Below are 140,549 nucleotides of genomic sequence, written 5' to 3' on the forward strand. Positions count from 1 at the left end.
TCTCAAGGGCTATACAGTTTAAAGTTGTAAAGAAAATCGTTAGAGCCGTTTTTGAGAAAATTAAAAAAAAGCTAAAAAGAAAGTTTAAAAAAAATGTCTTTTGTTCATATCTTTTTAACTATTACATTTACACAAATTGCATATAGGAGGCGTTTATAGCATTTAAAAATACTTTTCAAACGGGATGCAGCACAAGTCTGTAGCTTTAGTAGTATAGAAGTTACGGAATTCCGAATTTTAGCTATTTATAGCTGTTTTCCCGCTAAACTAGCGAGTTTTTCCAAAAGTGGTAGAACAAAATTTTGTTATATCGATGTGATGAACGTCATATTAAATTTTCAAAACTTAAGAAACATGTTTTGGACAAACTGACAAACTGACAAACTGACAAACTGACAAACTGACAAACTGACAAACTGACAAACTGACAAACTGACAAACAGAATTAAATTTTCATTTTGGGAAGACGAAGAAAATCTTATTTTGGCTATAACTTTTGAACGGAGCGTCCGATTTTGACAAATGACCCCTCATTCGACGGGTATTTTCAAAAGGAATACAAATGAAATCTTGCGAGGGGGCAATTATCCCCACCGGCCCCAACAGCTCCAAATTTCGAAATTTTTACTTTTTCACTTTCACCGCTCTCTCTCCCAAGCCAATTGATTTTCTCAGAGTCTTGGTATGCAATCCTGTTAGTTTTCGCAATACCTTTCGATAGGTGTATCATTCATTATGATCGGACCATCACAGTAGATTTTCATTTCTTCGTGTATATATAGTAGTCGCCTTCGCACACTCTCCTGGTGCGCTTCGTCACTACATATATATTTCTAAAATGTATATTTCCAAGAAATTTTAATAGTAATTAAATAAACCAAACTATTTTCCTATTAAATTGTATTAATTTCTCTCAGTGTACATTTTCTTGTCCACTCCATTCTTGTTCATCTTTTTTTTGGCAACGGTAAATTGAAATACGCAGTTGATTAGCAGGGGGCGGGCCCAGGGGGCGTGGCTAGTTAGTTTCTTCTGGCCGTGACCGCCGCCGTTGTCACTCAGAATGGCCCAAAACGCACACTGGAATTGGCCGGGCCAGCTAATTTCAAAGGTAAGCGCGTCAAGAACAGTTATGAGCTCCGAGCCGAAATGGAATGGCCATTCTGGGGAATGGGAAATGGCTATTGGGATTGGGAATGGGTTGGCCATGGCCGGGAATGGGCCAAGATGGGTTGCGGTGGGCTGGGACCAACAGACCGCCTTGGGATGCCGCCAGCCACTCGCAAAAACGAGATGAGCACAAGAAAGAGACTTTAAAATGTGCTTAAAAATGCGCGATGGCCAAAGGCGACGCGTTGTGAAGGAATGAACCCCTTTTAAAACTGGTATATAAACTTATGGCCGGGAAAACATCATAGCAGCGGTGTGATTTTCGCACTCTCATTAATTCTTTAAATAAAATACAATTTATAAAATATTTAATTCTTTGTGCAGTTCGAAAAAATAACTCCGAAATATTTCATTTTTATTATAATAAATTTTTACAAAATTGTTGAATTCAAAAAAACCTAAAAGAAGTGATAGAAAAAGATGTTTTAAGAATATGTTTTACAATTTTTAAATCATTTTTTTTAAACTTAAACTTAAAGCTAAAACAGCCCGTCTTGTTTACAATACTATTTTTACAGTTAGACAATTTCAAAACTGCTTTCTTAGTCTTACATCATCACATTTCCTTCCTATTGCCCAGCATGCTTTATTTTATCTAGATCTAAAGGGTATTAAAAGATGACTTCAAAAAAATAAGCAATGTTACGCGTGCGACGCATTGCGACACCGAGAACACTATTTGGAATTGAATTGGGAATGGGTTGGTTACGGTTACAATAGTAGTTGCAGATGTTGCTGTTGCAGGTTGCTGTTGCAGATGTTGCTGCTGTACTTGTACTTGCAACCGTTGCGCTTCAACTGCGTCCATGCATCAAGTTGGCTGCGAATTCTGCACGCCGCGGCGTCAGATACAAATACTAAACTTGATAGAGACATAACTTGCATGCAGCGATGCAGGAAATCAGCAGAAGGCCAACAACAGCAATGGCCGCAGCAGGTGTATATATCAAAAAGCACGGAAAGATTTTTATAATATTTAATGGACATTACATTTTGGGATTTTAAAGAACATTTTATTTTTTTTTTTAAATGGGATTTATTGTCTAAGTGAAATTTTCAGTAAAAAAGGTTTTGTACATTTAAGATAACTAACTTATAAACTTATAAATTACATTTTAAAACTAACATACAGTTTTTTAAATTTATTTTTACACTTAAGGATTAGGTAAAGAAACTGAAAATAACTTATAAATCTATCGATAATAATTTTCTCGCAGTGCATAGTAGTTTGCAGTTTGTGGTTATAGGCCTTTGGATCTGGGCCTGGCACTTCCACTTGTTATTCTACTTCGGTTCTCCTGCGCGGTGCGTGAGGGGAATCTCGGCGAGAAATGGAAAAGAAAATTAACCAAACATCAGGTTTTTATTCACGCTAAATTATGTTCGTAGCATCTGTAGTTACACTTTATATAGTCACTGCATAATGGTTATAGTCATGCCAATTTACTGCGACTTTGTAGTCAGTCGTCTGTCTTTCTCGAATTAAAAGGGCATTTTGCCGGTGATGTCATCAAGGTATCACAAACTTAAAGACCAGTTTCGGAAGAGTAGTTTCCTTCACAAGTCCATAACCATTCCGAGTTTATTCGCTTGAACTCTTTTGAACTTGTGGGAGAGGCAAAATATCCCAGCGTTGCACACTGGGCCAGAAAGTTAATTTTTTGGCCAAAAATCTGTAATTTCTTTCCTAGGACAGTTAGAAGGATGCAGTTTTTTGCGTTTTTTTCTTAAAAGATTGAACTTTCCAACGAACTAAAAGTAAAATTTCTTGGAATTTTATATGATATAGATAATCCAGACCAAAGTCGGAAAATTTTACGTACTTTTCGGTTTTTTATTTTTAAAAAAATAACTAGAAGACGCACTTCTTCCATTTTCGAAAAACAATAAAGTATGAGATAAAACAAACTAAAAAAAATTAACATCACTAAAAAATATTATGTCATTTAAGATTTATGAACCGTTAAAAAGTGCAACTTTCGGAGGCTCCCACATCAACGTTTATTGAACAATCGATTTAAAAAAAATTTCTATTTTTTTGTTCTTGTTATCTTTTAAGTTTTATATAATCAAATTATGTAAAAAAAATTGTTTAAAAATATTGTTTTTTGATTTGTTTAATGTTAATTTGACATATTCTGAAGTCATCACAAAAGTATGCTACATTTTTATTTGCATAGTCCTGATTAAATAAATAGATATACGTTTGGAAAATACCATAATCGATTAGTGTACGTAAAAAGTAGATTTTAGATGTTAGTCACACTAAAATCAAATTTTTGAGCGCAAAATGTTCACCAAAACCTGAAGAAGTAAAGTATGGCATACTCTTGGGCTCTCTTAGCTAAGCTCTTCAAAATAGCTCGACTTCGAGTTAAGCCTTCAATTAAAACTTAAATTACCGAAAACTAAGGCAAAACCGCATCGAGTCGGTGGGCTACGCTTTTAGTAAATTGATCAACGAATTTTTTTTTGAAGGAATGAACTAATTTGGGGATGGCACTCGAAGGCACTCGAAAAGCAAAGTACTCATTTGCTGAAAAAAAGCGTAAAAATTAACAATTACATTTATTTTAGCAAACAAGTAAGACATACGAGCTATATTATATTTTTTACTTGTTGAAAATAATCCCTTCTGCAAGTTTCGGAAAGAAGTCGAACAGCAACATCAGCATCTTTGACTTCTAAATTTTTTTTCATTTCCATCAATATTTTATGAATTTTTCACTTTAAAAATATGGTAAAAGAAAACTACTTGCCCGAATTCTTTGAAACTTTGGCATAAATTAGTTTAATGTATTATAAAAAGGATCCCAAACTCAATTTGGTCATTTTCTTAAAAAAGAAAAACGTATTTTTGGCCAAAAATCTGATCGGCTGGCCCAGTGTGCGTTGTAAAAATACAGTTTTTCTTGTTCTGAGTACTTAAGATTTTAGATATTAACTAAATTCCAAGAAAATAAAATTAATTTAATACTAAATAACTTCGTATTATAATTATAATTAAAAACTAAAAAACATTCACCCTTTTAAATTAAAATTTATAAAAATGCTAAATTAAGTATAACTCTTCAATAGTTAAATAATATTATTAGTGCTTCTTGACCTTTGTTACCCTACTAATTTTTGAGATTAGCGTTTTAAAAATGTATTGAACTAACGCTTTGATAAGAATTAAAATACCAACTAATAAGGCAGCAAACAAGACGTGTATATCCAGGTTATTGGCGGCCACAAAGTCCATGTGAACCAAGGGACTCTGGAGATGGGCAGCTCCATGGTGACGGATGACGTACTCCGTCCAGAAAACCACCGATTCGCGGGCACTCGTGGGTCTATCTCGATAGAGGGAGGAGAACTGGGCTACCTTTTGGCTGTACTTTGGATTCGGTAGGATCTCCTCGATGGCCTCTTCGAAGGGCTTCTCCTCCAGACTGAGTAGGCTAAGGGTGAGGCCAAAACCGTTCTTAGCCATGGCAAATGCATTGCTGGGTTGATCACCGAAAACGGGCAATGAAAGCATGGGTTTGCCATGATACTGCGATTCGGTAATACCTCCTTTGCCGGCATGATTGATAAAAAGCTTTATATTCGGATGGGCCAAGATGTCGTCCTGCGGCAGCCAACGGGAGTATAGAATATTATCGGAATGACCAGGAGTCTTTTCTAGATCCTCCCACTTCCAGATGACTCGCTGCTTTAGTTTGGAGAGGACTTTAAACATCTTCTCAACTGTATCGGACTTTATGTGGCTTCCCTGGACATTGGAACCCAGGCTCAGGAGAATTGCTCCATCAGTGGCATTTCCCAGGAAGTCCTCGATGTTTTTAGGTAGAACATCTGGTTTGTCCTTGATCTGTATGCCTCCAATCTCGATGGCGGCTGGAACATTCGCTCTTATGGATCCCTCACTGGCTGCATGGGAACAGAAGAACACCAGTGAAGTATTCTTAAGCATTTCCGAGTACTCCGGCATGTTGGGGTCATCAGCAAAGAGTTCCCTGGTAAAAAATTAATAAGATTACAATTTTATTATTAAATAGTTATAATAATTACTTGTAAAACTGTCGATTACGCTGGTCAATTTGGCGCACGAAGACCTGATAGAAAAGACTGGTTATGTAGCCATCCAATCGCTGACCGAAGGACATGTCCTTATCCTTTTCCACCACATCATGGGGATTTCCTATTAGATAGTTCAACATCTGGCTTGGTGGACCTGGGGCCAAAACGATGACGGGAGCGTTTACCTTTCGAGCGAATCCCAACTGGTAGTCATTCATGAAATAGCCCGAGATAACCAAATCGAAGTGGTTGCCTTTGTTCAAATACAGATTCTTAACTCTTTCGTCTTTAAAAACATCTGCCATCTTCTTCAACATGGAGTCCATTTGACTTGACATGTTAAGAATAGATGTCAGTCGATTGCTACTGTTATTCTTTTGTTTCGCGCCAATAGTTTCGCTCCTTTGCTTGATTTCCTCCTTGGTCATGGGAACTTGAACCAGGTGGATATTCTTGTGGGTAATTGTGGGTTCCAAAACGCTGACCACCGTCACATTGTGTCCACGTTCGGTCAAAACTTTGGCAGCCGACATCGAAATGATCAGGTGCGAGGGACTCAGACTGGGAAAAAGTCCCAGAATATTTGCACTGTGAGTTCCATGGATCGTAAGAAAAGTAACAGCCAGAATTGGAATTAAAAATCGACTCAAATCTCGCACCATTTTGATTAAACTACCCGTGAAAACTAAGCAGCAAGACTTTATAAAGGTTTAGATAAGGTTTACGTGAATGACACATCAATTGGCGAGGAGTACGTACTTTGTTGTGCTAGGTTGCGATAACCCGGAGTGCCCATAAAAATATCATCTACAGTATTTCCCGAAACCTTTCGGTATACACGTATTGATAGCACTTGCATTATCGCTTATAATATTCTGTTAATCTTTGGTTGTTAGAAAAAATTTAATTCCCATAATAGAAATCTAACCAACTTATCGGACGGATTTCAAGTTCATTAAGAACACGTCATTTATCATAAAAATTAATCAATGAATGAAAATGGAATTACTCAATTATATGATTAAAATAGTTTACTTTATAGTTGCTTAAATAAAATCCAATCTTTGGTTGTTTGAGTTTTGAAAATCTAACCAAAAATAAAATTCCTTATTACCACACTCATCAATCAAAAGCTTTCGTCAAACTTCAGCCAAAACAGTCTTTAACCTCTTAACCGCATAAATTCACCCATTTCGAGCTGCAAACAATTCCCCAATTTGACACCGATTTCTAGCCCCTCTTTTCGGCCCCGGAAAACCACACATAATTCATAATAATAATCATTAAAAAGTGCGACTGTCATTAGCCCAGAATCTGGGGTTCGGAAACAAAACAGAAACAGCGACAGCAACAGCAACAAACTACTGATGATGGTGGCTAAAAACAATGAGTCGCTTGTCGGCTGTTCCATTTTTGTGGTTTTGCCAGATCACGATTGCCCAAAAGATAACCCAGTTGTTGGCTGGCTAGCTGTTTTGGGCCAAAAACGGGGAGGGAAGACATTTGGGTGCAATTTGCCGGCAGAATGCAGATCTGGGGATCTGACACGAATCTCGGGTTCAGATCGCAAATAATTAGATGTAAGCTGAAGGAGGAGAAGGCCCAGTAATTACCCGTAGAAAACGCTCCCCAGCTGCGTTTTCAAACGTTAATAATCCCCCGGTTAGAAAATAAAGAAAAATGATCTCGATATTTGGCAAGAAATGGAAACTTTCTCGAGGCAGTTTTACTTTCGTCTTCGTCAGCTGCTCGCATTCTAATCCAAGACAGCGGCGGCTCATTAACTGGTTCGGCTGGCTTCTTGGCCAAGATCGTTGGCCTCATTATGCACGGGTCCACGACTTGGCTCCCCGGTTCCTCGGTTCTCTAACTAGTGAATGCACCTCAACGTTATGCTCGGCCGCCATCTGTAGATCTTAAGATCTCGAGAGTGCGTTCGAAAAAGGAAAACGGAAGCCGAAGCCGAAGTGGAAGCCCAATCCCAATCCCACAGATTTATGTGTGCCACATGCTAATCAACGTCAAAACGCCAGGCCCACGGTGGGTGAAATTTGAAATTTGAGCAGCCGCCGGTGGTTGCGGTGGTGCAGCTCCAGAGGCCCATTGAAATGGGTGAAGGTGAAGGCAAAGACTTGGCTTTGGCTTTGGACTTGGACTTGGTCGCCGATTCTTTCAGCTTTAAAAAGCAGTGAGAGAAATTTTTTAAAAATGTGTTTATGAAAGGGAAATATAAGTATTTGTTAAAAAGAAAAATAAGTAAAATACTAAGTAAAATAATGGAAAATATTTTTAACATTAACTAAATTCAATTGACGTAAATTTATTTTGTAATTCTTTGTATTGGAAGAAGAGGAACCCTTTAAAGATAAGTTAATAATAATTTTTGAAATATATTTTCCAGTGCAGTCTAGCTTGCAGATGAGAAAGTTTATTTATTTCGAACTTTTGTTGTTTTCCATTTTGTTTCTTGTGTTTTGCGCGCGCGATCTTAACGCTCACTTGGTTTTTGTGTTCTAATAATGCAAACAAAAGGCCAGACAAACCTTTTGTATCTGATGGCGATGATGATGAAAATCCCAAACTAATGGCTTTTCTATGCAAAATCCGGCGAGGTCCAAGTCCAGGCACTTCAATCAGAAAGTTAGCAGAACGCCTTTCGCCGGGGTCTCATCGTGGGCACGTCCCCAGCGACCTGGGGTTTTGGTTTTTGGATTCGGACCTCGAGACTTGGTAACTCCTCTCCTTGTTGGGCAACCGGCAGCAACAATAACAAGACGACTGCAGTTTTATGTCTTTTGTCGGTTCCCCTGTTTTATGTTAGTTCTGCCGGCTTCCGTTTGAGACGGCGAGCCCCTTGAAAACCAAGTAAGAGAACCTCGATAACTTTAAGAACCCGGAGAACCTCGAACGTGCGGTGTTGACAACACTTTGTGTGCCACTTTCATGCAAATCGTCGTCTGACGAGTCAACGTCTTAACATAATTTCGTAATTCTGTTTTACGACCAGAAGCGCAGACACATTAAACATTCGTATTCGTACTCTTGATGGAATCGTTAGGAACCTATTTCCGAAATTATCGCCTGATGATAATGACAGTTGGAACCTACATTTTGCCAAGCTTCTGCGACGGAAGTGAGAATTTCGTGGAGGAGGTCTTCTATATTGGGCACTGACCTTTTGGCAGACTTTCGTTTCCCTGGAAATCGATGCTTGGGAAAGATTCTCAAACGGAAATCAGTCTAGACCATCCATTTCGTATTTAACCCGTTTAGCAGCTGTAATATTTTCATTATCTTTTTATACCCAACTAGAGAGTATTATAGCTCTGCTTATATGCTCTTTCACTCCGAAATTGCTTTATTTACTATTTTTCACACACGGTGAAAGTAAAAAAATATTATTTTGGCCAATACAAATATTAAGTATGCGCCCCATATGCGTTCCCAATAATGAGTGAGCAAACAACTTATTTAGTAGCTATAAATATATATATATTTTCTGGGCATAAATAATTTATACAAAAATCGTAAGTCTAAGAGTCTACAGACTAATCTCGCTCTATGAGAAGTGCCTTTGCCCACTCGTCCTCCCTCGTGATCGCAGTTAAAGCTTGAGATTCAGAGGCGAGTTCACAATTGTGTAAATGTAAATCGGAGGATGCTGATCCCGCTGGTACCGTTGGGGCCTTGAGTTCTCGGGGAGGGGGCGTGGCTATGCGCAGTCATCTTCAGCTAAATGAAGTTTTCTTTCTGTTTTTTTTTCTCATCGTTTGACATTCAGCAAGACAAGTGGGCATAGCGAGCTGGAAAAGGCGGGAGGACGAGGCGGGGCAGTCGGTGGTTATTGGAGGGGGGCGGGGCACCTACAAGGTGCACTGGTACTGCTGTTGCTGCAAAGCACGCGGCAGCGTCTTGTGCGGCAGGTGGGCGGCCAAAGAGGAGGGGGCGGGCCTGCGGGGCGGTGAGCGGATCCGCTGGCGATGCAGCAGAACGATGCAAATGCTGATGATTATCACAGATAGCGAAACGGTTACCAGCACGCTGCTCAGATGGGAGCCAATATAACGCAGAACGGCTGCACAGGAAGAAAAAGGGATCGAAAGAAAAATATTTAAAGTATATTAAAAATGATTAACTTTTTTTAAAAATTTCTTCTGACATAATTTAATGAAAATTTAAATTTAAAAAATATGGGAAATAGATTATAATATTATCACAAAATATACGTATTGATTTCTTTTCCCCTGTGGCCATATATGGTCATTTAGGAATCACGATTGTCGCCGACAGGCCACTTACCTTCATCCTCGACGCTGCCACCTGGTGGTGATCCCACCTCCAGCGGCATCCAGGAGCTGTGGGCCTGGTCCACAACCAGTTTGGCGTACTTGGTGCCCACCACCGGCTCCAAATGATGTCCCTCCGCCGGCTCCTCCGCCAAGCCATTGACCTCGTTGAGGTTCAGAGCTCTGCCCTGACCTCTCTTCTGGGCAGTCTGTGCCTCTGTGGTGGATGGCTGTGTCTGCTCCACCACCGCTGCCTGTTCCACAGACTCGGATTCGGTTTGGGAGTCGGACGGGGAGTCCGGTTCCCGCAGCACCAGTTCCGTCTTGTTGACGTACCGCATCTGGCGGAGTTCCCTGCCCAAACGTTGATCTTCATCCGGCTGGAAGGGATCGTTGGGCTCATAGGCGGCAGCCACTCCGTTCTTGCCGGGTACAGTGAAGCTTGCCCGCACCGTCTGCATGCCCGACTGATAGCTGCAGACCACCACAAAGCTGGGATGCAATAGAGGGTTTTTAAAAATGATATATAGTAATTAATTATTAATTATATTAGGTTTTATATTGTAAATAATCACATCAATTAATCATACCGTCTAGTACTGTGTGTGAAGATTCCCAGATTTTCCTGCACCGTGATAAAGGTCTCCACCGTGCTGGTCTCCGGTTTCACCAAGCTCCCGCACTCCTTGTGGTCGATCCTCATCGTGTACTTGTCCGCAGAATCACTGGCATCGCCCTTGATGCCACAGTTGCCACCATCCACGACTATGCGTCCTCCGAAATAGGGACCCGTCTCCACCTCGATCTCTGAGGCGTGGGGCAAACACTGGGTGGCATGGGCAGTGACTGAGAAAAGTGGATATTAAAAAGAAATTTGATTTTCATACGGGAAAACAGTTACAATGTATTATAAATGGGATTATAGTACATTTTTTGTTCCACTTAATTTTTAATAATTATTTCTTATTCCCTAAAAATTGTAAAGAAACGTCCTTTTAATTCCTTTACAATTAATTCACAAAATAAATTAAAGCATACTTACATCCCTTGGTGGGTATGACGATGCTCTGGCCTGGCAGGTGTCCAGATCCACTTTCAACCTCATTCTCGTCATGGAATTCCGAGCGAGCATTGGAGCTGCGGGTTCCGCCCGCTAGGAGGCGCTTCTGAGCCGCTGGGCGAATGTGGAAACTGTATTTGGTGGCCATGCGCAAGTTATCCACAGCGGCGGCGAAGTGCTGCACCTGGGAACTGCACTCGGCACACAGATTGCGATAAATAATAATATTATTAAGTGTTAGTCATTTCCCTAAAGCAAAATGCATTCGGTTGTAATTCACGAGCTCAGCGCTATGTTTATTGTTCCTTTTCTGCGAGAGTTTTTTATGAAGTGTTTGTATATTTTTTCATAATAGTCTATAATGGTTATTTAACGTATATTCGATATTATTATTTTGATTTAAAGTTTAAAAGTTTAAAGTTTATTATAAAAAGAATATAATAAAAACGTATCCATTTCACCATACACAAAGATATATAGTAATTTGATATTAATGTAATTTACTCATTTAATGGGATATTCAGGTTTTTTATTTCATTTTTTTGTGAAAGTTGTTTTTTACTTTCATAGGATGTTGGTTTATTTTGTTTAAAAATATCCCTCAATTATTTTAAAGCTTTAATACGACTTGGGTATTTATTTTCAAAGTGCTAAGTTAATTATTTCATAAAAATATATCGTAAAAAATTAACTAAAAACGAAACCATTGCAATCATAAATAAAAAGTCGAATTTAAACCACGTTTTTTTTGGTTCAATCCCGTGTAGTATCCCATACCCTAAAGGGCAAAACGACTTACCCCAAGGGATCGTGCTCGTCCTCGTTATCCTCCTGGGAGACCTCGGCGGTGGTGCCATTCACCAATTTGACGCGACACCGCTGAGGGCCGTAGTTCTGCATCTCGCAGTAGAATATCTGGAATGCCAGAGCCCGGGGCGGTTCCACATCGCCGCTCATATTTGTCGCGTTCACCTGGCCCGCTCTGGAGTTGGAATCGGAGTTGGAGTTGGGGCTCGAATCTGTGTCATGGGCCGACGGCACGAATTCAACTTCCCAGGTCAGATTCACCGATTTGTAATTTGGTTCACCGGCAACGCCGCGTATCTCTATTGAAGGTTACAAAAGCATGAGCATGGGCAGCAACGGGAAAACGGGGTTATAGCCAAGATTCGTGGCAGTGGCAATGGCAATGGTAGTTGGAGTCGCAGTTGCAGTCGAGAGAGGTGCCTCTTGCATGCAAATCAGCTACCATGGTTACTCTACTACAAGACCATAAGTTCGGGGGCAAGGAACTCGTTTCCCGCCTCAGATTTAGACACGCTTTTGGATTAGTTCTGTTTCGTTCGCTTGGTTTTTTTTTATTTTGTGGCCACCACTAAGTGGTTGTTCCCACTGGCAGATCGGCAAAAGAAGATCTGGCTGGCTGAAGTGTGCTGCCAGTTGGAAGTTTGAAGTTTCAAGCCGGAGTCCCCAGTTCTATGCCCCTGCACCTCTCCTGTTTTCTGCACTCAAGCTGCGAGTGATGGAGGATCTGGCTCAAAGTGTGACGTGAATTAGCCAAGGGGAGCTGGCAGTTAAGAGGGAATAAAAACTAGACCTGAACCTGACGATGATGCTGGGCGCTTAATGGGATGTGGGCAATCCAAGCACTTGGACTTCAAGTCTGCTGCTTGAGGAATGCTTTCGAGAGCTTCAGCGGAACCAGCTAAAATGTAGCATTAAATTTCGACTTGCAGTGCTCATTGCAATGATGCTGCACCTTCCAAATCGACCACAAATTATACCTTGCATTAAAAGTCAGCATTGCTGAAGTAAAACTGAGAATATAAAATGTTTTTACCATTTCTTTCTACAAAAAAAAACACTAAAAACTTAAGTTTCAAATTTCAACTATTTAATTGAATTTTCTCTATAAAAAAGATTTTTTACAGGGTTTTAAAATGTGTACTTTCGTCTGACTTTTCTTGGAATAAATGGTACAGATTTTTATTATTTAACAAGAGTTAAATATTTTCATTATTTTAATCAGTTTAAATGTCTTACTGTTTTCATAGAATTCAAAGGTTTCCCATAAACAAAGGATTTTAAAATCAAATTAAAAAAGTTTACAGCCAAGTTCCAAAGCGAAGTTCGTAACAATAAATCCTTGATCAATTACCCATTAATCTCGGCGACGAGTCCCAATAAATTTCAAATTTTCCGTACCCACTTAGCCCCGATTTCCTTGCGATTTCCCAAGCCAACCCAGCTTTGGTGACTTCTTCTGAGTCAGAACCTTGCATAATCTGCAATTAGAAATGCCATTTGCCGCAGCTCGCTTGTTTGTGTTTGGCCATGTTTCTGATGCTGCCAATGTTGCAGCTTCGTGTGGCAGTCTTTTCCATGCTTTTCCCATGTTGAAATCATTGACACCGATTTTGTGTGTGGCTGCGGATGGCGGCGGCAGCATTTTTAGGCGAATTTCGCACAGAGAACATGGAAAAGTGAAAATTCTGCGATGGCACAAATTCTGACATCGGGGCTACGTAGAGATGCCATTGCTAAGCCAAAAACGAGCAAAAGAAAAATGATTAGAAAATGCCACGGAAAATGACAGACACTTCAATTGCAGCATCGCTGATGATTAATGGGCACTTCGATCTTGGGAAGATGACGCGGCAATAAATTTCGGATAGGCCACATATATTTTTTGTGAGCCGTCACGGCTGCGGTATTATGCAAGCCAGGAAGGAAGTGGTGAGGAGATCACACGATCTCACAGATTCATTAATTCTCCATTGGCTCGGCAGCCGCCGGGAAGTTCTGTAATAAAAGATCGGCCGACAAATTGCCTCCCATCCAACCCAGATCAATCTTGATCTGTCACCGTTCGGTGAGGTAATTGCTGCGCTTTGGCTAATTCGATTAGAGAGAGCGAACGGCCGAAACGTGTGCTTGGTGGCCAACAATTACTGGCATTTTGCCCCGGCCTAATGACACTTTTGCTCTCTCAATCGAAAATCTCTGGGCAATTTCCGCTCTGCGGTTCTGGGCGTGCCGACCGCCCCCTTTTAGCGGCCAGAAGGAAATGTCGACACATTTCCCCCTCCGATTGGCACACCAGTGCAGAAAAAGAGCTGCCCGCCTGGGCGAGTTCGTTGTCTCAGTCTTTCGTTCGCCACCAAGGGCAGACGTAGGGAAAATACCTCAAGGAACATAACTAGGTTCAGGGAAAAAAACGCTCCGATCGTGACCAAATGCAATTAGCCAGCCTTTAACTGGCAGAGGTACATAAACAGGAAAATCAACACGTAAAAAAATATTAATAAAAAAGTTAGGACTGAACAAAATATTTAAAAAACAGATATTATATAAACACATTTGTCGTATTAAACAAGCAAGTTTAAATGTTGAATTTACATGTAAGAAATTTATTTACTACATGATTTTCGAGGTGCTATTGTTTTAAATATTTTTATTTTTTTGGAATTTTGAGTCAAGCAGTTTTTGATCTTTCTGAATTTTAAGGGTAAAATCATTTTAACTTTGAAGTTAATGGTACTAGTTTAAAGAACTATTATTATTATTTGTTATTTGTATATAAACCTTTATCATTTTGTATAAAATCTCATGCGGATAAGTGTTCCCATTAAAACAAAACCTTTTTTCTTTTTGTGTAGCTGACATGCCTGCGACCGCAGACTTCAAGTAGCTGCATCTCCAACTGGCCCTGCGACTGCCTGAATATATTCCTCGGATCGGAGGACTCACCATATTTGCTACCAGCCTTGGCATTGGCAATGGAATTGTTGCTGCCAGCAGATGTTGCTCTTGACGATGCTGCTGCTGTTGCATTGTTGCCGCTGCTCTTGGGCAGGCGGACTGGGGCGACGGACGGCAGCGACAGCAGCAGACACAGCAGCAACATGTTGCAGCTGCTGCCGTGGCCCGCCATTGATTTCGTTGACATTATTTTCGGTTGATTTATTTAAGTTTGCTATTTGTTCTCATCAAATGTGTGTCAGTCGGGAGTTATTGGGCGATTGGTCGTGAGGGAAAATGCAAGTGTTGCCAGGGGCTCACTATCGTTGATTTTTATTGAGTTTTTGAGCAGTTTTTAGGTTTTAGGGAGCATACAGTTTATTTTTTCGCACTCTTTGCTCTCACAGAACAATTCCAGCTGATTGCCAAATTCCACTATTGTCCACAAATAAATCGCATTTGTCACAGCACAAAAAATCATAAACCGTCATAAAAGTCTTTAGTTTTGAGTTCCGATTTTTCCGGCTCTCGAACCGCTCGCATAAACCTGTGCCGCACAACTGAATCGGCGGCTTAAAGCCAGGCCAACATCTGGCCAACTCGGATCAGCTGTTGGCCACAAGCGAACCCGAAGTGGAAGCCAAAAGACGAACCAATGCCAAGGCCGAAAAGAAAAGCTTTCGCCGGAGCTTTTCGCTCTCTCTCTCTGGCTCATTTTTCGGGTAGGGGGAAAATGTGAAAATGCCTTTTTCCTTATCAGCGGTCGCTTATCAGTTGACAAACAGCTCGATGTTTTCCCGCTGTGTTTTGTTTCCAAAAGGCTAAATTAAAAATCCATATATCGGGCCAAGCTTTTTCCATAATTAAGGCGGCCATTCCATTCCGATGGCCTCGAGATCATCACTTTCCCTTTTCTCCGGCTTCTTGTGGCCCATTGTCTTGTGGCTTTATTTTGCTTCCATTGTTGTTGCTCTCCCCAGCTGGCGGCTTTGATTAATGCTTAATCAGCAATATTATTGTTATTAGGTTTCTATAGCGGACCAGGGCAGCATTTTCATAAATAATTTGCCAGCCGCTTTGTGCCGAGCGCAGTCAATTATAAAGTCGAACAAAAAGTTTCTCTGCCACAAAAGATGCGACAAAAATAAATAAGAAGTGGAGTGCGCAACGAGTGGCATAATGAGTGTATATAATTAATTGTTAGCACTCATTGCATAATCGAAGACTTTGATCAGGGTTTCAGCAAATTTTGATTGAGAGATGACTTAAAGGCTAATTTTTTTTATAAATAAAAAATACAACTTTATGATTCGTAATTTATTTTATTATTTAATTTTATTTCATTTTTATGAACTAAGATTTTATTAATATAGTGATGAATAAATCTTTCTGTTTCGTAATTTATTTTATAATTTAATTTCGTTTCACTTGTATGAATTAAAATATTATTCTACCAATTTTTTCCTTACGAAATCCCAGACAATTAGCATGTTTATTAGAGGTAATTTGCTGCTTATCGCTTGAGCTTTTGCCCCTTGATAAGGTTAACCATTTTATATGGCATAATTTCCATCGCTTCCGCTCCGAAAAAAGGTTCTAACCCAACGACACGCATGGTAATTTCCTGTAATATATGTATATAAGGTTCCCATTCCCTGGCCCACCATTTATATGATAATTAGACAGGTTAATATATGCGATGTGACATAAAGGCACTACGTCTATTTTTAGGATATCAAGGACCAGGGGTTTCGTGAACTTTTTGGTGCTCTATACGAGGTCCTGTCCACCTGTAACGTCATGCTTGCCCAAAGGGAACACGAAAACCCGTTCCCGGAGTATACTTACCGGACATTAATAATGAAACGGAACGCCCCGAAAACCACTAGAATGCCTCGAATCCATCAAGAGCCGGAATCCCTCGACATTCGTGCGCACTTGGCAACACATTCCACTAATTCAGTTAATTAAAAATTTAATGAGCCTCTCCAAACTAAAAATACCGTCGACACGAAGCCCGAACAATTGGAACACCTGTTGGCCACGTAAAATCCTTTGACGTGTTTCCCATGGGCGAAGGATATCGCCTAGCAACCCGAAAAGGGATTTCGGGGCACAAATTGAAATGTGTTTCCCATCAAATCAGTTAGTCGGCGACCCCCTGGGGAAAATGGCTGGCTGACTGGCTGGCTACAAGATATCCGAAAATCGAAAGCGTTTTTCTCCACACTTTTCTTTTATTTTTTATGCCTGAAAGTAGGCAGCGAAAGTCGTTCCTGTGCGGCGCATAATTGAGTGGCGGCCACATCATTGTCGTCGCCGCAGTAAACTGATTTGCATACCGTCGCCAAGTCCAAGTCTCGGTCTCATTCTGGGCTTTAACTTGGCACCGGGCTCATGTCATTAGCAGGGTTACAGCTGCCAGGACGAGGGAACCACTGAGTGGGGGTGGTGGGGCTTGAAATTTACATGCCAACGCGTGACACACGCGGCGTATGCGCAACGCTTCTCATGGCTGGAGCGACAAGTGCTGCCCTTTTGGCCTTATTCCGGTGAAATTTGCACTTCCTGGAAGGGAAATGCTATGCGGAAATCGTTTTTCTTGCTGCTTATCAACTTATTCATTACACTGGCAAAAAAATTGAATTTATGGATAAATTAAAGTTACAAAAAAATAAATTTAATAAATATTATGTTTATATACAATTTTATGGAAATAAAATAAAAACCTTTAAATGAGGATTCTAGTAGGATAATTTAAGAGCAAGTCTGGATAACTTTTTGGATTAGAAGATATAATGGCTTATAGAGAATTTAATTTATTTTATTAGATTAGGGAAATTAAAAATTAAAATTATTTAGGTAAAATAAGACCTTTGATTTGATTTTATTGCACAGGACCTTTAATTTATATTTTTCGGCAGCACTGTTGTCGCCTGAGTCCTGTCTTTGCGGCGCCTTCTTCTCGGCCAACTGGCTGTCGGGGCTGCGTTTGTTTGACTTCCCCGCCCGTGTCCTGCTGGCCCGCTGCCTGGATTACATGTCTAGGGCACATCAAACAAGCTTACTTACCAATGACCTCGTTAATGACAAACACACACAGTCGCTCACAAACACACCCAAACGGTCGCACTCACAATCACACACATTAAATCCAAAAGGCGACTTTGTGTGCGTTTGCCATGCTGTTGAGTTTACTTTGTAATTTTCGCTTATCAGATTTATTTTTATTTTCATTTTTGATTTTTTGTCAGCTGCCACACAATACAAGCAGAGTTGCGGAACGTTAAAAAATGCTCTTCACCTATCGAATGCCCTGTAAATTGGAATATACGGTCATTTTCTATAGAGATATATATGGTTTTATAATATTTTTAAAACACTTTACTATACTTTCTTTTTGCTTTTAAATTAAATTATACATTTTTTTTTTAAACCTTTTACTCCCTTTATAATCGGGTATATATGGCAATATAATACTATTCCTTTAGTTTTATAATATTTCAGTTAACTAACATGGTTCCTGTATTATTTCTCTGAAATGCTAGAGGCATACCAACTTTCTTTGGCGGAACCCAAGCACCCTTTTCCATCAGAGTATTGCCGACATTACACCATCGTGTCCCATTGCTGAAGTAGTCGCCGTAGCTCTGGACCCCGGCACAGTTAAAGTAATTGCCTGGCCACTGTCGCAGTCGCCATAAAAAAGCGCCTGATTGCCGCCGGCTTCTGCTTCCTTCGCCGCCCCGTTCCCAATTCCAATCCCAATCCCAATCCACATCGGTATTTTAATGAACGGCCCGCTAATAACTCTGACAATATGTTTGCTCATGACGATTACCATTGACATCACTGCAATATACCATTGACTTGCCCTTTTTCGGGGGCAGGCAGTAAAACAAGTGCCCATGTGTATGTGGCATTTCGATACTGTATTTATCTCATCATCATCATATAACCATTAACACATGCTCTAGGTAATTACAGTACACTAAGTTTAGTTAACTATTAATTAATTGGTCGAGCGCTGCTGCTTTGTTTGTATGGTTTCAGGGAATCCATTTTCCGCTTTTCTCAGTTTCAGTTGAGGGTGTTCACTGTTCCAAGTAATTTCGAAAGCAGCCCAAAAGTATGCTATTCAGCGTATACGTTATATTTAAATAATACTTGTGTGTGTGTGTGGGTGGGTGGAGGAGTGGGTGTGGGAGTGGGTGGTGTATGGTGGGTGTGTAACATACGTAATGGTAACTACATATACATAACGAGGAGTATTTGTAAAAAAAATAGTTACAAAAATTGTGGAATCAACGCAAATCAAATTTACATATCAAAGGAATTTTTTGTTACACAACTTAACAGTGAACTACGTGCTAAAGGTGATCACTAGACTGGTGCTTTAAAGCCGTGAATATGTACCGATGTGTTTTCATTAATTAAGTTTACCTTGAGTATTATAGATATGGCTGTGAAAGTCCCAAGTGGACTTTAAAACAAATTAAAGAATTTTCATTATAATGGATAATCCATTGGAACCTGCTAGAGGTAAAGGTACATTTTAAATTTCCTTCTACTATCCAGACCTTTAATGAACCAAATTTATTTATAACAAAAAATATATGTTTTCCAATCATTTCACGTGATTTTTTCCAGCACCAGTCTAACGAGTTTGACATGCTCTATATTTTTTATTCAGTGTGGGAGGAATTTCTTTTTGTTCGTCGAGAACCGCAGGTTGGCCTCATTTTTTTGTTGTTGTTTAAGGTGTAAACTGGAATTTGCTTGCTATCAACTAAAACATTGACTAAGTTTAATTGCACCTACTGCAGCCGAGTGGCTCTTCCCCCCTCTCGATTTTCTCCTAGCTGTGCGACTTGCACAACCGGAGGAGCAGGGGATAATGGAGGTCCTCGTCGTAGAGCTCCGAATCGGCCTTTAGCTGGAGGTGCCGCTGCCAGATGGTCTCGTTATACCGCGTGGCCAGCTCCACGCGGAAGCCCCTGGCCAGGCATTCGTCCTGGAAGACGCTCAGGGTGCGACCGCGACGCGGGGCCATTATGAGGGCCGATCCCTCGGGGGCCAGATAATACCAGATGGTGTCCACCAGGGCGGAGCGCGCCTCATCGAAGAACAGGCAGTCGGCGCACAGGATAAAGTCGAACTTGGCCTGCTCCGCCGGCGATCTGCTGCACTTCTCCTGCCACTTCAACACCGAGCACTTGGTGTAACAGCTCAGCTCGTTGAGGCAAACGGTCTTCCTCACATTCTCCACCGATATCTCATTGCCGTCGGTCAGGTGGACGGCATAGGGAGTGGCGTACTTGGCCAACATGAGGCCGGCCAACGAGGTGAAGCCTCCGCCCAGCTCCAGGATCCACTTGCCCCTATACGAAGCCACCTCGGAGAGCACGAGGGCGGTCAGTGCTTCCTCCGAGGGCCAAACGCATATGTTTCCGGTATTATTAAACCCCATCAGATCGCTGGCGGTCAGCTGGCGCTCCATGTGATGTATATTCACCGAGTACTCCGCCTCGTTCTCCAGCTGCATGCGGTACTTGTACCAGTTCTCCGTCTTGCCCAAGCACTTGAGACTCACGTGATCCTCGAAGCTGTCCTGGCGCAGGAGATCGAAGCTCTTGAAGCGACGCACCGAGGCGGTTTGCTCCTCGGCAAACTCATCGCTGGAGGAGGACACTGTCTCCTCGGAGTCCTTGCGCAGCACCTTGGCCAGGATCTTCCAGCGCTTCTGGGCGGTGTTCTGCAGGTTGGGCGTGGCTGGCGGAGTGGGCGGCATGAAGGCCGCTTCGATACCCTTGTCCAGCTCGCTCTGTTCCGGCATATTGCGGTTGATGTCCTTGTCGTCCTGGCTGTTGTTGTTGATCACGGCGGCGGTGGGCAGTTCACAGCCACCCAGTCGAGCGTCCAGCGTCATCTTCTTCTGCTCCTTGAGCGCATTCAGTGTGTTGTCGATGTCGTATTGCAGTAGCAACGATATGGTGGCCAGCTGTGCCTGGTCGAGTTGAGTTTCCGTCGCCTTTTGCACTAGCGCTGCTGACATCTTACTTCAGGCCCAGTTTGTTTCACTTTCGTTTTCACTTCCCTCTCCTCAGTTTTCCATTTCCATTTTCCACCCTGTTGAAGGAAAGAAAAGACAGAACTAAGTTATAAAATTAGTCAAAGTTTTCGAAAAAGTTTTCCCCCTTCCATCGCTCGATTTTTCACTCTGCTTCGCGGCGCCCTCTTTCAGGCCCATTATTTTCCAATTATGAATTTTTAATGGCATTAAAAATGCAAATTATCCGACCATAAAAATAAAACAAATTATACCTAGCAGCGAAATCCAAAGGAAAATCTTTGGCTTCACTTCTGTCGACGAGAAGTCTATGAATATATGTACGCACATTTGTTGCTATCTACACATTTTATGGCCGACACATTTTGGAATAAAAACCAAGGTGTCGACGTTTTTTTACTGTGTTATTTTGCATGTATATATTTATAGCTTGGAAAAATTCTGTTATTGGGAATCTTAAAAAAAAACTAATTTAATAGAAAAGAAAACTGTTTAAAACTCAAAAATATTTCTTTTAAAATTTTAAAAATATATATCATTTTTAAAAAATGTATATTGGCATGTTTTTAACATTTAAACATAAAAATATTTAAACTTTTATTTTTTTCAAAATTAGTTTTAAATATATATGCTTTAATTTTATAGTGTCGGTCTACATAATTAAATTTCTGTTCATAAATCAAGCACTAGTGTTAAAATTAGCCAACCTCAACGAAAATAGAAGCAGGCATAGAAATTCAAAGAATACCCAGTAAATATACAAATCGGCTGCCTTGGCCTTTATTGTTTTGATTGTTGCACATTTTCACTCTGTATATTTTGAAAATCTGACTGGACGTACATGTACGTATAAATTCATCAAATTTAAGAAATTTTACAGCCCGTAAAAAAACGTTAATTATGCTGACGTGAAAGCGCAGACAAAGGCAGATGGCAGGTTTTCCAGCAAAAAGGCCAGCGCATTTCCCGTTTTCCACTTCCCACTGGCATATGGAGTCTATCGGTGATAAGAGAGGGCGTTCAGTTCCGATTAAAGGTATGTTTTTCCATTTGGCTGTGGGTGGTGGTGGGTGGCTTTCGCCTGACCAATGACACCTGCTCCGGAATTTCTGGACCTCACAATGTTTTACTGGATGAGCAAGGGAAATTCTTATGAATTTATGTGTTTGTCTTTTGGATTTGTTTTGGAATGGCAAAGATTCTCGGGTAAGGAACCCATGAACCTAATTGATAAACAGCTTAACCGCACATGAATATGACAGATTGCTGCACTGTTTGTTTGTTTGCTTATGCATCCGATTATAATGGCTAATAATTATTAGCTATTCCAAGCCACATTAATAATACGCACTGTTTACTGTCGCAGGCTTTGAGGTGTTTTTGGTATTTCATTAATTTCGTTGCCACCGCAAATGCGCTAATAATTACGTAGCCAAATATTGACAGTTTGACAAGTTGATACGCAGGTTGCAGGTGGACAAATATCGGGCATAAATATTTTAATTTTAATCAAAACTCGCTGTGCCGTGTGGCTTTAACGTATGTCTGTGTTTAAATTCCATTCAGATAGTGGTTAAACTTTTTTTTGCAATTAAAATAGCAAATTAAAGATTATATATTTTATTTTAATTTATTGTAGAAATTACAGATTATTAAGATAACAATTTTTTTCCAATTAAAATAGCATAATAATTATTATATATTTTAATTTTATGTCAAACAGGCAACTTTATTTTTATAAATTATTAATAAAAAAATGATTAATAAAATCATTTAAAAAATCAAGGCTAATAAACAATTGATCCAAAATAACACAATCAAAGAGAAAACCAACTGAATCTGAAATTACAGCTGACATTGCCAATTCTTGCCATTTCACTTAGTGTTCGCCATCAGTTCCTTATCAAACATTAACAACTTTGACGAAGTTCCCCCGAACTACTGAGAAGCCATCGCCAGAAACCTGATTGCTGGCCCAATAAAACTTTGCCGGGCTTAAGGAATGTTGATTTGCATTCGCCGAACGAGTAGAACATGAATATTGAGCAGCTTCCCTTCGAGGACGTGTCCGTAAGCCCGCATCCTTTTGCCTATGGCCAAAGTTTTCCGCTAAAACTTCAAGGGAACTTTAAAGTCCGACAATAAAAACCGACAATGTTTACATAATGCCCTGGAAAATCCCGCTTCAACCTGCCGGCAAAAACTTGAGACGTGGCTTGCCCAGCGCGATTAGCTTACCTTTTCCGGGGAGAATGGGGGAAAAGCACTTTGCCGTAGTTCATTTGCAAGTACAATATCGACATCGGCGGTTGCTTCAATCATTGTAAATTTAAAGTTTTTTACTCTGGCAAATTTATCCAATTCAATTCAATTCAATCACTTGAGAAACTGGCAAAAAAGTTCCCAGAACAATGAGAGAAGAAAAGGTTTTTCACTTGCCACTCGGCGGGTTTCGAAGGGAAGAGGGGGAGGGGGCAGTCGGAAAACTCGGAAAAACTCAGAAGTAAGCGGAATGACTGACGTGCGTGTTGGCAACGCAATGTGGCAGAAAGTTGCGATGGGGGTTTCCCCGTTTTCCACGCCTGTTCCTCGCTTTTCCTTCAGCTTTTCCCCCGAAATTGGCGGATCACGCGAGACTTTATAGGACATACCATATAGTATATACTATATAGCCACATCCATGTGATGAATGCCCGACGCTCGCCGCGCTCATTGCTCGCATTAACTCCTGTAATTTATTATTTATTGCAATCTACTGTCACCGAAATTTGCTCAGCTTTTCTTTTTATGTTCTCGTGCGGGTTTTTTTCGCTTTTATGATTATTATTTCGTCTCTGACCTTGGGGGCCAGAAGTGTCAACAGACACATGACTGCTGGGCATACAGACAAACAAACGCTCGACAAAGAGCCAACTGTGAAAAAGAGTTAAGAGATAACACAGTCAAATTTAATTATGAATGACAGCCCGGCATCAGAGAATTTTTAATATTCTACTAAGATAAGAGCGAAATTTTTGGGACAGAGTTTTGATTTCATTTTATGTCTTAAAGATTATTTTAAAATAGAAAAAACAAGAATACAGATTTAATATCTAAAAAAAACTCTAGTTTGTTTTCAAAATAAGTATTTAATTTTTCTTTAAATACGGAATCTTTAAAGTTGCTACCTAATTATCATGGCCAACTATTAGCTAAAATCATAAATGATAGCTGCTTTCCACTCAGTTTAGTTCAACCATTAATCATCATCATTATTTCGCTCTGTACGCAGTAATTACCTTTGGCGCACAGGGCGTATGCGTAATCGTCAAAGACTTTCAAACGCTTCCTCGTTCTCTCGAACGAGTATATTTTTTTCGAGCGTCTTAAACTTTTATTAGCGCACATAATCCCCACCGATTTACGAGCAACTAACTGTCTGAGCTATCTCTGCAGATATATGTATCAGTGTATACGAATTTATCCCAGCGATTTGTTTACTGTTTACAGGCGTAAGTTGATTTCGTCTGAGCTTTTTTTTCGATGTTTTCTCAATTTTGACTGCAGGCCAATGCCAACGCATCGATCTATATATATGTATGAAGAGGTTGGGATTTAATTTACGCTCGCATCTGGTTTTATTGTGCATTTCTTCCTTAACTCAATGCCCATTCCCATTCAGAATCCTCGGGCGGGTTCAAGTAAGTGCAAAAATGTAAATAAAAATCCAATTTTCTTCCGCCTCGCCGGTCGACGGGTGTCCGTATAAAATATTAATTAAATTATTTGCATAGCACACGGCTTCGCCACTCGGCCTTCGGTCCACCCGACCACCACCCCCTCTCGTTGGTGTCCAGAAACATTTCCGGCCTGGCCGGAAGTGGCCGGGCCGAGTGTCGCCTCCCATTTTTATTGCCTGTCACTCACTCGCATTTCCCGCTTTCTGGGGCTCGGCTAAAATAATATTTGACGCCGGGGGATGAAGAGGTTGTTCGGGGTTCAGTGTTTAGTGGGTGGTAATGGCACTACAAGGATTGGGAAAAGTGGGAACGTAGAAAAGTGGGAGGACCGCCTGTCGAGGTGAGCGAACCGCACAGCCAGCTCGTGACATTCAGGAAAAGTTCAAGGGGAATTCCCCGATCTGCAGCACTGCACAAATAATGTGATTATGCCGGACAATAATGACGGGCCAACCACATTGAGTGAGTTGCCAGAATGTTGCCAACGCCGCAGAGACTTGTATTGATTCAATTTATGGGCAGTTTTGTAAATGGTCAGGGAAAATGGGAGAGCCTAAGTGGTTTTGTAGGTATACAAAAAAGAACTTAAACAAATTAAAATGCTTTAAAACAATAATATTTAAGAAAAAGAATAAAAAAAAATATTTATTTATGAAATCCTCAAACCCCAAGTACATCTCTCCCATATATCCTTTTATAATATTCTTAACATCTCGGATTGCCTTCCAAGCATTTTTGATGTTTTTTTCCCTTGCTTTTTGGCATTTTGCAAGTTATTTGGAAATTGTGATAGCAATTTAAGCCACGTACAGCTGGAAAATTTACATATTATGCCAGGACCGTATGCTAACTCCCCCAAACCCCTTACCCTTTCTCCCATATGACAACACAATTTTCTTGTGTGCACATGCAAAAAGCGCAAATATGTAAAACATTTTGTAGAAATAACTGAAAGTCGCCAAGTTGCCAAATGGGCAGAGGGAACCTTGGGGAATTCGACTTTCCCGGGGATCTGGCAGAAATTATATTATCTACTCAAGAAATTGACCCCACTGGGGGGTCTGCCAGAGGTCCTGTCCCTTTGTCTTTGGATTCTGGGCCATAGATGGAATATCCTACAGCGTCATTGGCAGCCTCTTAATCATCACAGTCAACGACCAACATTTTTGGCAGGCGCCTCGATTTAAAAATAGCAGATAACAGGCCCCCGGAAAAAGGACAACCTTTAAGGGGCCCAAGGACACACAGCACATCGTTAGCAGCTGACATTAACATAACAAATCCAGAAAAAAGAACAAAATACAAGGGAAAGAAAACCGAGTTTCTAGTTAATCCACTTTGGCTGTTCCAACCCCCGAAAAAGGACCCACAAACGGAAGAAACACATTCAAACAATTAGGAAACCCTATTTAATAACAAAAGGCAGCAAATCATATTTAGCAAAAGCCCCCAAAACTGGAAAATTAAATTTCGCCAGCGACTTGTTTCATTCACAGGCGAAAATAAATAGACGCATCAATAAATAAACAGGCAAATAGTTTGCGCCATAAACATGCACACAAACATGGCACACATAAGTTGGCCAACACACCAAGTACAAATAGACCGTGTACGACATACATATATATATCTGCATGTACAGTGTACACTGTACACTGTACTCCGTACACCATACACATATGGATGCATGGCATTCGTATGTATATTGTCATGGAGACAACTCTCGCTTCAACTGGCAACTCAGTCAAATGTCTGGAGCTCCCCTCATCCCTTAGAGGAACCAGGACCTGTGTTGACGGATTTTCTGGGGGAAATCGCTATAAATTAAAATTGAATGATTTATAATTTATAACTTAATTTGATATTTATTAAAACCGTCTTTCTAAGATTAAGAAACTGCCCGAATAAATGTACGCGCTATTTATCTAGTATGTAAAACGTATTTGACTATTAAAAAAAAACAAAAACGACTTAAGGAAAGGATTTAAATTTTACATTTTAAATTTAAATAAAAAACTAAGAAAATTTTTAAAAATTCAACAAAATTTTATGAATAGACAATTTTGTATCATCCAACTTTAACTTATAAAATATCTGTAAAAATGTTGAATAATAAATGGGTTTTATAGCAGTTTAACCACTTTTATTGGACCTTACCATACTATATTTAGGGGAGTGTAGGGTAAGGTGACGAACGATTCGTTTTTTGAATGTAACTTTTCTAAAAATCAATATTTTTCAAAAGTGTAAACGCAGAAAGTTGCTTACATCTACTGAGCATATCCCTGTAAAATTCGAAATTCGAAATTCCAATGCAGCTAAATCCCACAGCGTTTAGCGTGAACCCTTCTTTTTTTGCACTTTCAAAAGTTGTAGGGTAATGTGACGAACGATTTGTTCTTTAATGTAACTTCTCCAAAAATCAATATTTTTTAAAAGTGTAAAAGCAGAAAGTTACTTACATTTACTGAGCATATTTCTAAAAAAATTTGGATTCGAAATTTCAACGTAGCCAAATCCCACAGCGTTTGGTGTAAACCATCCTTTTTACAAACAAAAAATACATTTTTTTTTATATTATTTACGGAAAGGTTATTTTCGATACGGAAAAGAAAGAAGTAATAAGATAATACCCAAACTTCCAAAAAAAAAAAATGGTCAAAGTGCAAATTTTTTTAAAATTAAATTAAACTGACGTCACTATTAAAAACAACAATAAAACTGCAGCAGTAAATGTTATCTGGTATTATTACATTTTTTTTACAAATAATCAACGATAACAGTTAAAATTCTTGAATAAAAAAAGTTCGTCACAATACCCTACAAAAAGTTCGTCACGATACCCTACAAGGTAGACTTGGAGCAAAAACGGTGTCACTCTCAAACGGCGCAAAAGAAAAAAACGCGAGGTACCAAAAACTGTTGATAAAGATCTCATGTATACGTGCATATATTTGCCTGATTTTATTTTCCACTCATCTTTGCTCTGGCACTGCTGAAACACAAGTAAATTGAATGGGTTTGCTAGTTTGCGCACCACATTTTTAGCGAAAATTACCTCACGAACAAATAACGGGACTTCTTATTAATATTACTGTAAATACATTGTCGACACGATAAGGGGAGACGACTACATTTATTTGGAATTTTTGTCGTGTCGTCATGTATGAGATTCGACGAGTTCGTCACATTACCCTACTCGTCAAATTACCCAACACTCCCCTACTAAATAAATATTAAATAGTAAGGAATTCAAGACTGTTAACAAGTAAACAATGTTAATCAAATAAATATTTAAGAGAAATCAGCCTGCGGAAACTTGGCTATAAACCAGCTAATGAAACAATCCCGACGAGGACGAAGGGACATGGACGTGGCACATGCTAACATGGTACAGGACACTCTGCCCGCTCTATAAATAGTCGGCAGAAGGGGGCGTGGCAGGGGGATGGGCAGGCTCGCCAGGTATCTCGCCTCAGGTGCATCATATGCCGGTAGCCAGGCAAAAATGTGACGTGTGTCTATGCTCAACTGGCGCTGGGATTCTGGTTAAAGTTCTGCATATATGTGGACGATTCCGGGGGAAAGGGGATGGAGGGTTGTTGTGTTAGGGTTTTGCTGAAAATGTTGCTTTACCCCTTAATGGGTCAACGGTAAATATACTAATTTGTTTAGTGCCGAAGAGGAGTCTTTGCGGGCTTAAACTAATGACACATTTTGCGTTTTCCTTAAATCAACCATTTCTTGTTAGTTGGGCATACAAATATAAAAGGTTCAACCAGAACAGTTTTGATTTCAATTTCGGTTGGAAAATTATGTGTTTTTTAGGGAAAAAGGAAATATTTACTCAATTGAATTGCGAATTTTAATTGGTTACCAATTCTTGGAAATTGAGACTCATAGTTTCTCCATAGTATTCTAGGAAAACTACATATATGTGGGAGTTATTATGTGAAGAAAGGAAAACGTTTAGTTTCCCATTAACTTGGTTAATTTTAAGGAAAAAATTTAATAAGAACAAGTTTTCAGATTTTTGTATCCACTACTAGGTATCAGATATTCTATACGCAAAGTTATGTCCCTGTTTAAGTACTCTACTGTCGCAGTTGAGGATGCCAAAGGATGCCAATGTCGAAGCGGGGACTTCCTCTGTGTGCCACATAAGTGGTCCTTGGTCCTTGGTCCTTTGCCGAATAAGCTGTGTCTGCCGGGGAAGAATGTAAGTGGGGGATGGAGCATGAGCCTGTCTAAATGCTTTCATCACTCAGCTGGAAAGGCACGCACGCTCCGCTGGCCGCACGCACAGCCTCCACAAAACCCAGTTCCTCAGCCAGGGAGCAGATTCCGGGGAATTGGCCAATGTAAACATCACTCAAATGGGGGGAAGGGCGGCGATGAAGGGTCACATTCGGAACCCCAATTGACCACTGGAGTGGCATAAACTGTTACTTTAACTGAAAATATGTTTGCTAAGCAGACCTGCTGGTGCTCCGTTTTATTGACAAATGATTGACTGTCGACTGGCTTATCTTCATTTTGGGTGACAGTTAACTCGGTTAACTCGTATCTGCCAGAGTTTCTGACTTCCATATTGTCAGTGTTGGTCATAATATATTAGGAAATGGGTTTATTTGAAGAAAATCACTTCAGCTGTCAGCGATAATTTGAAGGTAATCGACTGGTTGGATCTTGATAAGTGCAATTGAATTATTACCCCCATCGTATTTTTATTCGTATATAATAAATTTAATTAAATCTGCTGCAATCTCTTAAAAAAAAACAACAAAAAAATGTATTATCTTAGAAAAGCGTAAAATAATATTTTAAAAGCTTGGGAAGCATGTTGGGTTAATTTAAGTAATATTTTATTTTATTTAGTTCTTGGTTTTAAATTAAAAAAGGAAAGGTAAAATTAAATATTGTTAGAAATCAATCTTGGTTAAGGCAATCAACTTTGGCATCTGTAATAGTTCAAATAGCCATCCATCTATGCAGCTATTACGTATTCCAGTAGACAAACAACCAACATTGGCCTCGTTGCCATAAATCTCTGAATTGGAAATATTTATATACCTACTAACGTACATACATGTGTGCTGCTGAAAAACAAAAGTAAGTGCCTTTTTCATAAATCAAATCACAATACAGAAATCTTTGCCCATTGAGGTTTGTTGCTGAGCCCTTTCACTGCACAATTTCAATTCAATTTATATTCCGTCCGCCTGTTTTTGTTGTGGAGAATAAAATGAAATATATGAAAATGCATATATGCGCACAGGATGTTTTCTAATGAACTTTGACACATGAGAAGTCGGGTGTCCCCCTGAATCGCGTGTCCATGTCAGAAGTCAAGAGGAAAAGGCAGCGGGAAACACAATGCCCTGAGCTGCAATGAATGAAAAATCAGCTTGACGCATGCAACTTTTTTTTCGGTTCGCTTTTTTTTATATTTTTTTGCAAAGTGCCCTGAGGGGCAGCTAAAATGAACTTAGCTGACTGATGGGTTGACTAACTGAGGGACAAACTGACGGACCGACGGACTGATGGACTGACAAACTGAGTGACTGGGACTTACTACAAAAGCTAATGTTTGGACTGGATCGAAGGCTTTATGCTACTCAATTCACTTTCATCTCAGCCTCTTGGGGCGCACGAGGAATTTATTTATTTTGCGATTATCGTCAGATACGTTGACGGCACTCTCTTGAGCATGCAAACACAAGTGGCTCCTCCATACACAATCGAGAAGTGAAAAATATGCATAAATTCGAGTGACATGGCATCGGATATTCCATTTTCTTTCAAAACGAAAAAAAGAGTAATCAATAAAGCAGTATTTCTTCAACTTGTTCAAAATGTGAACATGAGCTGTGTGTTTTAAACAACAACCTGGCTTTAAATTTAGACAACTTCCAAGAAAATAATTTAAAAGGTTCTTAAATTGAAAAAAATAATATTTCTGTAAATAACCCTAATAGTTATTTAAATAAATAAGGATAGGTTTTTAAAATTAAAATAATAATATTTATGTAAGCCTAATAATTATTTAAATAAATATGAATACGTTCTTAAAATTAAAAAAAAATTGGTTTATGTAAATAAACCCAATATTTATTATTTTTTGCTTATATGTATATAACTTTAAATTAAGGCTTAATATTAAGATAGTAATTTCACTAATTATAAAATATTGCCTTGTGTCTGAGTTATTGGCCCGATATCCCCGTTTCTCTAGAAAGGGTAGCGAGCTTATCGCAAAATCACGGCCAACTGCAGCGAAAATAGTTGGTTAGTTCGTTAGTTGATTATTACATGTCCTGCCACCGTTTCGCTCCCATTTGGCCAACCTTTTTCCCTCTGGTTTTTTTGTGGTCGCCACTGCAGTTGCTGTTGTGGCTGTTGCTTATCACAGCTTAATGGGTCACTGCATTCGAGTGAAAATTTTCGTGCTGACGCGGCGTGTGCGTAATTCCCCAGGATTACGTATACCAGATCCTCCGGTCGTCAGAACCCTCACGCAGCCCGGCTCACATTATGCAAACTTGGCAATAAAAATTCAATTAAGCTACAAGGACGCGCTGTCAAGTGGGCGAGGGAGGGTGAGAGGACTTTTCCGACTTTGCCGATAAATCACAAAATTTTCTAAAAGCCCGGCGGCTGCAACAATAACAAATTGTGACATGCTGTGCTGCCGCTTACGACTTTGATGCACGTTTTAATTATAATTTTGACGCCAACTGTTTAAACACAGTAACTCACACACGCAACGATAACAGAACAACAACAACAGCAACCCGCACTAATTGTTTGCCTCCAGTGGGAAAATTTGGGGGGGTTTGAGGAGGCCATGAGGAAAATGCAAAGCCCCACATGTGTGATGTGCCACTGAGAAGGGGCCCGCAACACAAAGGACTCGGGAGGCAGGACCGCCAGGACAATGGCCAGCGCACATGCACAGACGCCCTCACTCCGCTCTCCACTCAGAAGCGAAACATGGTCAGCACAAGTCACGAAACCATATGCCTCAGACATCAAGCCAAGAAAATACACCGAGGAAAGTCCGAGGAAAGATTTTATCTCAGCGTTCACTTCAGTTAAATCAAAACACAAAGTGCAATAATTAAAATGAGGTAATATAATACTCATATATGTGCTGTATATCTCGTTTCCAAACCATATACCACGTATTTTTAAGAAAGGTCATAAAAATATCACTTAAATGGGATACAATTTTTTCGAAAGATTGGTATACGTATAACTGACTAACTAATAAACTTATTTCGATGACGCATAATTTAGTAACCATTTTTATGTAAAGAAATGCATAAATTATGTGATTAATTGTTTTACCTTAAAAAGTAAAACTAAAAACTAAATTGCATCAATATAAATTAAAATATAAATATGATACAATTTTATCATTTATGATTTAGCTTCTATTTCTTTAATAACGAAATTTTATATTTTTTGAGAATATTTCCTTCTTTTGTAATTATAAAAAATGGAAGTAAAACTTTTTATGTTTTCAGATTTCAGTTACAAAGCCACAGACAAAGATCGCATAGGTCGAAGTTATTGAATGTTATCAAACGCAATAGATAACCATAAACACGTACTTTGTTGAGTATTGTTTGTTTATTATCGTAAACGATTTCGATTTCACAAAAACAAAAGCAACTTTGCCAATAAGCCATGTAGAAAATATATATATAATCTCCTTAATCAACATAGTTCTGAAAATGTGGTCAAATATAAATGCTCAGTTGGCATGATAAACCCTTTTTTCAATTGCTCACTTCAATGATTCACTAGCTGGTTATATAAAAAGCCTATCAAGTCTCTGATATAATGTTTAATTAAAATGACAGGAGATTTGTAAAGGCAGATTATGATTTATTTAATCAAGTTGGAGCCATAAAAAATAAACAAATCATTAAAAAAAACAAATTTTTAATAAGTGTAATTCCTAAATATTAATTAAAATTCATTCTTGCGTCTCTTTTTGGATATTTTAATTATAATTTGATAGAAAATATTATTACACAAATAAAGCTTGATATTTGTATTATTCGCTCAGTGCATAAGGCAAAAGGCGCAACTTTTCGCCATGTGACCGTGTGCCGCCTGCGAATAAATGAGAGTGTTTTTGGCGACGGCGGCCGCTCTGCCATGTGCCCCAATCCCAGTCCCAATCGATGGCCAAGGAATGATGCAGGGGCTTGGGTGTGTGTTAGATTTATGGGCCCGAGGCTACGGATACTACGGATACCATACCCCCATACCACCGACCGAGTGTGCGAGTGTGTATAAGCGGTACTCAATTAATACTCATCAGCGTGACATTAGTGCCATTTGCAGATGAGTGGGTGGCTGCGGGGCGGGAAAAGTGAAGGGGAGGGCGGGCTACAAGGACAAGGCAAGTCGAACACGTGCATCGGGATCTGGGCAATTGTTTAGCATCCTGGGAGGACATTATACCACCGCCATCAGCCAATTCGGCTCTCAATCACGGCTCATTTGCCAGACGTCTTATTCAGCTCATCAATAAATCGGGGCCATAAATCTCCCTCAAGTGTTCGCCTCATCATCAACAGACATTCTTTTTACGCCGCTCCCGAACTTTAAACAAAATAAATAAAGACGATGTCGCATCTTCGCTACGTTTTTATGGCACAAGCAAAATTTAATGCGACGTTTGGCTTTAATTAGGCTATAAAATGGGGAACTACAAACGCTTAGCGGTAGTCAAACTCAAGTTCAAGGAGTAAATAAAGACCAAGAAACTCAGAAAGGGCGGAAAATGGAAAAGCCAAGGAGGGAAGGCGGGGGAAAACTTGACCAAATGGGAAATGCCTGCGAATCACTGGGCGTAAATTAAATGTAATTGAAAGCGATTGACAAATAGAATTGGGGATTGGCAGGCCGAAAGGGAATTGCAATTGGCATTGGTCTAAGCTCAATTGAACTCTGAGCCCGTTTCAAGATATTTGCCGAGAATCGAAAACGAATTAGTTATTTATGAACGGTGAATGGCCGACGAAAGTCCAACGATGAGTTGGCAAAAAAGCAATTAAATTAGGGAGAACTGATGTTTCAGTTTAGCTATAAAGAAAATAAAGTCTTTTCGGAGCTAACAAAGATTTGTAAATAAAAAAATATATTTAAATCATACCAAAGCCAACAACTTATATTGTTTTATTTTTATTATTTAGAACGAAAGGTTTTAAAAGTTATCCATCCTTTTATATTTTGTTTCCTAACTACCTTAAACTTATATCCTTAACCACCCGTTTGTTTTAGAGAACTGCAATACTATCTTTTATCTGCTTTCCAATAGCCCCAGAGAATTCTCTCAAAATTTATTTGTCTGACAAAGTTTGACGAAACGAACTTTAACCCTAGAGTTGGAAAGTCTGCATTGACCTTTGCGAGGTCTTTGGCTAACAGTCAGCCAAACAAAAGCGGACTAGTTTCCATTTCCGGCAGCTGAAAATTCTGCAGAGAAATAATATTTACTTTTACCACAACGACCTTCTGTTCGGCTTAGTCAAAAGTCAACGGGTGTTAGATAAGTTATACTATGTTTGGTTTGCGATTGATATCGGGGCGGCCTTTGTGCGTTTAAGATAAGATCCGAACTTATCATTGGAAATATTCAAAAATCAAATTCCAATGCGTTTTGGTTGCCAAGCAAAGTGATTTGTGAGTTTTCCGGGTGCGGAAAATGTTTAAAACAAATCAACCGACGGGCAATAAAATTTCTAAAACTCAACGAAACTCACAGAAATTTACATATGCATTCAAAATGTTTACAAAAGATATTTCAAAAATCATTTACCAGTCAAAAATCTTGTTGGCGAGGCAATTAAGTAGATGCAAGCTCCCCAGTGCCTAAGATATGTTTTCGCTTGATAAATGTATTTAATACTCGGCCTTTAACACATATTTAATCATTTTAAGTGTAACTTTTCATTCACGAAATGCTTGGTATTTATGCTATTTTCCTTTGATGATTTTTTCCAACAATTTTTCGAACCACACACAAATGTTTTCCCGCAACACACGCGTCAAAAGTAGCAATTAATAACCGAAGTTGGTGGAAATTCGTGTTTTCCGCCCGGCCAACGTTGCGTATGAGCGACGACGACAAACTGAAGCAGAAATGAAAATCCGAAAGAGCGTGTTCGCCAGCGGCATCGAACTTGTTGGTTGGCATGACGAATCCTAGCGAACACGTTGCGACAATGGGTGGGCGGTTGGCCCTCAAAGTGGGTGGTTCCGCTGCCTTATCACTAAAAATTAAGACATAGATGTAACGCACTATAAACGAAGTGAGACAACAAAACTGAAACAGAAACAGCCAAGGGTTAAGAGGTTAAGGATGGCGAAAGCGGTTAAGGCGGTTTCAGGCTATTACAAAGGCTCCGAAAACTATTTAAGCCACAATCGCGGTTGCGACCAGGTTTTTTCTTATTTTTCACCAAATTATTAGACCTTCTTTTGGCAGCCTGAGAAAATTTATCTGGCAAGGGGAAAAAATCAAGTATTAAAAAAAAGGCTCGCGATTTTTAATTAAGGTAATTAGAATTTTTTTTTGTACATTTTTTTAATGCTTAATTTTACCAGTTTTTATGTATTAGAACACACAGAAATTAAAAAAAAGGAAATGCAACACAAAATTACATGAGATTATTTTATTGTCGAGGCAGGATTGATTAAAAATAAATCAAATCGTAAAAAAACAAAAGTTTAATTATCAAGATATGATTTTAATCAAGCTAAAAATATGAATTTAGTAAATATATTTTTGTCATATTTTTTAATTGGAATAACCATGAAGTCAGTGATTTTGTGTAGTATGCAGAATTCTAAGCCTGAACTCAAACGAACAACGAAAAATGAAAGAATTTTAAAACGGTATTTTAAGTAACAGTAATTTTTAGGCAAAAATTCAGCTATTAATTGACCTTATTTCCCCTTGTAACAACAATATCTCTTGTTACCAATCCTAGCTTTTCTGATAATGGTAGTGAAAAATTCTGGGTGAAATCAGGGAAATGGAAAAACAAAGGGCGGTGGGTGTGCCTAGATTGCGTGGGCAGCCTCTGACGTGTTGATATCTCTTTTTCTGGCCAAGTTCTTATGCGTTACTTGGCTTTTGTTGCCTTTAAATGATTTTCCATTTGCACATTTCACGCGTCTAAATGTTTGGCTTGTTTTTGTTCTTGCCGCTGGCTAGAAAATCGCGTTCATTCATAAAAAAGAAGGTGAACACGCTTGTGGGCGTCTCGGGAAAGCGTCGAGCGATGAGCGTGGAAACGGAAAACAATAAAACGCGAGGGCAGCGACGCGACGTCGACGCCGGCAGAGGCAGACCAGACAACCAGGCGTGCTAAGTGAAAATCGAGGGGTTGCGGAATATGCGGAAAATGAGGAAAATGCGGGGGTGCTGGCGAAAATGCTTGCGGGGCCGGGGGCACCCAAGTTTTTTGGTCGTTCGCAATTTTCGCTCTCATTGTTGTTGCTTCTCTTACTTTTCGCTTTATTTATATTAATACACATCGCATTCGTATCAATGAGCGTGTTTTGGGCTTGGGAAATCTTTGTCTCTGTGTGCGTCTTATTTTTATTTATTTTCTTTTTATTCAACGCGCCTGAAAACAAAACACAAAGCGAGCAAAAAATGAAAAAAAGAATGCCACATATTTGTTACTTTTTACTACAAACACAAACGAAGGAACAAAAAGAAATGTTCAAACAACAGGACCGGAAAAAAGCAACAAAAAACTTCGAACACTGCGGGAAAACTGTTATCTGCACTAAGGAAAATTTGTGGCTTTCAGGATATAATTAAAGATATTAAAAAATATAAAATCTTTAATTTTGAAAACTTTTTTTAATATAGAAAAAGAATTAAGGAATTATATTTTTATAATATTTTGTACTGATTTTCTCATCTTTTTTATTACTTTTTAAAAAACATATGAATTGTTCAATATTTTTTAAGTGCCTGCATGAAGAAAAAAACCATCCCAACTTCTCTTATTCTGGCATTTGTATTTTTTTCTGTCTCCGCCAGCAGGAAAAAAACACGAAAAATGTCAACCCAAATAAGAGGAAGAACGAGCTGCTAGTCGATAAGGTCGTCCAAATCAAAACACACACAGAATCGGGTTAGGATTGTTAGGGCAGAATAAAAAAGCACATGAAATGGAGGAGAAAGCGGGACGGTAGTCCTACCCCAAAGCCAGGATAAGCTCTAATTCCTGGCAGGAGCTTGAGTTCGTTTCCCAGAAACTCTGCATACCAATGCCATGATTTATATTTGTCATTAGCGGTTTTTGTGAATATTCCCCAAGGCATAGAGAGCCGAAGCCGCCGAATTGGATCATTATTGATAAGGGTCTCGGATTAGCGTCATCAAAACTCAAATTTCCTAGGGGGAAAGAGCAAAGGTTTTCACACAAAATAAACTTTTCTTCGCTTCGCTTACATAAACCATTTTTCCCAAATTTATTTCATGCCAAAAATTTGCGTTTATTTTTAAAAGCAAACCAAGAAACCCGCAATTACAATTATCTGTGTGCAGTGCAAATAATTCATGGCTCATTTGCAGCTGCACCTGAAGGCTTATTAAAACATGGCCGAAAGAAGAACCCCTAGTCGGAACCCAAAAACCATCGAGTTATGGGACCTGCCAGCCAAGATAAAACACAAGGGGCGAAATGAAATAATGATACCGAGCGCACAGTTGGCATTTTCGATTTGCGTCAACGTCGCCGGCCGCTGTCAGTGTCCGGAACATGGACGAACCCAACCCGTAGAAGCCCCATAGCCCACTTCCCATTCCCACATTCCCACACATAGCCACCATATACCACATCCACATCCCATCGCGTAGCCAAGGGAAGCTGCCTGCTCATGTAAAATTGATGTACAAGCGGTCCCGTCTGGTCTGCATGTGAAATAATTATTAATAAAAATAATGTGCCATGAAATGTTTTCGTTGTCGTCCTCGCCGATGCACTTCCGCCTGCCTTCCTCCTGAACCACCACGCCCCCTTTAATTTTGGGGCGGTGGGATGGGATGGTGGGTTCTTTGGGTAATTAACGCTCAGCGGGAAAGTTCAGTCAGCTGAAATACTGACCCGGGACCCATTTTGCCAGCCAAGTCACGCAGCACATCTCCGCTTTTATGGTCTTTAAGAAGTCGTTGGCTTTGCTAAATGGGGTTACTTAAAGAGTTGAAATATTCCTTCAATGAAAATCACGAATGCAATGAGATTTGCTACCCCCAAAAAAGATTGATATGAAACGATAATCAATTTGATATTATGTGGTATTAATTTTGACTTGAAATGCGGCATCTTAATTTGATATGCTCGAAATGTAAACGGCAGGCCAGCACGAAATTGGAATGTGGATTACTCTCTCCCACTCATGTAAAATTTAAATTAATAATAATAATACAAGTTAAAAATAAAACCTTTTTATCTATTTACTTAATTTATTTAATCAATATAATTACATTGTATTTTCAGCTGGTTGGCAGCAGGTTTACTTGTCCCTTCTTGTTTGCCTTTCTTTTATCTCAATGGGAATTCCGCTAATTATAACATTTTCTTGCTAACAATTACTGCCAAATGCTTGAGAGCACATTGGGCATTAAGTAGCTGCCTTCCCTCGACGCCATCGGGATGATGCTCATTCCGATTTTGATTGCGATTCTGCTTTTCAATTAGCCACGAATCCAATTTTAAATTTAATTAAATCGATTATTTTTAAACGGGCAGTATAATTACATTTTATTTTGCATTAATTGCTGCCGCCTTCTGCCGATCGGCTAGGCAAACATTTTCGTTTTCGCATATAACTTTTATTTATATTTGAAAACTTGGCACAAACTGTGCCCCACACAATGTGCAGCGCATGACGCAAGATGTATATTTTTTGGTTTTGGCAGGGAGATGGCAAACCAAAGGCGCTGCATTCAGCATAAGATATTTGCTTTTGTTTGTATTGGGATTGCAGTAATTCGTAGGCATTTTAATTACTTGCAAATTAATGGCACATATGTTTGGCGCAGTCAGAGTCTGCGTTGCGCATACGCCGCGTTGTTCGTCCGCAAAATCGGCAAAGATTAAAAGAGAATAAGTCATAATTATGCGAATGCGGTTCATAAATATCTCGTACGGCCACGGAAAATGGGGAACGGGGAGGTAAACAGCCGTTTGTCGTGTGTTTATTGAAAAATATCACGAGGGATCTTAGCCGTGAACGTACGCTAAACATAGATACCTGAATAAACAGTCACAGAATTTCGTTGGGCATATTAAATGCTTTTACTTAAACAATATGAATGAACAATTTAATAGGAAGAATTGTTGGTAAAAGGACTTAACGCTGATTTAATTATCATTATAAATAAAATCGGGAAAAAAATTAAAATTAAAAAAATATTTGTGTTCTTTAAAGTCGTTTTAAAATAAATTCTATATATTTTGTAAGTAAAATAAAAGGATATATTTATTATATTTACCTGGTTACTTTTTTAATATTAACTGATACAATTTTTTAAATAATTTAATTTAACTTAAATTACCTTACATATTTTCTTCAACATTATGAACAATATTTCAAATGTCGCTCATATATCAGCACATATTTCCCTGCATATAACGCTGCCGTTAACCATCTTTCGGCACCTAGACCCATAAAATAAATAACATAAATCCACGAAATGGGCGGCGAATCGGCAAATATGTAAAATGTTGAGCGCGACAAACGGCGGTGGCAAATTAGTGAGCCAGGGGCACTCGAACTCTCGTACCCAGCGATGCCATCATTTCGATGCCCAGAAAGTTGGCAACAAATTCGCGCGCCGTTTCTCAAGTACCGTTCGCCAGCCACGCCCCCTCCTTCCTCCGCCTTCCGCCCATCGCCCCTGCCACGCCCAGCGCCCAGTGAAGTGCTCGAATGCGGCTCGCACTCGAAAACATTTTTTTTGGCGCTGGGCGCCCCATTGAAACTGTTCATGCCATAAACTTTTGCAGCTCGAGTTTTCGCACACATTTATTTTGCCCCCTCTAGATTTTATATTGGTGTGCTGGGCATTGGGCAATGCATTATAAAATATTCAATAATAATAATCTTCGCCTTGACCACGACGCATATGCTGAGTGCCAAAATGAATTCTTTGGCTGGTTTCCCCCTTGAAATGTTCTCTAAGGACGCGAGTGTTTGTTCTATGTGGAGTAGTGAAAGATGGAATAAATGTTTGCAAGAATATATGAAAAATAAATGAAACTAAAAAGGAAATATTTGGCAACGTTCTGGGTGCTGTAACATTTTATTAGAAGGGATAAAAATCATTTATTTTTATCAAGTTTTCCCTTTTGCTGTGCTCCATTTTATGGATTTACAATGAACAGAATACATTTTCCGTAATTTATTTTATCTTTAAAGTTATATTTTTTACCTTGTGAAATTTTTATTGATAATATTTATTATTAATATTCATTCAATTACACATTTTTTAAGATTTTAAATTCCATGTACTGCAGATACCTATAATTATTTTACGAGTTTTCAGAAATATATAAATATTTCTTTTAATTCCTGGTGAACTTGTCAGAAATTCCTTTATTGAGAACGAATTGCTCGAACTTAAAACATTGAATTAACCAAAAAACAGTTCATTGGCTTTTTTTCGGAAAAGTTTCGCAATAAAAATGCAAACGCATTTTTTTGGCTTTTGTTGTCTGCACGAAATTGATTAATTTATTTTTATGCTGATATGTTTGTGTATGTTCCGCCTGTTATCCATTTGCTTTTAACGCCTTTGTCAGAGCACTTGAAATGCTTTTGTGATACATTTTTTATATCAGCCAGACAGCATCTAGCCGTAGATTTATGTATTCTCTATTTTCTCTATATTGTATACAATATTTCGAGCTCTGTGAGGCCAGCGGACAGTTGGCCATTATATGGATGGCCCTTCGCCTTCCCCCCTTATCGCCACTGTGCTCATCGTATTTCATTTTTCTCAGTTTACATTCAATTTGCTTTCGACATTCGCCCGCAATGGTGTTTGAGCCAAAACATTTGGTTTCACTTTGCGCATAATTAACTTTTGCAGTTGCCGCCTTTACAAACACATTCAATTTGCTTATTTATGTATAATTCAAATGATTATGAATTCAAGAACTTTTGCTCTCAATTTGGCAATTTTCGGGGGATTATATAGAATGCCGGGGATAATTATGCATAAATCTCTTGCGTAATGTGTTTACGCAAATTGAATTAGTCAGTTTTTTCAGAGAACAAAAATAATTATCCAAAATTTATTGAAACAAATGCAAAATAATAAAATGAATTCATAATATGTTTTTTAAAAACGTTTTTAGTCATTGTTATAAAAAAGGAATCCAATTTAAAATTGTTATATATATTTAAATATTTAAAATAAATTATTTGAAATACTTTCAATTAACTTAAGTACAAATCACAGCGAAAATCTCCCTTTAATTTCGCAATTATTTGCCATTTCGATTGAAAGTTTTTTCTAGTTTGCCTTCTCGCTATGTGCCACGTTGCGTATGAGTAATGAGCAGCAGCATTCGATTTCGCGCTCTTGAAACGATGCCAAGCGCGCTCAGACAATGGACCATTGAATGGGAAAACGGGAAGAGGAAAAAGGGGGCGGGGAAAAGCGGTTCGGAAAATCAGCAGCGTGGCCAGACACAGACGCAGCGACGGCGAAGAATAAAAGCCATTGCCAAAATAGCAAAGTAATTGCAAATCGCCAAACTCGTGCAGTCAGAACTGAGGAATGTATGTACGCGTATAAATAATTCGGGACCTCCTGCCCGAGATATATTTATAGTGCTAAATATATGGATACACGCAGACTGACTTCGCACTCTGATTTTCGGCAAAAGCCTTTTGTTGTCTGACGTACGATGGCCTTTTCCCTCCGATTACGCATACGCCCCGTGGGCGCAGCCCGAGCTAATTTGTGCACGCGTGTGCACCTAATTGTCAGCAGAGTGCACTCCTCCTTTCAGTTACTTAAATGTAATTGCACACAAGAGCAATTAAACAGCTTGATGCATGCCGTGCAAATTTCCACGCTTGGCGGGTCGCTTTGGAAAACTTGCAACGAGCTTGTCAGGTCGCCAGGAGCAGCAGAGCTGCCTACCTGGCCATTAATTGGGTTAGGGAATATGCAATTAAACGTTTAAGGGGATCTATTAATTTAAAAGTAAAATACATTTATTAAACTTACTATTAGCACATTTTTCACCTAAACAAAATATTTAAGAAAAAATAATTGTTTTGAATGGCCTTAACCCTTTTTAGTTTAATCTCTTGGTATTTATTTGTATTAAAAATATGTATATATTAAAAATATTACTATTCGTGAGTTTTGAATAATAAATATATTTTTAACAACAATTTATAAAAATATTATTTAATTTAAATCAGAAATACATTGGTACACAAAGAAAAAAATGGAACTGATATTGTTTCATATCAATTTTTCCATAACAAAATGGTATGATTTCATAACAATTTTTCCATAACAAAATGGTATGATTTCAATATGGTACAAAATCATATGTTCGGAAATATCATTTTGATATGAAAACAGATGGGCCGAAATTGATATGATAAAATACCCGATGGATGATTATTTTTGTTACTTTTTTTTCTCTGTATAGGTATTTATTTAATTTCGATCACCTGTAAAAAGAAGTCGTTATTTAAAGAAATTCCCCCGAAAATGTAGGCAAACCTACAGATAGTTATCCTTTTTATTGAAGTCTATAAAAAGCCTTATCGTTCCCCCTTTTCTCCTACAATTGATTGGCATCACTGACATTGTCCGAAGAATAGCCACCTCCTTGGCCATTTCTGCAGTTTGTCTTCATTCATCTCGAGGCAGAATCGCCTCCAAGTCGTAAATTTTAAATGCTTTTGTAGGTCATTGCTGCCGAGATGGCGAAATCCAGGGGAGCGAGCACCGAAACGAGTCGAAAAGCGCAAGAAAAAGACGAAAGTTTGATCTGAACTTTGGCCAAGCGAGTCTTTTGAACTGCAGCCTTCGGCTTTCCCCGCTCCATCACTTTTCCTCTCAGTCGAAAGACGAAGGAAAATTTATGCGCCTGGCTGCGCCGGTCAGCGAAATGGCGCCAAGGTTCAAAGCTCCACACAAAGGTTGATCAAAAGGGGGCAGGGCCACTGAGTAGCCCACTCCACTGGCCACATGATTGAGTTTTCGCCACCGTTGTTCTTTTCCTTTCCTCCTTCCTCCCTCGTTGGTTTTTGCATTCAATTTTATTGCAAATTGTTTGCAACAGTGTTTGAACTTTTGTTCTGGGGCCCCCTCCCTATTTTTGTTTTTCGGCCATGCAAAACATGTCGCAACAGCAGAACAGCCGTAAAAAAAATGTTGCTGCACTGCAGCCTACCGAAGGGCAAAAGGATACGCATACACGAAAAAGGGGGAGAAGCGGAAAAGTGTTTGCCCATCACGTATACGTAATGTGTTACGTTCAAGTAACAACAGCGAGGGCTGTAAGGGAAATACAGGGAAATTGTTAAATCAAATACAATTTTATTAAACAATTATAATGCAATTTTTGTTTGATATATGTAACTTAAAAAAATATTAAATAAGTTTAACAAATTTAGTTTTTTAGTTATTTATTATAAGATATGTGTTTGTTTTGGATATTTACTTATTAATCATCATAACAGCCTCCAAATTTTTAGATACGTATTAAAGAGCTTATATTTTAATTCAAAGAATATAAGAATTCTAACATAAATATATGTTAAAATATGTATCAATTAAATCCAATATTTAAGAACCATAATCAAATTTTTGTTATTTCCAATATAAAGACATTTTAATGATATTCCAAAACAGTTCGCTTGCTATTATAATACATTTTACTACTTTACTATCTCTCTTTTAGATTACCTTTTAACTTAAAACTGTAAATTAATACCGATTAGCGAATTCACTGAACTCACCCATTAATCATAACCAAAACTCCCCTTTCAGCATTATTACGCTGATTCTTCAATGATTATTGCCGAATTCCGCAGCCGCAAGAGGAGCTCATTCAGAGTTCGAATTACTTTACGGCCCTCGAGGAGCGGGCCAACTTACTGCAATTTCTGCTACACATATATGCCAAAAACAATGTTCTCAAAATACACGCACACACGCTGACAGGCGAACCGTGGTAAATTCACAAATTTACAGACAACTCAGAGCTCGGTGCTCAGTGCTCCAAAGTGCAAAGCGGCGCAAATGTTCAGTTTGGATTTATTGTTATGCGAATCTCTCTGCTCTATATATATAAATATATGTTATGTATATGTATAACAGCTCCTCGAGTGCGCCAGTGTGAGTGTGTGGCAATGCGGCGAAATGTATTACAATTAATTTGGCACACACGGCGTATGCTGAATATTATTTGGTCTCTGCCATCGAGTAAATCCGCGGCAATTGGCAATTATACAAATTCTCTATACAGACAATTGCAAGTGCAAAATAGAGCACAGTGGGCGAGGGGCAAGTGTGCAGGGGGGTTTGGTGGGAAGGGGGGTTGGAAAATCCACCCATGGCCATGGTGATTGATGATTCGACCTCCGATGGTGTGACAAAGTGGCAGTTCAGTTCTGTAAGCGGTGCCACCCACGTCGCCGTAGGTGATTCGGGGTCAGGTCAAAGGTCTGCGGCTGAAGTGAACTTTAAATGCTGCAGCGACATTTGCATTTGAGCTTTAAAAATATCAAGTCAGCGATGGATGGCTGCATATGAATTGCTGTCAGTTTAAAGGGCAGTGAGAGAAAAGCTTTTGATTTGGAAATTTGTTATTTAGTCATTATACGGGAAGTGTTTGTTTTGGATATTTATTTATTAATCATAAGGGAGTCATAAATTTAAGATAACTTGTGACCCATAATAAAATATGAATAACATTAATTTTCTGTAATAATTTCGAATAGTTAAATTTATTTTTTATAATTACTGACCAAATTTTTAAAATGTTTAACATTTTAACAGTTATTTTAAAAAATTTTAAACAAACAAATTGTTTAAACAATTATAATATTTATTACCAATTTATATTTTTTCAATGAAAATACCAAACAAATACTTTAAAATTATAATATAGGTATTTAAAAATAGTTGTTCAATGTTTACCCAATTAAAAATAATAACAATACACCTTCATATTTCTTTAGGTGCACTTACCTGTATGTCAACAAGGAATGGAAGTATTATGCCAGCATAAAGGACCACCAGGGCGCCGCCTTTAATACCGATGATTGAGCTAATGGCCACCGGCGCATGGAGAAGCGGTACGGGGTACGGGTTTATGGGGATGATGGGCCTGCAGGTGTCACAACAATGGGCGCACGCTATTCACCTATCCCCCAATGCCACACATTCCACGCGGGAAACCGGGATCCCGGCCAGAACTTCAAACGCTTGCCGAGCGCCTCGTTTATTTACACAAAAAACTAGTTTATGCCCGAATCGAACCATTCGCAGGCACTTAAAAAGCGCTCCCGTTTATTATCTTAATAATTTTCAGCTTTTCGGCGGCGCTCTTTGACGCACGAACGGAACTAGAGATCCCGATTCCGTGTCTCCGGGACCGAGCAACTGCACCGTGTGAACCGGAGGCGGCAACTAAGCGCTCTGGGCACTCGCACTTCTCAACGGCAAATGCACGCCAACCGATTTGTTTATCCGCCTGCTGGCTGTGCGTGAATTTGTTCGTTATTAATTGCAATAAATGGTGCCGGTGTGGGCGGCATTTTATGTATTTTAGTCTGTCTGTCTGTCTGCTTTTTGGGATCTGCTTTTCAAGACTCTATTTTGAATACTTTAGCGCTCCTCGCGGCTAACGATAGTTTCGATTCTATGCTTTGCAACACTGGTGGTTTAAAATATATTTTAAAATTCGATAATATTAAGAATACTTTAATAGAGTTTGCAGCTAACCTACGTTTATATATTTACAACTAAATAGATAGGAATCCTGGTCAGTTGATCACCTGGCACGGTGCCACATCCTCGATATCTTCGCCGTCCAGCGCTTTAATTTGGCACTGGCACAGGAACTGCACGATTTTCCGCTCGGCATTCGAACGCTCCAACGGACTCAGGCCGTCCAGCAGCATCTGAGCCTTGGACAACAGGCTGTTGGCCGGCGCGGCACTTCGCTCCTGCTCCTGCTCGTGCTGGATTTGGGCCTGCAGCTCGCGGGATTGCTGGAGCACGGTCTCCATGTTGGCTATCACGGTGGTCAGCAGTTTGTCGGAGGTGGCGGCAGGCGTGGCAGAGTCCTCCGGCAGGGAGGACATCTCCTCCACAACGGGATTCGTGTGGATAATCTCCTCGCTCATCGCCGGCGTCGTGGTGGTCACATGAAGCTGCTGCTGCGGTGGCTCCAATTCCTGCGATGGCGCTGCCTCGCTGAGGATGAAGTCGTAGGGCGTTGCCTGCTCCGCCTCGGACAGGATCTCGATCTCCTCGTCGTAGGCCAGCTCCAGATCGTCCTCCAGCTCGTCGTTGTCCGTGCTGTAGGGATAGTCGGCACCCCAGATCTGCTCGCCACCCGAGATCACCATGCCCTCCGGCTGCTTGCCGGGATTCCCCGTCGCATTTCCCGTCTTTGGCGGTCGTCCGCGTCGCTTGATGTTCTCCAAGATCAGCGGCACTCCCTTGCGAAAGTGGCGGCCCAGGAAGAGGAGCTCATTGAAGTACCTCCAAGTGATGGGCGTGGCCTGGTTGATCTGCTGACTGCGGTATTCCCGGGCGAAGCGATCGCGCAGCTTCTTCCAGCGGTTGTAGCAGAGTTCCTCTGGTTAATATAGGTATATTAAAGACTGAAGATTGGGATGGGGAAACCAAACTCACCCGACACATTCAGGTTCTCGGAGATCTCCCGCCAGGCTTCGTTCTTGGCCGCCAGATTCTTGGAGACCCTGATCTTGTGGCGGTCGTACAGCACCGGATGCATCTTGACCAGCTCGATGAGCTGCTCGTTCAGCAGGTCATCCTGGCAGTCCTCCTCCTCCTCGTCCTTCCGCCGCTTCTCCTGCTCCATGTCCACCTTCGGGCGCTTCTTTCGCTCCCGCGGCTCAAAGCGCATCCCGTCCAGACTCTCGTTCCTGGCCAGTCCCTGCTTGTAGTGATCCTTGAGGAAGAGCAGGCGCGGGAACATGTCCCAGTAGGTGGGCTCGTCGGGACGCTCCTGGAAGCGGCGGAACTCCTTGCCGAAACGATCGCGAATGCTCTTCCAGCGCGTAATGCACGCTCTTTCCGATGCCCCCATCTTCTGGGAGATGGCCTTCCAGGCCGCGTCCTTCTGGGCCGCATTCTTAACGCTCCGCGCACTGTCCTTGTCGTACAGGATCGGGTGATTCTCAATCAGTTTTATTAGCTCGCCGTCGTCCATTGATTTTCGCTATTATTTGTTATTATTTATTTTCGACGGTCCGGCAGCCTGGCGGGAAATATCGATAGATTTTTAGTGCCAGCTCTAAAAAAGGGTTGTAAGGTCGCTGGATTTTGAGTTAATTAAATTGTTTAGTGTAAATATCAAGTGCTTAATATCAATAGGAATCTTAATAACATATTAAACTACTTTTGGTGAACAAACTTTTTTTAATAAGCAAATTTTATAACGGTACATTTTTCTTATCCTTTCAGTGACCCGATTACATCGATAGTCGCATTATCGATGATTTGGCCCCATCTCTATTGTGCGATCTGGCAACGCTGTAAGCGAAGAAAATACGGCAGCGTGCTCCCGTTTTCCACCCACGTTTTGTTATAATTTAATAAGTATTACGGTCTGAGACCGATTTTCCACTGCATCCGCAGCGCAACGCAGTCCAGGTGATTGGAAAGTGCAGGTGGAGAAGCGAGAGAATACGGATTTTCATGCAACTGCGTGTGCGGCTGTGTGCGTGAGCATTGGAATTCGCCTCTGTGTGCGGCGTGTGTGTGCGTGCGTTTGTGCGACGGACCAAAAAAGCCGACATCAGCGCCCATTTTTTGTTGTTGATTCATTAAAACGCCCGTCATGCGCCAGTATTGGTGAGTTGGAGCAGCGCCCCCTCTCACTCGCACTCAGCGGCGGCAGTCGAAGAAACAGTTGGCGCAGAAAGAGCACAGGGAGCGGCGGAAGAAGAAGCACCAGCAGCAGCGGCAGTCAACGTCATAAAATTTGTCATCGCACTTGGCACAAGAATAACAGTTAATATAAACCGCCATGATCCTGCTGGAAATCAATAATCGGATTATCGAGGAGACGCTGCTGGTCAAATACCGTAATGCCCAGGCGGGGTAAGTTTCTACTTTCCAGTCCCCAGTCCCGTACCAAATTTGCCTTTTATTCCACCATTTTGGTTTATCTACTGCATTCCCCACCGTTATCACCCGTCGACTTTGTTATCAGTTTCGTCGCCCCCTCTCGCTCGCACCGGCTCTCCTTGGGGAATAATAAATTTGGGTGTAGTTCCAGCCTTGGAACACTCATCGCTGCACCTCTCTCCCTCCCACACACGTACCCAAGTACAGTGCACCCCCCTTGGCGCCGACAGCGCATTTGTTAACTCATTATCGCATCTCTGGTGCATTATAACCACATAAAACTGACTCACAGAGCATGCAAGTTGAGCATCAATTAAATGGGGTTTCTATAAGGCCTGACTCCACTGTTCCTTGTGCATCACATCTAACCTAGAAATTATAGTATGTTTTAATAAGGAATCCTAAAAACCGTCGATAATAATTACAGACCACTGTGTCAAGGGAATCAAGTTGATCATAACTAAGCAAAACTAATGATATAAACACTTAATTATACCGGTGAACACTCAGAACTCAGCGACTACATAATTTAACTCATTTTATTGGCAATGAAAAGTGAAAATGGTCTTTTATTTTTTATATTAACAAAAAACTAATTATAACAACTAATTATATAATTATAGTTTAACCCCAATTTTGATTAATCTATAAATAACTAATTTAATCAGAATTGAAAGCGTTTATAAATATAGTTCGAGGAGCAAAAGTGGCATACTTCGGAAATCTTTCCATTTGTGTCTCAAATGCTCCAATAAAAAACCATTAAGACGAACGGCATCCTGAATAATCAAAAATATTATAACAGATGACTTGAGTTCGACTACAAAAGTTATAAAAAAAAATGCCAAGATATGCTTTCTCGGGAGACAAAGTTCACATGTTAAAGATAGTTAATATTATTTTTCGTGTCTACAGTTCTCCAAAATTAATTGGAAGTGTAAATCATCATGGACAATCTGTTATATTGCCAATGATGGTTTTTCTCTTGCACAATAATTAATTGAATTTCTTCGAGGAGTTAAAGTGGCATATTTTAAAATATTTGTACCATTGATCTGTGTCTCCAATGCTCCAATATAAACTAGATAGACGAACGGCATCCTGAATAATTAAACATATTATAGCAGATGACTTGAGTTTGTGTACAATACTATAAAAATTTTGATATTTTATATAGCGTTTAGGAGTGAAAGTGGCATATTTTTAAATTTTTAAATTTGTGTCTCAAGTGCTCCAACATTAATTAGATAGACGAACGGCATCCTGTTTAATTACTCATATTAAAACAGATGACTTGAGTTTGTGAGTTTAATGGTAAAATAGGAGAAAAGTTCACACGCTAAAGTTCCTTTTATTTTTCGTGTCTACAATGCTCCTATAAAAATTGTAACGTTTAAATCATCTTGGAAATTATTATATTTTTACTGATAAATACATTCGTTCACAATGTTGTTATGAATTCAACATTGGAGTCAAAGTGGCATATTTTAAAATGTTATTTTGATCTGTGTCTCAAATGCTCCAATATTAACTAAATAGACGAACGGCATCCTGTTTAATTATATATATTAAAACAGATGACTTGTGTTCGTGTACATTAGTTCTGCTAGTTTTTCACACTCTTTGTATTAAATCTCCTCTCCGGAGACAAAGTTCACATGTTAGAAACCTCAATTTCTTTTCGTGTCTACAGTTCTCCAAGAATAACTGTTCGTTTAAATCATTCTGGGCTTTCCAAAATACTGCTTTGGATGAATTTAATTCGTGCACAATTTTGGTACGAGACTTTCGTGGAGTCAAAGTGGCATTTTTTGGAAAAATAGGCTAAATTGTGTCTCAAATGCTCCAATATAAACTAGATGGACGAACGGCATCCTGAATAATTATCCATATTATAACAGATGACTTGAGTTTGTGCACAAAGCGCTTGTATTTGAAATTCATACTTCGATTTTGTAGTCAAAGGTGCATTTGAAACAGTCCTCAAATTTATATCTCGTATGCGCCAATATTAATTTAATAATCGAATTAATTTCAACATACGACTTAAGTTTGTGGGCAATTGGTTTATTGGGAGCTATATTATGGCACAATTTAGAATTGACTTCCTAATTTGTGTGTGAGTTTCTCCCAACATTATAATTAAAATTCCTAGGCAAACTGATAACCGTGTGATTAAATACAATTCAAACGGAAACATCGAGTTCGCAAACAGATATTTTCGAATATTTACAAAACGTTTTTTTGAGCTTCTGATTGATTCTTTGTTATTGGTTTCTTTTCAAAAGATAACCGAATATAAATGAGTTTTTGAGATAAGATAAGGTGGGGTGTGGAAGCATGACTAATAAGCAATCGATCTAATCCGTTTCCTTTTGAATTCTCTTTGCAGACTGAAGCCAGAATCAATAGACATACGAATAGCAGACTTTGACGGTGTGCTTTATCACATTTCCAATGTGAATGGCGATAAAACAAAAGTTCGGGTAAGTTTTTATAAAAATATATTTTTAAGAAATATTTCGACTATTCAAGATTTCTTACTTCTGTTGCATTGCCAAACAGATCAGCATATCGCTGAAGTTCTACAAACAACTGCAAGAGCATGGAGCCGACGAGTTACTGAAGCGTGAATATGGCAGTCTGCTCACAGACACGGAAGAAGGTTTGTTGGTGCATCCACAGCTAAACGTCGGCTTTTAAATAAGTTAATTACCTCTGTTAATTGCAGGCTACAATGTTTCTGTACTTATTAATCTGGAGGAGATTCCCGAGGACTGTGAGCAAATCGCAAAGAGAATCGGTCTGCTAAAGCGCAACTGTTTCGCCTCCGTTTTCGAAAAGTATTTTGACTACCAGGAGCAGGGTGAAGAGGGGCAAAAGCGTGCCGTAATTAACTACCGCAACGATGAGACTTTGTAAGTCAGAAAAAGAGTCTAAACAATCGCTGCAGGTCTTACAAACTATGTTCGTTTCCCAGGTACGTGGAGGCCAAGCCCGATCGTGTCACCGTTGTCTTCAGCACCATTTTCCGGGACGAGGACGACGTCATTATCGGCAAAGTATTCATGCAGGAATTGAGGGAAGGACGACGTGCCTCGCATACAGCGCCGCAAGTGCTCTTCTCGCACCGCGAACCGCCGCTGGAATTGGCCAACTCGGACGCCAGGGTGGGCGACAATATCGGCTATGTCACATTCGGTAGGTTTGAGGAAAATGTATTTAATGGGAGGAGATATTCTTATAGCCAATTATGACTATGAAGAGGGAATATTGCTTCATTCTAGCGAGTAATAGTAAAATATTGTCGAATAAATCAGAGGATCGGGAGCCAAAGTTTACACGTTAAAGTCCTTAGTATTTTTCGTGTCTACAGTGCTCCCATATTAATTATATCGCTAAAATAATCTTGGACATTATATTCAATGTCTAAAGATAAATACATTCGTTAACAATTACGTAATGATATTATCTGTGGAGTCAAAGTGGCATATTTTAAAATAAACATTTGATCTGTGTCTCAAATGCTCCAATATCAACTAGATATACGAACGGCATCCTGAATAATTAACATATTATAGCAGATGACTTCAGTTTGTGTACAGTAAAATCCTCAACATATTAGCAAGAAGTTTTAGACTCTTTCAATGGAGAAAAAGTTCACATGTTAAAGGTGATATCAGTGATATCTTTTTCGTGTCTACAATGCTCCGAGACTAACTGTTCCTATTAAATCTTCCTTGGCAATCTTATATTGTCTTGGATAATTTGCTACGGGCACAAATATATATTCTATGGAGACAAAGTGGCATAATAAAATATTTTCTTTTTATCTGTGTCTCAAAATCTCCAACATGAACTTGAAACCCGAACGGCATCCTGAATAATTAAACATATTATAGCAGATGACTTGAGTTTGTGTACAATACTACCAAAATTTTGATATTTGATAATCCGTTTAGGAGTGAAAGTGGCATATTTTAGAATTTTTAAATCTGTGTCTCAAGTGCTCCAACATTAATTAGATAGACGAACGGCATCCTGTTTAATTACTCATATTAAAACAGATGACTTGAGTTTGTGTACAAAGATTCTCAAAGTATTTAATGGTTAAATGGGAGAAAAGTTCACACGCTAAAGTTCCTTTTATTTTTCGTGTCTACAATGCTCCTATAAAAATAGTATCGTTTAAATCATCTTGGATATGATCATATATATTCACTGATAAATACATTCGTTCACAATGTTGTTATGAATTCAACATTGGAGTCAAAGTGGCATATTTTAAAATGTTTTTTTGATCTGTGTCTCAAATGCTCCAATATTAACTAGATAGACGAACGGCATCCTGTTTAATTATATATATTAAAACAGATGACTTGTGTTCGTGTACATTAGTTCTGCTAGTTTTTCACCCTTTTTGTATTAAATCTCCTCTCCGGAGACAAAGTTCACATGTTAGAAACCTCAATATCTTTTCGTGTCTACAGTTCTCCAAGAATAACTGTTCGTTTAAATCATCCTGGGCATTCCAAAATACTGCTTTTAATGAATTTAATTCGTGCACAATATCGATACGCTGAATTCCGTGGAGTCAAAGTGGCATTTTTTGGAGAAATAGTCCAAACTGTGTCTCAAATGCTCCAATATAAACTAGATGGACGAACGGCATCCTGAATAATTATCCTGAATTATAACAGATGACTTGAGTTTGTGCACAATCCTTCCAAAATTTTAATATTTATAGTTCGTTTAGGAGTGAAAGTGGCATATTTATGAATTTTTAGATTTGTGTCTCAAATGCTCCAATTTCAACTAGATATACGAACGGCATCCTGAATAATTAATAATATTATAGCAGATGACTTTTGTTTGTGTACAATACCACTAAAAGTTTGGCATTTGATATGGTGTTTAGAAACTCTAGAACTCTTACAATAATATATCTTTCTTATTTTTTGCAGTACTCTTCCCTCGACACACCAACAAAGAAACAAGGGACAATACCATTAACCTAATCCACATGTTCCGAGATTATTTGCACTACCACATTAAGGTGAGAGTTTTTTGATGTCTAAGATAATCATGTTTTTATCACACTATTTTTTTTACAGTGTTCAAAGGCTTATATTCATTCGCGCATGCGTGCAAAAACCTCGGATTTCCTCAAGGTGCTAAATCGTGCAAGGCCCGAGCCGAAAAACACAGAGAAGAAAACTATAACGTAAGTTGGATCTGTGATAGTACAGTCTTTAATACTAACTCTTTTATTTCTTTCAGGGGGAGAACTTTCAAACGCATCGAATGATGTGTGCAGTATATTTAGTTGTTTTTATATAAATATAAAAAATAAATTGTGTATTAAAATGCGAAATCCGAACATAATTTTGGCCAAGCAATGCAAAATTCAGCATAAACTAAACAAGATAACAAAAGAAAACCAAGTATTCCAAAACAAACCTTAAGGCTAAATGTAAGCTCAGCAAAATAATGAACAAAGAATTAATAGTTACGCGTTAATAAATGAATTGTGTGTGTTTTGTGTCGAGTCAGCGTCAAAGTCCGTGTCTCCGCCAATTTGTTACAGTCATCAGCCAAGTCAGCGTCACAGCAGAGCCGCATTTTAAACCAATAAACCCCTAAACTTAAGTGCAACATGAGAACTAAAACTACCATGTCAAAACGAGCAACACGACTAAGGGATGCCACCAACTTGTTATATAGTCGCAATGGAGGATTCATCCCCGCAATTAGCCTATATGTGTAGAAAACGCATTTAAAAACGTACTGCAAATATTAACAAACCTTTGATACATCAATCGGAATTAATAAAAACGAGAAAATCAAATTGCAATATAAAATACACAAGCACAATTTTTTAACTCTAGCTTTACTCTAAAAAATATTGTATAATTTCTGGTTTATTAACTTTTAATTTCATAAATTAAGGCATTAGGTTACTAACATTTCGCTTAAGGACACAGTATCCCCTGCACAATACTTTAACAGGCACTTAGATCTTAAATTTAACATTCTGCTTCTCATTCATGCTCTCCACGCTGGCCTGGAAATTCAGATAGTCGCTCTGAATGCGGGCACAAACTAGAAAAAGGGATTAGTTAGTTTAAAAAAATGTTTAAACTAAAGATACTTATATATTTTGAACTTGTGCTACTTACAGTGGCAGTGTTCTTTGCGGTAGAGAGTTTGCTGCTTAAGTACTTCCGATAGTTTGTACAGTGTGCGGGTGAATTTACAGAGCCTTTAGTTTAGGGATCATCGTACTGTTCCAATTTGATATAAGCAAGTGCTATGATAGAGAAGCGGCAGGGCGAAATGGAAGAGATAGTGAGTAATACGCTAAGCACTGGGAAAAATTTGTTCCAAAATGAAGGAAACAATTAATAATATTATGAGAGTTTTAATAGGTCGGTTAGAACGCTTAATGATAGGAAAATAGAATTATTGAAAATTCTGATACTTTAATTATTATTCAAATCTTATTGTTTTTAATTATATTGTGAATTAAAATAATTTTGGATGTTAGATAGGTAAAGTTAGTACCGAAATCATTTAGATTGAAGTCATATGTGATATACATATTCTATCTTTCAGATCGTCCAACTTTTTAGGCAAAGAATTCCAATCCTGACTTTAAAAAGCTCTTTTTCACCAGTGTGGCATTAACTAGCGTGCAACAAGAGGAGCCAGCTGAAGGAGTCGTTTATCATTTTGTATATACAAATGCGTGAGCTCGTGTGTGGGGGAAATGGATGGTCTGGATGGGTAGGGAGGAGCAGCAGACAGGAAAAGGGCTTGGCTCGCATTAGTGTGACAACGAAACTGGGACAGTTGGTACACAGGACCTCCAAGCGGTGTCGGTGTGTATGCATATGTACGGTGGTAATGAGATGGCGGATCGACTTGCTCACCCTTCTGCAGGTCCATGTCGTCCATTTCGGAGTTCTTGATCTGCTGCAGCTTCTCGCGGAACTTCTTGGTGATCTGTTTGCGCTGGTAGTCCGCCTCGATTTCCTGTTTGGTGCGCGGAATCCGGAAGCGAATGCAGCAGCAGACCATAATCACTGCGCGATGGGTGTAATTAAATTGGATCCCAAAATGTAATCCCCGTATCTACTCACTAATCAACAGTAAAACACCTAGAGCGGCGGCTATAATGTGCCACACTCGGAAGCTCCCTATGACCACACTTTCCAGCCACATTTCGTTCAGGAACTCCGCGTTGTCTTCCATTTTCCGACTGATTTATGAGCTCTGCCAGGTGCTGGAGCCGTGGAGTTGCTCCCGAAATACGTCCGGCCGCCTTGCCAATCGAGTTCCGACTGCTGGCCCCAAGAACTGGTCCGAACTGGCCTGGCCCACTGAATAAGTCTGTAAGGGAGGCGCGGCCCCGCACACTCCCTCTAAAGAAAAATATTACGCGGGGTGTAGCCATGTGGCGGCAAAATGGCTAACTTGTAAAATAACAAACAAAGGAGCCATCCCCTCCCGTGGACAAATGAAGCCTGGAACGTGAAAAGGCAATGATAGATATTTTAACAAATACAGGGTAGGATTTCTTTCACGAGGTGGTTTTTTAGATAGGATTATGAGTTCAATTTTACTTATTTAATATTACAAAAATATTGCAAATTTTACCAATTGTTTATAAAGATTCCTATCGATATATACAAAATATGAGAACATTTATAATCCTACAAAAATTAAAAAAAAAGGGTTATACACCAAAAAAAAAATTGATATGAAACGTAGATCGATTTTACATTATATAAGATCAATTTTAATTTGACATGCGGCCAGGTAATTTTGACCTAGTCGATAAGAGTATTTCGTGTGAAAACGATATGGGTTTTGCATGACCTGAAATTTACATGGCCATATCGATTTTACGGGAACATGCTTTTTTTTGTACATGTTGCTATTAGTTTAGTACTAAAACCTTTTCAAGAAATCCGCCCCTGATCAGCCCTCCGTTCATTGTGGATATGAATGCGAAAATGACAACAAACTCGACTCGACGAATCCAAGAAACTGGGTGCGGTGCCGCGTGCCTCAGGATAAAGACCCACTCACTTTACATACCGCAAGGATCGGGGACACAGGAGTAGCTGGGGAATCGGGAGCAAGCGAGTCCTCCCCCAACACAGGACAACATGCATATGGTTAGTTAGAAGAGGCATGGCCACCTGCTGGTCACACCCAATTGGTTCGGTTGCTTTGGCCGCTCACTGAGATGGTAACTGCAAAAGTCTGGCCGGAATATGGCCTAATGACTGTGACATTTAGGTTCTGGCGTCCGGAATTATGTGATTGGAATTACACGTTTTTCTATAACACGTGCTATGAAAATTTGAAAAGTAGTACAAATATTAGTATATCACTTAATCGGTCCTATTAAGATAATCAGTCTTTTGTAATTGTCTTCTTTTGATTTATTTATCAATACAAAAGTTAGAGAACCCATGATTATAGTTCGTGCAGAGAGAATATGCATTTGTATCCGGAAATATAACAACCCGTAATTATCAGTGTTATATTCGACCACGGGAATTCGCTATAAAACATCGATTCCACGATCAATTGGCTCACAAAAATGTTACCAATACTATTCCTTCTCGCTCTTAGTGGATGCAGTACTCAGGCCGCAGAGTACCAACTGATGTTTGACAACCCGGAAATATTTTCGCCGTGCTTAGATGGACTGCCGGGGTCAATTGACTTCACCGAGGCCTTCGACTTGGATAATATGATTTTCGATGAGGACGAGGAAGGCATTCACATTTCGGGAAATTTAACCACCAAATGGGATTTACCCGGCACTGAACGCATATCCGTAATTCTACTGTGTTTGAAAAAAATAACCGAACAGAAGCTATTCAACTCAAACTTTTTTCCATTCAGGCTAGGTTCCGTATAATGCAGTTTGACCGAGGCAGCTGGCAACCGACATTACTTAACCAACATTTACCGGACATTTGCTCCATGATGTGGGATACGAAATCAACCTGGTACAAGCATTGGTTTCAAAACGTTGTAAATCGTGAAGAGATTCCAAAAAATTGCCTCTCAACCAAAGGCGTGAGTGGCGTTATTGTCATTGTCAAACAGCCATAAGTCTCTAAAATGATTTTTTTTTTCAGACCGTTTGGGTATATAAACCGTTTATTATGAGTTTGCGACTGGGAAACGTAGGAAATCCCAATTTGCGTGGACGATATAAGGTGGTGTACAGTCTCGAAGCATTCGACGAAAATAATGAACGTCGACCAACATCCGTGTGCTTCGAAATGAGAGGCGTGGTCGAAAAGATGCAATATTAACATTAAAAATTTATATTTTCTTTTTTTATTAAGAATAAATATATATCTTTATTGGTATTATATTTTTTGTCAGCTTGCAACACAGTGAAGGAGTCTTTAACGAAACGATAAAAATTAAAAATGGATTTCAACTTGATCATTTATATCTTATGGCTCCCATAGGAAAACCCGCAAAATATTTAAATACCAAATTTTAGATTAGTTAGTTTTAAAAAGGCATAACTTTTGGCAATTTTGAAAAATTTTTTTAAAAAAGATCGATGTTTTTTTATTTATGTGCACTAGGGCGGTTTTAAAAAAGAAATCCCATTCTCACCCCTTCACATGATAGATTAAACCGAGCAAAAAATGTATGTGAAAACTAACAATTTTTTTTCGGCATTAAGACCTTACGAAACGTCCTAAAAGTTTTCTTAAAAATTACACATACAACACGTATAACAGTTCGAATTTGGTAAAAAAAAATGTGCTTCCATTTTTAGTCATGTCATATTATGAATTTGGTTAGAGCAATTAAATAAAAAAAGCGTCAATGCATTGTTGATATATACGCTACTTAGAATAAAAGACTTTTTGATCAAGGGCAACAGTGAGTATGGTTGATAAAATTTGAAGCTAATTCGCAGACCCTAAAACGCCATTTTTTCCAAAAAAAATTCTATCAAAATCTTAAAAACCTAAAAAATTTTTTATACAAATGTGGACCGCCCTAATGTACACAGGGAATTTTATTTCCGTAACTCCAATTTGGGGTCTCTGGTACTTGCATTGGGAAAAAAACCTGATAAGGTACTTTTAAAATTATATATTTTTTGTCTTGTTAATAGCATTCGATGATCGTGGTTTGTGTAACTCAAGCGTTGGCCCGCAATTATCAATGACATTTCCGCCCACTGGAGTCGGCTATATAAGGTCGATTTAACGATCGGTTGGTAAGCCAAAATGCACCCAACTTTACTGATTTTCGCTATTTTTGTGGTCAGTAGTCAAGCCTCAGAATACCAGTTGGAGTTTGAGGACCAGAACATCTTAACGCCATGCGCAGATAGACGGAATGGGTCAATTGACTTCACCGACGCCTTTGACATGGATAATTTCGATTTCGAACAAGACGAGGATGGCGTTCACATCTCGGGAAATTTAAGCTCCAATTGGGATTTACCCCGCACTGATCGTATTTCCGTAAATCTACCCAGTTTTAAACGAGAGGCTCTTAAATATTTAGTTTTTTTCAGGCTAGGTTCCAGTTGTTGCATTTCGATCGGGGCACTTGGGAGCCGACCTTAATCAGCCATCATTCACCGGATTTTTGCTCAGTGATTTTTAATGAAAATATGTTCTGGTTTAAAAATTGGTTTCAAAACGTTGTGAACCGTAAGGAGATTCAAGAGAAGTGCATTGCAACCAAAGGCGTGAGTGTCGCTATAGTCATTGTCATGCAGCCCTTAGTCTCTAAAATTATTATTTTTTTCAGACCGTTGGGGTATATAAACCGTTTCTGGTGAGCATTCGACTGGGAAACGTAGCAAATCCCAATATGCGTGGACGATATAAGGTGGTGTTCATCCTTGAAGCATTCGACGAAAAGAATAATCGTCGACCAACATTCGTGTGCTTCGAAATAAGGGGCACTATCAAAAAGATAAAAAAACAAGAGAGAACTCTATAGTCGGGTGCCCCGACTATCAGATACCCGTTACTCAGCTAAAGGGAGTGCGAAGGAGATGGAGAAAAACTTTGATCCGCCGTAAAATTTTAACGAATGGTCCGATTTAAAAAATTTCTTCTACATTTCGATAGGTATTGATAAACACAATAAAACTGCATTTTTACTTTTCCAAAATATTGAAATTTTTAAAATCGTATATAAGCGATTGTGGGCGTTAGAGGGGGCGTGGCACCCTTTTGAAACAAACTTGCGCTGCGTAGGAACTCCTATAATCTGCATGCAAAATGTCAATCTTCTAGCTTTTATAGTTTCCGAGATCTCAGCGTTCATACAGACAGACAGACGGACAGACAGACAGACAGACGGACAGACGGACAGACGGACATGGCTAGATCGACTCGGCTAGTGATCCCGATCAAGAATATATATAGTTTATAGGGTCGGAAACGCTTCCTTCTACCTGTTACATACATTTGCACGAATCTAATATACCCTTTTACTCTACGAGTAACGGGTATAATAAATTCAACATTTTCTAATAATTCATTTATACGTATTGTAAATATGTTTAATATTTTTTTTCAAAATCCAACGAGATAATAAAGTTGCAATTTTTTTATCCTCTTGCAGAGGCTATTGAAATTTGTGTTTGTTTGTCTAATCTTGTTTTTAATGATTTTAATAAGGGGTTCAAAAAGATTACAACCACATACTTTTAAAAACGAAGGAAAGGAACAATTATTTTACTATTACTACTTCAACTAATTTCAGTATGGAATTCGAAAGGTAAAGAGTGGTACTTTTCAAAAGTTTTGACTGCCTAACGAACGAAGAATCCTTTCGCCTTTAAAAGCTGTGCAAAATACAGAATTATTTCCAACTTTAAGGTTCTTTGTTTTGGAATCCTTGCGTTAGGGAATTTTTTGGCGACAAAATGGTGATTCAATGCGAATATAATTTTAAGGCATCCATCGAGGTACCATTTTGATGTTACATAGTGTAACTGTTAAACTAAATAATATAAAAAGTGCATGAAAAAACTAAAAGATGTAAGTAAATTTCTAATAACTCTCATTAATGGTCCCCAGTATTAGGCCTTTAAAAATTCCTGATAAGATAATTATATTAATATACCTTTTTTTTGTCTTTTCAATAACATTAAATGATGATCTTCGTTCGTGTAACGTTAACGGTAACCCACAATTATCTACGATATTTTCACCCATTGGAACCCCCTATATAAGGTCGATTCAACGATCGGTTGGCAGGCAAAAATGTTTTCAACTTTAGTGATTCTCGCAATTAGTGTAGTCAGTACTCGGGCCGCAGAATATCAATTGGCTTTTGAGGACCCGGACATCTTTTCGCCGTGCACAGATGGTCCCCCCGATGCCATGGGCATGCACGACTTAGTTGACATGAAAGATATGGTTTTCGATCAGGATGAGGATGGCGTTCACATCTCGGGAAACATGACCACCAAATGGGATTTACCCCGCACTGATCGGATTTCCGTAATTATACCAAGATTGAAACGAGAGGCCCTTAAACAATGTGCTCTTTCAGGCAAGGTTTCATTTTATGCACTTCGATCGAGGCACTTGGGAACCTACAGTTATCAACTATCATTCACCGAACTTTTGCTCCGCCATTTTTGATGAGAATCTGTACTGGTTTAAATATTGGTTTCGATACGTTGTGAATCGTGAGGAGATTCAAGATAAGTGCATTGCAACCAAAGACGTAAGTATCGTTATTGTGATTGTAATGAAAACTGGGGCACCGATATATTATTTTTTTTAGACCCTTTGGATATTTAAACCGTTTATTATGAATCTGCGCATAGCACTACGAGCTTCCAATATTCGTGGTCGCTATAAAGTTGTGTACAGATTCGAAGCATTTGACGAGAATAATAATCGTCGACCAACATCCGTGTGCTTTGAAATAAGAGGAGAGGCCGAAAAGGTAAAACAATAGCATGGAAATATCCAAGTTCAATCTTTTGGAGCTTTGTCGTATTTTTAGAATACAAAAGTTATAATAAAGAAAACATTTTGTGTTTAAAACAGCGGTCGGCAGCGCGCTATTATGTGAGCATAGGGTTTTGTTTTGCCCAGCCGCTGCTCGCTCACGTATACTGTAGAACAGCGGTCTGCACACACACTCTGATGATCTGCCCAGTGTAATTTTCTCATACAAATATTAAAGAAAATGTTATTATATGTGTGTGCCGACCGCTGGTTTAAAATAGCAATAATTAAAGTCATAGGTCGGGGTACTTTGAAAAACCGTTTCATGTCTATCGAATGGGGGCGCCACCTGGCAGGACGAAATCCCAGATGGCAGCCCCCGAACCATTCACAATGGAGCCCCAAACGGCACTCGCTGCTTTTTGGGGCATGCGCGGGAGCCATTCGCGTTACCCAAACGAGTGGGGCAGCACTCATTCACCTACTCATTCAACAAAATATGTGCTATCCCGAATCAGTTTCAGTTCAGGCTCTCGTTCGGTGGCACATCGGTGGCGCTCGTCGCAGAAAAGGCATGCAGAGAAAATCTAGAAAGTAGTTGCTGGAAAAAAAGCAAAAGGCAGCCAACCCAAGCAGAGGAAAACTTAGGGAAAATCGAAAACAGATGGGAGATATTGCAAATATAGTATTGTCATCGCTATAGTTCTATCCTCGGATCGAATCCAAGTCCAAAACCAAATCCAAATCGAATCGAATTGAATCGGGCTCGGGCCTGCCAGTGTGTGTGTGAGTGTGCGGAGTACATATGTAATAGGGCCATGAAGTTTTATTGAAAAACGAGGAAGCAGAGACTAGGCGAAAAGGCCATAAGAATTGGGCCCGTAACCCCCGAAAGCCCCTGACACGCCCCTTTGGAGGGAGTAGCTGTGTAGCTGTGAAATGAAAAAATGCCCAATGCAAAAACTGTGCCCATGTGGCTCCGAATGGGAGTCACCCATTTGGTAACGTCGTGCAGCTGAAAAAAAATCCCAATCACTAAAATCTGTTGAGCGAAAATCAAAGAGGGCCGACTAAAAACCCCAACTAACCTATATACATATATATACCCTCATATATATTATACACCTTTATATAGTCGGGAATAAAGAAAAAATCATTTGCGGTGACAAAAACAAAAAACAAAACGCTGTGTGCGAAAAATCGGGCTAAAATGTGCGAGCGTGAGCGTAAAGTGCGTGGGTGTGTGTGAAAGGTGTAAAAAATGTACATTCTGTGAATTGGCCACATAAAAAACGAGTAACGAGTAATATAACGACAGACGTTATATTTAGAGCCGATTCGTAGTTATTGTTTTTGTTGCCATTCCGTTCGCCACCGAGAGCAAGGCAAAAGCGTAGGCCCCAAAATGCCCAGAGATCTCGACTCCGGCTCCAATTCCATAACCGATTCCAATACCGATTCCGTCTACGTCTACGTCTCCGCTTCCGATCCCGAATCCGAATCCGGCTATTCGGATTCCGGCGTTGGCAATACCAATATTCCCGGGCAGCAGCAGCAGCATCAGCACTTTTACCAGCATACTACGCGCCCACCCACGCTGTGAATCCTGAATCCCCCAGTTATCAGATCGGACTCAGTTCCAGATCTCCAGATATCCAGATCTCCAGCACCTGCAAGCGCCACTGCAATTAGACGCATATAATCCACAAATCAATAATAATCACCAAATCAGCAAAGTAAGCACCGCTTTTCGTTTGTTCGAGCCACACACGCCAAACATAGTAGCCAAAGCCAAACCAACAAAAAACCAGTGTAAATAGAATGCACACTCGAGCGCTTTTGTTTTGACCGCCAAACGTTGCACGCCTATCGCCGCCAAATAATCGATATTCGATTGGCCAGCCAACCGAAAAGGGATGCAGTCTAGCAACAAAATTAGCTTTCCTATTTGAAGGGCTTTATATATTTTCTTACATTTTTATTTTATTTTCGATTTTATTCGGATTAAAATGTTATCGAAAAGTTAACGATAGTTTCGATAAGTTATAGTTTAAAAAACTTATTATTAACTATTTGCATATAAACATATATAAGGAAAATTAATTCGGTTTAAGGAGATATTGTATTTGAGGAATGTTTAAAACCAATCTTGAGTATTAACGTAATCTTAACGATCAATTTGATAGGTAATGTAAAAATTTTCATCTCTTTGATAGTTTGTTTCTTGAAGAAAACAAAGATTACTAATTTTTTCTTCGTTTTAAAATAAATACTTTTAATAGAAATGGTTGGTTCCAATCAATTGTCTTTTTCTTAAGATTAATTTTGCTGTATTATTTCGTTAGTGCTTAGTTGAGAAAAAATTAGTTCAGTATTTCGCTAAATTACACATTTTGCCTACTGTAATATGGCTTACTTAAGTTGTATTTATTAAAATAAAAGCACCTCAAAATAAACTTAAGCTTTAGCCTATTGCCATAAAATTTAAAAAAAAACAACCAATTGGGATTACAATAAAATTTTTAAAATTGTTTACTTTAAAGAATTCTTTATTTTGAAATTATCCAAAACTTGTACAATTTTTAAGTAAGATATCGCTAAGTTCTTGAAGGCTGTGCAGAAAGTATTAAGCAAGTCTAAACGTATTGTGTGATCATTTAGATAGATATGCATACCACACTTACTTTAAAATAAATTTTAAATGGAGACTCATTTTTTTTAACCTCTCACGGTTTGAATTTGTCCAGGGCTGTCATTTTGGGGTTGTAATAAAAGTTTGCTGACTTGTTGAGCTATTTCCCTTTGGTGAGATTTTTGTGTGGATTGTTGTTGGAAAATTTACTGCTCTACCGAAAAAATTATTAAATTTTACAACATTTTTTTTGAAAACAATGTTTTACAATACAAACAATATTTGTTTACATGTTTACATTTGATAAAATTCCTGAGAACTTAAATGCATCTGTTAAATCTTGAATTCAACTAGTCGTATACGCAATATATTGTTTTACTAGTTTTATATTTTACTAGCATAACGCATACAAATCCAGTTAAATAATTTAGGATAGTGCCAATTTAAATTTAAGAATTTGTAAATTTTGACGTAAACAAGATTTGGTTTGGGCAATTTTCTCTCCTCTAGTTTGGACTTTTTGGAGAGCGGCGTCCAACCAAAAGAGGAGGTTGGAATGAAGTTTGAATGAAAAACGTGAATTTCTATTCCACTTGTGTTGGTGCATACGAACGGCAATTCGTACAAGTATTAGTTGACGTCGAACTAACGGGCGCGTCGTGACGTCACATCTTCCCCATGAAAAACCGTGACAATAGTGTGATTGGTGAAAAATATTTTTGAAAAATATACATATTTATATTATTGAAGCTGTTGGAATACAATTAATTTAGTAATTTTTGTGCAATGAAAATCTTAAATATCAAAAACAACTTTACTATTTGTTACTATTTCATTAAAAATAAACAATAATGTTTAATAATAATAACATTTATCGATTTAAAACAAATAACTAACTAATTATTACTTATTAATGTTTTTGAAAATTTTCATATCCTTTAAAAATTATTGTTTAAATAAAATACCAAAATAAATTTAAAATAGCGCGCGAAGGTGAATTTCAGACATGGGGCCATATGTCTGTGCTCTTCTGCCGCAAGCGCGGCTTATGGGGGCCCCAATGTAGTGCCGTTTCCTCGCACATTTCACCTCGGGATCCAATCATCTGTTCAGTGCCAACTCGGCGTCGAACCAAAGTGACAGCGCAGTGTGCTCGACGTCAGAAGTCGGCTCTATAAAGGTTACTCTCCCCACAAGTCACTCGATGCGGTCTGAAATCAGTCGTAAAATAAAACAAAAGGCAACGCAGCAGACTCGGCAAATTAAATGTAATTAAGTGCATTTAAGTTTTATGCTTACGTGATTCGGTTCTCAATTTTCCGGCCAGCAAAGTGCCAAAAACCTCGAGCTCTGCCGATTCGGATTTCTTGGGTGTTCTCTTCTCAGTTTTAGGCAATTTCGCGTGTGCTGTCATCGGAATATTCATTGTGTGTGCGTGTGTTTGTGCAGAAAGCATGGTGGAGAAGCTTCACCACATTTGTTATGTCAATAATTAGCAGAACAAAAAATAAAGCAAAAAATGCGTTGAGGTGTTGATTAAATGCCGAACTTTCTTAGTTTTCCCAGCATTACTTTTCCCCCAAAAATTGTATTTGGCAATCACATGGAAAATTGATTTTTTGCCAAATGCGCGAGCATTTCATGTGTTTTTTTGTTTGTTCGTTTTTATTTTTTTTTGTTTTTTTGTTTGGGAATCCAACTGGAGAGCGGGGTGTGTTTGTGTTTGTCAGTCCAATTGGATTATGCCCGAGCCGGGCTTTGTCCAATTGCCAGATTCTTGTTGGCGCTGTTGTCTCCTCTTTTTGAATTACATTAAATATTTAAAGCATATGCAAATTTGAACAGTGGCCCCGTAAAAGGAATAAAGTACCTTTACCTGGCCGCGGCCTCAACGCGCTTCCCACTGAGGTTGTTCTTCTTCCTTTCCTCATCTTGTTGTTGTTCTTGTTCCTGAGGTTGTTTCTGTAGTTGTAGTTGTTGCGGAACCCCCGCCCCTGATGACACACCTTCGGTTTCTCAGTTCTGTTCAGTTTGCCAGAGATGAGAGCTCACTTACTTTACACCTTTTCTTAAATGGAGTAGGGATTAGTAGGGATTAGGGCATATATAAATGGTAAGGGTCTCGTACTTCAGTAATTCACCTTTAAATAAATTTGGAATATTACGAAAAAATGATTTCGATAATGCAGAAGTCGAAATAAACACCCCATTTCTTTTAATTTTTTATGGATATTCTTTTAAAATAAATTTATAACTTTCGTAGAACGGGAAATTACCAATAAGATGGGAAATAAATATTATATTTAAAAAAAACTGAAACTCCATAATTCAAATATACGTTAATATTATAAAAACTATTATTAACCCACAAAAAATTAGAAAATGGAAAAAAAGTGAATTTAAAAGATGAATTGCTAGGAAAGACAGCCTAATCCAGATATTGCAACACCTAAGGACTGCCCAGGAGCTCATCTCTAGTTGGCAGCTTTTCCCCGCTTTCCCAACCGCCTTTAGTGTCGTGTAAATCGTTTTCTGTGGCGAGGGCTACCTCTTTCTTTTTTTTTTGGGGTTTGTGTGCCTGGGCCTTTTCTTTTTTGCTTCTCGTCTTTTTTTAGTGTTTTACTGCTTACCCAAATACCGACACCCGAAATCACTCACACTCGTCGTGGCTTTTCCTTTGCAGCAGCAGCTGTGGCTTCCATCTCCATGCTCCCATTTTGCCCCTTTTCCTCGATTCAAATGCATTTCGATTGCTTCGTTATGTGAGTGCACTCAACTTGGGAGCTGCGTGTGTGTGTGTGTGTGTGTAAAGGAAGAAGAGGGATTCTTAAACAGCGTTTTCCTTGATGCCATGTGTCTGCAATGCAATGGCTGTCTATCCTGCGCCGTCTCGTGCCTTTTCCTAGCTGCTGTTTCCATTTCGCACGAACGCTTTCCCGGGCCAACAATCCCATGTCCTTGTCACCCCCAGAACCGCCCCGGCGCCCCTCGTCCCGCCCCTTTTTGGCCCACTTGGGCGACACGTGCTCATTATGCCGCTTCAAATTTTACTCCACTTTTCGACTGTTCGCCGCCGTGTGACTCCTTCAGCGTTTCAGAGTTTCAGAGTTTCCTTGAAGCTGCGAGTGTAGCTTTATATTGTACATATTTAAAATTAATGTATATTAGTAGTAGTAGTTGGTATTTAAATTTTAAAAGAATACAAATAGGTATAGAATAGTAGGTAACATAGATGGAGAAAAAAGTCAACAGAGTAGCAAAAATAGTTGTTTGTTATATTCACTTTTTTTCTGTAAAATATTTTTCAAATGTGAACTCACCAAATAGCTCACTGTATCTATAAAATAATTTTGTATATTTTTTTATAATTAATAGAAATGGCATATGCTATAAACATAATAACAAACACAGCTTAATGCCTTCTGTAAAGTCAACCGTTTTCAGTTGTTCTTAAGTAGAATGTATTAAAACTTCTTAAATTAAATAATTGAATTTACTTTAGTTTTGTGTTACAAATTATAAATAAACATAAAATTTGTTTGTAAAATTTAGTTTAAAAATATAAAAATATAAATTATTATAAAATCACTCATACGCAGTGTATATAAAATCAATCATACGCAGTGCCGCCCTTGCATAATATCTCTTATGAATTATAAGTTAATTTAAAAAGTTTTATTTTTCAACTGCACATGAAAACTAAGCATAACTAAAGCCCTTATTCCCCACATTGGAATTGTTTAGAGGGGTCACCTCTGGCACATTGATACCCATAACAATCTTGTTTGCTGTTTGCCCTCGGCAATTAAAAACTTGTTGATTGTGGGCGCTCCCAATACTCGTACTCTCGCTTCTCAGTACTCCCGATAGAGACTAATATCTGATATGGAACCACACAACCGACCGCCCAAACAATAATATTTGATTTATTTAATGTGGTTTTGTAAAACCATAAAAGGTTGCTTGGAAGAGAGATCGTACAAGTGGCTGACTGAACAGTTAGGACCATTTTTATTTAAGATGCCCTTTTAAGCCTGATTGATGTGCTTTTTATTTACTTTTCTTATTATTAACAAGAAAACTAAGATCGCAAAGATGTTTTGATGCCTAATCAGGCGAAAGATTTGTTCGACAATTCTAATTTATTCTAAATTATACGTTTTATAACCATTTATTTGGTTGATCAACGTCTAAATAAAAATTTATGTTATACTAAAAAAAAAAAAAATTGCCTAATCAGCTTTGTATTGAATAAAGAACGAATCGAACTGAATAATATAAGAAATACATTTATAAATAAATAAATAAAAAGCCCAGTGTGCGGTTTAGTATAGTATACATAGCCCATAGTACTTATATGTTAGATTTCCATTACTAACCGACTTTCGCTTATCTCTCTTCTCTTTTGCAGTTGCTGATAACGTAAACAAGTGGCAATAACATAGAATAAATTAAACCGGTGAAAAGGTTCGAAGGGCCGAAAGTGAAAGCCAATTCGGAGTGAAATCAGTGCAAGTAGAGTCAACAACTTGTGGGAGTCGAGTGCTCGTCCTCGAGTCCTTGCATCCTTGAATCCTACTGCCGGTGTGTTGTTAAGTGCATTAAGTGACCCAGTGCGTCCGTGTGAGTGCGTCCGGATAACGGAGCTACCGGAGAAGCCACAACGTCGTCCACAAAACCATCGACGTCCACTGCCGCCGCCGCCGCTGCTGCTGCTGCCGCTGCTGCAGGATCGGGATCAGGAGGGGGATCAGGAACTGCTCCAGGCCACCAGAGGAGCGGCGGACGGAGCGGCCAGCGACGTCGCAGTAGCAGCAGTAATCCAAACGCCGGCACAACGAAAGCGACCAGCGGCAGCGGTGGAGCTGGCAGCGCCGGCGGAGGAGGTGGAGGAGGCGGTGGCGGCGGCGGAGGCGGGGTCAAGCAGAGCGTCAGCCGGAACAGCAACATCCGGAGCAGCAGCTCCAACAGCACCATGGCCTCGGCAAATCACCGGGGTGGCGGCGGACGAGGCGGAGGTGGCGCCGTCGCCGGTGCCGGAGCGGATGGCAATGCGATCGTCGGCCTGCAAATCGGCTCCGCCTGGTTTCAGCGCAAGATCAACCTGAGGCCGCAGCACCGCGGCGTCCACCTGGTCACCGAGGAGATCCTCCGACAGATGCCGGAGCTGGCGCACTTCTCAGTGGGACTGTGCCACATGCAGAGTGAGTAGCGACTTTCTTAGCTTTCTTTAATGCCCTTATATCAATCGAACTTGATTTCAATATTTTTTAACCATGTTTTAAAGGAATTTAAAATAATCCTTTTTAAATATTGAAAAATATCGATATTATCACATTTATTTGTGTTTATAATTAAGGCTCAGAAAAGTATTGATATTTCCGATAAACATCGATGTTTGAAAAATATCGAAAACATCGATATTGTCGATATTTTTCACAAAAATTATTTTAAATTAAGCTGAATTTTCTTCTTCTTCAGAATCCAACTATTTTTTCTTATTGATAAAAAAATACAGTTTAAAAAGGGCAACTCTAGGCAAGCATCTTTCCGTTTTGTTTTTCAAATATGGCCACTTGTATTGAAAAAGCTAACCTAAAAAAAATTCCCTTACAAAATGATATCACTTACCAAATTTCCGCGGTTAGGGGTAGCTATTTAATGCCATTTAGCACTTCTTTGGCACCTTTTTGGCTGCCTTTCTAAGTGATTATCCGAAAATCAGGGCTCGAATGTCAGTTAATCGTGGGGAGCAGCTGGAAAATCGCTCTGCTTCTTTTTTGGCAGCCACCCCTCATTTCCATCGCATCCATCTTATTTCGCTCGCTGTCGAATCATACACTTCGCAAAAGCCTTTCCCAACTAAGCAACCGAGTTGGTTGCAAGTATAGTACTTTAATCTATCGAGAAAAGCCATCCATAAGGGTATTCAGAGTCTGGCAATGGAAAAGTTTCATGACATTACATTTCCTTTGTCCGGAATCCGGATTGTATTTCTCGGGGGGAATCTCGCAATGAACGAGGCGTTTGCATTTAGTTGAAAGTTCAGTTGGACAAACAGCGAAATGTAGAACTTGCATACCAAATCAGCACAAATTGTCGTCGTTGAATTCGGCAGGATTTGCTGGATTTTCAAGGGGCTGCTGGGGCCCTGCTCATTTGTATTAGCCCGTAACTGGGTTAAACTACATAGATAAACTGACTGACTTGGCCCGGTCCGGTCACTTCTTTGTGTCTTTCGCTGCAGCCCCGAAAATTGCGATTGACATTCGAAAAGAGTCTGACTTTGGAGTGACTAAAACGTGTGGCTGTGAGAATGACCCACATGGAGAAGAGGTCCTGCCAAATTAATGTGTTTAAATCGGTTGAGATGTTACTCACCGAGAAACTTTGAATTATACAGAAAATCGAAAAATGTTTTGTAATTTAATAGTGATATCTGCGTTGCCATAAAGTTTTTGATCATTAGTCATCGGATTTTAGGTGAAATCGTTTTTTTTTAAATACGATTTAGAGCCACATTTGATTGGTTAGACATTTTATTTATTAAGATATAATTAGATTTAGGCCAAACTTAATTGAGGTTTTTGTAAAAAAAATTTAACCAATCAAATGTGGCTTTAAATCATATTTAAAAAAACGATTTCACCTAAAATCCGATGTCTATTGATAATACTTAAATCATTTTTCGGAATTTTCCTTATTCAAAACTCGAATGTCCAAAAGTCCACGGCTTGTTTAAGCTTATAACCTTAAGTGCAATACGTCGCTTGACAGGATGTCCACACACATCAGACACCAAGCGATTTGAGTCCCTGTTCAAGTTTTATATTCCCATCCTCGGAATGCATTCGCAATAATCTTCGGATTGCAGCTCCGCAAAGTATTTCTTTTTGTGCGCTGCCACGACTGCACTTCGCACACTAATTCTCGTGTGGAATCCCCACTTTCGAAGACTTCTGACAGTGGATGCACTGGAGGAAAAAAGAGCATTTATCAAGTAAATGTTAAAAAATTAGTTTTTGTTATTTAAAACGGTTGCTTAATTAGGTAAACAATATATAACCAAATTTAAATAATTATAGAACAAAAATCCAAAAACTGGATGAATCTTTTGATACATTTATTTAGTTCAAAATAATATCAAATATTTATCTGAATGCATAGATAAATGTTCAAATCTAATTCCTTAGAGAAATCTCCAAAAATAGTGTTGTTTATTAAAACCAGTTTAAATCAGTTGGGCGGAATTTCTCTCAGTGTGGGCCAGTATAGCACTAAGACGATGAGGAGGCAGTGCAAACAGAGAAACAACCTCCGTAGTTGGCTGCCTTGGAGGCAGCTTCTTGTTGACAGTTCGCATTACAATGCCAGGACGCGTTCCTCCATCCTGCGGCTTTCTGTCTCTCTCACTCCGGGTCTCTCTACCCATCTCGCTCTGGCCTGGGCAAATAAATAAAATCGTATCATAAAGCGTCAGTTGAGGGGGATAAAAGGGGGTGGAATGGGGGCTTTTTAGCCGGGAGTTGGCCTGACTAAAGTGAAAAGCAATCGTCGTCTTAGTCGCAGTCGTCGCTCATGTCTGCATGTCATGGTCTGTGGCTATGGCGTGTGAATGCTCGAGGCGAACCTTTCTAGCCCCCCCTCTCTGGTATTCTCTACTGCCATGCCAGCCCCCTTTGCCGTGCCCCTGCACAGGAAAAAAGGCTGTTTCTTGAATTTTAAAGAGTTAAGGGGGCTTAGGGCTCCAGCTCCCCCCTTTATTTTTAATGAAATACTAATAAAAAAAAAGTTTCGCGAATCCTGATCATTTCGGATTTTTTATTTCCAGTTCTCGACAGTCTAAAAACATTATTATATTATCAAAAATATATGTATAAAAATATATGTACTTATATATAAATAGTTTCCTATTATATCTTTTATATCGGAAACTTTAAAATCTTTTCTGTTTTAAGACACACTTTTTAAATCTCTGAAATTTTTAATTAAAATGGTTTTTTTTAGGTACAAATTATTGAGATGGGTAAAAAATAATATTATATGATTTTTTGTGTTTTACAAATTTAGGATTTAAAAAACATTCAGGCAACATTTTCTCCCGTTTTTTCTTATACTGATACCAATTTTTTCCAGTGTATCTCACACAAATCGTCTTAGCCAGCACATTGCAGGCAAGTCTTTGCGAACCTTCGCTCTCGCTTGCTCTTGCTCTCTCCTTCTTTATTTTTTTTTGCCAAATCAAAAGCACGTGTGTCCCTGCCCCTTGCCCCTGCCGACCCCCCTTGCGCCACCCATGCTGTGTGCGTGTTTGTTGTCTGGGGTGCTCACTGTACGTGTATTGTTTTGTGAACTGTAAGCGGAATCTAATTGAGGTCAAGACATGTTTATTGATTTTCTTAAAAGGACTTCCTAATTAGACACACTTTACTAAGGGAAGCTTAAGCCCCTCTCCCCCTCCCCCTTTTAATGCAAAAAAAAGGGAAAAATAGTAAATAAATGCAAGCAAATGAAAGGCGACTATCCTCGCCCCTTCTCCATCTTCTCAGTCCCAAGGAGAAGCAACAAAAAAGTTAATTTTGAGAGAAAAAAAAGGGAAAAATAATTTCAAAGCAACCTTGCCATATGTTGTTGTCTTTTACTATTGACCTCAATAGCCCCCCCTTTTTCGCCGCCCCACCTCCTTTTGTTTCTATGGGGAAAGGCACAAACAACCGGGCGGAGGAGGGGAAATGTGGCCAAGAGGACACACAAATCACAAATACACAAAAATATAAGCCAAAAGTAAAGGTAAATTGTTCAAACACAACAAAAAGTAATGGAATGCAGGGAAATGCTAAAAAATGATATATCCACCCGGGTTCCGACTTTTCCACCTGAGCCAGGTAAATATTTCCCCTCTACAACTCGGTTCCTTTCCTTTCTCTTCTTTTTTTTTTTTATTAATATTCATATGTGCTACGGGAAGGTCGTCTGCTTATAGAACCGAACCCTACTGACCACACAATGCCCCATTGGGGTTTCCGTAACCCCAATATAAAGGGGACCTCGGAATGACCATAGCAGTATAAATATATTTATATATATGTGAGTTGGGCAAAGCTAATTGCCTGGGGGGCAGTTGATGATTGGTTTGGGCCTTTGCCTAATCCCACATTCAAAGGTTAGATTCGAGGAAAGTCAAAGTTGATAGAAATTGGGCGGAACTGTATAAAAGGAATAATTTGAATTTCAGAAGGTTAATGATTATTTTTTGGCAAAAAAAAGAGATTTGGGTTATTGTTACACAGTTTTAAGAACTTTCAAATTTTTAAAGATTTTTACTGCATACTTCTAGGCAGTTTTTTTGTAAGATTTCAAACTTAAAACATTTTTTCGAAATATGTAGAATAGGGCGGGTCGATTTGTATGGGGCCGAAAAAAGTGATGAATCGTATAGGGGGAACGTAATCTTTAAAGGATTCTAAGCCATACTGTCGAACATACTTATGGTCTAAAATGATGTTTGACCCCCCCCAAACGCGAATGAAAAATACAGCTTTTTTTGAGGAAAATATCATAGTAGTCAGCTCAGATGTATTATTAAATTTAAAATAAAAATTTGAAATTGATATTCAGTACCAGGGAACGTAACTGTTATAAGTTTTATTTTAAAAATCACACTTTAACAGTTATTTTCTGATTTGTAAAGTAAAACTCAAAGAATAACTGTTATTTTTTGAGTTTTATAATAAAAGTTGACAAATAACAGTTATTCGTCGTGATCAAAATAAAACTCAAACTTGATTTATGGCGATTTTGTGGGTAAACAAAATTTAAAAAAAATATAGGTATAAAATATGCGCGGTTGCCTTTTTTAACAAATTTTTAGTAAGTTATAAAAAGCACGGGTATTATGTTTTTTTTAATTATTTCATTTTTTCAAAAATGTCAAGGGAATAACTGTTATTCATAAAAATCAAAAAATAACAGTTATTTTTTGAGTTTTATTATAAAAATCAAAAAATAAAAATCATTACGGATTTGTAAACTACAATGGCTAATAAAAATTGTGGTGTATTTAAAAAATTTTTAGGACCCTTCTAAGTGCGTGATTTTTTTGTATGAAAAATTTACAATAACAGTTATTTTCGTTCCCTGTTCAGTACTATAAATGTGCTGACTACTATGATATTTTTCTCAAAAAAAGCTGTATTTTTCATTCGCGTTTGGGGGGGGTCAAACATCATTTTAGACCATAAGTATGTTCGCCAATATGGCTTAGAATCCTTTAAAGATTACGTTCCCCCTATACGATTTTTGGGGTCCCAAATCGACCCACCCTAATGTAGAACCCCTTAATACACTTTGGATTTACTACAAAAGCACATTATTAAAGTGGGAAGCATGGGATGTCGCAGGATCTTTTCCAGGATAACGTGCCCGACTTCATGGAGCCGCCGGGCTAGAGGATTTTAGTGGTGGAAGTACCACCCTCGACAGCAATTTGCTGCATAATCGCAAGATCATATAAATGGCTCAACTTCAATTTATAACCCGAGCATATTTTTCAGCCAAACCGAAAGAGCTGCAAGAGCACAGCGAAGCACAAGGAAAAGGACTCGGTCGGAGTGTCCTTTGTGGAGGAGCAACACCAAATAAATCAACAGCCAGCGAAAGCGAAACCAATCGTGGGCGGGGTATTTTGGGGGGAATTTTCCATGGAGTTGAGGGAGTTTTTCGGAGCCTTTTTAGCATTAGGGATATATTTTTCTGTGGGCGTACTCGGCCATTTCTCTTTCGCTTTCGTGACGACAGGGAAACTGCGAACGAGGGAAAAACAAAACGTGGAAAATGAACGAAAATGGAAAAGGAAAACAAATCGTGCCATGTGTGTGTCATACTTTTGGGCTTCCGTTTGTTCTTTGTTCTTCCATTTTGGCTCCTTTAGCATTAAATTGCCCGCTTATGAACCGCAAAATGCTGCGCTACCCAATAAATCAATATTATTTATGCAAAACGGGCACGCCAAAGGTTTTTTTCCTCGTCCTTTAGCCCGCTTTTCCGATTTTCCAATCGTATCGGTATGTGCTTGAACTAGTTTTCTTCCGTTTTGTTCCGGTTCTCCAGCACCTGACACAAAAAATAAAGGATGGCATACCAGACTACCCATTTTTCTTACGGTGTTCGGTGATTTCTGACTGAGAATCTCGTGATAAGCATAAAAAGCAACGGCTATGTAGAAAGAAGGTTGATGAATTTAAGCATTTACTTCGGACTTACATAATGTAAAACCCGAAACCCACACTCACTTCCTATTTGGAGGTTTACAGTGGTGGTCAGTGAAATTGGATCAAAAACTTATTGTATTGAATTAAATTATTTTGGTTAACTTGAATTACTTAAAAAATATGTACGAAAAAAAAATTTTAATTGCAGTTAAATATTTTTGATTTGTTTAGCATTTTCTTTTAGGATCATAAACATTTTAAATTTTATTAATAGACTTTGAATTTTTTAAGGAATATGTTTATTTCTTTTAAATACTTTTATTCCCAAAAATACCAAATTCCAGAGGTTTCCAGTGTCCGATGGTAGTTTTTCAGGACTTTCCGTTGATCCTTGGTAACCAGGACGACGACCGCTGCTGTGCGGGCGTACATAAATGAGTCTGAGTGCGTGTTTGCATGAATATATGAATGGGCACAGCCAGCTGAGCTGAGTCAAGTTGAGTTGTGTTGAGTCCATTGTTAAACACTGGGTACTGGGTACTCCTTCGGTTGAGCTTGTATGCCGTATGTGTGCGTCCGTTGCGGTTCTATCTATGCGGCTGCGTGAGTGTGTGTGCTCCCAGCTTGTTTGTGCTGTCAGAATGTTTGACTTTGTATAATAAAAAGGCCTCTTTAAAAACATTAGCAACTTTTGTAGTGCCTAAACGCCTGCTACATGTGCCCAGGACACTGGCACTACTCCACCCCACCTACCACTCACACACACAGGCCACTAAACATCTAAACAGCCGGCCAAAACGATACCACCTGCTACTTAACTATGCGTAATACAGTGAGAGAAAAGTGGGTCTATAGACTAGAGGATAAGGTGTTTTTAAAAAGTTATAAGAATTTAAAATATAAACGTTTTTTAATGGCAGAAAAACTCTTTTCATTTTGTTAATGACATTTTCAAGTAATATTTTCAAGAGATAAATCTAAATAGGGATATAAAATTCCAAAATAATTTTAAAAGAAATCTTAAAATCCCAATAAAATTAATTGTATATTTTTGCAATTGTTAGGAATTCCTTTATGAATTAAAATCCCTATTTTTTTCGCAGCGCACAAACGTTTATTAGCGCTGTGGGGACGTTGGCAATGGCTGCCGTAGGCAAACATAGAGCCCCCTGGCAGCCACCTTCCCTTGGCCCTGTTGACGACCACAAAGCCCATGGCTAAATCATATTAGAGGCGTCCTCCGCCTGGCCACCGGCTTAACGCTCTGGAGGAGCCTTTTAACGCCTCCTGCCCGCGTTCCATTTGTGTTTGGTGCAATGGAAAAAGTGTCAGTCGAGTATTCCAGGCGGATGCGCCAGTTGGGATTGAGCGGGGGCAAAAAGCTGGGGACACGGAACAAATGTGCACGGAATGCGGGCAAGGCGAGAAAGAGAGGGCCTGAGCGGCTGTGACAGAGACGGGGACAACTCCAAATGCCACTCAAAAGCCGCATTGCATGGCAGACACACACAATTATGTTTAGGCCATTAACATATTTAAAATGGCGCTGGCGAAGGAGCCATATTTTTTTATACTTACTTATAAAATATATTAACTTATTAACTAATTAGTAGCCAACCTTAAGTTTTCTGTAATACCTGTACTTTCAATGGCATCGTTTATGCAAAGTTATAAAAGTATACAACTAAAATTATAATTTGAATTTTTAAAGCCTTCTATTAGGTAACTTTTTAAGTGATTTCAAAAGTGGCTTAGGGGTTTGTGTTCTTTAATTTGAGTGGATTAATACTATTTCTTCTGAACATATTCAGAATAAAATAAAAATCCTTATACAAGTTTAATTTAATTACAAAACTACATATATCATTTGTATAAATTTATATATATTTTTTAAGGATTTGTTCACATTATTTTTGTTTGCAATACATTTTTTTTAAACCCTTAGTGATACTTTTTCTTCATGCAAGAGGAACATTGTAAGAAGTGTGCCATCGATATGGACCTTGTTTTTAGGCCAACCAAGTGAAGCAGTGTCCTCGTCCCATTTCCACTCTCATTCCCAATCGAATCCCATCCTGCAATCAATTTGCAAATTTGCTGTGTGCCTCCCCGCGTCAAATGTCACTTTGGTTTCATTTTCATTTGCATTGTCCGAAAATCCCCGGTACCCACTCCCCGGATTTGTCCATGGATGATATTTAAATTCCTGATGCCATTTACACATGTACAACATGACATAATCGCCTCGGAAATTATTTAGAAAGAAAGTGGGTCTGGGTTGTTGTGCGTTCACCTCCGCCCCCCGAAAATCGGAACTTGGACATGAGGGCCGCCTATAGCTGTATATGCACATTTTAAGTCTCTGCTCGGGGCCCGGAAAATTACATCTCTGGGATTTGATAATAAACTAATTTTCGCTCGGCTTCTCAAACTGCCAGCAGCTTTCTCTTTTATTCATGAATACGCAATTAGTGTGCAAATTCAAGTGTTTCTCGTGTTACCCGGCTATTTGTATATAGATAAACCTATCCATTATTGAAACTAAATTCATTTCGAGTAAAATATTCAATTTCGAGTCGGCTTTCATTGCATCGTTTGACATTTTCAGCGCTGGCAGTTGGCCAATTGCGAGCCGCCGAAAAAGCAGGCAATTATTGTTCAATTTTCAACTCCAAACATGCTCGTGTTTTGTTTTGTGTTGGGTCGTATCATAAATTTGTTAAACAATTTTGTTCGAAATTTAAAAACAAATCTGTTTTGGGGGGGGAAAAAACCCATGTTTCTGTGCGATTGTAAAGTTTTTATAGCTTAGGATTAATATTTAATTTCATTTTTATATGATTAATCTTTTAAAATTCATGATATTCCTATACTTAAACCTTGAAAACTAAAAAAATTATTAAAAGCCATCCCACTTAACACTTTTTTACAAGATGTTTTGAGCTTAACGGCCAATTAAAAGCTAAAGATTCACTTTTGTTTCATCTCCGCTTTGTTTAATGGTTCCAAATCCATTGGCTTTTCCACTCCAGCTGATTGAAAAGTCCTACCCACGTTAAATTGGCCATATCGTAACACGTCGTGTCATATAACTCACAATGGTTTCGTGATATGTTATCAGAGCGGCGGCATTCCCAAAGTCGACGGGTGTGCGCCTCCGGCAATACATTTTGACTAATTGGCGTTACAACTCAATTGAAAATGCATGGAGCTAGAGCCAAGGAGCCAACGCCTCGACGTGATGGTCTAATAACCGGGGGGCTATTCATTATACAGATTATTATTATTAATCCCACCGACAACTAATTGGCATTGTGTGTGCGCTTGTTTTTCTTTCAGTTCTTCACACATCGGCGAGTTTAGCGTTAAACGAAAGCTGGGATCCAGACGTCAGGTGAGTAGATGGCCATATGGACAATGTATCTTGATCTGATCACGATCACATTTTCAGAGACGACATGGAGATGATGTTGAATAAAATAGTTCCCGAAGGTTTGCCCTACAGGCATTCGTGCGAGGGACCCGACGATATGGTGGGTATTTTGATGTTTTAAATTAAAGTATTGCTTAAATTTATGGCCGTTTTCTTAAAATCGTATGGGAAATCAGAGTTTAAAGTTTACTTTAAATTTAACAGGCGGTCGAGAAAACGGCTCTTAAATAACCTATTACTCAGAAAAAACCAAAGAAGAGTTTTGAAATTATTTGCTTAGAAGTATGCAATAATAATTTTAAACCAAGAATTTGAATTTTGTAAAGCATACTTTCACGCTGCTTTGTGAAAGTTTTTAAAAGGTGTTCCTTATTGTTTTCTTCTCTATAATATTTTTTCTTAAAGAAAGAAAAATAAAGATATTTATTTTATTTTATTTTTTTATTTCATTTATTTTCATATCCCAGAGTTACAAGAGCACATTTAAATTAAATTAAATACAAAAACGTGATATTTAATAATATTATTAAAATTATTATATTAACTTGCACATATTTGAATCACTATAAAAAATTTAAGATTTCATTTTAAACATTTTCCAGCAATAGAGCTTTAAATGAACTATAATTGTTAAATTTAATATTTAATTTTTAAAATGAATAGAAATCGGGAAGGGATGAAAATTACAGCGAAAAATGATGAATTTTAATATCCTACTTATTAAAATCCTGATAACTAATACCATATTTTCTCTCTTCCCCCCAGCCCGCGCACGTGAAGGCCTGCTTCCTGGGCAGCTCCCTGACAATCCCGATCACCGACGGCAAGCTGTCGCTGGGCACGTGGCAGGGCGTCTGGCTGTGCGAGCACCGCGACCAGGCCGGCTCCAGGAAGCTGGTGATCACGCTGACCGGATGTCCGCGCGAACAGGCCCGCAGCCCGCTGTCACCCGTCTCGCCGATCGCCAGCACGTCCAGTTAGGGGCGGCCTCGCTCCACCCGCGACAGCCGGTAATCGCGGGGGAGCGACAATAATGCCATCATTTCGTCGAGGCGGCTGATACTGCAGAAGAACTTGGCTAAGGCGAATTTGGCCCAGCAGCGGGCGGCGGCGGTGATTGCCGCCGGTCGGGGCGGGTTGGTGGGCGGTGGCCATCACCAGGAGGCGCTGGCCCCGCCCAACATACCCGGCGTGGAGACGAAGACCGGCCGCCTGCTGCTGCGCCAGCAGCTGCACCTCAATCTCAACCTGAATGTGCAGGAAACGTTGCGCGATGGCGTCGACATCGATGATGTGGACGAGGATGTCGACGAGGACGAGGACCTAGACAACCTAGACAACCTAGAAACCGTCACAACAGTGCCTCTTAACAATGAACAACTTAATGCTAAGGTCACCACCGTCACCACAACAACAACATCCAGTTCATCAGCAGCGAGCAGTGCATTAGCTAAATTCAATCGCATCATAGACTCCACCTTGGAGCGGCCCCCGGTGGCCGTGGACTACTCGGGATTGCCCAAGTTGAGCAGCGCCACTCTGCAGCAGCGCTTCAACCTGGCCTATCCGGAGTTGGTCACCCAGCAGCAGCAGCAGCAGCAACATCCGCAGCTGCAACAGCAGCAACATGATGCGACCAAGCAGCAGATCAGCAGCCTCCAGGGGAACCCCAGATTGGATCGTGGAACGGGCGCCGTTGCCAGCACTCCATTAACACTTCAAGCACCCAAATCAACAGCAACGGCGACGGAGGAAAAGGAGCAGAAGGATCCGGGGAAATCCCACGTCGAGGAGCAACAACACGACGACGACAATGATCATCCCCACCACGACGAGGATAATCAAACGAAACGAAATGATGTGCATTATTTGTTGAAACAGTTGAATAGTTTTAGTGATATAGAAGAAATAGAAATTGTTGATATGAAGCAAAGAGGTCAGCGGCCGCCGATGGCGTCCAGTTCGTTGGCCACCATGATGCCGCCGCCCTCGCCGGCGCCGCCGGCCTCCCCATCGACGCAGTCGCATCGACTGGGGCCGCCCATCCTGCCGCCGAACCAGTTCGATGACTACCTGTTCGAGTCCTGCCACTACCTGGAGACAAACTACTTTGCCGCCACCTACCGCACTGCCATGGTCGAGAGCAGCTCCCACGAGTTCCGGCCCTCGACCAACAGCAGCTCGAACAGCTTCGAGCTGCACGAGATGGAGCCGCCCAGTGTCATCTGCAAGGCGGGGCCACCGCCTCCACTGGTTGGAGGTCATCCGGGGCATCCGCCGCCGAGGTATCAATTCGAGTACCAGGCGGAAACCCGGCTGACCACCAGTGGAGTGCAGACGGAGCTCACCTCCGAATCGCTGGCCAAGATGAGCAACTGCAGCGGGAGCAGCAGCTCCTCCTCCTCGACGAGGGCGCCTCCCTTCTTCCGGTGCTGCTACACGCCCATCGATCGCTGGCGGGAGAGGCGGCACCAGCAGAAGCCGCCCAAGGACGTTTGACACTGGGCGTGGCAGTCCACTCGGAGATCCAACATGTGCCTGGCTAACTTACTTCAGGGATGCAAGTCGGGGGATTACTGGGATGGGTTCGGAGTTCGTAGAGATGGTTCGGTTCTAAAAATTATGATTATACCCATTTAGAAATTTTAAAAACTTTAATATTTTGAGTAACTTAAAAAACCTTCTTTTAGAAAATTAATTTCCAAAATCAAACACCAAATATTTTAAAGTAAAAATTAAATATACCTTAATAGATAGAAAATCTTAAACTGTTTGCTTTACAAATTTTAAAAAGTATAATATTTTGGGTAACTGAAAAAACTTTCTGGAATTGTAAAACATTTATTTTAAAAAATTGAATTTTCAAAATCAAGCACCAATTATTTGAAAATACAAATTAAATATATTGAACCACTTGCCTTAAAAGATAGAAAATTCCAATCGGATTGCATTACAAATTTTAAAAACTATAATTTTTTGAGTAACGTAAAAAGCCTTCTGAAATTGTAAAATATTTATAAAAAAAATTAAATTTCCAAAATCAAATACCAATTATTTGAAAATACAAATTAAATATACCGAACCACTTGCCTTAAAAGATAGAAAATCCCAAACGGTTTGCATCCCTGTTACTTTGGTCGCTGTTCTCATTTGCGATATCAACAAGAGATTCCATTTCGATCGACAGTCGATACACGAATCACGAATCCCTAATCATTCGATGAAAGTTCATTATTGTACAATTTATAAATGCTAAAGCGTAAACAAGAAATGTTAGTAAACAATTTTTTATACACACACCAGCCACACAGACATTCGCACATTTTTGCAATACACCAAAGTAAATGATTTGGAAATTTGTATAAATACTTAAGAGTCGTTAAGTGCCCGGCAGAAAACTTGGATAGCCAACAAATCTACTGATTCCCCTTGAATTTAACCCATGAAAACTAGCCAAGTTCTCTGCTCAGCACTTACCTAAGCTGAACTCAACTTAGGCCTAAAGTTGAATTCGGAAAATGTTTCAACAGAACGGAAAATATTGTTAAAAATCTAATGAAAACGTAGGGGACGTTGCGAGAGCTTGTATAGTAAGTTCATGAGTAAAGTAATTGAGAGTCATGTTGATATAGAGGTCAGATCAAGTACATAGACGAAGGCGCGCACGCCGGCACTTTTGATTTCTAGTCTAGATTCCTGTTCCTCTCGCTTTTCCAAGTCCGATTGGTCTGTCTATACGTACATATAAGTATATAGCATTCAACTTGGGAAATTATCAGCGTGCGCGTGGGTTTAAGGATCCCGAATGGAGGGGATCCCGAAAAACAAAAGCAATTGTTACATCAATTAGACACGTTATTCTGTTGACCCATAATTTTAGCCCACTTATTTCGTTTCGAAAGTCTAAGCTTTTAAGGAATTGTTACTGAGAGCACAAGAGATACTGGCTATACAAGCAAACCAAATACGAAACGGTTCAACTCTTAACCAACCAAGAGCAATATTAGTTCTTAAATCAGTTCGGATTTGTCAATTTTGTTGAGAACATATGCAAGTAAAATACATCAAAGAATATATCACTAACTTAAATAAGCCTCGAGATCACGCTTTGGTTTATCGGAAAATAAATATATACGCAATTTGGAACACAACGTCAAAAATCTGAATTTATTTCACTCTCACCAAATTCCCGCTGCTCAACAAATGAACTGAGACACATTCTGGTTTCAGGATCTTCGGCTGAGTTCTTCCAATAGCAAATCTGCAAATCTGCAATCCGGGGGAGAAACACCATACAAGAAATGGAATGAAAATATGAAAATGAACATGAAAACCAAACAAATGCCTTTTACATGCCCACACGTACACTAAAAAAAAAAGAAGAAAACAAAAGTAGCCCTTGAATGGTAACCAATGTTAGTCAATAATGTAAATCACAAGCGAAGCGAACTAGTTTATTTAAAATATATATATCAACACGTTGATTATGTTAATCATTAACGAACAACATAACAAATAAGTTGTTATCAAGCGAGACGTAGGCGTTATGGGGGCTAATAGCGTTAGAGAAATTACCTATTGTTGTATGTTTTATTCGAAGCGCACGAAATTTAATAAACATTAACGTAATCGCTAAAAGTAAACAAAAAAACAAGCAAAAGACCGTAGCTAAAGTGAAATTTTTGTAAACTTTTTGATATGTGATGATGATTTGGATAAATTAGAGCCACAGAGGAAAGAATTATTACCTTAACCTAGCCGTAGATATTTAATCTAATTAAAATGAGTAGCGCTGAAGACCCGAGGGAAGCTAGCTGAATTCTAGGAAGGATGGATGGACTAGGATGGCCAGTTGTTATGTAATAATCGTAGTCTCGGCCAGCCGAAGCACCAATCAGGGTTCCTTCCGGCATCGGGATTACGAAGATCCGATCTGATACGATCTGAAGACGATCCAGAGGGAACTGTTATTAGCAATATTGAATATTCATGGCAATTCAATTGTATTAACGACATTGATAAATCTGAATAGCGAACGCATTGTAGGAGCCTAGTTAAAGAACCCCAATACGATCAGATTGAAATGAATACTAAGTGTAACTAAGCGAGTAAGTAGAAAATATTCAATTGTAAATAGGACTTCATTTACAATCACTTGGTTTGTTGACTGGTTTTCGATTCAGACAATTATGCGTTGAACATGAGCCGGAAGATATGCGGATATATTACCGACACGAGTAATCACACACGAAAAAGCTTTAATTAATTTAATTACCGGAAAGGAAAAGGAAAAAGAAAACGAAAAGCCAGAAAGAGCGTACTACAAGATATGTATTAACAATAATCATTTTTGATATCATTCCCATTGGTAACGTATCGTAACGGATTCCATTGTAGATACCTATTGAGCAGCCAGTAATTAATTAACTAGTCCGCTAAGTCGTCAATGTCGCCTAATGTGAGTTCTATATATTGCATCAGATAATACAATAACAGAGCATATTAGCTGTAAAACCAAACAAGAGGCAACTAATTAAATACCAGAACAGAAAAACGGTCTAGAACACTCGAAGAACCACATAGGAAAACATTCAAACCACACCACAAACACACACACTCGACACACTAAGCTTTTATAAAACTATTTAACAAAAATATATATATACTATGGAAAATAATAATCCTGCCAAGTAACATTCGAATACCTGCTTGAAGAAGATACACCCGCTTTTGCTAAGAAAACGAAACAAAATAGATAACAAAAACAAAGATTTAACGATGATGGAAAAAATGTAATGAAAATGAAACCAAAATAGAGACAAGATCTAGAAGAGACACTATGGCTAAATACGATTTTTATACTTTCGATAACATGATTTTTTATACTAACGTAAAAACTTTGAAACAGAACACGCAGAAGTGGCGGACTTTTTGGGGTATCGATTTCAGAATCACTTTGATTTGAGTCAAGGAAAATAAAGGTCATATTATAGTTATATATATAATACCCGTACATTATATATGTAAAACCCTAACTGCAACTATGGAACGAGAGCACAAATTTTGTTGAACAAAGGGGCAAAACCCGCAAAAGCAGAGGAGTGGAAAACAAAAATGAAATACTGACAAAAACCGAAAAAAATCGTTTTTTAAGTCCAATTCTCAACACAGACACTCACACAAACCTCACTCACAGACACATACACCCACATGCAGCAACATAAAATCAAATATATACTAAATATATAAACATATATGTATATATTTAGCTAACGAGTAAATAAACCACACCCGCACAAATCGCTCACCCAAACAATTTACGAATTAAATATGCTTTGTAAGCCCAAAAGAAGCGAAAACCCGAAACCGAAAACATGACCTGCAGCCAGCAACAAATCTCTAGCGAAATGTCCACAAATTTAGCCTACGACAGCGATTTTTGTATGAGCAAACAGTTTGTAAATATATATTTCTTGATTTTATCGAAAAACCAAAGGCGAGACACTAAATCATTCGACAACCTTAGTTTTATCCTAATTGCAACAAGAAACACTTTTTTCTATATCTATCCAGATATCGGAGTACATAAGCGAGAGCATACTTTAAATGGAAAATTATACCAAGAGTAATGAACAATGTCAACTACAATAAATTAGCAAAGTGGAGGCGGGAGGAAGTGAAAGAAATTAAATATTAGTGCAATAATTAACAAATTATTCGGTATAATTAAAAGGAAATACATCTAAGTAAACGCTTTGTAAAATACATATAAACAATTTATTAAATGAAAAAAAATGAAAATGGAAAACAATAAAATCGAATAAAACCGACAGGAAAATGAAACACTATTGAGTAATAAAAAGCGTTATGCATTGACATTGACACACGTGATTCGATATCTCATCTTATAAGCATAAATCAATAAGATAACAATAAAGAGAAATTAAAGAAAATGCAAAACGAATCTCTCTTGTCATTTACGTTTGTGCTACTTAGCGAAATACATTTATTTAACATTAAAATTGGCATTGTTTGTTCGTTAGATTTTACAGATACCGCGTTGAATTTGGAAATCAAGAAACTCTTATGCTATTAAAACTACGGCTGCTGCATGACAGTGCGAACATATTTGAGGACATCCGGATTGGACAGGATATGCATGTGGTCCACGCCCTGCAGGGCCAGTGTGTTCACAGGGGCGCTGGTATAGCCCGACCAATATTGGCAGGCTCGCAGGGAACGCTGGTTTACGGTTCCATCTCCCAGACCCATAATCAACTTGGGCGTTTCCCCGGCAATTTCCGACTTTTTGTACTGCAATCTGTTGGATTTAACAAGAGTTAGTTGAGTATCAGTTCCGTAGGGATATTTTAACTTACCTCTCCACCGTGTCTATGCCATCGCCATACAGACAGTGCAGCTCCACATCCGGTGGACTAAAGTTTTGGCTATAACGAATCGTATCCTTGCGCATTTCCCATCCCGTCATGTAGTCGATATCGTTGAAGAACTCCTTGAGCTGTGCCATCGTGTAGTTTCTGCTCGGCGTCGTGGCCAGAACCTCGGAAGGCTTCCAGAAGAGTGGAGACGGCAGCAACCAGGCGGTGGATGGATGTGTTATTTGCTCCGCCTTGAGGATCTTGGCACTCAGGGCAAACGAATCGAGATCGTCGCCCATGGCAAACACTTTCACCGCCTTGAAGCTGCCAGCCCAAGCTCCCGCCAGGCTAATCAGTCGCTTCACATACTTGGCCTTCCACTGGACGGTCTGCTGCTGCAGGAAGACCAGGGTCATGGGACTGCCCATGCTGTGCGTGATGAAGGTGACGGCCGACTGGTTGTTGGCCTCGTAGGTGTCCTCCACCAGTTGCTTGAGATCGATGAAGAACTGCTTGTTCTCATCTGGAATTTAAAATTATTATAATTAATTACTTTCAGAGTTCGGAAAATAAGACACTCTGTAAAAAACTTGTGTTATTAACATTTTAAATGTCAAAGTGTTAAGTTCGAAAAAAAGTTATTGACATGTGTGGAATTGTAGCTTAAATATGTTAGAAACATAAATAACACACACAGGTTATTTGTGTTATTTACACGACGTGTTATTGATGTCCATAAAATGTAATTTTCATTTGTGTTAAAACACACAGTGTGTAAAAAACACGTCGTATTAATAACACATTGTGTAATAATCACAAGTGAGCTGTGTGTGCTAACAATTATTTTTCAGATTTTAACACTTTTGTTTTTGACACATACATATGTCAAAAACTTTGCTCACATTGCAAAATTCACTTTTACATGTTTTTAGCATGTGTGTTAAATTCCGAACCCTGGTTACTTTTAAAGAAAGATTATCTGAGAAGGAATGCAACTCACTCGGCGCCTTTCGGAAGTCGTAGGGTGCTCCATGGATGTTCAGTTTCCGCACATAGCCAAGATCCACCAGGACATTGGCTATATCCTTGAAATAGGCTCCGGCACTGTTCTTGGTGGGATCGATCCACTCGACGACCTCGGGATTTCCCCACCCAGGAATCCTCGTCTCCACACCGGGCGTATTGTGCGTGGTCCTGGTGACCTTGTCGTAGTACAGCTTCACATTGTCGATCCAGCAATAGACCATGGGAATGACCAGCTGCTCCAGATCCAGCCAGAGGTTGTACCAATCGTGGGTCTTCTGGCAAACGAAATAGGGAGAGTTCGATTTGTTCAGGCGGGCGTCCAGTTGAGAGCCTCCATCGCCGGGAACTGAAATGGAGTAGGTATATATTGAAACCCCTCGACCTTGGTGGGTAAAAATCAATGGACTCACCGAAAATCACAGGCGATAGCTTGGGCTCCGGGGGCGGAGGAGGAGGAGGCGGGGGAGTGGTTTTACTGTGCCATTTGCTAAAGGGCCAAAAACAGTCGCCCAGACCCAGAAAAGTGGTCAAAAGCAGCACCAGAAATATTCCCGATTTGAGCCTCATTGTGCGATGTGCGTTGGGTGGTAAACAAAGCAGGAGTGACGACTGACTATATGGAGTATATAGCTTGCAGGTTATCGGATCGCGCCACTCAATGGGGGCCAGATAAACGAGTGAATCAGCTGATGTCGCTTTATGGTATTATAATGCATTTAATTTGTGCCTCTGTTGTCTGCGCAGTTTCATTCAGCCGTGATTTGACCTTTAAACTTGGTAGTTATATACATATACAGTTGCGGAACTTCGGGGGTCGCATTTCCCCATCAGATGACGACGTCACGGGCGGCAGTCAATATTTAAACAAAGAAATTGATTTCACAAACATGTTGTTCTTCCTAATCTTTGTTGTTTTTGCACAGTTTGTTATGGTCAGGCCTTTTTTCCCCTCTTCCCCTTACCAACGCTATCTCTTTCTAGAGTGACCAGGTGGGCAAAGTTGTGGTTTGCAGGTACGAAAAAATACCTGTAAACTGGTCACGGTTTTAAGTAGGTACATAGCAAAAACGTTTCTTTTGTCATTTCCCTGCAAAGTATTATAGGGCTAATACTAAATTTTAAAATAGGCCCTTAAATATAACAACAATTTTTATTAAATATATTTCAAGTTTTATTTAAAAATAGCTGAAAAACTGAAATATAGAATATATTAATCTACCTTATTTAGCTTCAAAAATATATATTATACAATTATTATAAAATATTTGTGTATTAATTGTTTGTGTTAAACGCTGAGTTTTAGGGATTAAAATAAGAATATATAGAAAACAAAATAAATTAATTTAAAGGTACTCAAGAGTGGTACCTTCTTAAATAAAAACGTTTCCCAACACCGTAAATATTCCGTGACTCCTCGCCAATAGGAATACTCGGTTATCGATAGCCAATTATCGCTTCCCGGAGCGCGCCGGCAAATAAAATTGTTTTCATAGCTTTTCCAAACAAAACCACTTGGGTCGCGATGCAGGAGTTCTTCAGCGTGTTGCTGCCGGATGTGAAGCGAGAGCTGCGCCGCGGGATCATCGAGTGCTCGAAGCGGGGCCTGCTGCACAGCACCAAGTGGCTGACGGAGATGCACCACGGACTGGGCGATGTGCAGATAGATAATGAAGCCCCCGACGAGGATCGCACGTTCAGCGAGTGCCAGCTGGAGGGGATTGCGCCCGCGGAGTACAGCGACTACTTCCTGGCCAAGAGCTACTACGATGTGAGGGAATACGACAGGGCAGCACATGCGGTGCGGAACTGCGAATCCAGTGTGCCGCGCTTCCTGCACTTCTACTCCACCTACATGGCCAGGGAAAAGCGGCGGCTGGACTCCACCACCGACCAGGCGAATCTCCACGAGCCGAATCAGATGCGCGATCTCGCGGATTTGCTGGCCACCTTGCGCATGGAGTATGGAAAGAGTCGGCTGGACGGCTATGGCATCTATTTGTATGGTGTCGTCTTGAAGGCACTGAATCTCAACCAGGCCGCCGAGCAAATGCTCATCCAGGCCATCCGACTGGTGCCCATGCTGTGGAGCGCCTACCTGGAACTCTCGCCCTTGATCATGGAGAAAAAGAAGCTGCTCGGCCTGCAGCTGGGTGGCCACTGGATGCGGCACTTCTTCATGGCGCACACCTACCTGGAGTTGTACCTCAACGACGACGGTCTGAAGATCTACGAGGATCTGCAGGCCTCGGGATTCAGCAAGAGCATCTACTTGATTGCCCAGATGGCCCTCGTCTATCACAACAAGCGGGATGTGGACAAGGCGATCGAACTGTACCAGGCGCTGCTCGAAAGCGATCCCTATCGACTGGACAACGTAGACACGTACTCCAACCTGCTGTTCGTCAAGGAAATGAAGACCGAGATGGCCCAGTTGGCCCACAAGGCGGTGAGCATCAACAAGTATCGCCCGGAGACGTGTTGTGTGATAGGTGAGGCTTCTCTTTATTCCAGGGTTAAAAATAAGTTATTGACTTGTGTAAAAAAAATTGTATCCTACATATGTTAGAAACATAAATAACACACTTGTCACTTGTGTTATTTACACGATGCGTTTTTTACACAGCGTGTTTTTAACACCATGAGTGACATTAAAGTGTCAGAATTGTATGTTGAACTTAAAAATGGTTAAAACTAACATATAAGATATCGCGGCCCATATTGCTTTTTTATTTTCCTTTCGACTCGTCAATGTAATTTCCATTTCTGTTAAAAACACAGTGTGTAAAAAACACGTCGTGTTAATAACACATTGTGTAAAAAACACAAGTGAGCTGTGTGTGTTAACAATTATTTTTCACATTTTAACACTTTTGTATTTAACACACATACTAACAATTTTGCCCACACTGTAAAATCCAATTTTTCATGCCTTTAATATGTGTGTCAATTTTCGAACAATGCTTTATCCCTTTAAAAAGTAAAAGCCTAATAGTATCCCTGACTCACCACCAGGCAACTACTACAGCATCCGCTGTGATCACCAGGTGGCCATTTCCTACTTCCAGCGTGCCCTCAAACTGAATCCCAAGTATTTGGCCGCCTGGACCCTGATGGGTCACGAGTTCATGGAGCTAAAAAACACAAATGCAGCCATACAGAGCTATCGCAAGGCAGTGGAGGTCAACAAGCGCGACTATCGCGCCTGGTACGGCCTGGGCCAGGCCTACGAGATCATCAAGATGCACTACTACAGCTTGTACTACTTTAAAATCGCACACCAACTGCGTCCCTACGACTCGCGCATGCTGGTTGCCTTGGGCGAGACGTACGAGAAGCTGGACAAGTGCGAGAACGCAGTAAAGTGCTACTGGAAGGCCATCGATGTGGGTGATATAGAGGGCATAGCCATGTACAAGCTGGCCAATCTGCACGAGAAGCTGGGCGACCACGAGACGGCGGTCCATTGCTACATCATGTACTGCGAGGACGAACGGGCGGCCACCGATAAGCAGAGTCTCTACCAAGGCTTCATAACGCTTGCGAATTATTACGAGAAAAAGGGCGAATACGAGAGGGCCGCCTATTATGCTTACAAATGTCTGGACTCTGATGATGTGGGTATATCTATTTTAGTGCATATGCACTGATATTAATTAAATTTAAACTTTCAGCGCAAAACAGAGGCCAAGGCCTTGCTAAAAACAATCGACTGGAAGCGCAACGCCGAGGGTCAGAAGAAAACCAAAACATCTACGGCCGTGGCAAATGCAGAGACCAGTTCCGAGGACGAGATGGAGTGGGAGCTGCAGGATGTGCGTGTGCGAGTGCCCTTCACCTCAATTGCAAGCACGACGACCACCACGACTGCCACTTCTGTTGCGGGCAGCTCGAGCAGTTCCTCGATCAGCTTGCGACCGGGTCGAAACTTGCTCGAGGGAATGCGTCGATCGCAGGCGAACAGGACGAGCTTAACTACGGCTGGTAGCAGTACCACAACCACAACGGCAACTGCAGTCACAACGGCCACTGAGGAGACGCCTGGCACATCCAGCGGCACTGCAAATCCACCCGAACAGCCGCCCTCGGATGATAACAGCTCAATGGAAATATCCAGCGTGTCCATCGATTAGTCAAATTCGCATAAATTGTATAAATTTCTATTTGTTTTTTATGAATTCTGTTGGCTAACTAAGTTAATATACGTATGAACTAGTCGGTATTCAGTTTGAGCTCAATGAGCTAATAGATTTCTCGCAAAATCATTTATTAAAAAAAGGAATAAAAAGACATTCTAAAAACATTCACCTCTCATAAAATTATTTAGATCATTTTGTAAATTTTTCAAAGGTTTTGATTACAAAATTTCACATTTATTATACAATTTAAAGGTATTACAAAATAGATTCGAAATCTTTTCAATACATTTTTCATTTGTTTCAAAATATACATTCATAATATCAAGAATTTTGTATTACTTTGGCTTTAATAAAAGTGATCAAGGTATAAAAAGACATTCTACAATCATTAACTTCTCATAAAATGATTTAGATCATTTTGTAAATTTTTCAAGTAAAAACATAGGTGTTGATTACAAAATTTCACATTTATTATAAAATTTTAAAAGTATTACAAAACAGATTCGAAATCCTTTCGATACATTTTTCATTTGTTCCGAAATATACTTTTATTATATCAAGAATATTTGATTCCTCTCGCTTGAAATTGCTTTTTTGTTGTAAGGCTTTTAAAAATTAATAAAAGTGATCTCATTTCAGAAATCTTGGATCCAAATCAGTAATTAAAAAAATACATTCTAAGATCATAAACTTCTTAAAAAAATGATTTACCTAATTTTGTAAATGTTTCAAAGGTTTTAATTACAAAATTTCAAATTTTTTATAAATTTTAAAAGTATTACAAAAAAGATTCGAAATCTTTTCAATACATTTTTCATTTGTTCCCAAATATACATTCATAATATTAAGAATTGTTGATTACTCTGGCTTTTATAAAAGCAATCTCATTTCAGAAATCTTGGATCCAAATCAGTAGTTAAAAAAGGAATAAAAAGACATTATAAGATCATCAACTTTTCATAAAATGATTTAGATAATTTGTAAATTTTTTAAAGGTTTTGATTACAAAATTTCACACGTATTGTAAATTTTAAAAGTATTACAAAATAGATTCGAAATCTTTTCCATACATTTTTCATTTTTCCAAAATATACATTCATAATATCAAGAAATTTTGATTACTCTGGCTTTAATAAAATTGATCTCATTTCAGAAATCCTGGATCCAAATCAGTAATTAAAAAAGGAATAAAATTACATTCTAAGATCATAAACTGTTCATAAAATTGTTTAGATAATTTTGTAAATGTTTCAAAGGTGTTGATTATAAAATTTCTCATTTATTATAAATTTTAAAAGTATTTCAAAATGGACTCCAAATCTTTTCAATACATTTTTCATTTGTTCCAAAATATACATTCATAATATCAAGAATTTTTGATTGCTCTGGCTTTAATAAAAGTGATCTCATTTCAGAAATCTTGGATCCATCGTTCTATGATGGCCGCCTCCTTATTGCGGGCATCTCGCACGGATGGCGGATCAGCGGGATCGCTGTGGCGCAAGTCCAGGTGATGAGCCCCCTCCGGCAGGATGATGACGAAGATCTTGTCATTGGGCGACTGCAGGACGCCGCCACCGCTCCAGGGATCCAGCAGGCCGTTGCTGAAGATGATATTCGTCGCAGCCTCCAGGTTTCGGCCGCCATAACGCAGAATTATGTCAAATGGCTTGGGCGAGAGGCGATAGTTCTTTTGGCACTTCTCGGCGACCTCCTTGAAGTTCCAGGTGGAGGTGCGAAACATGGTTTCGGTGCCGTTGGAGCAGAAGGGCATCACCATCTGGTTGCAGCTCTGGATATTCCATCCAGATTCATCGGCATTAGAAGTAGCCGAAATATCCAGGCACTTGGAGGACCCAGTGTAATTCGTATAAACCGCCAAAGCACTGGACATGGCGTGCAGCAGATCCGCATCGGTGGTGTGCAGATCCTTGAGGTAGTAGCACACCTGCCTCACCGGATAAGCGGGCAGTGGGGCCAGGAAACTGCTGGCATACGGATAGTTCACCATGGCCAGATTGCTGTAGACCTCTTCTACGTAGTCCAGGAACTTCTTCAGATCGTCATCAGTTTTAAGCGGAGTGCAGAGGTGAAAAGCATCCGAAATCTGCTTCTTACCCGCCTCATTCCCCGCCAGAGTTTCAAAGAGTTTCCACGACTTGGCAATGTTCACCGTGCAGTTGGCGTTGTAGGCATTCTGAAACACGGAAGTCACAATCCTCGAGAAGATGTCGCAATCGGTGATCCCAGGAAACTGCAGAATGGGAGCCGAGGCGGCCAGAGAACCGGCGATCAAATGGGGATACTTCATGCGGAACCAGGCGGCCAGCATTCCGCCGTAGGATCCACCGAAGGCCACCACGGGCATCTGGCGATCGTTCCGCAGAAATGTGATCAGCATGGCATAGTCCTCCAGGGTCTGTTCCACCGTAAAATACGCCAAGTGCTCCGGCATGCTGGCGTTGAAGGTGGAGCTCCCGAAGGGCAGGGACTTTCCATAATATCGATGCTCCGCGAAGATCACCAGCGCCCGCTGCCTCTCCGCCTGCTCCCACAGGAATCCGGTGTTCTGGGCAAAGAGTTCGATGTCCCCCTCGTTGCCCGTGTAAAAAAAGATCGGTGTGCGGGCATTGGCCTTGTCCACGAAAGAGTCATTGTACAAATACCGGATGTTGAAGGTGGCGTTGCTCGAGAAACTCCAGTGATCCACGGGCACCGGGAACTCCTTGATCTCGTACTTGAACTTCGGGTTCTCCGCTTCGCATCCCGTGATCAGCAGGATCCCCAGAAGTGCCGATAATGCAGCTCGATTCGCTAGTTCTCCTCCCATATCGGGCGAAATCAGATGACCAATTGGATGCGAAAACTTTTCAGTTCGTTATCTCTAAGCCGGGCTTTATATTATACTTTTGTACTTTGGGCAGAGTTACCAGGTCGGAAGAAGGGGGATTTTGGGTCGGTTTCTAGGTGACTACATTTTTTAGTAACGTACATTTTTTAATTATTGTTAAATTAATTAAATATAATATTGTATCATAACATTAATGCAAATTTTTTTAAATATTAGATAAGTTTATAATTTTTTCTTTCTCAAGGTTTTGATTTGAAATAAACAGAATAATATAAATATTTCGAAAATGTAAATGTGATTCTTTAAATTTAAATTTTTTTAAACTATTTTTTAAAAATTTTATTTTTTTAAATAGCTATTTTTCAACACTGGCACTGCTATCGATAAATTCTGCCAAACAGCTGTTTTTTGGCACATTGGTTGAGTTCGATTTACGACTTTCCGACTTTTACAAAATTTTAAAAACAATGAACGATAATGAAAGAAATGATATTGTTCGCTTAGTTTTACTCATGCAAGAGCAAAACACAAGAATTATGCAGAACTTCCTGGAGTTGCAAAGGTTGGAAGAAGAATCCAGCAAATTGTGGCTTGACATTTTAGAGGAAGATTCCATCTTTCTACCAAACCAGCGAAATGTAAGTTATTCAAAAATTAATAACCTCAAGAGCTATAAATCATTAACTAATTACAGCGCCCAGATGGCAAATTTTGGGAGCGAGATGTTCCAGAACTCTCCGATGATCTCTTCAAGGAAAATTTTCGCATGGAAAGGGAGCACTTTGAGGAGATAGTGGAGTCCCTGGAAAATAGCCGAGTGAAGCCGGAAACGCCGAATGAAATTCCACTGGAAAAACGCATAGCTATAGCTCTATATACGATGGGATCGTCCACGGACTATCGCAAAGTGGGCAGGTTATTTGGCGTTCCATCCTCGCTGATCCCCAAAATCCTGTTCGAGTTCGGCCGGCAGATAGTCAACGTTTTTGCTGCAGAGCACTTGCCCAAAGAATTTCTCACCCAAGAGAAACTGGATGAATGTGTTCCGGGATTCGAGGAACTCGGCATTCCCCAATGCTTCGGAGTTTTGGGTAATATATTGTTTATTAAAAGGTCTATCACAGTTTCTCATATGTGATCTTATAGATGCAACTCATATTGAGATACGTCCTCCTGTCTCCGATGCCGAGGATTATTGTAACATTAAAGGCTGGTACTCCACTATACTCATAACTTTGGTAGATCACAGGTAAATATTTCTAACATTTTTAAAGAAAGAGATTTATTTAAATTGCCTTTTAGGGGAAGATTCCTCTATGTAAATAGCGGCTGCCAGGGTCGATGCAGCATGTCGGAGATATTTGAAGCTAGCACCCTTAAGAAAAAGTTAACTTCAACTGATATTTTGAAGGAAAATTCAAAATCCCTCGAGGGAGTCGATGTGCCAGTGTTTCTGGTGGGCGATTCCGCCTTCAGATTTTCAACGGCCGTCATGAAGGCTTACCCATCCGACAATTCTGGAAACGATAATGAGATTTTCTATAATGATGCCCACTCCAAGACTAAGAGAATAGCTGAAATGGCTTTTCGGAACCTAAAATCGCGCTTCCAGAGGATTCATAAGGGACTTGATAATCGTAACAGGAAAGCGCCCGGCGTCATTGTTACCTGTTGTATATTGCACAATTTCCTGATTTGCAGGAATAGCGATCTTATGGATAGTTGGAAAATCAGTGATATCCAACGCTCGCAGCCAGAGGAAACCGATAGTATTACAAATTCTCTAGAGGCTCCAAATATAATGAGAAATGCGATTTCCCATTATATTACCAATCAACCTGAGAGATGATTGATTCGATCTGTGCTAGTTATTTTTATATTAAAAGTAATTTTAAGCACATAGTATTAATATAATGGAAGTTTTAGGTGCGTTACGAGAACATAGGACAACAAAATCCGACCTTTTTAACAGAATTTCATGGAACAGATTATGAATGTAAAATATAATCTTAATTTACTCTATTCTATGATTTCAAGCATCCTTTTGCTATAATTTGTCCAGCAATTTCTGATGGAATTTGGCATTTTCTTGCTCCATACGTTCCATGGTCCTTTGAAGTTTCTCCAGGGCGTTCAGCCGTCGACTGGCTAGGTTGGTCAGCTCTTTTCTCATATGCTGGAGTTCTTTATTACGTTCTCTTGTGGCCGCTAGCATTCCTGCCTCGAAGGATGTCATATCATCCTGGGAAACTTTTCTCTTTTTACGGTGTGGCGAAAAGTCATCGCCTAGTCTTCCTGGATTCGACAGCATTTCCATTGTGCGCTCCCAGGAATTACCATCCTCGTCACTTGGGCTTTCCTGCTCATCCAAATCGTTAGCTAAGCACTCGGTCTTTACTGAAAGCGATTCCTTTTTTCCATTGTCATCTGTAATAAAATATATTTATTAAAATCAATCATCTTAATACCTCATTTTAAATGTTTTTTTACTTCTAATATAATTAGTAAATACCTGTGCTTTGTTTCATCAAGTGATTATATTTTACTTTTACTGGTTTCAGTACTCCCAAAATTCGATGAATTCTCGAAAAGTGCCTCCATTTCGAGTGTCCCTCCTCGGCTTCTTTTCTGTATTTAAAAACATTACGATTCAAAAATAATTTAAATAAATAATAGTTCTATTACTTGTATTTTCGGGTTAAATTGTCCAGTTTGGTGCGGACATCCTTCATCTCCACTCCAATGAACCCAGCTTCATCCAGTTTTTCGGCCATTCCTTTGAACACAATCGTGCTTTTTTGACCACCTCGAATGGACGCAATGTTTTCCTCCCACAGGTCAAAGAGTAATTCTTCGTAATATTGTGACCACGAAAGGGGTTTCCGCTTTGGAAAACTCATTTTGAAATTATTTGGTTTCAAAACAAACAAAATATTGCTCGCATTAAACAGCTGTTCTAGTGAGGGCACTTTTTGGGATATCGGCTTATCGATAGCGATAGGAAAACTAACTTTTTCTGGTTTTGTCGATTAACGCTAGATGTCGCTAACAGTGAAGTCCTGTAAAATTCATGTAATGTATTAAAAGTTATCCTTAAAAATCTGTTTACGTGTTTAAAAGTTACAAAATTTCAAAGATTTTTTGTTTTTAAAATGATTGATTTTCTTTAAATTAAAATAGATAGGATAATAGATATTTGGTTATGACTCAGAAATCTCTTATTCGGGTGAAATTTGTACGAACATCAAAAAAACTCCAACAAAATAACGCCCGAAGATATTTCCGTATCACCCCTTTTAAAAAATATATTTCATATTGTATAACAAAATTATAAAGTAATGAATGGATTAAAAAAGAAAACAAAATAGATTTAAAACTATAAAAAAAAAAACAAAAAATATCACGAAATGACAAAGCAAATATTTGTATTTTGCGTGGAATGTCGATTTACGTCAGAATTTCACAGAAAGTTGTCCCGAAACTGTGTCACTGTATTTATAGGATATCCTAGTTTCATAAAATAATAAACTTTTTTCCGAATTAAATAAGTCATACAAAGATGATGAGGGTGTTTTTAATGAATTCTTTTAGCTTTAAGCTCTAATATGTTAAATAAATATCTGGAGAAATGCGCTCTTATCTCAATTAAGCTTGGACTATATAAACCTCACTTTTGTATGCTGAATTATATTTATTTTAGATTTCGAGTCGAACGTACATAGCACTTTTAAAAAAATGAAGTCGCTAATCCTTAAGGTTTTTCTGCCGTTTTTACTTTTGGAGGTCCTGTTTCTTAGCAGAGCACACTCACTTTCAACAGTGTTTAAATTCGATTGTGATGAAAATTGCACCTCGATCCTGATCACCACACTCTCTAAATTTGTACATAAGACAAACATTGCTAAGGACTTGGAAAAACGCTTGGTGGAAGCTAAAAATCAAAACAAATTCCTCTCTGAAGAGCTGTCTAAAGTTGGTTGGACCACTATTCAAAAACGTTTTGACGGCTCTGAGAACTTTAATCGACCCTGGATGGATTATAAAAATGGATTCGGAGATGTGAATGGCGAATTTTTCATCGGACTAGAAAAAATTCACGTTATGACTCGGGACCGACCACATGAACTTTATATCAAACTTGGCAACATTGAAGGATTAACAAGCTACGCTCACTATAAGGATTTTAGTATTGGAAGCGAGGAAGAGTCGTATCAGCTAAAGTCACTGGGAAAATTCTTTGGTACGGCCGGAGACTCCCTAAGCCAGAATGTGAACCAAACATTCACTACGTACGACAGGGATAATGACAATTCCCCTGACAATTGCGCTTGTCCTGAAGTAGGTGGCTGGTGGTACGACAATTGTAGCAAGAGGTAAGAGGTAAAAGATTCAAATACATAAATCCAATATCTTTATATTACAGTACTCTCAATGGAAAATTTTATAAAGACGGTCGCGTTGTAGGTAAAAAACGTGGTAATGGAATTACTTGGGGATCTTGGCATAACTTCCTTTGGACCAGATCGCTTATTTATGTTGAAATGATGATTAAGTCAAGAGTTGATACCATATGGGCTTAAGACCATAGCTCGCAAATAACTGTTGACCGATTCGTGCGGTCCCCAAATAACTGTTTTTCTCTGAGACTTTGAGCAAACAATCAGAGAGCAACCGATTGAATTGTTCGTACAGAAATTTTGCTCGCACTCAGGCGACGAGCAGTTTTTTCGGCTTTCTGCTCGGCTCGCTTACAGACTGATTGCTCCTGAACGACGTTTTAAAAAGTCTTTTGCGCATGTGTTAACGTTAACGTGCTTGGGCGATATTGCTCTCCCTTTCACTCGCAAGTACTCTCAAAGGGAATACATTGTATAGTTGTATTAGTGAAAAGACTTTTTGCGATGACTTTTTCAGTCAATCGGTCTTTTAATAAGTCTCCCTGTGCGAGCGACATTCGTAACTCTCATTGAACGAGGTTCGTAACAGAGCGTCTCACGAACAGCTCAACGTAAAAGGCTCAACCGAAAACCAAAACGAAAGGAAACGAAGTGTGCTGCGCAGAGAGAGAACGAGGGGCATGCTATTTTTCGGTTGTTCTCGGGAGTAGAGCGTAAGGAAAAAAACGGTTAACAGTTATTTGCATGCTTTGCTTAAGACACATAAAAACTATTCTATTATTTAGCATTTTATAAATTTGTGATAAAATTGTAGGGATAAAGCAAAAATTTGTTTTGTTTTTCAGTAAAATTTGTTTCTGTTATTGATTGATATATCGTTACCAGGGACCGAAAATAATGATTATTTTTTTTGAGTAAAAAATAAAAATCTCCATTTAATGATTATTTTTTAAGCAAATAAAATATCGCTCAGAAATAATGATTATTTTGTGAGCGATATATTTCGCTCAAAAATATCATTCAAAGTGGGATTGCATCCGTCCTACGCGGAATTTTACAAAGATTTAAATGTGCTCTTGTAGGAAGAACCACGGAGCACATATTCCGTTAAGAAAAAAATAAATTTTCTTTGTATAAACCGCTTAAAAAAACAAAAAAAATCTTTTTGTATAAAAACACTTTCTGTGGGAATCGAACTCGTGCTTACAGCTCGGTGGACCAACACACTAACACCCAGCCCACATGTCGGATTGGATCTAAGTGGAATAGTTCATAACATCTTGTTAAGTCGTTTTACTAATAAATAAATGACATAAAGTTCTAAGGTTGATACAACTTGTTGTATTTAAGCATACCTCATGTCAACTAAAAACCGCGTTTTAAAAAGTTTATACAAAGAAATCACCTTCTTTTATTAACTCGATGTGTGCTCCGTGGTTCTACCTACAAGCAGAAATTTAAAAGTTTGTAAAATTCCGTACAGAACGGCTGTAATCGCACTTTGAGTGTTATTTTTAAGCGAAATAATATCGCTCACATAATAATCATTATTTCTGAGCGATATTTTTTTCGCTTACGAAATAATCATTAAATGGAGATTTTTATTTTTTCACTTATAATTATTACGGTCCCTGATCGTTACAATATATTTGGGTACACGTTAACAAGCCACCAGAGTAAAAAATATTTCCAACACTTACAAAACTTTTTTTTTGAAAATGTGTAATTTTTTTGGAAAATAATTCCACTCATGTTGGGCTCTAAATCATACCAAATTTTAAGAACTTGCTGTGTGTTTTTTAAAATTTTAAATAATATTTCTAAATAAAACTATTCGGAATTCCAAGAAAATCTTAAATGGGACTGAAAAAATATTAATACAAATCGCGTAACTTTAAATTTGGAATTTCCTATTTTATATTTTTTTGTTTTATTTTTATTTTTATACGGTTATATAATTTTTCAAGACTTGCTGCTGGGGAACCCTGTATTCATGTTTAACGTTACCATTTATCATAACAATTTGGTAACGTTCCGACTGATCGCTTGCACAAAAACGTCTTTGGGTAGGTTACTTTGCACTAACCACTTGAGCGTATCCAAAAGCATAATGTAGGGGAATCCTAACTGGCATATGGTAATGAAATGCTTTGGTTTCTCTGGCACAAAGTTCTCTGGGCTTCAGTTAAGTTTCGGCGATCGGTCAACATGCAATGCAAATATAATTCAATACCAAATACTGTGACAATTTAGTGTAATGCATTGTGTAAATGTTTCCAATTTAAAATTGCATATTTGTTTGCGGGCACAAATCAATTCATTCGGTTCCGCGACTCTTGTGCATAAATTAATGAGACAAAATGTAATTTCGTTTTTCGTGTGTGTATTGATATATATATAAATTATCATAAAATCGTCGGAAAATTGAATTTCAAGTGGGTGAATTTGTGGGTGGGCACACAAGCGAGGCCGAAGCGCAGATGTCAAATCGGACCCAGCGGAAACGGAAACAAAGCAGCATCAGAAATGGCAGCCGATGCAATGGGGTCAATCCGCCGGTCAGTGGTGTCGCATAAAATATCCATCACAATAATCATCGTCGCACTGATGGCCAGATTATTTTCTGTTTTGTGCGATGGCACGCCTAATTGATTTCATTTCATTCCGTTTTTTTTTGCCTGTGTTAATGTCAAAAGAAGAAATAATAATCATTGTGGCTCTAGTTGTCCGGCTAATTAGCGTTCAGAAATAATTCAATAATTACCCGCTGTGCCGCTCTTAAGCTTTTTCCCCTAAACAGGAACTGGTTGCAGTTGCAGCTTTCCCATTTGATTTATGGGCTCAGCAAAAATGGCAATAAAATGTTTTGGAATCGGGACAGGAACAGGACATTCGGATGTGGGAGGGATCAGCGTAAATCAATTTGATTAATTATGGAAATATTTGGCATTTTGTGACTTTGATCCGTTCAACGGGGACTTGAAATTTATGTTATTTTTGCTTCTTTACAAAACTATTTATGTGTGTTTTTTTTATCTTTTTTAAGCAAATATATTTGCAAATGACATTGTTTCAAATATTTGTTTAGAAATGGTCAACAAATAGTATTTTTTTAGTATCGAAATAAATGATTTCATTATTTCACACCATTTAGCTTTTAAAAAACGAATATTAATTCGTTCAAATAAGAAAGAAGCACCAGTGAAATTGCAAAATTAATGTTGTTCGTGTAAATATGGCGCATGCATATTTCATGACAAAGTGCCAAAGCTTCAAAAATAACCAGAGAAAGAGAGAGCCTGAGTGGATAAAAAAGAGACGGGGCGAACAAGCATTTAAGTTAATGGGACGTGTCTTTATTTTCCGCTGTCTGCCCGCCATTGTATTTATGCATTATTTATATTTGTTTTTATACACTTGGTTATTACTCCTTTTTATTATTTATGAACGCATAAGGGAATATTAATTTGCAAATATGTGGCACATACGAATCTTAAAGAGAAAATCAGATGAAAAGCATTTCATGCGGTGCCCGAGAATATGCAACGTTGTTTTTAAAGATTTTTTTAATATTTTCGAGATTTAGAAACTAAATATAAATAATAAAATTATACTTATTTTAAGTGTTAAAAGTGACTAAAGGATAATCACCTGATGAGCTCTGCGAATTTTATCTTGAACCAATTCAACAACATTGTTTGATTTAAATTCGCAATTTGTATTTACTTTTCCGATGTTTTTGCCATTTGTTTTTCTGTCAATTGTCAATGGATGTGCCCATGATGCAGAAATGGTAAAACAAAAGCAGAGCTCTCATTCGCCTTGCAATAAAATTTATTTATATACAGTTTATACTTTATGCTATCGCTATTGTAGACACATCCTGTTTTTGTTTTCCCTGTTGAAAGGATTTTTATTTTTCTCGCACCATCGGGTCAATTTGAGCACCGGCAATTCGATTGTTTAAAGTGCAGTTTTATGAAGCGTTAACCGGGCATTACATTTATGTTTGTAATCCCCGCCTCAATCGATTTAGTTATCGTTGATTTGTAGGTTTGACAATTTTATTGAGGCAGAAAAAATGTAATTTCATGGCAAATTTGTTGGGCGAATAGCGTTTACTAACACTGGACAGCGGAGTTAATTGGAAAACGTATCAAGAAGCTCGAAACACGACCGAATATACATGGTTCCTTTGCTCGAACAATGTGTGTGCCACTCCCCCTCAATTCTGTGCGCATCGGAGATCTGATAATTTGCCCATTTTATAGTTAGTTGCATACGAGCATTTGGGGACATTCGGTTTAATTGCTTTTTTCCCCTCCGTTTTGCATAATTAGAATTTGATAAAATGTTTCAATGGCTTCCAAAATGCAACACACTCCGCCCCCCGTCCACCGCCCCCTGGCCACGACCATTGCATGTTGCATGTGCTGACTTGCTGTGCAAATTCGATTTTAATAATTGGAATTTATCTCTGATCAAATTTCGTGGTTGCTGAAAATGTGTTCCATGCACAGAAAGGAAAAGTGGAAAAGCTTGTTCCATCATCTTCTTTTAACTTAAATAGAATCTCTTCTTTAAAAATAATAGTTTTGTTTTGGTGTATAAATTTTTATTTGATTTTTTGGGAAATGTTACACTAAAAATATTTGTGTATTTTTTAGGTAAGATGATGGCTAAATAAAAAATCTCGATTGTGATCCTAATAAGATTCAATTACTTAATTTAAATTATAACCAAATGTAAAGCCCCAGAAGCGATATTTAAAAAATTATTTAAAATATTTATAGATTTTTAGTCAAGCGAGCATATACAAAATTCAAGAAAGAAAAGTTTTAAGACAAGCTTTTTCTTTCAGTGTAATTAAGCCCCTCATTTTCCACCCCCGCTTGCGCCCAGTAAATTAAATTGGTTTTTAATAGGCCAACGATGCGTTTTTCCTCAGCTTCGATTGGCGTAGATTGATTTGGCAGTTAACAAACATTTCTGGCCGAAAAACATCAAAAGTTCGCCAGGGAAATAATTTGAGCAATTGCCATATCTGTATCCCTGTCAGCGCCTTGGAGAAAATTGCCTGCCAAGTGGAGCTTAGCTGTCGAGCTGATCGCATTTTGAGCTGACACCCAGCCACCCACATCCCGAGTCGTCTGCATTTCCCAGGCTCACTTTTCCGCTTCGAATTGCCTGGAAAATTGTATTGACAGTCGTCTCTGGCTTTTCCTAGTTCAGTATACAGTGCCCGAGTATGCGAGTGCTCGCTCCTTCTTCGAGTTCCTATTTTTCTGCCAGCCTCTTTATTTGCTGATGCGACAAATTGACAGGCGAAATGGAAGGGGACGACGGCATACGAATTTGTTAATAATCTGGCATTTCTCACATGGCATCCAGACACATCTAAGCGGGTTTGTGTCGGAGTTTCTGAGATGAGCTATGAATGCAATTAGTCCCACATGTCAGAGCCCTTCAAAGAATTTAAATGGAAATCAACTTTTTTCGAGTGCTTATGTGCATATTCGAATGTCCTCTGCTGACGAAAACCCATCTTTACGAAATTCCAATTTCGAACTCTGATCATTACTTTGAGTTTCTCATTAAAGCATTTTATTGTTGGGGAACTTATTCACAATTAACTTTAAATAATTAACAGTATTATTCCGTTTTTTTTAAATATTAGGGGAGCGGTGTCATCCAAATAAATCAATTTAATTAAACATTTTTGTATTGTTTTATAAGGCGTTTGAAATTTTTGTATCAGCCGGCGATTAATTACATTTAATTGTAACTTTTTATTTACGAGTATTTTTTCCACACATTTATGTGGCAACACATATTTTACTATGCTAAAATTGACAATAATTTCAATTTAATGATATGTAAGTATACAGGCGTAAATTTAATAATATTTTTTTGCAGCCAAGCTGCACATATTTTTTATGAACAAAAATTGCGTGCGTGTTTCGCTGCGGGGCCATTAAATTATGATTCAATTAATAAATTCTCGTTGTGAACTAATTTGAGTTCCCAAAGGTTGTTTTTTTTAAGTGAAAATGAAAAAGATGTTTATGGGTTGAAAATCCGCGAAAATCCGTGGAGGCAACAATAAAGGTTGACGGCGGGAAAAATCTCATGCGGTTGTTAAAACTCGGAAAACTGGGAAAACCAGGGGGCTTGGAAAAACCTGCTCCACCGGGGGCTGAGCATTCATTTTTTATGTTTATTGTCGCTTATCGCTCGCTAGCCAAGGGGGCGTGGCTCCGGGGGGTAGCGGTGGGCTGTGGGCGTGTCATTAGGGTCTCGGAGCCAAGATGAAAAAGAGTAAACAGGGCTATGAAAAAACGTTAACAACTCTCTTGGGGCCAAAAGGGAGCATAACAAAACGCATTACACACACAATCTTTCAGTCTGTATCGGCGAATGTGTGTGTGTTTCTAACTTTATTAGCTGTCTCCCCTGCGGAGTGTGTGTGTGTGTGTAATGTGTGTTACCTTGTCAAAATTATGAAAGCGACAGGGGACCTTCTCTGCATCCTGCACCTGCTCATGCTAAGGGCAAAATTAGTCTGTGTCTCAGATTTCTGCACACAGAGATTATAGCCATTACTCGGGGATGCTTTTATCAGAAGGATCGCAGCCAGGACTTGGTAAAAATAACTATATCCATCCATCCAATAACTCAATCCATTTCCAAGTTATCAGTTTTATACCATTTATGCGCCAAATTAATATAATTTATTCAAAAATATTCTGTATATTCCAATCTTTAATTGTTTAAAGAAATAGGTTGGTTGAATAAGTTTACCTTTTTGTTTTATACATTTAAAAAAAAAAATGTATTTATTTCAAATAATAATAAGCAAGATGTTAAGCCATTACTCGTCTTAACTCTTCAATTAAATATAATTAAATTAAATATTGAGGAGATTGATTTATGAGTTCAGCGGTTATCCAAATCAAATTTATCGCAGCTGCCTTTCTTTTATAATAAATACTTTTCAATTATCTATTTCCGCAACTCATTTGCTATGATAACTGCGGCAAAAGGCGCCGTGATGCATAATTCCTTGCGGCACATAAAATATTCCATTTCGGGTTGGGGGTTTTCTTTAATATTTTTGCAATGATGCCGAGGAATCTCGGAGCTTGCTAGCACCTCGCCGGGGTCATTTAAATGCAGATTGCAATGAGCAGTCTGTCCACTTGAGAGCCGACATTTGCATAATGGCGGGCGACACATTGCAGCGGAAGCGGAAACCCGAGCCCGAAGCCGAAACTCCTCCCCCTTCCCCATCCCTTCCCCTTTTCCAGGGGCGAAAAGTGGAAAATCGTGGCAGTTGCAGGTGCTCGGGTCGTGTTTATGACTACTTGAGATTGCAGGGTTGTCGTCGGGGTTGTCGTCGCTGTCGTTACCAAACGGAAGCCATCGAGCATTGGGCCCAGTAGTGAGCACTTCTCATTTGAATGCGACTGCCATAAATAAGATTGGGTTTTGAACTGCAGGAAGTGCGAAAATACCTAAATATATAAGAAACGCAATAAATGGAATAAAATTGGTTTATTTTAATTGAATAAAATATAGAAAAATAAAAGCAATTTCTCAATCAATGATATTAAATATTAATTACAAAATCCAAAAAAAACTCATCATGTTCCTCATTCTAAAGCAACCTTTAATTCAGTGCCTAACTAAAGACATGAAGTAATTTTATTCCATCACATCCCGACATTTTTGGTAAATGCTAATGTTTTTATTATTCTTCAAAAATGCACTATTTTTGGACGAGAATAACGTTTTCGTCTGGCCAAAGTTCAATTTCGGAATTTCCCAAAATATTTTTACCTTGCAATGGTCCATGGCCCCTCTCTTTTGCCGCAGTTGGTGGGATGTTTATGTTGCCACATCCCATGAAGGAAAGGGCACGCATGGAGCTCTTCGACCCCAACGACCAAACGCAACACACACACCTACATATCCGCAGAGCCAACTACACACACACACATGCGTTGGTGGTGAAAGGTGCAGCTGTGACTTTGGGTGGGGCCAGTGGGTGGCGCTGGGGAGGTGGTGTCAACCAGTGTCAGTTGTGGTGGAAGGAGGAACCTGTCAGCAGCTGGAATACCTCCCCGGTCACTCGAAAAAATTGTTAAGCTTTTTCTAGAAATTTCCTACAATTGCCTATTTTAGAAAATATATTTTTAAAATTATAAAATGGAACAAAAATTTCCAATATTGAAATTTAATAAATTGTAAAACTTATAGAAAAGCGTTATAATATTTAGGCTCCTAATTGATAAATTTTGAAAATTAAATTATGCAATTTTGGTGAGTTTTAAAATAGATGCCAACAGAATATAAATGAAAAGCAATAAAGTGCTCAATAAAAAACATAGCTACAATGGAACAATGGAGCCCCGGTTTAAATATTATTTTTCTTATTAATATTTGGTTTTCATTTTCGCATTTGTATTACATTTATTTGATTTTAGCTTTTTTCATGCATTTTGTAGTCTTTTTTTTCCATAGTGTTGAAATTGGTTCCGGCTGAGCTTTTGTTGCTGGTGTGGCATAAATATCGTTGCGGTTGCACGTGAAAATTGCATTTGGCCAGCAGCATTTGGCTGCTGCTCGGATAGTTCCACTTGAAGCGAAGTGGAGGCCATCGAGTGGGCGGCGAAGGTTGTGTCGGTGCGCCCTTACACGCTGTGCAAATTGTGGACTTAAATGTTTATAACGCACCACCCCAACCGTCCATCCACCAGCCAACCACCCAACTCTAGACCATTTTCGGCGTTTGTTTATTAAGCTTTTCTGGCGAAGGGAATAGAAAACGAAAAAAAAGGTGTTGAATGCCACTTGCTGGGGCTGCTTTTTATTGCCATCGCACATCTAAGTGCAGCAGCTGTAAAATAAATATATATTTTTATTTTATCCCCTCAATTTCTTTTGCTTTTATTTGTTGTAGTTGCGAGAGGATATAAATTAAACGCATTAGAGTAGGAAACCGCAGCGATTTTCCTTCACGTTTTTCCCCTTCGGCATTAATTCGCTTTTGCAACCGACAAAGGCACTTAACGTTCTCCCTCTCTCTTTCTGTCTGTCTATACCCCTCTCTTTCCAATCGAAGTGTATACAAAATTTAAATAAGAAACAAATCGAAGTAATGGGAAAGTCCCCGCACACCTCTTCGATTTCTAGGTACCAAATACCAAATGCTCAAATGCTGTAAAAGGCAGTGGGGAAAAAACTTGGGAAGCTGAAAAAAGGAGAAATTCCGACCATGCTCTTCGCATAATGAAAAAATAAAGGAAACCGAAAATCCATTGAAATGAAATTCATTGAAGCATTTTTTTGGCTTGGCAAAATAAAAGCGAATAGAAAATTAATGACACGATACGGTTGGTTATCAAACACGTTTTTACCTTTCAACAATATCAATCGAAATTTGAATGCTATTCAAAAACTGGTGTGAATTTGGTAAAACAAGTGTATGAAGCCAAATAAAAAATTCTCTATTCATTTTTTTTCAGCTGAAATAAAATGTAAAATACCAAATAATAAAAAATCACTTTCCGCACCTGTTTACCACATTCATTGCCGAAAACTACGAACGTATATATTTTAGTGAAAGTAAGTACGTCGAGGAAATAAACCGACATTAATTTTTTTCAAGCAACTGATTCGATATCGTTGATAGCCCACGAGAGTCGTTTGCCTGGCTTCCGTTTTAGTGGCGAAGGAGCTTAGGGCCAAGCTCTTAAATAGAATGACTAACCATCTTAATCACATCACAGACATCGAGGGATATGTTCGCCAGTTGGGATGAAGGGAAACTAAACGCTCGCCGGCACTTCAGCATTTCGGCAGCTGTCAGTTGTTTGCCACTAAACGCTTACAGCCAGCGAAAAATGCGGAAATTTTATATAATCAAATGGCAGCCAAAAAACGGTTTTGTGGCCACGGGGCGGACGTCTTCTTTCAACTTTTCCCGGTGGCTCCGCAGCTCCATGGCTCTTTGGCTCCACTGACTTCGCCCCTTTGTTTGCCTTCGTTTTGTCTTGCACTTTGCATACAAAGTACCATTAACTACTGGCATCAGTTTTTCACACAACAGCAGCGTTTGATGGGTTGGCGGTTTTTCCACACAGATTTCCTTAGTTCGCGAGCCAAGTGCCAAGTGCTCTGACCAGGAGGAGTACTCCATTTGGATTGAAATGGCTTTGGTTTAATGTGTATACCGAACAATTATATCTAAGAGCACTCAATAGATTTTTATGGCCATTTACCAGTGAATTTGGCTTAGGAATGTTGAAGATATTACTTGATGAAAATCAATGCTAAAAAATTCAAAACTAGTTAATTGGAAAACAAAGATATGTTCTTTATTAGGCAATAAAATATATATATATATTTATATGTATACATTATATTATATTTATATTTATTATATTGTTAAATTAATAGGGTTGCTCTTATTAGTCATGTTATAGCAATTTATTTATTTAAATAATTAATAATTTTAATAAATTTTTTATACTTATTTACGTACACATCATATTCTATCGATTAGTCGATGGAGATACGCTCTGACTAGCGATTTGCTATCAGTTGCAGTTGTTATGCTGTCCTCCATAGTAGTAGTTTCCATAGTAGAATCAGAATAACCCTTTGTTGTGGTGTCCTCCGTTTTATTGTAGAAGAAACAAAAGTAAACTACCAAGGCTACTATGATCAAAACTCCGATGGTGGAAAAGACAAAAAAGCACAGACATTTAAGACCCAATTTGCAACAGCTGTAAAAGTAGTTAGAACTTGAAAATATTTAAAAGCAGGAAAATTAAACTTACCAGCAGAGCGCACTTCCAACCAATCGCAGACACATAATTGCTATTTACAGAAAATTTTGTGTGTAATAATTTTTTTTTTAGAAAGATCTATGACTGAAAACGCAGAGGGATACTTGCCCACATGCTCAGGGGTAAAATGACATCAATTTAGGCAAAACAATTCGAATACTTTGGCCATAAAAATGATAGCCACACCCCCGCCAATTCGTGAGCATATTTTGGCTTTCAAGCAAATTATATTTTATCCTATTTTCTTACAAAATTCGTTCTTTTATTGCCGGCAGTGCAGGAACTTTGAATAAGGGTTGTGGACCTCCCTCGAATTGTCGTCGAGGGCCGCAGGAAAATTTACAGAAATAAAATAAAATGGAAAAAACGAAACATTCGAAGAAAAGTTGGAAAAGGCACGAGAAATGTTCTTTCTTGCCGCATAATCGAAATGTATTTTGGCTTTTTATTGCACTGCCAAAGGTAAGAGCCAAGGAAAAACGAAGGTTGGGTACTAGGGAAGTGTGGACCTGGGTTTTTGTGCGGGGCGATAACAACATTTTAACGCCTTATGGTCCATTTAGGTAAAAGTGCCGATTACGCTCGGCTTAACCAGAAATTATGACCTCTGAGTCGGGGAACTTTAAGCGAAGGAAGTCTTTTATTTATACACGTAGAGTGGCAAACCTCAAGGGATAAAGTGCGGGCTTCATGCTGATTAGGTGGCTGAATATTTTAAAAAACCTTCTAAAGGCAACAGAGTTTTCAGGATTTATCAGAGAAACTTTTCTTTTTAAATATTTTTGTGAATTAAAATAAAATGGTTTTATTTTACGAATATTGTTTTTACAATTTAAATAAAGAAGACAAACAAAGTTAACTAAATAAATAATAAAATCTTTATTTGTTTGCAATTACAGTTTCCAAATATTTATTCATTTCTTTTAAATTTTTGCTATCTATTTTAGACCAACATTTGTAAACGCTAGAGCTTCATTCATCCTCATCTAGGGCTTTAGAGAAAACTTTAGCATCAATTACCCTGCTGGTCACGGCTGTGCTTTATGTGGCAGCAACGAGGCGTATGCGCAATTTATTTGCATATGATGACCGGCATTGCGTAAAAATTAATGAAAGGCAATTAAAAGCATTCGGAGAGGCAATAATAATATGTAGGCCAGAAACAAATAAAAGGTTGCTCTTTCAAAAGTCATCCGTTCGCCTCTCAACTGTCAACAGCAAATAAATATTGTTGGAAATTTGCGAAATGCACAAAATATTGCCATTATAATCGAATGATTTCATTTGTGTTACTTTTGTAATTTAATGCCATTTGTTAGAGATATTTATGCCTATGAAAATTGAATTGAATTTCATATTGTTTTCGTTTTATTCCCCGATGTTTGTGTTGTGGCAGCATTTATTTTTGGTGTGTGCTTTGTGTGTTTGGCTGAAAGTTAAATTGAATTTGTTTTTGGGTGTTGTGGATTTCTTCACAATCAATTGCCATGACAAATGCTTCTAGTGTTATTGCTGTTGTCGCTTCTGCTTGCAGTTTGGCTTGCATTTGTCAAGAGGGAATGCTCTACTATTGGGGCCTCTAAGAATTTCCCAAATATTTTGATTATTTTAAAGAGAAAGTAATTTTTTAAAATTGAAATCATTTAAGGATTTTGTCATGCGTATTTCGTCACTCAAAATATAAATATGTAAATATCACAATCTTCTAATTTATTATTTTTTATTGTTTAATTTAATATTAAAATAATTCTTACAAACCATATTGAACCGTATTTTATTTTCAATTTTTTTTTCGAATTTTGATTCTTTATGGGCTTTAATACGAATAATAATATAATATATTTGTGAATTTTTTTGTGGACAAAATACGATTTTCTTAAGAAAATTTACTATAAAGAACTTATGTCAAAGACAGATATTTTCTGAGTTTTTTCGTCGTAATTCAGTTAAAAAGAAATCGCCGCTTTTTTGTAAATTTAAAATATGGTCTAAATGTTGTAATATTTGTAATAATAATTTGAATTCCAAGCTCTATTCAATGGTAGTGGACTTTTAATATTTTTAAGTGTTTTTTGATGAGGGTAACACAAGTTCGACTATACGACCACCCAACTGCAGGCTTCAGTTTTTATTCCCGGAAAAGGGAAACGGTCTGTGGACAACAGTGCGCTGCGCTGGGAATCTTGTGCATTATTGCGATTTTACACGCTGCTGCACTCGAAAATGAAACGGACAATAAGCTCCACTTGCCCACTGGCGGTGCTCAAGGGGGCGTGGCAGCGGCAGCGGGAAATGCAGCATCCTCACCAGCCATCATTGCCACTGTCCGCCGCTAAAAGCTTTTTGATTATGAAAAATGTTCGAAACATATGCTCCAAATGACTGCGAAGCGTGCGAAGAAAGTCCCTTGCAGTCCTTTTCAGTCCTTTGATACTTTTTACAGTGCAGTGTTACCGAGAAGTATACGAATTACGTACCTAGGATATATGTGTTCTACACGTACTGAACATTGTGTAAGTAAGCATGTTTTATTTCGTTGCAGCTTTGCTGGCTCTTCTCGTCCTTGTTCTTCTTCTCGTCGTCGTCCTTGTGCATTGTGTATTGTGTGTTGTTTATTGTGGCTTTGCAGTTTTTTAGTTGCCATTGCAAGTGGACTCTACTCAGCTTGGCGCATTGTTAATGGTCGTGCCATTTTATTTTAAAATTAATAAAGTGGCCAAGCCGGAGAAAATTGCAAAACAAACTTTCTTCTCGTTTTGATTTTCTCTTTGCCGCAGGCGAACCACTTTCAGCAAACTGTTCAAGTTACAAATGCATTTTTAATAAATGCTCTGATTTATGGGGGCTTCGGCTGCACAGAGAGAAATGTGAAACAAAATATATTATTAAATCGAATTTAAATTAAATATAAGTAAAGTTGGCATATATAAAGTAACTAATGCTTTTTCTTTGTTCTGATTTTCTCTGTTTTGTGTTATACATTCTTTTTATATGCAACACCTGCTCTAGAGTTTGCTAGAAGGAAATTCTCATTTTTACAATATTAGTTTAAATACCTATTTATTTTTTTACATTTTAAAAAGACAAAAATAAAAATCAGTTTATAACATTTATTATACCCGTTACTCGTAGAGTAAAAGGGTATACTAGATTCGTGCAAAAGTATGTAACAGCTAGAAGGAAGCGTTTCCGACCCCATAAAGTATATATATTCTTGATCAGGATCACTAGCCGAGTCGATCTAGCCATGTCCGTCTGTCCGTCTGTCCGTCTGTCCGTCTGTCTGTCTGTCCGTCTGTATGAACGCTGAGATCTCAGAAACTACAAAAGCTAGAAGGTTGAGATTTCCCACACATATTCTTTGGCTTCCTACGCAGCGCAAGTTTATTTTAGCCGAGCGCCACGCCCCCTCTAACGCCCACAATCGCCCACTAACGATTTTAAAATGGGTCCTGCGCCCACATCTTTAAAGATTTCCGAGAAGTATAAATGCAATTTTGTTGTGTATCTTTATACCTATCGAAATGTAGAAGACATTTTTCACATCGGACCATTCATTAAAAAGTTATACGCAATCAAAAATTATATATCTATCTCCCTCGCACTCCCTTTAGCTGAGTTACGATTATTAGTCGGGACACCAACCCGACACAGCGTTCGCACTCCCTTTAGCTGAGTGACGGGTATTAGATAGTCGGGACAACAACCCGACTATAGCGTTCTCTCTTGTTTTTAATTTTGGAAATGATGTAAGTGCAAGCATTATAAATAAATTTGACAAAAAATTGGTTTTGTTTCGACCACCCACATGGGAACCTGAAATAATTTCCAAATTCCCTATGATTTCCCCACACGCTGCGTTTGCCGGTTGACAGCCTGTTCATCATCGAACCCATTTGCCACTTAGTGAGCAATTAGGTAGCAGACTGTGCCCGGGCTCATTATAAATCAACGAATTCTCTTCCCGATGCGTTGGCCATCGGATTTGTGTGCCCAGAAAGTGCATTAGCCTTTGTCTAGGCGAAAGACCAACTCGGAGATGGGCGACATCCAAGTCCATGAGATCGAAAGGGGAACTGGGGGAGGGGTGCAGACACGTAATCGTAGATGCAGAGCGAACTCAAATACACACATCCAGATACATTTTTGTGTTCGGTATTTTTAGCTGCCAACGCGGCGATGTTGTGAGCGAAAGGGATGGGGAAGGCAGGATCGTCTTGTGATATTTTTAAACGATTAAAACGCAGCAGCGGCGGAGTCAAGTGCAACGAGTGCTGCGCTCTGCATTGGCATCAAGTGTCCGGGGGCAGTTGCCCAAACATCGGACCAAATGAAGCCATTAGCCGGTGCGGAGTTCTGGCCCAAATATAGACACACTCGCCGGGAGTTGGCTCCTCACTTCTCACTCCTTCTCCTCCGGATTCTCCACTCCCGAATGACGGGTGATCTCGAGTTTCACGGATCTCCCAGAACGACATATTGTCTCTTCGCGGTGTCAATCCTAAAAGACACTAAAGTAATTATTGTACTTCAATTTTTAGTTATTTACTAAATGCATTTAAAGAAATTGAAATATTATTACCACTGTAGAAGTAATAATTTTATGACTTCATTATTACTATTATTTACATTTTTACCCATTTATAAAAACTACTTTCAAATTACCGAAATTACTTTAAAATTGTGAGTGACAAATTTATTTAAGATGACCATCTTGACGTTTTAAAAATTATTATTGCGTTGTAACTTATATCTAATTTATAAATATAAAATAAGAGGGGATAATTTCCCTGACTTTGATTCATAAACTTATATTATTATTATTATTTATTTAAGTCTTTGACAAGAGCTAGTTTAAGATTATTTCTGTTTTATTTCATGTCGAGGAGGTCAATTATTGCCATAGGCTTAGTCCATGTGTCGCATCCGCGTTCTCCAACCAGAGTTGACAAAGTTCCAAGTGTCTTTGCGGCTTGGGGATTCCCGTCACGATTTAGCATTTTTCATCAGCTCAGCGATTTTCATGTCACGTTCGCGCTGACAAAGTTTTCCCGCCCGGAACCTTTGCCCTTCCACTTACAACTTGTGCTCATCCTGGCGCGAAGTTTCCGCGTCTTCTGCGGCCCTATAACTGCTATACGTTCGTATTTATATAGGTATAATTCCGGTATTTGCTCCATCTTGCATGTAGTTTGTTTGTTTGCTGTTGCAAAGTTTGTCAGCTTGATGTTTAATTGTTATTTTGTGTCCCTCAATGTGTGTTTGCCAGCGTATGGGGCAACTTAAGGATGTCTGATTTCATTTCGAAGTTGCTCACCAAAAGTTGTCAGCTGTCTGAAGGGCATAACTTTGGCTCAGATTAAGCCATTCGGAGGCCCTAAAAGTTCTCCAACAATTTGGCTTTATGTAGCATATATGTATATTTCTTGCATTCAAACTTATTTAAAAAATGTGTATTATTTTTGCAAAAATATTAATTCAGCCAATTGTTTTGCTTCAAAATAATTTGTATCTTTAAAATTTTATTTCTCAATATTAATATTTTAAAATACAAAATATTATCAAAATCAATATTCTATATTTTGTTCTTTAAATTTATTTTCTATATATAGTTTTAAAATTATTACTTTATTTGGAAAACCCATGTGTATCTGCAGCTCTGTGTAAGTATCTGTGTATCTGCGCCTCTTGTTTAGTCATTTACATTTTGTTGCTCACTAGTTTCCGTATTAATTCCTGTTTATGTGTGGGTGAGTGCTTAACTAGCAGCAGCCCAACAACAAAATCCCTTGCACAGACACAGACACATTGGCACACTGAAATGTAGCTGAATCCACTTGCGAGCGATTGGAAAGCGTTATTTATTTGTGGCACAAGCGACCATATTTCAGATGCACACCGCACCACCGAACCACCGCACCACCAAACGGTGGTGCCGCGTCACCGGCACCGCCAACGCAATTGCCAAGTTGAAAAGTCGACAAAAATATACGCAGACATCGCACACAAGCGTATAGCCAGTGGAGAGCGTAAAAAGTTTAGTTGCGCGAATAGGGGATGCGCTAAAAATGTTAGTCATTTTGTATTATTTTTGATAATATTACCCTTTATTAAAATATTTTTAAAAGCACCGGTAGTAAGTAGTACACTATATATATATTATATAGGCCGAAAACGAGCCCTTCTTTGGTTATTTATTTTTGCATTATTATAATTTATTAAAATAAAAAATTATATTATTATAATAAAACTTGCATAGTTAGTTCTTTTTAAAAATTTTAAAAGCAATTTGTCAAATACGCAACATCAAAATAATTTTGATAAGAAAAAAAATGACAGGGTAAAAAAAAAATCAGAAAAACTCTTTCTAAATATTTCCAACTGGATTTTTCGAGATCACCCCCTTTGGCGAATCCTTTAAAGTCCTCCCTTCCCCATCAAAATTTACCCACAACTTTTTCGCACTCGGCGCTGTTTGTTGTCCTCCCCTTTGTTGTATTTCGGCTTCTTTATTTTTATTTTTTCTATATTTTTGTTTTTTGTTTTTACAACTTAACGTGTGTCGCACAAAGGTGCACTAAGTGCCAGTGTGTGTGTGTATGTGCATGTGTCTCATATCACACGCTTGCAATGCTGCTGTTGGCTCTTGATATTTGGCTCAGACTGTGCCACGCCCCCTTCTCCACCGCCTTCACCCGTCACCATTTCCCTTTGTTGTTGTAGTAAATTTATGCGCTTTCATTTTATGAAAAACTTTTGCAATAATTTCTCAAAACGTTTTTGTGGTGAATTGAAATGCGAGAAAAACATTTTGCGGATGGCGACTAAAAACTTGAGAAAAACCTTGCACCCTCACACACAAACACACACTCACACACACATGTGAGATGAAACTAATACATTTGCAGGAGAAAGCCATTTCTTAAACACACAGAGAGCATTGACAGAAAATAGTGTACTTTTTGTATAATTTGTTATTAAATTACATACAAAATAGCTTTGTCTTAGAAAAAAAATTAAAAAGTGGTTAAAATTTGGTTGCTAAATTTAAATTATTTTTAATAACTTTTTTAGAAGTTTTTGTAAAACATTTTTTTTTAATAAATGGAATGTACAATGATGCACAAAGTGGAATCATACATTTCTGGAGTGATTTCTCTCATAATTAATTCAATATACAAAACTTTTAGCATGTTTCTTCAAGTGCACGCGAACCGGGAAATAATTTTTTCTTTTGTGCATTTGCTGCCACGCCCCCGAACGCTGAACGCCTCCAAGCGAAATGACGTTTACTACGCCTGCCAGCGAAAAAGTTTTCGCATCTTTTGCCGCTGACGGTCTTTTTGGCCCGGGGTTTCGGGGCCCGGTCTCTGGGTCTTGGCCAAACTTTAATGAAAAGTTTTGTTAAAAACTTTTGCACGCTGGAAATTTCAACGCTTCAATGGGTCGGTGGGTGGGGCATTTGGGTATTTGGGGGCGGGGGCTGTTCTAACTGACATTAGTTTGTTTTTGGCCGCGGCTCCATGGCCAAAAGTCAGTTCAGTTCCATTCGGTTGCCAAAAGGAAAACAGCCCGGGCAAACGGTATCAATTTTGTTATTGCAGTTGCCCACGCTTTCGACTTGCACTTTGAAATTATTTACCTGAATAAACATTTGGTATTTTAATTACGCATCTCTGGTGGCTGTTCGCTGGGTCGTGTGGCGAGGTGTGTTGTGGTGTGCTGGTTCCATGCCACATAATTGAATTAACACACAATTTACGGTACATTGCGCAAACTTCGTCTGTCAGTGGGTCTCCTTCTCCATTTTCGCCACCCCATCTATATATTTTACGTGGGTGGGTGGCTGAGGCAAGGGGGTTTTCACGGGTGTCAGGTGGTTCTACGTTTAGGTAGCTCTGCCCTCGTATTTCAGAATCCTTATGGCAGGGCTTCCCTTTGGTTTTTTCCCTGTAAATTATGTCCTAGCAAGTTTGGTAAATCTTTCAAGTTTTCTGAAAAATGTTATCCCAAAGTTTCTCTATAATGTTTTTTTTTAACTTAATTGTTTAAAGTGGAAGTTTTCTGGTTATTGATTACAGAATATTGATTTAAGATCTTTTAAAATTAATTAGTAATATCTTTTGCAATGAAAACATAAAACCAGTTGCATAATTGCTATCATTCTGACATTTCAGGAAGTAATTAATGTGTAAATTGAGTTCTGATGTTAAGCTCAAATTGAGGTTTTGATTTTGGACTGATTCGCTAATTGGTATTGCAGGCTTTAGCGATTGAAAATTGATATAGCTGCTAGTTTGGATTCTGCATTTGCTTTTTTTTTTGTTTTTTTTTTGTGAAATGGCTCGTAAATACATCGAATGTGCCGCCACTTGAGTTCATTCATACCCAAGCCAGACATCGGCACATGCAATAATACGAGATATATGACTATATGCCTATATGGCCGGAGTGCCAGCACAAGTGTGGGCATGTTGTACATGTGTCTGCTCGCCGGGCTTGACTTCCACGTAATTGCGAGATGCCCATCGAGGAGGAGGGCATCGGCATCACATGTGGCTCATCTCCGGCTCATCTCCAGTCCTCTGAGTAGGTAGCCCAAAGTCTAAGGGACTGGGCCATGTCCATTTCATTCAGGACCGCTCTTGATGAGGAGTGTCCTACACATGTAAGTCGTTACAAGGATCAGTAGAAGATGGGAAAGGGGATTTTATTGCTCACACTGGGGCTCACATTTATTTACTCGGCAAACTTAATTTAATTATATTAATAATTATTTAAAGCAAGTTCGTCACACAGTCTATTTTTTTGAATACCTACTACAAAAGTAGACTTCAAATTGAGATATATTTTGTTTTTGGGATCAACATCTCTAAAATTCCCAACTTTTCCTAAATTATCTTTGAAAGTTATTGCTTAGAACAGAAGTTTGCAAAAACTCAATTTTCAAAGATTTAAAATAAAGTCATTTTTGCACTGCCTTGCGACGATAAACTTTGATTCAAGCACTTCAAACTTCTACTTCTATTTCTAAATCTTAAAGCTTAGAAGTCTTCGACTCGTAAATTCACTGAAATCGTTTGTCACGTTTCGCACATAAAAGGATTTCAATTTTCCAATGTGACAAAAAGGCATTTGCATACGGCAGCGAGCGTAGCAAATAAAATCAAATTTTATGTTGAACTCAAAAAAATGGCAATCCGAAAAAGTAAAAGAACGAAGATTTTGCCAGCTGTCATTTTGGCTTTGGGCCTTTGTCTCTCGCATTTTTATTAACCATAAAATAAATTAAATCAATTCGGGAGTTTAATTGCCCTCGTAAAAGGAAATAACTTTCGAATACTAAAGGAAAATGCGAAAGTTTTTTGGGTGAAAAGCGAAAGAAATATTTTAAAACGAATGAATATAAATGTGTCGTCATTTCCTCGAGAAAATGAATATAGATGAGTGTAATTTAATTAGGAGAGAGTGTATTTGTGCTGGTAATATTTTAGTTTTCAGACCAAAAATGGAATGCATTAGAGTTCTTCCTAAATTAATGCACTTTTAGATGGTCTTATAATTAAAGGCAAATTAAGTAATCCATGTAAATAATTGTTTTTCGTGAATATACACACATTTATAAACATTCATAAGTGCTTTAAGCAGCTTTTCTTTTGCGGCTTCAAATTAGCTTTGACAATATTTTAATTCCCCGGCTTTGAATGTTTATTTTACGACCATCAACTGTCAAGTGCATTGATTTTCTACTCCCCAAGTATGTAGAAATGTTTGCGATCATAAAATTTAGCTTCGAATGCGTTTTTATGGTCCATTCTTAGGGAACGAAAATGTATCTAAATGTGTATTTCTATCTGTATCTGCATAAATGGCATGTTCTCAGCATGTCTCGTACCTCTTAACGAGATTTATTTGTAGACAACAGTTGGTGGCTGTGTTTTTATGGCACAACAGCCACAGAAATTCATCAGCCCAACGACAAGCTTCCATTCTGGGAGATGTCATATAGGATGTTTGCCAGGCCAAAAATACATTTCATATATGTACGTACGCGGCAGACGTAACACCAAAGATGAGTAAAAAAATACGTACATTATCTACCAGAATCACAATTGGAATCAGCATCACAATCAAGAGGAGACAACGAAAAAATTAAATTGCATTTGTGTGTTCCAACTGAAGAGGCCATGTCCTTTCGCCTCCACTTCCTTTTCCTTTCCCCCTTTTCATGCTTTCCCTCCGAAAGGGATCCTGAATCCATGGGATGCATCTATTATGCGTGTGCATCTGTGTGTTAGTTAAGCCCTACATTTGCACATTAAAAGGCGAACTGTGTTCGGGTGTTTTGTTTCGTGCAGTTTTGCGCATGAAATTGCAAAGTTCCTAAGCCCTTAAAAGGTCTGTTTAAGAAAGCTCAAATATATTTCCATGTGCAATGGCCCTGAGTCAAACAAAAGCCATATGCCTTCTTTTTTTTAATTTTTAGGGATTCTATTTTGGGGAAGCAAAAGTACTTTAACATTTTTGGGGGCTTCGGAGTTTTTGTTTGTTTTTTGTGTGGTATTTTTCATTGAAACAGGGATAGTTTTACTTGTTGAAATGTATACATTAAAATATGAAAGTATTTATTTTTTTATTAATTAGGAAAAACATAAATAGAACTTAAGTTTTTAATAAAAAAATGTAATATCTGAATAAGTCAAATCCACGTTCTAGTTCTATTAAAAAATACAAAGAATGATTTTAATGATATAAATAAATGGTGAATCATTTTTTCCTCTTCAACAAAAAAAAAGCTCAAAAAAATCTAAAACCAAAAGCATTAGAGATCCATCCATTATATCCCCCTTCAATTTTACTCATTACACCAACCCAACGCCCCGATTTCAATTGATTTCATCCATGGTGAAATCGATCTTCGACGATCGGCCAATGTATTTTCCGGCCCAAGCCCATTAACAAAGACCAGAGCTGTTTGCTCGAATCTCCCACTTGGCGGGAGATGGAACAATTCTCGGCTGGCCCGCTGCCAAATGTGTGTGTATATAGAAAGTAATTAAGCAATTTCAACTCGTTTTGACATTTCCAAAAATATGTCAACGAGTTGAGAGAGTGCGAAAAACATAAAAAAATACCCGAAGAAATGGCAAGCTGATGCCGATGGCATTTGCCGGGTTCCCAGTTGCCAGTTTGCCAGTTGCCAGGTTCCTCTGGCCAATACATAAGTTCAATTGCCAAAAAGCCGAGCCAGATAGTGTTATTTTTATGCCGGCGGAGATGCCATCTAGCCAGCAGTTCGACGATCGGGCGGCCTTCCGCGTATATAGCATATAGCCAGAGGTCTAAGTATAGCCGTATGGCCCGATCTTCGCCAGCTTCATGCGCCTGCGCCTGCCTGCGTCCACTTGGAATGGATCATCGGAGCAGAGACAACGCACCGACCGAGTACCGAGTATTTTCGGCCAGCTATGTACCCAGGCTATATGGCCATGTATACGGAGGCAAGACAAGAAGACGAGACAAAGCTATAAATATGTATATAAGGAAAGTTCCTCAATCCGATCCGATCCGAGCCGGTACAGCCAGCGAAATACACAAAAAATTGAGTTGAGAAACAGAAACACAAATAAAAATAAAAATACAAATGGAAATAAAAATAAAAATACAAATGAAAAGAACGCAAACGAGGCGTCAGCGGGCCGAGCAGCGCCAAGAATTAATTTGAGAATATTTTTTGCATCCTTTAGTGCATTACCGATTCTGTTGTCGACCCGTTCAGATCGGCACTAGTCCGGCCAATTCCTGCCGTTTTGTTTATATACATATTTTATACATCAATTAAAAGGCCCAGAATGTCAGGAACACCCCGTGAGGTGCTCTGAAAAAAAAACGATCCTGGTCAAAGTTTCCTATTCGCTTGGAAAAGATCCATAAAACTGTGTACCGTGATCCTGTCGAAATATCGAGTTAAAAAGTTACTTTTACCCTCGGAAGCAATCGAAAACTTTCAGTTTCTTCGAGAAGGCGGGCCAGACTTTATTGCTATTTATGGAGAGCATCGGAAAAAAGCTATAAATATAACCGATCCCAACAGAAAGCGAGCCGACGATTTTAAAATCGCTCCCTGGCCAGAATGTGAGTGTGCTAGTGTGTGTTGGCGCGAATGAATAATACTCACTTGCTCATCGCTATTTTCGTGTTGCGGAAATCTGTATATAATGCCTACACTTGTGTACGTAGCTCTATATAAGCACTTTTGCCCAGGCGGAGTAAACTTCTTCTATAGAAGAAGAATTTTACTATATTTTTAATTTCTAACACAAGATTAAATCTTAAAAAAAATTTTAGCATGCAACTGAATTTTGTGATGAATAACTTTTCCAATTATATAATAGTCATTAAAAAAAATTGAATGGAGAAAAAGGATAAACAAATGTTATGTTAAAATGTTAAAATAGTTTATAAATTCGGAAATAATATTTTTTTTAATTTTAAAAGATCATTTCGAGCTTAAAACATTTAAATTCCTAAATGAAATACATCCTTAATGAAATTCAACAAATTTGTAATATTATTATTATATATTTAAACTAATTTTTTTTATTATGTTATGAACCGTATTATATTAAAGAATTCAATCTACCATTAATTTCATGTGATTGTCTGTTGATAATCAAAAAGTAACGGTTGAGTTGATTATATTTAAAATTAACATTAAGCCACTCAGTGTTAAATCCAGGCGAATGTTATCTCAGAAATAACGATTTTACCAACAGCTCGTTAATTCATATCAATTAAAATATGCAACATTAATGGCCTTAATGGCATTAAAATAATTAGTTACAGGACACAAGCAGATTTTGTGGGACACATTCGACCCATTGAAAATTTATATAATTCAATGGAAGTGCATAAAATTGGTGAACAGTGCATTAAAATTGAGCATTAAACACAAAGGCCGCGCAGAAAATTACTAATTAAAATGCACGATTGCCATTTCACCTGACACGTTGACGACTTTCATTACAATTCGATTAAGTTTCGTTGCAGCGAATATTTAAATGTTAATTGCCGAGAATATTTAAGCAAAATCTTTTTCATTAAGGTTACTTATTTGTGGTATATGTATATATCAGCATGAGTTTTTGTAAAAAGTGAAATATTTTAAAAGATTGTTTAAAAAGTAGTAACCAAATTATTTGAAAAATTCATTTTGGCCACATATAGAATATTAAATTTTTTCTTAACTAAAAATATTTTTTTACATTAAAAACAATATTTAAAATCAAATATTCACCCATGCAAAAGATACCCTTTTATATTTTAAGTTTAGGTATATGTTTTTATGTTGTTTGCACGGTATTATTATGGTATATGTTATTACACAAAATTAATTCCATCTTAGAACATTTAAATAGACACAAATAGAGTCACAAACGCAGTTCGAAATTGCATGTTAAAAGCCAATAACTAATGTATGGGAATAAGTTATTGGCAGACCAACTCCCAGGAGTCCTCCATATGGCTTTGTGGCAAACATTTTACAAACTTATGCCCCGATATTTGTTGTAAAAACACACTCGCACACATGGCCGCATTTTTAGTTTCCAGCGAGCGGTACACTTAAGGCGGCCTGGGAAACGCCTGCAATCTGCTGGCCGCGAACTGCAGATTGCATCCATGTGCCATATATACCGATTTCGATTCCTCACATCCTGCCCATCGACTCGGCGGCCCAACTCAGCGTGGGTAATGCCGCTCCGGCTGCTTCAAGTAGGTAAAAACAGAAAAGTATGAGAAAACACTCGGCGGAACATATGTTGCTGGGCTTGACCTGACCCTGCCTTCATGTGTGGGTCTCATCCAGCGTCTTCTGATTTAATTTTAGGCACCTATATAAACCGCTGTTTACACTGCAGTCGGAACACAGTCGCCTTCCTCAGTTCGCGCCGTCAACTCCTCGATCGGATCGCTTCGCCAGGGAGTTATTCTCCAAACTCCGAGTATCGTTCTCTTCGTGCGGAATGTGTAGTCGCTGTAGTCCGGGATCTCTGGCCCAGGGATGAGCTGGTGTCCCTGGCTGGCCATGTGGTGCAAAATATGCGCATAAAAAAAGTCAAACAAAAAGGCGCAATTTTATTACGGCCAACCCACACCGAAACAAAACAAAAGCCAACAAAAAGTAAAAAAGAAGCAGCAAAAAGTTTATGAATTTTTTGTGCAGGCGCGTGAAAGATGCAAAACAAAAAAGAAATCAAAAAAAAAAGAAAGGAGCTGGAATAACAACAACCAAAACAGATACCGAGTTGTATCTGGAAAAAGAGGGGGATTTTGGGGGCGCTCCAAGGGGGTTTCCCAGTCACATATAAACACACTTCAGTGCGCTTAAAAATTGCTTTATTGCAGTTGGACTATAAAAACGCACGGCAGCGAACACCGCGCAACAACAAAAAAGATAAAATGAAACAAGCAAAAGTAGGGAAATAAAAATGAAAACTCTTAAACGGAAAACAGGAAAAATTTGCATGCCACAAAAATAAGCACAAGGATTTGCTTCGCACAAAGTAACAGCAAAAAGGAATTGCCCAAAAATTGCAACCACAAAAGACTGTGGAAAATGTTTTGCAGCTTTTGCAGCAACTTTTTGCCTTGCAATTACCGTCAGTCGCTGTCATTATTCAGCAGATTATATGGTTTTGCTTATTCCGGATCCCAGAATCCGGACCATCATCGGTAAGTTAGACAATGCAATAAAAAGACTGTCCAAGTGAGTGCCACTAAAAGTTAACCGGCGGAGAATTTGGTGGAGAAATACACAAAACAAGAAACATAATCAGCCTTTGAGAGTTCCATGCTTCCTTGCATTCAATAGTATCTATTCAAGCATATGGAATGTAAAGAAGTATGGAGCGAAATCTGGCCAAACATCGAAGATATCAAAAATGATTTTAATTTTAATTTTATAAATAACAATAATAATTTGGTAAAATTAATAGTAACATAATATTAAAGAAAACTCTAAAATATGTGGTGTATTCATTCTAAAGTCCCTTAACGCATCTTCAATATAAGATAACCCCATTTAATATTTTAATATCGAGTATTTTCTTAATATCAAACTCATCAAATTCACATCACCTATCTCTCAACCACCCACAAAGCCATTAAAACCAAAACAACCACACGCAAAAAAGAAACATAAAACTAAATAAATATTTAATATGGAAAACAATTGAAATACTTTGCCGATGAAAAATGCAAGTGAGTCATGTTAAAAATAGCAAATACGTAAGCAGTTCCAATGGGCAGCAAACATTTGAGATATTTCAAAAAATACTCTCGTACATTTGAAGAGCCCACATATGTGCGCTGGTGTATAAATATACAAATGGGATTTTGTGTAATGCGGATCGCATTTCGCTTTCTGTCCGATGGTGTTTAAAAATAAATTCATTTTGGATTCCGGGCGTTTAGTTAAGCGGAGGACCGTACTCGGTATAGAATAACTCGCGGCTTTTAGAGCCAGTTCGAATTGCAGTTAAGCACCGGGTCGCACTGTAGCACAGTAAGCCCCCGGAACATGTGGATCCATGTGCGCCAAAGTGGATTTACCAACTTGAAATTATCGCCGAGCATGTGGCGCCATCCAGTGGTGGTGGGCGGCAACCTCGGTGGCTATAACTTAATGCAATTAATATGCAAAATCGTGACACTCCCCTCTCCCTCCTTTCACATCCCTCCATCCTGTAACTCCGGGCAAGACGACGTGCACAGCATGTGCAGAACGATGCATATGCCATCCTCAGCGCAGCCCTTCTGCCCATTTTCCCATTTTCCGGGCCCCGCTTTCCCCCGAATTTTCCCCGCGCCCCTCCAGTTCTGCCGAGCGCATTAAGCGCAAAGGCAAAGTGCGCTAAATTGATGAGCGTCACGTGCGTTTTGCTCAGTCGGTGCCTCCGCCCCCTTGCAGCGGTGTCATTCGACGTGTGGGGGCGTGGTCGGCGTCAGTGATGATCGGGCTAATGAATTGGGAGGTTCAGAGGTGTACCAGGGATATCCCAAAGATATTCCCCTAGATTACAGTTTTATGTACAATGAACTATCTTTCGTACTTATAATTTTTAAATTATACTTAAGTCCCCGGACTCAAAAACATAAGCTTTTAATTGATTTAATTGTAAAAGTATTTCAAAATGTTATTTATTTTTTTTGTTCAGGAAGGTACAAGAAATTATATTTTTATTAGATTTTCAACCATTTAAGATAATGCAATGTTCAAAAGAAAATGTTTTCTTAAAGTTCATTAAGTTAAGTTTTGAAGCTTAAAAATAATGTTGTTCATTTGAGATGAATATCAATTTGGCTTAAAATCTTTTAAAGTTTAAATTTTCAATTTTATAGACTCCTTTTATACTAAAAAATAAATTCTATAGATTTTCTACTACTACTTCTAATATTTTTTGAAGTCTTCCAGTCTTCCAGAAGTTCTTTTTAACCATCACTGGCCTCTCTTTTTCCGCTGCGCTTGCATCTCATCTCATCTGGCGAAACTGGAGTTGGAGCTTCTCTGTTTATATTTGCCGTTCTCTGCGCGGCGGGGGCTGTCTTGGAAAGTCGTAAAAGTAAACAGAGCATGTGGTGTACTCCGTAGTAGTGTGCCGTAAAGCGCTTAATTTTTTGTTGCCCTTGCTTCGCTCCATTCTGGCAAGGTGAGAAATATGACCATCGCTACTCCATTTGCCCTGGCACACAATATTCTCTCTATATTCTCTGTTTAGGTTGGGGAATAAGGGCGGCATACTTTGACGCGTGGCTTTAAATTGTCGAAAATTTACTTAAAAACCACAATAATTTGACCCACATTTCGGGGGCCACTTACTGGCCCCAGGACATTAAGTATTTTGATGGCAGCCGCAAAATGGCAAATTAGTTTCAATTAAATAATGTTGTCGCAATTTAGACAGGGGTGGGGGGTTCTGAAATAGCGGGAACTATGTACACACTTGGTTCATGCATAACGCAAATGCTGAAAACGCCGCAAGGAGCCACATCGACATCCTTGCCAGTTTCGTCCTCGTCGAGGGCCCAGCATGTCCACGCAATAACGATTGCGGGGCATAATGCCCATAATGTCCTCATAATTACTGCCCACTCACCCCTCGCCTCCTTGGAGAGTTGGAACATCCTGTCTGGACCAAGGACCCAGGTCCCAGGATACAGGACGAAGGACGAAGGACTGAGGACTCAGGACCAACGTGTTGACACTGCCCTGGCCTGTGCAATTTGCATTTAATGTACGCATTGTTTTATTAATTTTGAGTGTTCTCATTAAAACACACACAACGTTCATGAAATTAATATTTGTGCTGAAAAAAATGGCACCTGCTGGCTCTAGAAAGTAAGTGAAGAAAAAAGGAATGATACATAAATTGTAATTTAATTTATTAAAAGCGCAAAGGTTGAATTATGAAAATATATATATAAATCTAAATGGGGCATACATAATAGAAAAACAGAGAGGAAATGTAAAGTAAAGAGACCATCGACTGGGAAAATATAAAATAATGTAATATATCTATTTTTTAGAAGTTTTATACCTATTTGAAAGAAGTTACTACATACACAAATTGAGTAAAACTATTACTCAATTTGTTTTTTTTTTATAGATAAAAAATAGAGTCCAATGATACAATTGTTTTTATTTATTTTATATTAATCTCCCTTTATTAAGATTGTAGTTTAAATAAATATTCGTGAGCGTTCATTGCTCAACACGCAACTAATAAATTATATGACTTTATTTATATAAGAATTTTCGGACTTTGTTCTTTAATTTTTTTTCATTGCCTGACATCTATTTCCCATTCATTCCTTTGCATGTATACAATTTTCTATTACCCAAAATCATTTATGTCCGAGTTCACATGCATAAATTAACAGATGCATTTGATGAAATTTAGCATGCCGCTGCCGCAAAGGGCGGACGAGGATGGTAGATGCAAAAAATTAAATTAATATTTATTACGCACATTTTGGTTGATTTGGTTTTGCACTTGGCTGCACTTCTCCCACGGACTAGTCACGAACATGGAAGTGGACAGGGACATGGACATGGTTACACGCAGATGAGCACGGACATCGAACACGGACAGCTGGCATAAATATTTAGTTGGGACAAATAGCAAATGCTCGACAAGCGTTACATGCAAATAACTCGTGCTCGAATATATTTATTTTTATTAATTTATTTACTCAATACTAGCCGAACAGCTGACTCTTTTTTAATAATCGAGAAATTTGCATTCGGTTTTGTGGTTTTGCAATTTGCATAAATCAATTCGAAATTATCCACTGCGACCCGGTATCACATTTCTAATTATGTCGATGGCATTTTTAGTTCGTTTAATTTATGCAAATGGAACGAAATATGTACGTGTTTGGCGAGAGGCACTGATTAATTGTTTGTGGCGGGTTAATTATTTTTTATAATAGAGAAAAATACCAGTTGCGGCACACGGAACACGGCCCTGCAAACACGCAGTGCGGCAGTAATTTCCTTTTGTTGTTCAAGTGGCAATTTAATTAAGCCATTTAAAGGCTCTAAATATTAGCAATTAATATTAATGTGACCGCATAAACGCTTGCGGCAGTTTACACGATTTAATTATAGATTATGGCCGGCTAATAAATTATTTAGCCAAAGGCCTCAAAGGCTCTGCTTTATTTTTTCTATGAATATGCAGGCAAAGCGCTTTGGCTGTTTTTTTTTAAATAATTTGAAAAGCACAAATTAGTTTAGTACTATTTTCATTTAATAATTCTATTCTATCCTAAAAAGTAAGCTTCTTTACGGCTGCGTTTTAATTGAGCATTTAATGCGGCAGAAATAATAATCTACTTGCAAGTTGCAAATTTATTATGAAGCATTTTTCCTTTCATACTAAATTCGTATATTTTTGCAATCAAATTTAATTTAATCCGTTTATATTATTTTTATTGCTTGTATTCAATTACAAAGATTTGGTTTTCCACTTCATAAATGTTTAAGACGTTCTTGGAAATAAAATTGATTTTAATTGTATCAAAAGATATTAATACAATTAAAATAGACTTACGTTATTATTATATAAAATACAACTACGAAATAATTTACAAAATGTATGTACTTTTAGTCATTTTTGTAATTCAAGAGTTTTAATTGCGCTTTAATTAATTGATAAGTTTTAATTGATAAGTTCGTGAATCCGAATTATGCAACTTAGTTAACATTTTTTAGACTAAATTTGAAATTTTGGCATGCTGCAGGCTGGAATCTCTTTAGCCTGGCAACTCTAGTTTATTATGCCAATTAAAAGGACTCTAATGCTAATGCAATTTGTGTCCAACAAGGCGATATTGTGCCGTGATTACGCAGCACAGTGTTTCCTCTTAATTGGAATCATCTTTTAATTGCCATATTAAGCACGCTCGATAAGTATACGCAGTGTGGTACTCGCACACCGACGCACACGTATCCTGTACACCCACGCACACAGGCGCACACAATGGCAAGCAATTATGCATGAAGACGGCATTTAGTTGAAATTGATTGCTCACCAAGCGGAGACAGTTGCTAACCGAGTTGAAGACCAAGAACGATGCAGCAGCCCCAAGTATGCGATGCATCCTTTGAGGACCTCCAGGTGTTGAGTTGTGTTTGCGTTTGTGCGTGTCCGTGTATCTGTGTGCACTCAATTAAGCATCTTGGCCATCGCAAATACACAAATGCACAAATACGGCCGGCCAACACACATTTTGCGCCTGCACTTGACAGCCGCTGGCTCCGTTAATTGATAAACTTGGTTCCGGAAACTTTTCTGCCGAATGGCCAAATATTCTGACATCGGACATTTTGATGGCACAACTACACACAAAAAAAAACTTGGTAAAATCAACTGTAATAATTGTCAAACAGGCCCCAACTAGCAAAATTGTCAATTCTACTACGTAAATTGTCATTTCACAACAACAAAATACACACAATTAGCAAAGACACAAACCCAAAGCAAAACAAAATACACGTAACTATTTTAATAGTTACGTAACTATCTTTGTTGGTCAATTTTACCAAGCAAATTTTTTTGTGTGTAGGAAACTAAATTTGAAAAATATGATCAAACAAGAAAACACTACTGTCCCATTGGCGAAGGAATATATATTGATTTTATTGAAATATGAATAATACAACGTAATATATTATAAGTACATGGTATAACGTATTTTTGGCCATCTTTGATTCATATAAACCACAGTTAATCATGGCCCTTTCGTCTATAAAACATTTTTCAATAATCCCCAATAACAAACTTCTGCTTCAGTTATTCATACGTGGCTGTAAAACCCCAAGAATCTTTACCTCGTAGCTCAAATTGGAAATAAATTGAAATGCTTGACCCAAAAACCAGGAGAAATTCCATTTATTAATGCAAAATCGGATATTTGTGCTTGTGCACACATGTGTGTGTGCGTTCTGGTCGAAGGTCCTGCAGAAGGCAACATCCTTCAACGGCTCCATTTATTACGATATTTATGTGGAGGGCGTAAATCAAGAGCACAAATGGCATGGAATTAATAAATGAGTCCACACGTGATGAAAATTTTGCTTTATTCACTTTGATTATTTTTCTCAAAACATTTTCCATGGAGGAGGAAGTTCTCCTTGCATATTCAACAATAAATTTGCCTTACATGGACACGGCACTTCGAATTTATTTGCTGGTTTATTTTGCAGCCCCTTCATATTTTATGTTAATTAAACTTGTTGCCCTGTTTTTGTTGCAACTTGAAACCAATTACGCAGGATGTGAGTGGGCGTTTCCATACACTGACAGTCTGTTATGCTGCTTAATTCCTTCAACTCTAACTCCTGGCTGCAGCTCGTTACTTCGTTACTTAGTTTTGACATGATGCGCGGGGGTTGGAGAGCGGTGGAAAAGCGGCGGAAAAGCGGGAAAATCGTGGCACACGGGGGGCTGGCGCTGCAAAGCGTGAAATAACTTCCGTTGCAAATTTCATTTTCGTTGCACACATTTTTTATTCACCCGAAATGCACAATGCAGACACATGAAATACAAGAGAGCAAGTGTGTGGGAGTCCTGTGTGTGTGGCAACGTTCGCATTTCAGTTTGAAAGTTTGCTACCCCTTTTTGAACTGAATGCGTTTTAATGAGCTTCAAATTATGACGGCAAATACTTGTGGCATATAATACTTTAAGCTTGCTAAATCATAATTGAATAGGTGAGGCTTTATAAACAGAAACTAGCTGGCATTAAGTAAGCTTCTCTTTAATTTAACAAAGCGTACATTAAAATCTTAGCTTAAGTTAAATAATTTATAATTATTTTTTATTTATTTCATTTTATATATTTCAGTTAATAAATAAATACTACCTATATTTTGCACCATAAATAACAAACTCTAAAGGTGCACATAAAAAGGATTTCAAGGAAGTTTTTTAATAGCCTTAGGCCGTGCTAAATTTATTTGTGCGAGTGTTGAAATGTTGAACAACTTAAATTAAAATGACTTTGTCAAGTTTTTCTTTATTTTACTTACATTGCAGAATTTCCCCGTGTTGTTCAGTTCGCCTTCCAAATGCGACTTTTGTGCTGTCATGAAAAATAAAGTGATGTAAATAATTTGAATTTAATACTATTTGCTGTTGTTTCTGATGCTTTCCCCCCAAAGTTTGTAATTATTTTCTTACTTCGTTTGCCACAAGTGTGAAAATCACCACAACTTTTTCGTGTGAAGCCATTTTACTTGTTTTACCCTGCATTTCTAGCTCTCTTTTTTCCGTTTTGTTGTGCTTCATTTTTAATTTTGCCCCAGGACAGTCGCAAAAAGGGAAGCAAAGTTTTTTATGGTTGCCCAAAGTTGGGAAAGGGTTTAATCTTTCCGTCTGCCCATTAAAAATGTATAGAAAATAATTTAGTTAAATATTCGGTCAGTGGCTTGCAGTTTCCCAACCTTTTTCCCATTGTATAAGAGTTGAATTGAAGTTGGTTTGGATCTTGGATAAGCCGGAGAAACTTTTTACTTCGCTCGATTGGGTTTTCCACCACCGAAAAACGATCAGCTGGGTGGAGAAAACCACCACCTAAAATTGGTGGAACTGTATATATTGTTGTAAAGAAAAAAATCAGAGAGGGAAAGTGGAAAAATTGTGGAGGGAAAGAGAGCGAAAGCGCATTGATAACAACTGCTGTTCGTCAGAAACCGGTTTTACAGTAATCTCTATATATTTAAAATTGTAAGTATTTAAACTTATTTATTATAAGAAATTAAAAAAAATAAAATTTATTTATAAGTTAATATCTTCTTTAATTTATTGGATTAAATTACACAACAACTATCATTTTTGCCTGGTTAATCAATAAAATATTATTAAAAAATAAATAAAAATAAATAGTTTTATTATTTTTTAAAAGAAAAAACAAAAGTTTCAATATATTGAAAGTATATGTGTTTACTTTTGAGAGTGAGACCTGTACCTTCATATTTGTTTGTTTACCGCGTGTCGGCTGCCTCATTTCCGGATTTCCTAAGTTTAGACTGCACTGACCGATTGCAGAGTTCACACGTTCACGTCATATCAACCGAAACACAAATATAAATAAACCATGGCTACAATGGATGATTTTTTCAATAAAGTGCAACGAAAACATCCCACAATTCTGGATGACTTACGGGAAATCTTCAAAAACTCCCAGAGCGATTCACCACAACGGTCTATAACACTATCCCAAATACGTGGCAAGTATTTCATAGTTTTTCGCCCAGGTAAAACATCTAATTTTTAATTGTTTTTGCAGCTGCCTACAGTCAACGGACTGGCGAGGATTTTCCCGTTAAGGGAAGCACGCGAACCCAAATGTGTTTCGTCCTGACAATCCCTTATATCGCCTGCTTCACCAGTCGAATTGGCACATTGCGATTTTTCACTTTCGAAGCGAATCAGGAATAAGGGAGCAATATACACCTCTTCTAGTCATACCCGTGCAATTTCTGTATACTTTTAAATATATAACGCAATACATTAATTTTAAAATAAATATTCAAAGAAGGAGAGATTTAAAAACACTTGCTGTCAGTCAAGATTACGATATTCCATAGCCCCGAGAACCCTATAGTTATCTTATATTGAAACTGCTGATAGAGTAAAAACATGCTGCAAGCGACCTACCACAAAAAATCGAGTGGTACTGCAAATGTGCTAAAAACGCAGCAAATGAACCCCGTGACCTTTTTTTTTTTAATTGCTGACGTTAACTTTGTTTAATTCTTACACCGAAAAATATAAAGATTTGACAAGTAAAATTCAAGTTGGAAATCGAAAGATCGGATTTTAGCATGTATGCTTTGTTTGGAGGCTGCAATTTGTACAGTAATACTGGTTTAATATTAAAAACGGAACTATCAAATTGGAAAAATTTGTTCTTTTAGCGAAGTCACACACCATGTGCACAAATGGGTCTTGGACTGAATGAATAACGAATATAAGAGAACAATATGAGAATTGATCAAATAGGTACTACTATGAGTACTAGTACCTACTATATAAGGAAAATATAAATTTTCGAAAAACCATTAGATATTATTATATTTATATTTTATAAATATTGAATATTTAAATATTTTTTTTTTAGTTTGAGTTAGTATTTTTTGTTGAATCCAATTACATTTTAAAAACAACAAGGGAATTTAATTGAAAATTGTAAATTCATCGACTAAAGTAAAATTTGTGCCCTTCCGCAAACTTTCTCTTGGCCAGCGGCGACAACTCCCAATTTCAATTTAAATGCCATATGCTTTTGTTGTTTTTTTTGCGCTGCAGCTGCCAATTGTAATTTGGGCCATGACTGAAATCAAACGGCGACAACAAACAGCAGCGGGAAAATCGGAAAACCTCAATGCAAGCGAAGGGACGAGTGACAGCGTGGTGCTGTACGTGTTTGCACATCAAATCAAATGTATTTGCTGCGGCAGCTTTGTGAGGCAAAACCCCAAAAAAGTGGAGCAGCCAAGGCAAACAACCAACAAAGCGAGGAGAAAACAAACGAATTCCGAGGTTGCAGTTTTAGTTTTGGCCAACTGGAGGGGGCCTGGTCACGCAGTCGCAAAGGCAAAGCATAATGAAACTAAATGCCGGGCGAAGGAGTAAAACCCCAAAACAAATTCATTACAGAACTACACCTCAGGGGGTGATAATTCGATTCAACGAAACTTTGGTGATTATTTATTGCTTCATGCGGCGACTCCGACTTTCTCTCTGTGGCTGGGTGGTTTTCTCGTTTTTCGGTGGGGTTTCCCTGGGTTTCCCTGGCTTTCCCGTTGGCTTGGCCCAGTCCCCTTGGTGTTTTGCTGTTAGTGTCATAAAATGTTTTCTGGCCCTAAACTCGGCACTGGAACTCATTATTTTGTTCATTAACACTTTTTTTCTGCCTGTGTTCCGCCCTCATTTTATTCCGTTTGGTTTTTACTATTTTTCTTTTTGTTTTTGTGGCTAGAGTGTAAAAAGTTAGGACAGGGTATGCCAAAGGGTGGAATATTTTATCTAATAAAACAAGGAGGTTTTTTTTTATGAACGTCAGGTTAGGTCATAATACAATCCTTGGTCTTCCATTTTTATATAATTTAATAACGTTTTTTTATTTGTGCATACATATATTTTTATTAAAGATTTTTTCAATATTTTTAACCTTACAAGGTATTTACAAGTTCATCAATAGAACTACTGACTATCCACTTATTTATGCCCCATCTTTCGTCTCTTGATGGGGATTTCCTCCAGGACTATCAATTAAATTTTCCTATCCGACTTTGTTTACTCCTGTTTTTGCCTGTCCCTTTTTATACCCGTTACTCGTAGAGTAAAAGGGTATATTGTATTCGTGCAAAAGTTTGTAACAGCTAGAAGGAAGCGTTTCCGACCCCATAAAGTATATATATTCTTGATCAGGGTCACTAGCCGAGTCGATCTAGCCATGTCCGTCTGTCCGTCTGTCTGTCCGTCTGTCTGTCTGTCTGTCTGTCTGTCCGTATGAACGCTGAGATCTCAGAAACTACAAAAGCTAGAAGGTTGAGATTTTTCACACATATTCTTGGGCTTCCTACGCAGCGCAAGTTTATTTCAGACGAGCGCCACGCCCCCTCTAACGCCCACAATCGCCCACTAACGATTTTAAAATGTGCCTGGCGGTCACACCTTTAAAGATTTTCGAGAAGTATAAATGCAATTTTGTTGTGTATATTTATACCTATCGAAATGTAGAAGACATTTTTTAAACCGGACCATTCATTAAAAAGTTATACGCAATCCAAAAATATATATCCATCTCCCTCGCACTCCCTTTAGCCGAGTGACGGGTATTAGATAGTCGGGACACGAACCCGACTATAGCGTTCTCTCTTGTTTTATTTTGTTGGCCTGCAAATTTTATTTATGTGCCTTAAAATATACATTCCGTAAATGGTTTCAAGTTTATTTTTGCATACAGTTGTTGTTGTCGGCTTTTAGTTTTCCATGGACATAAACATTTTTTATGCTTCATTAAGGTTTTGTTTTCGCTTTTCCTTTCCGTTGTTGTTTTGGTTTCGGTTTTGTTTTTGGGCTTTTTGGGGCCGACTTATCAGTCGCCAAGTTGAAATGTTGTTAACTTTTACTAGCCTTGGCTTTAATTCATCAGGAAGAGGCTGCCTTTGTTGGTTATGGCACTTTGCCGAGTTATAAAATGCTATCGAGGGCGCAGGTTTTTATGTCTCAGGGTCAGATAAATGTGTTTATAGCGTAATCTTTTATTTGGGCTCTTCTGGCAAATGCCTTGGGTCCACAGCCACATCCACATCGACTGCCGTTTAATTTCTGTGGTCTTTTATTTTTGCGTCCCACTGAGTTGGGTCGAAGGGAATGTTTATGACACGCATACGCAGCGTGGGACGTAGTTAGGAGAGATTTGTCGTGGGATTAGACAGAACGTTAAGAGCTGGTCATTAAGCAGCCCAGCCAGTTCCATATATTATGCCGGGAATTAGAAAATTGGGCCTAGAGATAGAGGACCCAACATTAATTAACAGAAGTAGATGAAAGCTTGGGGTTTCGGGCATCACAGAAAATATTCAATATTTATGTGTGCAGATTTAACATAATGTTGATTTTTAATTTTTCATATTTTTGCATATTTTGACACCCGAAGTTTAATATTTGGAGACAGAAAACTTATTCTGAATATGAAAAGTTTACATTCACAGCAAATTTAGCCAGCTGCCAATTGCTTTGAAGTGTTTATGGTAGCTCTGTGCTCCTTCGTCCCCATCTTCCCATCAGCATTCCGCTCTAATCGCTTCTAATAACGCACAAAATTGAAAAACTTATGCGATATCATTGGGGACTCAAGCCGCACGACAAGTGCAGCTGCCCTTGGGGGGGATTTCCCAAGAACTGGACCCGACAACTTGTGACAACCTTAAGCACATGAGGCAGGGCCAGCAAAGTAAACAGGACGATGGAAAAAAAACAGGAAGTGGGAAGGCAATACTCGGGTGGCTCGACCTTAAGATACCCAGCGCTCTGGTCACTTGTAGTAATATAAGAATATTATTTATAAATACAAAATAAATTATTTTAATCGATAAATAATGTAAAAACTTAAATATATGATTTTTTATTTTACTTAAATTTAATTTGAACTAAAATATATATTTTTATACCCTTGCAGAGGGTATTATGATTTCAGTCAGAAGTTTGCAACGCAGTGAAGGAGACGTTTCCGACCCCATAAAGTATATATATTCTTGATCAGCATCACTAGACGAGTCGATCTAGCCATGTCCGTCTGTCCGTCTGTCCGTCTGACCGTCTGTCCGTCTGTCCGTCTGTCCGTCTGTCCGTCTGTCTGTTTCTACGCAAACTAGTCTCTGAGTTTTTGAGCTATCGGGATGAAACTTTCCCAAAAGTCTTCTTTCTATTGCAGGTAGTATATATGTCGGAGCCGACCGGATCGGACAACTATATCTTATAGCTCCCATAGGAACAATCGGAAAAAAAAACTTTTAAAAATTCTAACTTCGGTGTTTTTTGAAATATTACCTTCTACTTTTGGGGATGTTATTTTTTTAATATTTCTGAATTTCGAATTAATTATTTAAAAAATCGGACTACTATATCATATAGCTGCCATAGGAACGATCGGAAAATTAATGGAAAAGTAATAGGAAATAAATTCTAGCTTCTTTGGTTTTTGTTGTATTATCTTCTACTCTAGAATATGACTCTTTTTAAATATTTCCGAATTTCAATTTTAATTTTATCGAAATCGGACGACTATATCATATAGCTGCCATAGGAACGATCGGAAAATTAATGGAAAAGTAATAGGAAATAAATTCTAGCTTCTTTGGTTTTTATTGTATTATCTTCTACTCTAGGATATGACTCTTTTGAAATATTTCCGAATTTCAATTTTAATTTAATCAAAATCGGACGACTATATCATATAGCTGCCATAGGAACGATCGGAAAATTAATGGAAAAGTAATAGGAAATAAATTCTAGCTTCTTTGGTTTTTATTGTATTATCTTCTACTCTAGGATATGACTCTTTTTAAATAATTCCGAATTTCAATTTTAATTTGATCAAAATCGGACGACTATATCATATAGCTGTCATAGGAACCATCGGAAAATTAATGATAAATATTAGAAAATTGAACATTTTTGCGATTTGTTAATTAATAGGAATGATCTGCAAGGGTATATAAGCTTCGGCTGGCCGAAGCTAGCTTCCTTTCTTGTTTTAAATAAAACAGATGAAAATACAATTATATTATGTAATATGTTATAAGTTATAATATCCTGAAGAAGATTTCTTTAAAAAAAAACTCGCTTGCATATTATGCTTAGGTAATAATATACCCTCGAGTTCCCCGAGTACCAGGTATGCCAAAGGGAGGAAAAGCGGGTAAGAAAGGAAATAAGTAACAGGAGGAAAACTGTCATGATACGCCCGTAAACATGGCCAGCTGGCCGGGATTGAACCATCGGATCGGTTTGGTTCAGTTCAGTTCGGTTCGGTTTTGTTTGGTCGGTTCAAATAGGGGGCGTCGTGGTCCTGGTGTCCTCGTCCTGGTCCTGGTATTTGCTTTGCCCTGTGTGTCACTTTGGAAATTGTACAGATTGTACAGTCGCAGGGCGTGCGGCGTCTGTTTGTTTTAATTTCTCTTATCGGCAGGCAGCTGCCTTGTGTCGCCCACCCACGCACATTTGGTCCTCGAAAAGCTCCTCTTTCTTTGCCATCCTTACCATCTACTTGGGAGCTGAGCTGAGCTCCTGCTCCTTCTGCCTGAACTCCCCAGTGCCATACAATTTTAATTGCACAATGGCAGGTCCTTTTGTTTTCTAGCTGCAATTTTTTAAAATGAATTCATGGCCTGGACGGCTAGGTCTCCGGGTTATTCTGGCGCTCTTTTGTTTGACGTCTCTAAATCCGCACGGAGTTGTTGGCCGGTCGAGAATGAGATGGAGCTTGCCAACTGCCAGCTAGCTATTTAATTGAAAGTTGCTTTGTGACTCCGCCGGGTAAGCTAATAAAATGTTTAACTTTGATTTAGTTGAGGGATTTCTGAAATGAATGCACTTAATGTCGCTTTAGCGAATCACTTGGGCTGAATTCTCTGGCAAAAGAACCCATTTAAAAATATTATTATCACTGCAGATTACTTTTTATTATATCAACCTATTATTAGCTTAATTTCTAGGATTTTTGTTTACAGCTATGATGATAACATCAATTGTACGGTATGGTATCAATGGTATCAATTTTGACTTGATAAGCTGGCACCTCAATTCGATATGCTCGAAATATTTGACCGCGACGTGTTTTTTTGTCTGTACATGAAGTACAGCCCCCATAAAACATTGATTTTATGACTTCTAACATGCATCTATTATCTGGCACTTTGCGCCCACCCATTGACGAAGTGTGTTATTTATCAATATTTTAAATTTCAATAATTGACCCCCCAACCCACCTGGCAGAAATTATTAATTGGCCGTCGTACATCGTTTTAATTACTACTTTCAGCACCTTTTTGTCACATGGAAATCAGGTAGAGGGCTTTGGTTCTTTATGTGCGATTTGAATTATGAGCAATTAGGCTAGCCACAAGCAAGCAAAATGGTTTTAAGGGTGGGGCATAAATAGTGGGCGTTGGTTTTGGGTGTGTGTGTGGTGTTGGCCAAGTTGCCGGGGTCATGTGTCAACAGGCGGGCTGCACTGGATTGCGGTCAGGTGCATGTGTGTGTGGGTGCGTGTGTAATGAGGCTTAATTTGTTAAATTCCATGGCTTATAATTGGCATCGGGCAGACCGCAAGGCAAAGCAACGAAAATCGGGCAACTGGGGCAAGTGCAAAGTGTAATTATGTGGTCACTTGGTCAGCCGTAAACTCCGATTTGTTTGCCAGTGTGTGGGGAGAGTTTTGCCCAAAACTCAGGAGAGTCTTAGCAAAATCTTCACGGTGAAAGCCTTTGCATTTTGCGGGCATTTTTATGGTAATTTTATGACCTCTGGCTGGGGAATGAAAATAAAAATAAGTGTCATTATTGTTACACCTCGCTCGCACTCGAGTTGCAAAAGAGCCACAAAATGCATACAAAATTAAGTTTGCAAATAGAAGAAGTTGTGGAGAAAATTCTACCTGAATATTAAATGCTCTACAGGCTTTTAAAAAAATTTAAATAATTATTATTTGCTCTTTAATTATATTTATAATATTTGATAATGTTCCACAAATTATTTATTTTTTATTCATGAATGCAAACCCATGTTTTTTAACATTTTCAATCTTTGTAGCAGAATAAAAAAACTAAAAAACCAAACAAATTTCCTAAGATAGAACCAACTAAAAAATCCTTGTATCCTTCCCCAAAATTATTCAAACAGAACCCCCAAAAGGCGTGCAACTTGCAACATGGCCAGTGTCATGGCAAAAGTTTTTACTTTTTCTAGCTTACGTTCCTATATCCCTTTTTTTTTGTTATTTTACAACTTTATCCTTTTTCGGGGCGAACGCACATTGCATGCATTTTCTACGTCAGAAAAGAGACAGAGGAAAAATCTAAAAAAAATGGAAACAAGTAACTTTTGAACCATTGTTTTCTTGTAAATGGCAACCGGAACCAACCGGCGATGGGCAGGAAAAGGATGGAGGATTGGATTCATGGACCAGTTTTGGCCATAATCCGCGCCGCCTTTTGTCGGCAGCTGTTTGGCTCAGTTTGGCCTGGCAACTTTAAAGCTGCAACTTTTGGCCATTGCCATTGGCTTAGATAGCACATTTTTTTCCGCTTCCAACTTTTGCCTTCTAAGTTGCTGACATTAAATTCCATTTGGGACCAGATACTCTCCCCCTTCCACTTCCATTCCGACATTCTGTAATTGTGCGTATTATGCGTGTAATTGGCATTACAATTTCCTTGCCAAATTAAACTAATGAACTTTTGTAAGCGGAGAGCTCTAAACATCCGAAAAGTGCCGAGTTGAATAGTTTTGGGTTCTTTCTGATTGAAATTCCCATTACATATTTACAGTGGATGGCGATTCATTCGTTTTAAGCCTGGGAAAAGTTGGGAATTTTTTAATGACAAGTCTGATGGTAATTTGTCTGTATGGACCAAAAAATAGGACATCCATTATTTTAGTCATTAGTAAGCAGAGCGATTGTAAAGGCATTTTTCAAATTGTATGCCCAGCTCCTAGTACCAAAAATTGCTTTATCATTAAAAGTAAATGTGCAACTTTTCGCCAAAGGTCCGAGGTCCATAGTTTCGTTTCCGCTTCGGAATCCTTTTTATTTTTCTTAAGTTTGTATGCCAACTCGTTAGCTTTGAGGCAGTTGAGAAGTTCAAGTTGTGCCTGGCTTTAATAATCCAAGCATCAACAGCCGGCAAAAACAGGCTAAAACAGAAACTTGCAACTTGCGACCAAGTTGCAGGACACACAGGGGGCGTTAAGACCACAAGTAACATTTGTAAAATGCACATTTAAAACTGACAAACACACACATAGCAGCTAGCTGGCCGAAAAAGGATAATAAGAAACGCCTTTCGCCTCCTGGCTTGACTTCAGCAGCAGCAGTGGAAACTTTTCAATTTATTGTTAAACTTTTGCACTGAGGCGCACAATTATAAAGTGTCATTTAGTGCCGCAGGACGAAGGACGAAGGAGGACCCGAGGATGGAATCCTGGATCCGGGACCGGTACTGACAGGGAATTATGAAGAGTGTTGGCCGCCCACCGACCGCTGACACTTGCGGCAGGCCACTTCCGGTAGCAGTGGCAGCGGGAAAGGACGACATTGTCCTTGTTGTCATCATCGTCCTCCTCGTCATCGTCCTCGTCATCCTCAACGACCTCGTCGCCGTTGGACATTTTCGGCTGCCTTCTGCCTCCTACCATCACCATTCACCATTTACCCCCCTGCTAAACTTGCCACTCAAGTGCAAGCCAGTTTCATGCGGCGCATTCAAGTGCTGTTGTCGCTCCTTGTTGCCGGCAAAGTGTCACAAACACAAATAGAGAACGCTCTGCCGCACTTGCGGCTCCTTCCACTGCTTAGTGCTTCTCCAGAACCCCCTCCCAAAATTCCCCTCGGGATTCAGTTCCTCCTCCTCCAGCTGCTGTGTGATTTACAGCGTGCGACTTTTATTTGAAGTGGGACATTCATTTTACGCTAAAGTGAACCTAAATCAACACCATTGCACAAACACAAGCTCACGGAATCCTCGAAATTTTCCACTCCTGGCGATAGCAGAGAATTGTAATTAAGCTGGGTGTAGGCTGATTTAATAAAGAAATAGGTATATAGATGGACATTGGAATCATGAAATAGAAAAAAATCTTGGTGGATGAGCTATGTATCTTACAAACTTTACAAAATCGTGTAATATATTTTTTTTGTTAAATAAAATAATTTGAAAGAAAAGGAAATATTGAATAATATTTATTTCTGACTTTTATTGCTGTGAAGAATATTTTTTATAATAAGAAAGAAAATGGAATTCTGGCTGCCTAAAAAGTAAGATCATCGT

The 140,549-nt window shown here is 38.7% G+C and overlaps 17 protein-coding genes across 20 annotated transcripts; 8 read left to right on the forward strand and 9 right to left on the reverse strand.

Annotated features, from left to right (window-relative positions):
- Positions 1-4,261: 4,261 nt before the first annotated feature.
- Positions 4,262-5,897, reverse strand: Ugt37A1 (UDP-glycosyltransferase family 37 member A1). Its single transcript, XM_017138719.2, has 2 exons — positions 5,227-5,897; positions 4,262-5,171 (listed from the first exon to the last, which is right to left on the reverse strand). Exons 1-2 carry the CDS (start codon positions 5,895-5,897, stop codon positions 4,262-4,264), a joined length of 1,581 nt encoding a protein of 526 aa, XP_016994208.2.
- Positions 5,898-8,708: 2,811 nt separating this feature from the next.
- Positions 8,709-14,892, reverse strand: LOC108055484 (uncharacterized). Its single transcript, XM_017138849.3, has 6 exons — positions 14,332-14,892; positions 11,381-11,687; positions 10,564-10,772; positions 10,112-10,367; positions 9,535-10,013; positions 8,709-9,310 (listed from the first exon to the last, which is right to left on the reverse strand). Exons 1-6 carry the CDS (start codon positions 14,528-14,530, stop codon positions 9,099-9,101), a joined length of 1,662 nt encoding a protein of 553 aa, XP_016994338.2. The 5' UTR covers positions 14,531-14,892; the 3' UTR covers positions 8,709-9,098.
- Positions 14,893-18,231: 3,339 nt separating this feature from the next.
- On the reverse strand, positions 18,232-44,522 carry LOC108055474 (calmodulin-lysine N-methyltransferase). Of its 2 annotated transcripts, none has more exons than XM_017138838.3 (2): positions 44,387-44,522; positions 18,232-20,451 (listed from the first exon to the last, which is right to left on the reverse strand). In XM_017138838.3, the coding sequence occupies exon 2, from the start codon at positions 20,375-20,377 to the stop codon at positions 19,181-19,183; it is 1,197 nt and encodes a 398-aa protein (XP_016994327.2). In that variant the 5' UTR covers positions 20,378-20,451; positions 44,387-44,522; the 3' UTR covers positions 18,232-19,180. The 2 variants fall into 2 exon arrangements, with proteins under 2 accessions (XP_016994327.2, XP_016994326.2); XM_017138837.3 differs by lacking the exon at positions 44,387-44,522 and adding an exon at positions 33,950-34,244.
- Positions 44,523-45,092: 570 nt separating this feature from the next.
- Positions 45,093-46,644, reverse strand: LOC108055396 (transcription factor Adf-1). The gene is made up of 2 exons (XM_017138713.3): positions 46,061-46,644; positions 45,093-46,004 (listed from the first exon to the last, which is right to left on the reverse strand). Exons 1-2 carry the CDS (start codon positions 46,599-46,601, stop codon positions 45,184-45,186), a joined length of 1,362 nt encoding a protein of 453 aa, XP_016994202.2. The 5' UTR covers positions 46,602-46,644; the 3' UTR covers positions 45,093-45,183.
- A 259-nt stretch (positions 46,645-46,903) lies between these two features.
- Positions 46,904-53,389, forward strand: Arpc2 (Actin-related protein 2/3 complex, subunit 2). The gene is made up of 8 exons (XM_017138842.3): positions 46,904-47,494; positions 49,914-50,007; positions 50,087-50,186; positions 50,253-50,439; positions 50,502-50,722; positions 52,486-52,577; positions 52,636-52,745; positions 52,802-53,389. Exons 1-8 carry the CDS (start codon positions 47,421-47,423, stop codon positions 52,827-52,829), a joined length of 906 nt encoding a protein of 301 aa, XP_016994331.1. The 5' UTR covers positions 46,904-47,420; the 3' UTR covers positions 52,830-53,389.
- Positions 53,390-53,440: 51 nt separating this feature from the next.
- LOC108055479 (transmembrane inner ear expressed protein) lies at positions 53,441-54,879 on the reverse strand. 2 transcript variants are annotated; one of them, XR_001769825.3, is made up of 4 exons: positions 54,664-54,874; positions 54,454-54,606; positions 53,701-53,831; positions 53,457-53,623 (listed from the first exon to the last, which is right to left on the reverse strand). XR_001769825.3 is itself a non-coding variant. In XM_017138843.3 (3 exons), the coding sequence occupies exons 1-3, from the start codon at positions 54,773-54,775 to the stop codon at positions 53,535-53,537; spliced, it is 354 nt and encodes a 117-aa protein (XP_016994332.1). In that variant the 5' UTR covers positions 54,776-54,879; the 3' UTR covers positions 53,441-53,534. The 2 variants fall into 2 exon arrangements, 1 of the variants encoding a protein (XP_016994332.1); XM_017138843.3 differs by lacking the exon at positions 53,701-53,831 and having other exon boundaries at positions 53,441-53,623; positions 54,664-54,879.
- Positions 54,880-56,135: 1,256 nt separating this feature from the next.
- LOC108055384 (uncharacterized) lies at positions 56,136-56,862 on the forward strand. The gene is made up of 3 exons (XM_017138701.2): positions 56,136-56,375; positions 56,444-56,620; positions 56,683-56,862. Exons 1-3 carry the CDS (start codon positions 56,136-56,138, stop codon positions 56,860-56,862), a joined length of 597 nt encoding a protein of 198 aa, XP_016994190.2.
- Positions 56,863-59,892: 3,030 nt separating this feature from the next.
- Positions 59,893-60,511, forward strand: LOC108055383 (uncharacterized). Its single transcript, XM_017138700.3, has 3 exons — positions 59,893-60,045; positions 60,098-60,274; positions 60,335-60,511. The coding sequence occupies exons 1-3, from the start codon at positions 59,926-59,928 to the stop codon at positions 60,509-60,511; spliced, it is 474 nt and encodes a 157-aa protein (XP_016994189.3). The 5' UTR covers positions 59,893-59,925.
- A 1,578-nt stretch (positions 60,512-62,089) lies between these two features.
- Positions 62,090-80,278, forward strand: LOC108055428 (uncharacterized). The gene is given in 5 exon segments (XM_017138764.3): positions 62,090-62,240; positions 67,548-68,340; positions 77,686-77,740; positions 77,798-77,879; positions 78,545-80,278. Coding segments are annotated over 4 exon segments (2,100 nt in total). The 5' UTR covers positions 62,090-62,240; positions 67,548-68,111.
- Positions 72,951-95,199, forward strand: LOC108055493 (uncharacterized). 2 transcript variants are annotated; one of them, XM_070219670.1, is made up of 5 exons: positions 72,951-72,956; positions 93,632-93,809; positions 93,866-94,262; positions 94,318-94,420; positions 94,474-95,199. In XM_070219670.1, the coding sequence occupies exons 2-5, from the start codon at positions 93,639-93,641 to the stop codon at positions 95,018-95,020; spliced, it is 1,218 nt and encodes a 405-aa protein (XP_070075771.1). In that variant the 5' UTR covers positions 72,951-72,956; positions 93,632-93,638; the 3' UTR covers positions 95,021-95,199. The 2 variants fall into 2 exon arrangements, with proteins under 2 accessions (XP_070075771.1, XP_016994349.2); XM_017138860.3 differs by lacking the exon at positions 72,951-72,956 and having other exon boundaries at positions 93,572-93,809.
- On the reverse strand, positions 84,756-87,162 carry LOC108055431 (lysosomal phospholipase A and acyltransferase). The gene is made up of 4 exons (XM_017138768.2): positions 86,595-87,162; positions 86,159-86,530; positions 85,159-85,681; positions 84,756-85,100 (listed from the first exon to the last, which is right to left on the reverse strand). Exons 1-4 carry the CDS (start codon positions 86,749-86,751, stop codon positions 84,878-84,880), a joined length of 1,275 nt encoding a protein of 424 aa, XP_016994257.2. The 5' UTR covers positions 86,752-87,162; the 3' UTR covers positions 84,756-84,877.
- Cdc23 (cell division cycle protein 23) lies at positions 87,614-90,403 on the forward strand. The gene is made up of 3 exons (XM_017138765.3): positions 87,614-88,673; positions 89,197-89,798; positions 89,856-90,403. Exons 1-3 carry the CDS (start codon positions 87,707-87,709, stop codon positions 90,312-90,314), a joined length of 2,028 nt encoding a protein of 675 aa, XP_016994254.3. The 5' UTR covers positions 87,614-87,706; the 3' UTR covers positions 90,315-90,403.
- LOC108055430 (lysosomal Pro-X carboxypeptidase) lies at positions 91,604-93,246 on the reverse strand. Its single transcript, XM_017138766.3, has one exon. The coding sequence runs from the start codon at positions 93,148-93,150 to the stop codon at positions 91,732-91,734; it is 1,419 nt and encodes a 472-aa protein (XP_016994255.2). The 5' UTR covers positions 93,151-93,246; the 3' UTR covers positions 91,604-91,731.
- A 19-nt stretch (positions 95,200-95,218) lies between the features above and the next one.
- Positions 95,219-96,137, reverse strand: LOC108055494 (uncharacterized). The gene is made up of 3 exons (XM_017138861.3): positions 95,857-96,137; positions 95,684-95,799; positions 95,219-95,598 (listed from the first exon to the last, which is right to left on the reverse strand). Exons 1-3 carry the CDS (start codon positions 96,069-96,071, stop codon positions 95,219-95,221), a joined length of 711 nt encoding a protein of 236 aa, XP_016994350.2. The 5' UTR covers positions 96,072-96,137.
- A 766-nt stretch (positions 96,138-96,903) lies between these two features.
- On the forward strand, positions 96,904-97,766 carry LOC108055415 (fibrinogen-like protein 1). The gene is made up of 2 exons (XM_044394935.2): positions 96,904-97,544; positions 97,595-97,766. The coding sequence occupies exons 1-2, from the start codon at positions 96,907-96,909 to the stop codon at positions 97,749-97,751; spliced, it is 795 nt and encodes a 264-aa protein (XP_044250870.2). The 5' UTR covers positions 96,904-96,906; the 3' UTR covers positions 97,752-97,766.
- Positions 97,767-108,029: 10,263 nt separating this feature from the next.
- On the reverse strand, positions 108,030-108,564 carry LOC108055411 (protein midgut expression 1). Its single transcript, XM_017138730.3, has 2 exons — positions 108,413-108,564; positions 108,030-108,358 (listed from the first exon to the last, which is right to left on the reverse strand). The coding sequence occupies exons 1-2, from the start codon at positions 108,445-108,447 to the stop codon at positions 108,118-108,120; spliced, it is 276 nt and encodes a 91-aa protein (XP_016994219.2). The 5' UTR covers positions 108,448-108,564; the 3' UTR covers positions 108,030-108,117.
- A 22,445-nt stretch (positions 108,565-131,009) lies between these two features.
- Positions 131,010-131,527, forward strand: LOC108055410 (uncharacterized). Its single transcript, XM_017138728.3, has 2 exons — positions 131,010-131,216; positions 131,276-131,527. The coding sequence occupies exons 1-2, from the start codon at positions 131,084-131,086 to the stop codon at positions 131,425-131,427; spliced, it is 285 nt and encodes a 94-aa protein (XP_016994217.1). The 5' UTR covers positions 131,010-131,083; the 3' UTR covers positions 131,428-131,527.
- The last annotated feature ends 9,022 nt before the right edge of the window (positions 131,528-140,549 follow it).

Source organism: Drosophila takahashii, chromosome 2L (assembly GCF_030179915.1).
Source record: "Drosophila takahashii strain IR98-3 E-12201 chromosome 2L, DtakHiC1v2, whole genome shotgun sequence".
NCBI lineage: Eukaryota > Metazoa > Arthropoda > Insecta > Diptera > Drosophilidae > Drosophila > Drosophila takahashii.

Coding starts and splice junctions, on each gene's coding strand:
- LOC108055484 (XM_017138849.3), bottom strand. CDS start 14,530: ATGTCAACGAAATCAATGGCGGGCCACGGCAGCAGCTGCAACATGTTG. Junction 11,688..14,331: donor CAAGGCTGGTAGCAAATATG/GTGAGTCCTCCG, acceptor AACCTTCAATAG/AGATACGCGGCGTTGCCGGT. Junction 9,311..9,534: donor TGGCAGCGTCGAGGATGAAG/GTAAGTGGCCTG, acceptor CTTCCTGTGCAG/CCGTTCTGCGTTATATTGGC.
- LOC108055396 (XM_017138713.3), bottom strand. CDS start 46,601: ATGGACGACGGCGAGCTAATAAAACTGATTGAGAATCACCCGATCCTG. Junction 46,005..46,060: donor CGAGAACCTGAATGTGTCGG/GTGAGTTTGGTT, acceptor TATATTAACCAG/AGGAACTCTGCTACAACCGC.
- LOC108055479 (XM_017138843.3), bottom strand. CDS start 54,775: ATGGAAGACAACGCGGAGTTCCTGAACGAAATGTGGCTGGAAAGTGTG. Junction 54,607..54,663: donor AGGTGTTTTACTGTTGATTA/GTGAGTAGATAC, acceptor CCCATCGCGCAG/TGATTATGGTCTGCTGCTGC. Junction 53,624..54,453: donor CGACATGGACCTGCAGAAGG/GTGAGCAAGTCG, acceptor CCCTTTTTCTAG/TTTGTGCCCGCATTCAGAGC.
- LOC108055383 (XM_017138700.3), top strand. CDS start 59,926: ATGGGCATGCACGACTTAGTTGACATGAAAGATATGGTTTTCGATCAG. Junction 60,046..60,097: donor CCCGCACTGATCGGATTTCC/GTAATTATACCA, acceptor GTGCTCTTTCAG/GCAAGGTTTCATTTTATGCA. Junction 60,275..60,334: donor AGTGCATTGCAACCAAAGAC/GTAAGTATCGTT, acceptor TATTTTTTTTAG/ACCCTTTGGATATTTAAACC.
- LOC108055410 (XM_017138728.3), top strand. CDS start 131,084: ATGGCTACAATGGATGATTTTTTCAATAAAGTGCAACGAAAACATCCC. Junction 131,217..131,275: donor AACACTATCCCAAATACGTG/GCAAGTATTTCA, acceptor TTGTTTTTGCAG/CTGCCTACAGTCAACGGACT.
- LOC108055384 (XM_017138701.2), top strand. CDS start 56,136: ATGTTACCAATACTATTCCTTCTCGCTCTTAGTGGATGCAGTACTCAG. Junction 56,376..56,443: donor CCGGCACTGAACGCATATCC/GTAATTCTACTG, acceptor TTTTCCATTCAG/GCTAGGTTCCGTATAATGCA. Junction 56,621..56,682: donor ATTGCCTCTCAACCAAAGGC/GTGAGTGGCGTT, acceptor TTTTTTTTTCAG/ACCGTTTGGGTATATAAACC.
- LOC108055411 (XM_017138730.3), bottom strand. CDS start 108,447: ATGTGTCTGCGATTGGTTGGAAGTGCGCTCTGCTG. Junction 108,359..108,412: donor GTTGGAAGTGCGCTCTGCTG/GTAAGTTTAATT, acceptor CTACTTTTACAG/CTGTTGCAAATTGGGTCTTA.
- Cdc23 (XM_017138765.3), top strand. CDS start 87,707: ATGCAGGAGTTCTTCAGCGTGTTGCTGCCGGATGTGAAGCGAGAGCTG. Junction 88,674..89,196: donor GGAGACGTGTTGTGTGATAG/GTGAGGCTTCTC, acceptor ACTCACCACCAG/GCAACTACTACAGCATCCGC. Junction 89,799..89,855: donor AATGTCTGGACTCTGATGAT/GTGGGTATATCT, acceptor TTAAACTTTCAG/CGCAAAACAGAGGCCAAGGC.
- LOC108055415 (XM_044394935.2), top strand. CDS start 96,907: ATGAAGTCGCTAATCCTTAAGGTTTTTCTGCCGTTTTTACTTTTGGAG. Junction 97,545..97,594: donor TACGACAATTGTAGCAAGAG/GTAAGAGGTAAA, acceptor TTTATATTACAG/TACTCTCAATGGAAAATTTT.
- Arpc2 (XM_017138842.3), top strand. CDS start 47,421: ATGATCCTGCTGGAAATCAATAATCGGATTATCGAGGAGACGCTGCTG. Junction 47,495..49,913: donor TACCGTAATGCCCAGGCGGG/GTAAGTTTCTAC, acceptor TTCTCTTTGCAG/ACTGAAGCCAGAATCAATAG. Junction 50,187..50,252: donor GCTCACAGACACGGAAGAAG/GTTTGTTGGTGC, acceptor TGTTAATTGCAG/GCTACAATGTTTCTGTACTT.
- LOC108055493 (XM_070219670.1), top strand. CDS start 93,639: ATGAACGATAATGAAAGAAATGATATTGTTCGCTTAGTTTTACTCATG. Junction 93,810..93,865: donor TTCTACCAAACCAGCGAAAT/GTAAGTTATTCA, acceptor AACTAATTACAG/CGCCCAGATGGCAAATTTTG. Junction 94,263..94,317: donor CCAATGCTTCGGAGTTTTGG/GTAATATATTGT, acceptor GTGATCTTATAG/ATGCAACTCATATTGAGATA.
- Ugt37A1 (XM_017138719.2), bottom strand. CDS start 5,897: ATGGTGCGAGATTTGAGTCGATTTTTAATTCCAATTCTGGCTGTTACT. Junction 5,172..5,226: donor CGTAATCGACAGTTTTACAA/GTAATTATTATA, acceptor ATTTTTTACCAG/GGAACTCTTTGCTGATGACC.
- LOC108055494 (XM_017138861.3), bottom strand. CDS start 96,071: ATGAGTTTTCCAAAGCGGAAACCCCTTTCGTGGTCACAATATTACGAA. Junction 95,800..95,856: donor AATTTAACCCGAAAATACAA/GTAATAGAACTA, acceptor TTTTAAATACAG/AAAAGAAGCCGAGGAGGGAC. Junction 95,599..95,683: donor CTTGATGAAACAAAGCACAG/GTATTTACTAAT, acceptor ATTTTATTACAG/ATGACAATGGAAAAAAGGAA.
- LOC108055474 (XM_017138838.3), bottom strand. CDS start 20,377: ATGTCAGCAGCGCTAGTGCAAAAGGCGACGGAAACTCAACTCGACCAG.
- LOC108055430 (XM_017138766.3), bottom strand. CDS start 93,150: ATGGGAGGAGAACTAGCGAATCGAGCTGCATTATCGGCACTTCTGGGG.
- LOC108055431 (XM_017138768.2), bottom strand. CDS start 86,751: ATGAGGCTCAAATCGGGAATATTTCTGGTGCTGCTTTTGACCACTTTT. Junction 86,531..86,594: donor GCTATCGCCTGTGATTTTCG/GTGAGTCCATTG, acceptor ACTCCATTTCAG/TTCCCGGCGATGGAGGCTCT. Junction 85,101..85,158: donor GGCATAGACACGGTGGAGAG/GTAAGTTAAAAT, acceptor TAAATCCAACAG/ATTGCAGTACAAAAAGTCGG.